Genomic DNA, 144,179 nt, shown 5'->3' with positions numbered 1-144,179 from the left:
TTGCAAAATTTGGAGTGCTGGCTGAAAGGAACCTCATAGTAATTCAAAGTTATCCAGAGGTGTCAATGGCCTGTGAGAGAAAGCTTACTTACAAATGCTAATCATCTGACCTTTTTCAAATGACCTCTCCAACCCCAAGTTTCAACTGAACACTCCTTGTAAAGGCAAATCACGTGAATTATTTCCTGTCTCTTGTAGGCTTCATGGCAAGAAAAGCAGATTGTTAAGAGAAAATTCCCAGCAAGGGGAGGGAGGGATTTACTATTTTTAAACTAGATTGCAACTCCCGGGTTTCTCTGTCTCAATGAATAGTAGCTTGTACTTAGTCCCACCACTTGATGAAGCACAGTGACATTTTTGGGAATCCAGAATCTATTTTTTTCCCCAAAAGTTCTATGGCTATTTCAAGTCAAGTACTATTGTATCAGATCAATTGGAAGACTTCTTAAGTAGCCAAAAATACATTTGTTTTTAATTGGTAGGATGTTAATGCGGAAATTAGACTGGAAAGTTAGCGTCTTCTGGAAGTAAAAATGCAATGCCCCAAAATAACAATCTTGGAGCAGTTTTCCAAAATAAATCCAGTATTGTGCAATATGTGTTGACTTTGTGTTTTTAAAGAGAAACCAGTGGAGTGATAAAACCACTGGAGAAGCTACTTTGTGGGGATGGTGGAGGGGGAGGCGGGAGGACCTGGGATCATAATATAAGCTTCTGAGAAGGCTATTCAGAGATGACATCAGGAAACATTCTATACTTAAAGAGTGGTAGAAGTTATACAAACACGAAGGGATGCTAGGATAACTGCTGATTTTAATTCTCGGTAGCACTGAGTTTTGTTACCAAACAAGGTGAATCTGGGAAAGGCATATATGCTCTGGAATTTGATTGTACCCATTTTTGGTACCTATTCAGTACTATCATCCCCTTGAAACTTATCAATAAACTTCAAGACCTTGGACTCCGTACTCCTTGTACAATTGGATCATCAATTTCCTCACTTGTAGTGGCCAGTCAGTTCGGGTTGACAGCAACACCTCCTCCACAGTTTCCCTCAGGACAGGTGCACCACGAGGCTATGTGCTTTTCCTCCTCTACTTGTTTCATACTTGCGACAGCGAGGCTCAGCACTGCTCTATATTTTAAGTCTGTTGAGGCCACCACTGTTGTTGGCCAAATCAAAGGTGGTGACAATTCACCAAATAGGAGGGAGATTGAAAAATCTGACTGACTGGTGCCAGTAGATACACTCACTACTGGGAAGAACGCAGAGGCCGCCGTGCAGATACAGGTAGATGTAATTCTCATAAAAGGACATGCAAAGCTGGCTCAATGAGCGAAGTTGCAGAGGAATGTCTTATGCATCTGGGGAAGTAGAAGTAAGAGGCCAATAGAGGCAAGTACAGTAACCTCCTGCAGGACTGAATAATCCCATTCAATCATTTTCATTTACGTTTCATCTCTTGCTGAATTAAACACCACCAAGGTTCAGTGAGTTTTCTTCAGTAATCTATTGGGTCAGAGCATGGAGGAAAGGGGAATATTGATCCTGAAAATAAAGTTTTTCCAGATCAAGAGACAAGGTATAAGGGAAGAACAAACACTCACCGCTCCGTCATTCCATCATGGCTGATTTTTTCCATCTGCCCCCCATCTCCTGCCCTCTCCCCATAACTTTTCATGCCCTTAATAATCAAGAATCTATCAACATTCTGCTTTAGACATACCAATTATCAATGAATTAACATTCAGTTATCAGTGACTTGATCTCCACAGCTGTCTGAGGCAATGAATTCCGCTGATTCACTGCCCTCTGGCTAAAAATTCTCAACAAGAGTTACATCAGTGTCTGCTCCTTGCATTTTAGTGTGATTTTTATTTTATTTAGAGATTCGGTAAGGTAACAGGCCCTACTAGCCCAACAGAACTGTGCCAGCCAATTACACCCATCTGACCAATTAACCTACTAACTGCTACGTCTTTGAAATGTGGGAGGAAACTGGAGCACCTGGAACAAACACACTGATGGTCACGGGATGAACGTGCAATCTCCTTATAGACAGAGGCGGGATTTGAACCCAGGCTGTTGGCACTGTAATAGTGCTATACCACTCTGCATCTACCTTGGTGGATGGGTGGTTGAAAATATTAGTCAGCTATTGGCAGAATTAACATTCACTTATCAGTTGATTTGTCCAATAATATGTTCATCTCTATCCTTTGAACAAGATCCAACTACACTAACTAAAACTTCAAGAACATTTAAACTTTTCATGAATCGAAGTGACCAAGGAATACAGATACTTTACTTTATACTTTATTGTCGCCAAACAATCGATACTAGAACGTACAATCATCACAGCAATATTTGGTTCTGCGCTTTCTGCTCCCTGGATTGCAAATATTAAATATGTAAAATATTAAAAATAGTAAAAATTTAAATCATAAATCATAATAGAAAATATAAAAATGGAAAGTAAGGTAGTGCAAGAAAAAACCGAGAGGCAGGTCCGGATATTTGGAGGGTACGGCCCAGATCCGGGTCAGGATCCGTTCAGCAGTCTTATCACAGTTGGAAAGAAGCTGTTCCCAAATCTGGCCGTACGAGTCTTCAAGCTCCTGAGCCTTCTCCCGGAGGGAAGAGGGACGTAAAGTGTGTTGACAATGACTAGCTTCAAATTTCTTTTCTGAAGTAAAGCAACATTTTAGTTTTATCTTCCCATTTCCAAATGCATGCTACAAAGATTATGGTTATTGATAATAAAATACTTGATTGATGGATCATAATTTGTGGGATCAGTTTCAATTCACAGAGTTGGAGATTGATTTTGATCAGTCGTACACCCAGAGTTTTTGGAGTGGGAATTCTGCAGTGTCACCTCAGTCATCCTACTTTGCCTGCTGAAGCGATAATATGGGATGTCACCACCTCCGCTGGCTTACTATAACCTCAGGTTGGGTTTTCTCCTTGAGGTGCTTTAGCCAGGCTAGGTAGGTTCCTTCAGAACCACAAGGCACATTTTTACAGCTAATGGGGGAAAAAAGAGTGGACCCATTTAAATAAGATGTAAACATCAAGAGGAGTGTTTAAGACTTTTCATCTAATCTGACTGAAGTGGGGGTTCCCAACCTGGGGTACAGTGACACTTGGCTTAATGGTTTTGGTCCATGGAATGCCCGGACTGAGGCTTTCTCATTGCAAATAAATGAATGGGTCTTCAATTGTCTCCTCCTTCACTCAATTGACTAGGGTTGTTCCTCCTGTTCCGAAAGAGACTAAGCCATTCTCTTACTGAGCCTTGGATTAACGTTTGAGGTGGTAAGGATTGAAATACAATGAACTGTATGTAGGATCACCATTCTCTGCATCATCACTTGAGGCCAGACAATGGAAGGTATGATGCTGATATTCCCAGCTGGAATTAGGGAAGGATATTGGAAGATCAGGCTAGTTTAGAAGAGGGAAATCCAGCCATTAATGTTGATTTGAATATTAAGTGGGGCTACTATATATATATATAAAATTTCCTTATTACATTCAAAATAGGCTCTCAATGTACAAGTTTGTAATACTTTCTGGAGTTTAACCGGCAAGCTCAAGTTGGTAGCACTCTCACTGGCAAGTTGAAAGATCTATGTGCAAATCCTGCTCCAAAGTCCTGCACCCACAGATGTAATCTAACAACCTGTGTGAAACTGTGAGAAAACAGCACTGGCAATTACTTTAAAAAAAGGAACAGGAAAGTTATCCCAAAATCTCTGTCAATAATTTGAATGAATCAGCATGTTTAGAATGGATTCATTATGTTGTTATCATAACTTTTTTTAATGGGAGTTTGATGTAAATAAATTGCTGTATTTCCCATACCTTAGCAGTGATTACACTTGGTGTTTTGTATATGTGCAGGAATGGCAATGGAGTAGAAGGAATTAAAGATTTTACTGAGTCATGTTTGCCAGTCTACATTCTGGACAACTTACAGTGAGAGAACTATGAACCAGGCCCGCCGAGACATAACCGCGTACACTCGAAAGCCCTCACGTGAAGAGGGAGGCTTCCGTGCATAGGAGGCCCAATCGATTCACTATTTGATCAATCAGCCCCGTACACATTTGCCACATTCTTGCAGTCGCTCCAATAAAGTTCAGTTGGAAGGAGCTTCTCTTGCTACAAAATTCTTTGAAATATTTGAAAGTGACTATATAAATGCAAGCCTTTTGGATTTCAAAAATTGCGCAACCATCCAATTATAATTGTGCAACTACATTAGTCATTTCTTTTCATTGATATGAGTAGTCAAAATATGTTACATACAAAAAAAACAAGTAAAACAATTATGCATTATGGAAATGTGGCCAAATACCTACCTTCAAATAACACCCTTACTATAAAAATCCATTGCTTCTTTGAAAAGAGGAAATAAGACATAGGTACAGGAACAGAAGCAATATATAGTTAACAACTTCTGGGAGTATAAAGTTTTACAACTGTCCAGTCACTCTTATCTTTTTCCTTTCATTGGTCTAATGACACTCCCTTGCAGAAACAAGTAAAAGCAATCTATAAACAAGTAAAGGCTACCTATAAAGAAATCCCCAATTTGGCTGAGAAACTGTTGCCTGTGTCTGGAGAAAAATCCCCATTCAGTGAATTGTACAACAGCTGTATTACCAAGCTATCCTTTGCATGAGGACCCAAGTTAAGCAATGCCGAAGAACTCGACTAAAGGTATTGTGCAACCAATTAAACTTATTTAGAAACAAAGTTGTAGATCCCACTAATCCTTAAAGTCTTAATGTTTATTCTGCCTAATTCCTTTTACAGTATCATTAAATCTTTTGAAGGTGCAGAGCAAGTGGCTCTGTGTACATGTTTGCAATGTTCAGACAGAGTTTAATTGTGAGGCACTTTCAAATGATAACTGGTATTATTGGCTAACATCCTGGTTTTGCAAAGATGTCTATTTTGGTGTCACAAAAAAAAACCTTATAAAACACTTTTGGTTGAATTAGTGGGGCGTTCTGCACCAATTCTTCTGTTTAAAATCTGATTATTTGAACTACCCAGAGGAAAGAAGAAAACACTTTCAGTTCAGATTTTATTGTAATCCTGGTGGAAAAAAACCTCACGAAAACAGTCTCATTTTTGTGCATGATTGTAATACATAGCACGTACCAGCAGGCCATGCTGATTTGCAAGGCTTATGGGAAAGAAACTGTAAAGACTTCTTTCTTTTCACTGAAAATCATTTACATTGTAACTCTGCCAAAACAATAACCAACTGAATTACATTCAATTATGAATATGGAAATTCTTAAACTATTAAAAAATGATTCAGAAGTTACTTTTGCAATTTGATGTTTTGCTACACTATTTTGCTTTGTTTTTGAAGAAAAATAAAAATAAATATCTTGTTTTGTGTGGTGAACAGACTGGCCTTTCTGGACTTAAAGGTGAAGACTGCCTGGTACTCGGCAGGTGCAAAGCTTATAAGCAGCTGTCTGTGGTACTCAAACAGAAGCGTCTCGGCTTCCCCAGCCGAGAGCACTTCACGTAATCCTCTCATGCAATTCACACTTTAATTGCAGAGTTTCAGGCTGCCAGGCTTATTTTATTTTTTAGCGGATGACAAGGCCTTTTGCAAATAGGGACCAGCCATATTAATTAGTTACATGTAGCCTGGCAGCATCGTGTCAGTAGACTTTTGTCCTGTTTTCTCAAGGACACTTGGAAGATAACGCATGTGGAATTTTGTGCCATTCTAGGATCTTTTCATAACAGCAGCAGTTTCATTCACCGTGGCTTGAGAGGCTAGTGTGCAGGATGGGGAGATTATTGTTCACGTGGTTCATCTTATTTTTGGAGCACTGCTTGTCACATGGAAAATTAAGTGTAAAAGTTGAAGACTACCTGTTTTGGCTTTGGTCTAACTACCAATGGCTTTTTGGAGTGCCTCCCTCCCCCCACCCTGACTCTAACTATCCGCTGTCCTTCACCAACCCTCTGGGGCTGACACAGCTTATTGATGCATCATTCTCATTAGCATATTAGCAGCTTAGCACAGTAGTTTCAGAAGCAATCCGTCATGAGAAAACTGAAGAATGTGCTTTATTTGCATGTTTCAATGCCAGAACACAACTTCTTCTCAGCTGTTCATTGTACGATTTCTCTCAGTAATCTACTTTCCCAGGCAACACAAGAATCATAAAAAAAATCATTTCACTCTTTGCTGCTTTTAGTGCCAAGTGCAAAATAAAAAATGGAACTTTGTGTGCCACCAAAACTTGCAAATTTATATTGAGAAACTTACTATTACATTCTGTGCGATTGTCAACAGGTCAAAAGCTTAAAATTGATAGTTCCACTAGGAATGTGCTCATAAATTCAACAGAATTTTCTATGGTGACTGAGGAACACATTAAAGTTAGAGTTTATCAGAGTTTCCAGTGACCAATATAGTCAAGTTATGACAATTTATACAGGGGATTCTCTCAGCTGACATCAAAGTGTTGATTAGAATTTGAAGTTATCCTACATGTTTCATTGACTCAAGAGAAAAAGAATTGATAAACAATTATCTAAGAGGTTATTTTTGATGTCAATGATCTTACTTCTATGATATAATTGAAACGACATTGAAAGCAACAAAAATAAATTTTGAAGATCATTCACTTATAAGGAGAAAAAAAAGTAGTAATCCCATTGGTGGCTAATCTAAACCATAGCACTTCACAATATTGCATTCAACATTTTGGAAATTGCAGATTAAAATATTATATGGACAAGAACATTTTCCAAGCACAATCTACGTTCCACTTAGTGCATGTTACCCACATTTATACTGCAAAGTGTACCAACAAATACCAACTCACATACATTTTAGATTTATTAATTCAATTAAAATCTTGGAAAATCAACTTATATCAATTGAAAATAGAGATAAAACTCAAGAAACAGTGGAACTAAACATTCTATCTGCCTGAAAATTTTCAAAGCAGAAGCTGTCAATCCAGGACAAAACAGTAACAAAAAAAACACTAGCAGAAAATTGCCAACAAAATAATATAGAAGCTTTTTATAAACAGCTATACAATTTCATTAAATGTAGCCCACACAGGAATTTTCCTCTATCATTGGTGAGAAATTAAGGATTTCTTAATGAGCTTGATTAATTTTCTCAAATAATAGTTGAGATTACTTTCCTCAAGGAGAGAAATGGCTGATCAAATCTTGATTAGACTGTTTACTTATCTCTACAGAAATTGAGACAGTGAGCTAAATTTAGTTAAAGATTTTTTTTAATTATAGGTGATTAATTTGTCCTCAGAAAGCAGTTCAGGTCCTTTCTGCTCATCTCAAACTGTTGTCTAACCTTTCCTTAATCCATCTCATCCTGAGTTGATGGGAACTTCTTTATTCCACCTCTTGTAGAGGTAGGGAACAATCTTCTTATTCAAACGGTCCTCTGGGCTAGTGACACACAAAAAACCGAGGGTCCTGATTAATGGCTGGTAATTAGCAATGTTAATGACCAGGTGTCCGGGTGCAGGCCAGCTACTCTCAGCATGGAGGAGCTCTCAATCAGAGTCCTGCAAATCCATTCCCAGTGACCCTTCCCCTCAGCTGGGAATAATGATGCTACACACACTCATTACTGCAAGAAGCGCAGGGGGAGGCCTGGGTCTGAGAGCGAACCTTGCTCCCGTTTTCAGCAAGTGTTGTATTAATTAAGGTCAGGTTGGCAGAAACTTCGAGGTAAAAAGAGAGCAAAGAAAATTTAACACTTACAGTGCCTTTTAGAAAGATAACAAATGTGTCTTCAATTACCGACCGTTAACTTAGGAGTTAAATAAACTGAAATCATTGAACAATTAAAACATACAGCAGCTGTAAAATGTGTCATTGAGGAAATGCCTTTTAAACAAGACCATCATAAAAAAGATGAATTGTTTATGGCATAAAACCTGAATCCCACTTCATCTGAATTGCACTTTGTGGTTGCAGATGCTTCCCCTGGATCATATTCTATAGTAGAGAGAATGTTTAGTGGCAAGTGCAAATGTAAAGTGTTTGCTATGATGTCTTTGCCACGTGTTTTGCAGGGAAGAACACTTTTTAAAAAAGGGTTATGGCAAAAGGTCAAGTTGTGAAAAAAAATCTGCCATTTGGTATAGCTGCTTAAGAAGCAATTAAGTGTGGACGAGGTGTATGTGGAATAAAGAAGTTGATGGGACAAAACTATTGTCTGCCAGCACCTGGATGTAGTTGAAATGAAACAATGCCCTATCCTCACAACTGCAGTTAATCAAGCTCACATAATTGACTTGAGAAGACAAGAAGAACTGAGCAAGGCTACTGAATAATTAAGGAAGTATTTTCTTGGCTGGTTTTTGCATCATGACCACGTTCTACCTCACTGCCCTTTACGCTAAGCTCCCATTAACAAAAGGAAGGAAGCAAAAATACAATCAGAACAATTAACGTGGAGGACAGGGCTTGATGGTAAACTAAAATCTAGTAATAAGGAGCCACAAGAATTAACAAAAACAGAACAATATGAAAATAATCAAAACTTCTAGTTTAAACAAACTTTCTGAGCAAAAGAAATATTGCATTTGCTTTAAAATAAATTCAAATGCCAGATGAAATTCAACAGTTTCTCACTGGTTTATTTTATAATGGATGGTCCAGATCTGTTTAATACTTGAGGATAGCCTTCCAATTAGAACACAAAATATTAAAGAAACTTGTTTTTCATATTTAACTATACTTTAATTCAATATACAGATTAATTACCATTTTAAATACAGTCTATTTATCGTTAATTTCTTGGTTTTATCCTCTTTTTGCACTTTTCATATGTATTTGTATATGCTAATTCTCAATTAGCATATACATAAATTAAACAATTTAAGTTTCAGTACATAAACCATAATGACAAGGTCTGTAAACTTGCTGTATTAGATGAATCAGTTTGAGTACCAGCTGGATTCAGATAACATTTTACTGGATTTTACCAGGTAGGACATTTGATAAAATACTGGTTGTTGATTTTTTTTTTGTTGCTTATTTTGTAAGTAGATACACTTGATAAAACTATTTAAAAAGTCAAGATGTGAAAAATTAAGAGACTTGTTGTTTGTTCTCAATACTTATGTTTACTTTAAGAGAAGAAATTGTATGTATGATTTCAGGTTTCAAAAACATCGTTCCTGTCTTAGTTCTTATTGCATTCAGTTATAATAATTGTTTTATGACATAAACATGACAATTTGAAAAGCTCTTCTGTTATGTTGGGCCACTTTAAACTGTCCAGCTAAGTTTGACAATACAGCTAAAAGCTACTGACATGTAGATATACTCCCTATTTGTGGCACTTCTATACAATTACAAGTATGATATTTTATAAAATTGTTTATAAGTTAGAACATGATTTTTACTAAAGCATCGGTCATGAAATTTAGAAAAGAAAGTGTGTTTCTGCTATATGAGAAAATTGTATAAGTTGTTGAAAGTATAAGTTGCTTTCCCTAGTGTATGGGAGAAGTTTGGTAGAAAAGGATTTTATGTAAAGGTGTTTTAAAAGTTGAAAAAATGAATAAATTTTCATCGGCTTTTGATAAATAAGTGTTAAATTAAGCCCATTTGTATTTCCTAACAGGCAAAAGCATTAACGATATTTTTTTCAGCAGAGGCAGATTGCATTCACCATTTGAAATTTAATTTGAAATTACATTTCCTCTTCTCAGCAGTAATGTTATTGGGTAATGCTCATGTTCAATTAAAACATCTAAGGCATTCTTCTTTCAGCTGCTAATGTATACGGACTCTATATTCCTAAATTTAGTCACATAAGAAATAAGGGCAAGAGTAATCCCTTGAGCCCGCCCTGCCATTCAGTGAGAACACGAGTGATCTGACCTTTGGCATCAGCTCCATTTTCTCATCCGATCCCCATAATCCCCCAATTCTCTGTAGTCAAAAAATCTCTCGATTTCAACATGCACAAATCTCTGGGTAGATAATTTCAAAGATTATGAGCCCTCAAAGAAGTAATTTATCATCATCTCATTCATAATTGGTCAGCTTTTATTCTGAGATTATGACCTCCAGTTTTTGACTCACCAACTAGACAAAGATCCATCTATCATGTCAAGCCTTCTGAATATTATATGCTTCTATCCTCATTTTACTTTTCTAAAAGTTACACGTAAGACTATTAATTTTAAATATTTTGGTACTTGCGCTGAACTTTCTTAATAGTCCAAAGACTAGTTTAATATTAATTATGCAAAATTATCTTACTTTCATAGTTTAAGTGATATTTCAAGATTAGCATGTTTAGAAGAAATGTTGAGCTATGCCTGTATTCATGTCTGGTACTGGCAGTGGCCCTGACATAATTCTTTATAAGACAGCAGTGGGTAGTTCTGCTGAGTTACAGCTCTATCAGCCTGGATTCTATCCATTTCTCTGGTCCTGGTTTCTCCCTGTGTCTGCATGATTTTCCACTGGTGCTCTTGAACCCACCTACAAGTATATCCCATAAGATGTGCCAGGTATTAGGTTAATTAGTGAGTGCCCAAGTGCAGGAAGGTGGGTGAAAAATCCGGTGGAACTGATGGACAAATGAGAAAGGATAGGTTACTAGAAATAGCTGAGGTGTGATACTGATGGGAATGCTTTGAGAACTACATAAAATCCATTGGGCTGAACAGCCTTCGTCTATGTCACGACAGATATGAGAATGAAAAATAAATGTTCTTATTTGATTAGATTTGTTGATTTACTATGTCTATTACCCAGAAGCTACATTTACTCACCATATAAACTGGAAGTTGGACTATCAAAAGCAAGCATGTGTAGGGAATGGTATCATGTCTATATCATTAATGCAGGGGATATAAATATATCATGCGTGCATTGCGTGTCAGGTTCTTTTATTTTAGAGCCATAGAAAAGTACAGCACAGAAGCAGACCCTTCAGCCCATCTGGTCCATGGCAAAACCATTTAAACAGCCTACTCCCATTGACCTGCACCGGGGCCATACCCCTACCATCCATGTACCTCTCCAAACTTCTCTTAATCATTGAAATCAGGCATGCATGCATCATTTGTGCTGGCAGCTTGTTCCACACTCTCTTGACCCCCTGAGTGAAGAAGTTTCCCTCATGTTTCCTTTAAACTTTTCACCTTTCACCCTTAACCCTTAACCCTCTAGTTGTAGCCCCACCAACCTCTGTGGAAAAAGCCTGCTTGTATTTACCCTACCTATGCCCTTCATAATTTTGTATACCTCTATCAAATCTCCTCTCAATCTTCTATATTCCAAGCAATAAAGTCCTAACCTATTCGACCTTTTCTTGCAACTTAGGTCCTCCAGGTCTGGCAACATCCTTGTAAATTTTCACTGTACTCTTTTCAACCTTATTTACATCTTTGCTGTAGGTAGGTGACAAAAGCTGCACACAGTACTCCAAATTAGGCCTCATCAATGTTTTGTACAATTTCAACATAACATTCCAACTTCTGTACTCAATCCATTGATTTATGAAGGCCAATGTGCCAAAAGCCTTTTTACGACCATTTCTACCTGTGATGCTACTTTCAATGAATTATGGACCTGAATTCCCAGATCACTTTGCTCTACCACACTCCTCACTGCCCTACCATTCACTGTGTAAGACCTGCCCCTGATGGTCTTACCAAAGTGCAACACCTAACACTTGCCTGCATTAAGTTCCATCTGCCATTTTTCAGCCCATTTTGCCAACTGATGCAGATACCTCTGCAAACCATGATAGCCTTCCTTGATCTCCACTACACCCCCAATCTTGGTGTCATCTGGAAAGTTGCTGATCCAGTTTACCACGTTAAACTCCAGAGCATTGATCTAGATAACAAACAACAATGGGGACCCAGCACCGATCCCTACGGCACACCACTAGTCACGGGCTTACAGTCAGAGAGGCAACCACGTACAACCACTCTCTGGCTTTTCCCACAAAGCCAAGGTCCAATCCACCTTGCATGCCAAGCGACTGAACATAGAGATACATCACGCCAACAGGCTCTTCAAGTAAAACAAGCTTGTGCAGCCTTTTACACCCATCTGACCAATTAATCTACTAAAATGAGCATCTTTGGAATGTGGGAGGAAACCCACGCAGTCACAGGAAATGTACAGTCTCCTTACAGACAGCAGCAGGAACAGGACCTGAGTCACTGGCGCATAATAGCATTATGCTAAATGCTGCCCTATCGTGCCACCCCAGGAGATAATCAGAAATCAAAGCTGCGATCTTATTGACAATATAGTGTAAACCAATTTTGTAATGTGTTCATTAAATTGTATTAGGAGAAAGCTTAAGATCAGATAGAAGTATTTAAAGCAAAAGAATTGCTCAGGAATGCCACACGGTGAGAAATCTTTTGCCCTGCCCATGATGCTTCTTAACTGAAAGGCTGAGATAATAAACCCTATTTTTTAAATAATTAATTTAATCCAATTCTTTATATTTTACCTCCCAAATAAATTAATCAATATGTTCTTAAAGTCACGTCCATTCATGGGAATTTCAGAAACTGCTGCAAACTAGTCAACAGGTCCGAAAACAAACCTAAACAGCCCCTGGGAGCTGTCAACTCAGTAATGGCCTCAAATATAAATGCATGACATGCGATAACAAGCAATTATATGCAAGTGGAGTGGGCGCAAACTTACATCTCAAGTTGAAGGCTGACCTAGTATTCATTGATTCATGTTGTAATGAAGCCGAAGGAGGAAGCAGGTGTTGAAATCACAATATTTATCTTCAGACTCTCTAAAGGGATCTGAGAATATGACCACTTCTTCAAAATAAAATCAGGTTCAGTCCTTCCATTTGACGCATTGTTCATTAGGATAATTTGTGGAAAATGCATCAGAAGATATTTTTAAAATTTATTTATTGTTACTTTGTTTTGAGGGAGCTGATTAATCTCCATATGGAAACTTATGGAAATATGGAATTCAAATAGGATTTCCTGTCTGTGTCCTCAGTGGGGCAATAGTTAGAATACTTTTCATTATTCTTTAAGGTTGAACAGGCATCCAACTAAAACTGATAGAATGAAACGATCTTTTCTGTCAGCAATAAGGGTTTGTTATTGATAGATCGCAATTCAAATGATTGTTCACAATTCTGTATAGATTGTACAAACCTGGCAATTGGTTCAAAGACTACAGGAATGTTAGTGGAAAAATATGGAAAATTAACATTCGAACAATGAACCAATTAGGACTGTACAGATTTCTATTTTAAATGAGTCTAACATTTCTGTGATATGGTAATTGAATTATATTTTCTGACACATGCATTAAATCAAATATCACCCACCATCAAACCACAGTGCACTCACACCCAATTTACCTGTGGATTTTAATTTCAATGAAAACAAACACACAATTTGAGTACAATAGGCTACTTTTGTTTATTGACTCTGAAAGGTGAATGGAGTCCCACCACTACGATCATGCAGATATAGTAACTTCCATGGTAAATTGGGACTATCAGCACTCATACGGTGCAAATGGAGGTTCTATTGCTAAAATGAATAATACAGATTGCCTTGATTAATTTGCAGAGCTCCAAATGATGCATTGCTAAAGATGATGATTTGGTTTCATTTGCCAAGTGCAGCTTCAGTAAGCGATGGCATTTACTGGAACAGGGATATTGAATAAAGACTTAGGAGAGGAAAACAGATCTAATTCAAGTCATCATTAAGGCTGCTAGTTTCTCCCCCATTTGAAAAAAGTAGCTGAAATTTTAAAAGATATATTGACATATTATCATCTATAGATCCTTGAAGCACAGAATCACAAACCGATATCTGTGAGAAGTAAATGCTGCAATACTTGAAATTCTGTACTTAAGAATAGTTTTAAGTACAGAATTTCAAGTATTGCAGGTTTTTTTTCACTATTTGTGCTTGGCTGTAAATATCCACTTGTGTGGTATGTTTGGAGAGAAAAGTACATGTCAGGCTGTTATGGCTGGTGGGGTGAGTTGGGATATGAGAGGGTGGGAATGCATTCCACACATCTCTGTTGATTTAAAGTAATGCTTGGAAAACCGAGTAATTTGCAGCAATCTGGGGCCCAATTTTCATGAAAAAACCAGACAAGTAAGATGTTGCAAAAGGATGAAATAAACCTTCTGAAAATTCTGTAATTACTCAGCATGGCTATCTATATTATCTTTGATGCAATGAGTTCCATACCCCTACCATCCTCTCGGAGAAAAGATAATTCCTCATCTCCCCTCATTGTTTCCTTTGCATCTATTGCTTTTGATTTTTGACCTCTTCTTCCAAAGAAGTCATTTATTCTTCTGAATCCCCTCATAATTTTATTTTCTCAATTAAATCTCCCCTCAGTCTGCACTGTCCCAAAGAAAGCGGCGCCAACTTATTCAATCTTCCCCAAGGCAAGCATTCCGCTCATTCTCATGCCCAGTGTAAAACTACTGAAAGAACTCAATGGGTCAAATGACATTGATGGAGACAATGATGGTTGAGGTTCTGGGTCAGAATCACTTTATTACCAGTATGTGAAACATACCAGAATTGATCGTGGTTTGCTGCCAAACGTAAAACACCAGACAATACCACAAACAGACAACACAACAGCAACCAACAATAAACAAGACAATAGTGCAAACAGTCCTGTTCAATCAACAATTAGCAGAATGGTCACATGCACAAATGTCAATAATCAAACTTAAATAAATGTGAACGCATGAGCAGACGCAGTAATTATCAACAGAACAGGGAAAGCAGGAAAGAACATTTAACAGATGTTGTGGGGGGCCATTCGGGGTACTACACCTGAGTAAGTCTTGTTGAGAAGCTGGATAGCTGCAGGAAATAAACTTCAGAGATGATGTTGTAGTCCTGATAGTGATGGACTTGTAGTGTCTCCCTAATGGTAATTTGGTGAATCGGTGACTGCCAGAGTGGATGGAGACAGCAGCAGTTCTTTTCTGCTCTTTTCTTCGCTCTGTGATGAACAGGCCTTTTAATGTCAATAGCTGACAGCCAATGATCTTCTCTACTAAGGGAACCACTTGCTGAACCTGGACTTGGAGAGGACGGAGGTGGTGGGAAACGGAACTGTGATAGAGGTGCTCACACCAGTCTCAATGATGCTGAATAAAAATTCATCAGGATACACCCTGAGATGTTAAGTTTCCTAAGCTGGCGTAGGAAGAATGATCTCTTCTGGGCTTTCCTGGTTATGAGCATAACGTACTTGTCCCATTTCAGTGTATTGGTAATGATAGTCCCCAGGAATTTGAATGACTCAACCGCAGACTCAGCCTGAGCATTAATTTCCAAGGGGGTTGTCAGCAGTCGTCAATCCTCATTTTCACTGTATTGATAGCATTAAGCTCCAAGTTATACTTTGTACTTTACACTTTATTGTCGCCAGACAAATGATACTAGAACATACAATCATCACAGCAATACTTGATTCTGCACTTTGTGCTCCCTGGAGTACAAATCGATAGTAAATATTAAAAATTTAAATGATAAATCATAAACAGAAAATAGAAAAGGGAAAGTAAGGTAGTGCAAAAAAACCGAGAGGCAGGTCCGGATATTTGGAGGGTATGGCCCAGATCCGGGTCAGGATCCGTTCAGCAGTCTTATCACAGTTGGAAAGAAGCTGTTCCCAAATCTGGCCATATGAGTCTTCAGGCTCCTGAGCCTTCTCCCGGAGGGAAGAGGGACAAAAAGTGTGTTGGCTGGGTGGGTCGTGTCCTTGATTATCCTGGCAGCACTGCTCTGACAACGTGCAGTGTAAAGTGAGCCCAAGGACGGAAGATTGGTTTGTGTGATGTGCTGGGCTGTGTTCACGATCTTCTGCAACTTCTTCCAGTCTTGGACAGGACAACTTCCATACCAGGTTGTTATGCACCCTAGAAGAATGCTTTCTATGGTGCATCTATAAAAATTAGTGAGGGTTTTAGGGGACAGGTCAAATTTCCTTAGCTTCCCCAGGAAGTAAAGGCGCTGGTGGGCCTTCTTGGCAGTGGACTCTGCTTGGTTGGACCAAGTCAGGTCATTTGTGATATTGACCCCTAGGAACTTAAAGCTTTTGACCTGTTCCACTTGTGCACCACTGATGTAAATGGGGTCATGTGGTCCGCTACTCCTTCTGAAGTCAACAACCAATTCCTTCGTCTTGCTGACGTTGAGGGATAGGTTATTGTCTTTGCACCATGCCACCAGGTTCTTAATTTCCTCTCTGTACTCAAACTCATCATTACCCGAGATACAGCCGACAATTGTGCTGTCATCAGCAAACTTATATATTGATTTTGATGGAAACTTGGCTACTCAATCATGGGTGTACAGTGAGTACAGCAGGGGGCTGAGTACACAGCCTTGTGGGGCACCGGTGCTCAGAGTGTTTGTAGAGGAGAGCTTGTCCCCTATTTTTACAGCCTGGGTCCTGTCTGTGAGGAAGTTGAAGATCCAGCTGCAGATCTGAGTGCTAAGGCCCAGGTTCCGGAGCTTAGGAATCAGTTTATTTGGAATGATAGTATTAAAGGCAGAGCTGTAGTCAATGAAAAGTAGCCTTACATATGCGTCTTTATTCTCCAGGTGTTCTAAGGAGGAATGTAGGGCCAGAGAGATGGCATCTACCGTTGACCTGTTGCTCCGGTAGGTGAATTGAAAAGCGTCGAGGTTGACCGGTAGGCTGTGGTTGATGTGTGCCATAACCAATCTCTCAAAGCACTTCATAGCAATTGATGTCAGAGCCACAGGTCGATAGTCATTCAGGCATGCCACCTTGCTCTTCTTCAGCACTGGGATTATCGTTGCCTTCTTAAAACACGAGGGGATCTTAGACTGAAACAAGGAGCAGTTGAAGATGTCAGCAAACACTCCAGCTAGCTCACTTGCACAGGCCCGGAGAACCCGCCCTGGGATGCCATCTGGGCCTGTTGCCTTCCTTGGATTTATCTTCAGGAAGGCCCTTCTAACATCCTCCTCGGTGACGATGAATCTCGATGCCACCAGGTCCGGTTCATCCGGAGGGAGCGGGACGCTCCTCTTCTGTTCGGATCTTGCGTAGAATACGTTAAGTTTGTCAGGAAGAGAAGCGCCACCGTTATTGATATTCCCAGCCTTTTCTTTGTGCCCAGTGATCTCATTTAGACCCTGCCATAGTCTACCAGCATCCCTCTGGTTAGCCTGGGCTTCCAACTTGGCTCGATATTGCCTCTTGGCACCCTTAATGGCTTTCCGGAGTTCACGCCTGGATTCCATGTAGCGACTGATATCCCCGGACCTAAAAGCCACAGATCTAGCCTTCAAAAGGGACTTGTCCTCATAATTCATCCAAGGTTTCTGGTTAGGGAATACCTGGATCGTCTTGTGAGACACACAGTCCTCTGTGCATTTCCAAATAGAGTCCGTGACAGCTGAGGCATACTCATCGAGGTTAGCTGCCGAGTCCTTGAATACTAACCAGTCCACCGATTCAAAGCAGTCACGAAGGACCTCATCCATTTCCTCCGTCCAACACGACACTACTTTTGAGACTGTGACCTCCTGCTTCAGTTTCTGTTTGTAAGCCGGGAGGAGTACGGCCTGATGGTCCAATTTTCTGAAGTGAGGTCGTGGGACGGAACGGTAGGCATCCCTGACTGCTGTGTAGCAGTGGTCAAGTATATTCGGGCCTCTAGTGGGGCAGGAGACATGTTGGTATAACTTTGGCAGCGCCTTTCTGAGGTTGGCCTGGTTAAAATCCCTGGCTGTAATGAGCAAATTACTATGAGTACGTTGGGCTGTAAGGTGGTCTACCTCTCTTTGATAGCAGGTCACATCATTATTAGAGATGAGACCAATTACAGTTGTGTCATCTGCAAACTTTAAAATGTTAATAATGGATTTGTCTGTGGAGATGCAGTCATTTGTATGAAATAAGAACAGGAGGGCTGAAATAACACAAACCTGAGGAGAGCCTGTGATTATAGACATTGGATCGGACAAGTAGGAGCCCAGCCTTACATACTGCTTCCTTCCTGTCATGAAATTGGTAATCCACTGACAAATACTGTAGGATACAGCTAGCTGTGTTAGCTCACTGTGGAGCAACTCCAGAACAATTGTATTCTGGAGTTCCTGCATGAAGAATGTTGGGACAGTAAAGAAAAGATAAGCCAATATATAGAAGTGAGAGGGAGGGGTGAGACGGAGGCTGATAGATGGAAGCAAATGTGATGGAGGGGATTGGGGTTGCAGATACGATGGGCAGATGGAGCTAGGTTGGCGGTGGGGGAGTACTGAGTCATTGCAGAAACTGGCCGGTGATGGGTGGGAACAGATAAAGGAGGTTGGGAAAGATAGACATGGGTGGAGAGGGGAGGGGTGAAGGGATAACAAGACCATAGACGATAAGGCAGGAGCAGAACTTATTGGAAGGAACATAGAAGGAGTGGGTTATCTGGAATTGGAAAGTTCAGTGTTCATACTGTTGGATTGCATGCAGAATATGAAGTGCTAGTCTCCTAGTTTGCACTTCAAGTTCAAGTTCAGTTTATTGTTAATCAACCGTACACATGTATAATGAGTGAGTGAGGCCTCCATTGGTCAGGGTTGACTGTGGATGCTATGTCCTAGCAAGCCAGGGCAGTACAATATGGAGAGCAAACTGTTGCCCATGTAGCAAGCTGCCCCTCTCCACACATCTGGTGAACCCACAGGAACGGCAGAGACCGATACAGTTTGGCACCAGCAGCATTGCAGGAGTTGCCTGTCAGTGTTGAACTCTATGTAGGACTGCCTTAGGGACTCCGGTTCCGGATCTTTCCCTCAGAGTTTACTCTCAAACTTCCCCATGGGTGGGTATAGCCACAAGGCAGCAGAGGGATGAGATCGGACTGTTTCTTCTCCTAGATGAGTGGCCGACCACGGCTGATGATTCCCATCTGCCTGAAGTGACTAGTTTTAAGGCACCAGTAGCCCACATTTGCCCCTTCTCCTGTCAGTGCTTATGATTCCGTCTGGCTTAGTAGCTAAGCCACTCATCAAGGTCAAGAGAGAAGCAACTATCTACTACCACTCTCTGGCTTCTCCCACAAAACCAATGCTTAATCCAATTTACTACCTTGTCCTGAATGCCCAGCGACTGAACCATCTTGAACAACCTCCCATGTGGGACCTCGTCAAATGCCTTGTTAAAGTCCATGTAGACAACATTCACTGCCTTCATCAACACTTCTGGTAACTTCCTCAAAACTCTAGAAGATTTGATAGACATGACCTACTATGCATGAAGCCATGCTGACTATCCTTAATCAGTCCATGTCTATCCAAATACTTAAATGTCCGGTCCCTTAGAAAACCTTCCAATAATTTTCCCACTACTGATGTCAGGCTCAGGGTTTTATAATTTCCTGGCTTATTCTTATGGCCTTTTTTAAACAACAGAACAACATTAGCTATCCTACAATTCTCTGGCAGCTCACCTGTGGCTAAGAATTTTTAAATATCTCTGTTAGGGTCCCTGCAATTTCTGCACTTGCCTCACACAGAGTTAGAGGGAACATCCTGTCAGGCCCTGGGGTTTTATCCACCCTAATTTGACTCAAGACAGCAAACACCTACTTTGTAATCTGTATACAGTTCATGACCTCACTGCTACTTTGCCTCACTTTATAGACCGTGTGTCCGTCTCCTGAGTAAATACAGGTGCAAAAAAAATCCATTTAAGATCTCCCCCATCTCTTCTGGCTCCGTGCATATATAGCCACTCTGATCTACCAGAGGACCAATTTTGTTCCTTGCTCTCCTTTTGCTCTTAATATACTGTGTCTGTAGAAGCCCTTAGGCTTCTCCCTCACCTTGTCTACTAGAGAACCCTTACGTCTTTTGGCCCTCCTGATTTCCTTCTTAAGTGTTTTCTTGCATTTCTTTTACTTCTCAAGTCCCTCATTTGTTCCTTCCTGCCTGTACCTGCCGTACACCTCCTCCTTTTTCTTAACCATGGCCTCAATATCTCTTGAAAATCAAGGTTCCCTAAACCTATTATCTATGTCTTTTATTCCGACAGGAAAACAAACTCTGTACACTCAATTTCACTTTTGAAAGCCTCCCACTTACCAAGTACACGTTTACCAGAATCAACCTGTCCCAATCCACACTTGCCAGATCCTTTCTGATACCATCAAAATTAGCCTTTCTCTATTTTAGAATCTCAACATGAGGACCTGGCCTCTCCTTCTCCATAATTGTCTTGAAACTATTGGTGTTATAATCACGAGAAGCAAAGAGTTCCTCTACACTGTCACTTGCCCTGTCTCATTCCCTAATACCAGTTCTAGTATCACACTTTCTCTAGTTGGGACCTCTATGTACTGATTAAGGATATCTTCCTGAACACATTTGGCAAACTCTTACCCAGCCAGCCCTTTTATCATATAGGAGTCTCAGTCAATATGTGCAAATTTAAAATAATCTAATACCAAAACCCTATGTTTCTCGCAACAGTATGTGATCTCTCTACAGATTTGCTCCTCTAAATCCCACAGACTGTTGGCGTCTGTAATATAATCCCATTAACGTGGTCATACCTTTCTTATTCCTCAGTTCTACCTATAAAGCCTCATTGGATGAGCTCTCCAGTCTGTCCTGTCTGAGCACTGTTGTGACATTTTCCCTAACTAGTATTGCCATCCCTCTCCCTTTAATCCCTCCTGCTCTGTCACATCTAAAACAATGGACCTCAGCAACTTTGAGCTGCCAGTCCTGCCCCACCTGAAGCCAAGTCTCACTAATGGCTACAATGTCATAACTCCCCGTGCTGATCCATGTCCAAAGCTCATCCACTTTTCCAAAATACTCCTTGCAATAAAATGTACCAAACTCAGAAGATTATTTCCATCATGCTCAGCCTATTGATTCCTGACTTTGTATGTACGCTCAACAGTTACTCCACTATCTGCTCTGGCACTCTGATTCCCATCTCTGTGCAAATCTAGTTTAAACCTTCCCCTGTGTAGAAATAACAAACTTTCCCGAAAGGATATTAGTCCCCCTCCATTTCAGATGCAAACTGCCCCACCCTCCCTGGAAGAGAGCTCAATGATCCAGAAATCTGAAACCCTCCCTCCTGCATCATCTCCTTAGCTACTTGCTATTATGAAGAAAGCATGGCAGCCCCTCTACTTTTTTAGAAGTTTGCAAAGATTCAGCATGTCATTTAAAACTTTGACAAACTTTTATAAATGTGTGGTGGAGAGTATATTGATTGGTTGCATCAGAGGCTGGGATAGAAGCACAAATGCCCTTGAATGAAAGAGCCTACAAAAAGTAGTGGATACAGCTTAGTCCATCATGGGTAAAGCCCTCCCCACCATTGAGCACATCTACACAGAGCGGTGTCATAGGAGAGCAGCATCCATCGTCATGGACCGCAGCAATCTTCTTGCTGCTGCAATCAGGAAGAAGGTACAGGAGCTTTAGGACCCACACCACTCCTCGACCATCAGGCTTTTGAACCAGAGGGGATAACTTCACTCACCCCAACACTGAATTGCTCCCACAACCTGTGGACACGCTTTCAATGACTCTTCATTTCATGTTCTCAAAATTGATTGCATAATAATAACAATATTATTACTTCTGTTTTTTTCTTTTTGTATTTGCATAGCTTGTTGTCATTTGTACATTGATTGGGAAGGTTATTCTTTGATTCTATTGTGTGTCTTGTACTTACAGTGAATGCCCACAAGAAAATGAATCTCAGGGTTGTTTATGGTGTTATATATGTACTTCAATAACAAATTTACTTTGAACATGTTAAACTGTATGCTCACTCGCTTTTATGCTCGGTTTGATGTCGCTAACTCTGAGCCTCTGAGGAAAGTCACCACTACAACCTGCAACCTGGTCATCTTTGAGGCTGAGGTACGTAGATGTTTCCAACGAGTGGACTGGAATATTCAGGATGTGCACAGCACAACTGACAGGTGTGTTTACTGACATTTTTAATCTCTCCCTCTCCCAGTGTAGAGTGCCCTCCTGCTTCAAACTATCCACCATTGTCCCTGTATCAAAAAAGATCAAGGTAACACGCCTGAATGACTGGCGTCCTGTCGCACTCATCTCAATAATAAGCAAATGCTTTGAGAGGCTGGTCAAGGATTACATCTGCAGCTTACTACCACCCAAACTGGACCCCCTGTAATTCGCCTACCGACACAACCAATCAACCGATGACACAATAGCCACAGCTCTACACACCGTCCCTACAAGTCTGGAGAAGAAGGAAGCTTATATGAGAATGCTGTTCTTGGACTACTGTTCAGCATTCAACACCATAGTTCCATCCAGGCTCGGCAAGAAGCTCAGAGACCTCAGCCTTGACCTTGTGCAGCTGGATCCTGGACTTCCTGTCAGATCGTCAGCAGGTTGAAAGAGTGGGCTCCCTCACTTCCACCCCTCTGACTCTCAACACAGGAGTCCCTCAAGGCTGTGTACTAAGTCCCCTCCTTTACTCCCTGTACACCCATGATTGTGTCACCACCCACAGCTCTTATCTGATTAGATTAGAGTTCTAATTAAATTTGCCAACGACACTACATTGATTGGCCTTATCTCAAACAATAACAAGTTGGCCGACAGGGAAGAAGTCATCTCTCTGACACAGTGGTGTCAAGAAAACAACCTCTTCCTCAATGTCACAAAAACAAAGGAGCTGGTTGTGGATTACAGGAGGAATGGAGATGTGCTAACCCCTATTGACATCAATGGATCTGGGGGTTGAGAGGGTAAACAGTTTTAAGTTCCTTACACCACATCACCGAGGACCTCACATGGTCTGTACACACCAGCTGCGTGGCGAAAAAGGCATAGCAGTGCCTCTTTCGCCTCAGACAGTTGAGGAAGTTTGGTATGGGCCCTCAAATCCTAAGAGCTTTCTACAGAGGCACAATTGAAAGCAGCCTGACTGGCTGCATTACCACCTGGTGCAGGAATTGTACTTCCCTCAATTGCAGGACTCTGCATAGAGAGGTGCCGACAGCCCAGCACATCTGTAGTTGTGAACTTCCCATGGTTCGGGACATTTACAAAGACAGGTGTGTAAAAAGGGCCCAAAGGATCACTGGGGACCCAAGTCACCCCAACCACAAACTGTTCTAGCTGCTACCATCCGAGAAATGGTACCACAGCATAAAAGCCAGGACCAACAGGCTTCGGGACAGCTTCTTCCACCAGGCCATCAGACTGATTAACTCATGATGATTTGAGTGTATTCTATATTACATTGATTGTTCTATTTATTATAAAGTACTATGATTGCACATTGCATATTTAAACGGAGACATAATGTAAACATTTTTACTCATGTATGTGAAGGATGTAAGAAATAAAGTCAAATCAATTCAATTCAATTCATTGATCTTCTTATTTCTGACCTCATTAGCAAGTGGCATGGGTAGCAATCCTGAATTCACAAACCTGGAGGTCCTCTCCTTTAACTTAGCACTTAACTCCCTGAACTCACTTTGCAGGACCTCAACACCCTTCCTACCTATGTCATTGGTATTGGCATGGACTATGATGTTTGGATGGTGGAAAGGACAAAGAGTGACATGATGCACACCAAAGAGCGGTGAAAACTATTTCTCTCTTTTCTGTCTGGGAAGAGGTTTGAGTGAGGGTAGACATCTGGGAAATGGATGTAATTCAAAGATGGGCTCCATCAACTATGGCAGAAAGGAAGCCATGCTTGCTGAAAATCGTTAACATTTGGAAAGGTTTACCTTGAAACTCTAACTCTGCTTTGTCTAGGGAGTGGGGGATCCGTGAGAGCAGATGGGAAATGCAGGAGAAGTGTGTAGGGGCTTTGTCAACTATGGCATTATATTTCCAGCGCTTCCACCTCCAATGTGATTCCATCTGCCCATCATCCATATATCTATCCACATGTGTTTTCCTCCTTTGGTTCACATTGCCCAATGTTTCCCCACTTGTTTCCATCTACCTATATTATTCTTCCCTTACCTGGTTCCACCTATTACTTACCTCTGTTAAGCTTCTAAACGCTTTCCTTGTTGGACTCCTATTCTTCATAAATTACATGTAGTCTGAAGTTCCGCAGCAGATATGCTTCCTGCATTCCAATCAGGTCCATCTTAGCTGAACATTCCTGGATCTTCTCCAGAGAACTAAATTCAAAAATGCAAAATATACCTCAAGTAAAATATAAAATTTCTCTTGTGAATACAAGGTTATTTTAAATATTAGTATAATCAGTACAACTCCATCTCAATTATTTGAACTTCAAGTGGCTTTCATTATAACTCCTTTTAGCTGATCTTCTCAGTATTAAATATTGAATAATGAAATAAACAGAAAAATTCCTTGCTGAACAAGGTGAAAACAAATTTCATGTTATAGCTCTTATGCATTTGATTAATACTTTGATTTTAATTGTATTTTTCTTTTTGCCTTATTTGAACAGGAATTTAAAAAAAAAGTCAATATTCATTCCTGGGATATTTTTAAAGGGCGTCATTGGTAACCTTTGCTCTTTTTTTGACTGCTCTTAGCATAACAAACATCGTCTTCTTAATCCAGCAGTATTCCAATGATATTTAACTTTGTTGTAGGTTTGTTTTTTCTCGTTTTGTTTGGTTCTGAAATAACACACCAAATCAAGTCAAGTGGTGAAGAAATACTGGGAGTCTACACTATGTGTGTTAGACTGATTTACTGATCAACAGCAGACACAATTCTTTCTGACTTGTGAACGCTTCATTAGAAATGAACTCAATTGGTTTCAGTACAACGGTCAAATAATGTATAAATGGATATTACATTTAAAAAATGGAGACGTACTCTCACAGGTGGATACAGACGATAGTTAATGTCAGACTGTAGTTAATTAAAACACAAATGGAGTACTTTCGTCAGGAAACTTTGTTTTGTCAGAGTCCTGCTTGCTAGCAAACCAGTTTTGCATTGGGGATGTGTGCCTATGAATTTAGAAACGTGGCAAATCCCAAATGTAAAATGCAATATGGGAATTTCCAAACAGTTCTCACAGAGACTTTGTAATGCAAAATTCTGAAAGTCTGACCTTCAGTTTGCACTTCTACCTTGAATGGATCTAATCCAATAGTTAGTAGCAGCTTTCAATACCATAATCACTAGAGACCTTGCAGGAAAATAAAGTCATTTTAATTTTCCTCAGCTGCAGAGATATTTTGGGAAGAAAAACACTGCAGAAATGAGATCTCTCCTCTTCACCTGCTCTGTTCAGGTAAAAAGAAGGTTGCTCTTTACCATGTTATAATTTTAAGACACCTTAATCTTTTTTTTTAAAGTGAAGCTTCATTTCAATTTTTTTAAAAAGTTAAGCCTTCATCACAGTTCTTACAATGCAGGCATTGACTATGAAATAAGGTGGACTTACTGATTAAGCAAGCCAAAATAACACAGGTCTCTGCATAGTTCAAAGAATGAAGTAGTCATTCTAAAAGATTTGCGTATTGGCTAAAAAGTTAAATGTTCAATTCAGGTTCATTAGAGAATATCACAAAACAGACTGCCTTGGGAGAAGACATGACAATGATTCATCAATGGGATTTTTGTCCTTTTTTTTTAAATATCAAAGGGCTTTATTTAACTAGATTATTACTTTAATTACTTCCAATAACCACATAAGCCTTCTTCAAAATGTTCAAAAACTTCAATTTTAAATCATTAGAATTTCTAGTTTCAGATTAATTGTGGGATCACTTACACAGATTCACTTTTGACAACATTTATCTATTTCACCTATGACTTCTTTAAGCTTGCTTGTTGTCACTTTTCTTCGACGGTAAGCAACAAAGAAAAAACTCATTTAAGGTGAGATTTGCACTCCTGAATGGAGATTTGATAAAGTAATGAAAGAGTTAAACTTGGCAAGAGGCAATGAGCCATGATTTTATTTAGGGCTTCACTTAATCAAAATAATTTTGTTAAAGGCTGTTTACCTCCCTTCACTCAAATTCATTTAAGTTACTTGGCTCGTGGTTCTGTCGAAAACAAGGCAGTTTGAGAACTATGTCATTTAATGCTGCACCAGTTCAAATTACTTGATAACCAGTGGCAGTACCTAGTTGACTAAGCAAATTAGTGTCCAGGCAAGGCAAATCAGTGGGAAAATTGTATTTATCACACAATGCGGTACAGAGTTCTGTTTCCCACACACTCCTGTTACATCATTACTTAGTCTGTGGGCAGAAACACCAATCTAGTCACTAGAAAAGGGTCAGGTGACAGGGATATGAAAAAGTGAGTGGAAATTTAATATGAGAGGATGAAGTTTCAGTTGGAGCCCTCAGATAGCTGACTCCTATCCTGCTGCTGTGCAATTTTCGTCTTCGATTTCAAACCTTGCTTTTATGCTAAGCTGTTGGATCCCACAGATTGATGTCCGAGGAAACCTGGTTAGGGTGGTTCTCTGTATAGGTGCTGTGTGCAGAAAGCTCATAAATAAACTGCTAAATTGCTACAGCAATGTTTAGGGTTTCTCAAATGTTGTACTGTAGATTTTAGATCGTTGATTATGTTTTGTAATCCTTTGTTCCAGAGTGCCTGCTACATAACACCAACCTTAAATTAACCTACTTATGGTTTTGCTTCATTTAAAAAAAAGCATGAAAATACTTTATCACAAAGTGCAGGAGAAAGATTCAGGATTTATAAACTTTGGAACAAATGGTCATCCCAAACATTGCTCTGCACAGCACCTGATATTGTAAAATTATTTAAAACCCTTTAAGACCTTATATAAAGTTAAAGTTTACATTTTTTTTGAAAAACTAGGACTTGGAACTAATTAATTGGAAAAGAATTACAGTATTTTGTTAACTGAATTTTAAGTAACAATATAAGTACTCCCAGTGTTCAAGGGAAATGACAGTAATGCTTCTAATCCCAGAAACATTTAGCTTTAAGTAGAAACAAGACTTTCATGTTATCAGTACAGTTCTTTCATAAACATTATTTCAATTTTTAAATACAACTAAGCACAGAGAAGTGTTCCAGAAATAATCCAATAAATTAGAGACAGCAATAAAGTAATTTAAACAAGGGTCTTTAACATACAGTAGTAGAAACAGAGAAATAAGGCACCATTGAGTAGAAGCAAGTTGATGCGAGATCCACTTTTACTGGGTGTCCTTCACATTCAAAGCAATCTATGCAGTGAAACTGCAAATTAATAGTTTTGCATCTCGGAGAATTTGTATCACTAAGTAGTCACACAATTTATATGAATAGATGTAGTAAACTTCCTATTTTTACACACATGCACAACCCACATTATACTCGCATAATTGTTCTGAAAAGTAGCTCCATTGAATATAAAATGTCATATTGTTGATATTGTTTTCAATATTTTACCCTGTTGTGAATATTTTGACAATATTGCCTTCTTTCATTAAAACGTCTCTTAACAGTTACACGGGACAAGGTGAATTGCAGTTGAATCGGTTTTAAGTTGCCCAAAGTGCCAGAGAGTTGCTTTATCTTTGGCTCTTTCAGCTTTGAGCATCTTACATCTGCCAGGTACTCATGCTGTGGTACAGACACTATGATGTTAGCATGGTGAAAGGCACTTGCACCAGGAAGGGGGACTTGGAACTTTGTAGTGTGTTTGGGGAACTCTAGTTCACTGTTTGTCATGTGTTGAGAGTCAGAATGCTCAGTTAATGTTACAGTGGCAATGCAATGATTTTCACTTTGCATTAACACTGAAAGGATGTGTCAATGTGTACTTAGAAATGGCTGTTTAAACCATAGTTAAATGAAAGTTCATTCTTGGTCTACCATGTTGAACAGGCTATTTGGTTTCATTAAAACATTGCGGGCTGCTAAGGAGCAGAGATTGATTGTACTGACTTTGCATGGTGTTGATTACTTCATCAGCTAGTCCTTGGACAATGGAAATGTACCCAAATTTTGCATTACTTTAATTGGCATTAAGACAACTGTTTGCATATTCAAGATGCATAATTCTTGGCCACATAAAGAAATACCGTAACCTCTAACTTCATTTTTCTTCATACTTTTAAATATTTGAGTGTTATTTTTTGTTGCATGTCGCACCTTGACCAACAGACCACTGGACAGTCCTCATGGATGTAAATTATGGTGAATAAAGCTGATCCTTGAGATACTGTGCAAAAGAGAATACTATACATCCCACACTGCCACCTGTGAGTCAGGCCAGCAGCACTTACAGTTAGAAGGTTGTGGATTCAAATTCCATTTCAAGGACTTAAACTCAGAAATGTAAGGCTGTTCCTCTGTGCAGCATTGTGTGAATATTACAATTCTGGGGGGGGGGGTACCATCTTTTAGATGACATATTAAACCTAGACATTGGCTCTTTTTTTGATGACTGTAAAAGGGAACTCTTCCTAGTGTACTATCAAACTATTTCTGCAATTAACACCAGAGCAAATTTCACAACATACAGTATGTCAGTGATGTTAAATCTGATTCTGAATATATTGTCATTGTGATACTGATGTTTATACAGTCAAAGCTTGTTCTGCATAGAGGAGGGCAGTACTTCTTAAATGTAATTATTAGTTGTATAGTCATAGTCATACTTTATTGAACCCGAGGGAAATTTGGTTTCATTACAGTTGCACCAACGAAGAACAGAGTATAAATATAGCCATATAAAACCATAAATAATTAAATAATAATATGTAAATTATGCTGGGAAATAAGTCCAGGACCAGCCTATTGGTTCAGGGTGCCTCATCCTCCAAGGGAGGAGTTGTAAAGTTTGATGGCCACAGGCAGGAATGACCTCCTATGACGCTCTGTGTTGCATCTCGGTGGAATGAGTCTCTGGCTGAATGTACTCCTGTGCCCAACCAGCCCATTATGTAGTGAATGGGAGACATTGTCCAAGATGGCATGCAACTTGGACAGCATCCTCTTTTCAGTCACCAACGTCAGAGAGTCCAGTTCCATCCCCACAACATCACTGGCCTTACGAATGAGTTTGTTGATTCTGTTGGTGTCTGCTACCCTCAGCCTGCTGCCCCAGCACACAACAGCAAACATGATAGCACTGGCCACCACAGACTCATAGAACATCCTCAGCATCGTCTGACAGATGTTAAAGGACCTCAGTCTCCTCAGGAAATAGAGACAGCTCTGACCCTTCTTGTAGACAGCCTCAGTGTTCTTTGTGTTTTAAAGTGTCCTGAAGCAGACATGAACATTGCTATATAAATAAAAGTCTCTCTTACTTCTAAAAAAATGATGAACAAAATTGTAGAGTATATTAGAACCCAAAATCTATTGTTCTAGCATTCATGTAGTGCATAAAAGATGTTGAAAGAAGCTAAATTTCTATGCCATAAGATATCAAATACTGAATGACATGGAGGGAATTCTTATCAAAAACCATGTAAAAATTGACCAAGAGAGCCAAATGTTTTAAAAGGACAATCAGCACATTTAAGATGACAATTTTTTTTAAGTTGCTCAATCAATCCAAATTGTTTGGATTATTACCTGAAAGATAACTCTAATTATTACAGTGGGATCTGGTTAATTGGGCCATCGGTTAATTGATGCAGCTGCTTATTTGGGACAACTCTTAAAGAACAAAAACAAAAAATTGATAAAATAGCCAGAATTCCCTTTTGTTTATTTGGGATGCTATACCACATAATTGGGGCAGGAGACTGTTGCTGAACATTTTCTAACTAGTTTCTCTCGCATGTACTTGCTTGGCTGTTAGACACTACACCATGCTGAGAGTGAACAATTTTTAAATAGTGTCACTTGCATGTTTGTGTTTGAAAAGCAGTGATTTTTGTCACTGATAAATTGTGAGTAACAAACGGTAAGGCAATTCAGAACAGTTTTGCTCACTGCAGTTTCAAGCATTCAGTCCGGGAGATGCCAGAAATGGTGGGAGCGAAAATGAAACGAGTTCACTACTTCAAGAAGTTATGAACTTCAAAGCATTTGAAGGTATTGATAATCACCTTGAATGTTACAGTTAAAATGAAGATTCGGAAGATGTAATCGTCGAAAGCATTGTTTGAAGGCAGGCTATTATCTGAACTTGGTGTCTGCACTGAATTTGTTCATTTACAGTCAATCAAAAGAACATGTCAGCTAACATGGAATGAATTCCTCTGTTGATAATTGTTAGGAACTCATAAACAGTTTTATAGTACTGTAGTAGTTTTGGTAGTGTTTTAATTTAATCTGTACTTCATTTAAATAAATAATTTTTACTCAGTTAAATGGTAGTTTGTCTTTTTTATACCTTTCTGACTATTTCCATGAAACTTTGGCAAATTAGGGCAGGCACTTAATTGGGCCAAAATGTACTGGTCCCGATATGTGCCAGTTAACTGGAATCCATTGTGTTTCAAAATAAATAACATCTCTGTATTCTGATTAAAAAGAAATAGAAAAGTTCTTAAAAGCTTTTGCTGTAGGATTGAAACAGTTTCTTCACAACATTTACATAATAAAATAACAAATATAACTTCCTATATGATCATTCCCATGCTAGGTAAAATACTTTTTCTACCATTAAGTTTATTGGATTCCACAAAAATCTCTCAATTGTAGTAATTTATTTATATTTATATAAAAAAGAGGAAGTGTACTGTACATGTGTGGCGGAGTCAGATTTGGTGCCTGCTGACATTCACTGACATCAACAACTAATTAACTTTATATCAAACGCTGTCATTATGCACCACATTCTATAAATTCTGATTTTTCCCACAATATCCTACATTACAATTACACATGTACAACTATTGGAAGCAATACTGAAACAAAAAGTTACTATTTTGGAGGACGTCAGGCAGAATTTAATTGCCAACAATTATAAACATTAGCAACATACATCAAAGTTGCTGGTGAACGCAGCAGGCCAAGCAGCATCTATAGGAAGAGGCGCAGTCGACGTTTCAGGCCGAGACCCTTCGTCAGGACTAACTGAAGGAAGAGTGAGTAAGGGATTTGGATCCCTTACTCACTCTTCCTTCAGTTAGTCCTGACGAAGGGTCTCGGCCTGAAACGTCGACTGCGCCTCTTCCTATAGATGCTGCTTGGCCTGCTGCGTTCACCAGCAACTTTGATGTATGTTGCTTGAATTTCCAGCATCTGCAGAATTCCTGTTGTTTACGTTTTAATTATAAACATTACCTTGTTTGGAATGCAAAATCAGGGAAAATATGCTCTAATTCAGGAACATTAATGCAGATTATTTTAGTGAAGGATCCTAGTCTTGGTTTGGAGGGTTAATGATTTTTTGTTCTGAAAATGATAATGAAATACTTATCACTTTAACAAATAGAAGTCTGATTCTCCAATCTCAACACCAGGAAGGAAATTTCAACACACAGACAAAGTGTTGCATATTCTGGTAAGCAGTGATTCAATAGCTTAAGGATTGGTGGTGGAAGACAAAAGAGGATAGAAATTGAACAAGTAAAGGATCATAAGCAAAAGATATAGGGGCAGTAAATGGGAAGAGTACAATCACTATTTTAAACTGTAGAAGTCAGCATTGAGTCTATAATATACAGTACCTAATTGGAGGATGACGTTCTATTCCAACATCCTATATTGAGCTTCTTTGTAATGATGGAGAGACCAAAGGTGGAGCTGTGAGGGTGGGTGTGAGCCAGAAGTAATTTGGTGGGTGACTGTGATGTTTAGATTGCAATGCAGGACTGAACAGAAGTTTCCAGCAAAAACAATTATGCAAACAATCTTCGGTCTCCCCAAAGTAGGGGGAACTGTGTCATGAGCAGAAAGAAGGCTCAGGAGCTTGAAGACTCGTACAGCCAGATTTGGGAATGGCTTCTTTCCAACTGTGATAAGACTGCTGAATGGATCCTGACCTGGATCTGGGCTGTAACCCTCCAAATATCCGGATCTGCCTCTCAGTTTTTTTGCACTACCTTACTTTCCATTTTTCTATTTTCTATTTATGATTTATAATTAAAATTTTTAATATTTACTAATTTTTACTATGTTTAATATTTTTAATATTTGTAATCCAGGGAGTGGGAAGCGCAGAATCAAATATCGCTGTGATGATTGTACGTTCTAGTATCAATTGTTTGGCGACAAAGTATAAGTATAAATACAGTAAACTAATTATCAGTGTAAGTAAATTTCCATTTCACATGGAAAATGTGTTTGATACCTAGATTAGAAGGAAAGTGTTGAATCTCCGTCTTTTATGTAGGAAGCTTCCAAGGGACATAAAAGGTGGGGCGTATTGATGAAGGATTAGACCCGAGTATCACACAGATCTTTTAGACATCCTCTAGGTTATGTACCAACGAGAGAGGAGAATATATTTTTGCTGGGATATCACAGTGGAGTTGAGGGTGAGAGGAATATCAGTTGAATGGTAAAGTTGGAAGAAGGTGAGAGAAATGAAGTAAAGACAGCATAAGAGGGGAAAACTGAACAAAGAAATTATAAGAAGGAAGAAAAAGATAAAAACATTAATAGTGCAGAAAATCTGAACAATGAATGGGTCACCTGAGCAGGGCTGGAACTACAAAGTGGAGCCACGAAAGAGGCAGCTTTGTATCTAATCATTATTCTCAGTGCACTGGTGTAGAGCTAGATCTCACCAAGGTGCATTGTTACTCTGAGCATTGGTTACTCAGATCAACTAGTAAGGGACAACACAACCTTCTCCAGTGATAAGAACAATAACAATGTTTTACCCTTGTTTTCTCATCCTGTTGTCATAATCTTATCGAAGTGTTCACATTTTCTGCCTGAATAAATCTGAGCATCCATAATTTGTCTCAATGATTTGCACTGTGATAACTGTTAATTGTCAAAACGTTCCTAAAGAACAATTAAAATAATGTACTGAATTCCAGATGGATATATAGGCATTTAATATTTTAATCTGTCACCTTCAACACTTCATCACCTGTTATCTTTACAAAGGAAAGATTCCCAAGTCCCTTGATGCGGACAATACGTTAAATGCTCCTATATACTTATGCTTATTATGTGACACTGCGAAAATAATATGCAGTTTCTGCAGCCCTAATTAACTAGATTGTGTTGTATCTTTATCATGTAAGGAGGATGTCAGCTTCATTTCCAGATATGGTGACTGACAGTCTTTTCTGAATGATTAGATGAATAGCTTCTGGCCAGAACCAAAGGTCTAGGTTTTCTTGACCTCTACTGTCAGATCTTACATCTTCCTGACCTCAACAGAAACCAGATAATATAACTGCAAAGCACAAATCTTTCCCATCTTTCTGGGCACACAGAACTACTGGTTTTGAAAACATTGTTCTAAATTATACTTTCCACGAAAGATGGTTAAATGAACATTAACTCTTTGTTTTTACCACAACTAAAGCACGTTCTCACATCTTCCACTATGTTTAGTACATTTAAAATACCCTTACAAAGATGAATAATAAATATAACTCTTCATTGCATTTAGTATTTTATACTTAATCATATACAATTCACTGGTAATTTGATGAACTTTGATATTTACCAGAAACCTTGAACAAAGCAAAATTCTGCTTATGATATTTCAGTTTTAGTGTCACATGTTGACAAGTGTACTTTTTACATAAATTGTACATAATTCCATTTATCAACCATGAGACAAGAAAGAGATTTGGATCAGATTCAGATTTATTCATCATATGCATGTTGATATATGCAGTGAAATGCATAAACAACCAGCACACTCAAGGATGTGCAGGGAGCAGCCCACAACTGTCATCGCACATTCCCGTTCCAATAAAGCATGCTCACGATGTTCAGTAGAACCACACAAGCAGCAACAAAACAAAACAAGACAACAGCAGCACAACAAGCCCTGTCTCACCCTCCCAAACCGGTAGGTCTCCAACTCCAGTATAGCCACCTCAACCTCTTATCCTTGGCCCCGGACACTCAGGCTTGCAAGTTGCTCTATTCATCTCAGTCTATTCGTCAAAAAATAAGTAATTTGTTGAACTCCTGTAGCACAGGGTGAGAAGATGAATTCTTTTATTGAGATCAAGTAGGATTTGGGTCCACGGCCGAGAGGATTTAGGGAGCTTGAAAGGGGCAATAAGTGGAGAAGGAATGGTGAGGCGAGGGGAAGAGAGAATGAAATGAAAGATGGAGAAAGAAAGCAGGAAAGGTGTGAAAGGAGGGGGAGAGAACAGTTGAAATGAAGAAACAAATAATGTTGAAGGGCGAAAAGAAATATGAGAGAAAGGGTCAGAGGTTGGAAAATGTATTTGGGCAGTTGTGTTTTTATAGAATTTCAAGTGAAAAAGAGAGAACAAGAGAAAGAGAAAGTGTCAGAGACAGAGGGGAAGAGGGAGAGAGAGAAAAAGATAAAGAGAATCAAAGTGAGATAGATAAATAGATAGACAGAAGGATAAAGACATACAGAGCATTCTCCTCTCATTAACTTATGGCGAGGAGATCCACAAAGGAGCTTGTGACCAAAGTGGGTTTTTTTTTTGTCACAGATCTTATATAAAGTCCTAGACAAGGAGAAAACTGCCATTCTTTAAAAACACATGCACACACGCAGACAGATTGCACTCTCACAACAAAGAAACTACTCATATCTGTGGAAGAAACATTTATTGGTGTGGAGGGTGTGGTGGGAGATGGACATTTGAAACCCCCGAAGATGGAGCTTTGATACATAAAACCAACAGATATAAGAGAAACTTCACTGAAATCTGTGACTCACATATTGCTTTAAATAAGTATATTCCATTAATGTGGCACGGTTCGTAGACAATAATTAGAAGTATTGACAGACATTTATAAATAACAAGTGTAAAGTAATCTATTGTATTTCACCAGTTGCACAAATTTCACATCAGAGTTTATACTTAGTTTCCTTCCACACTACAGTTAAAAACTTCAACGGAGTGAAAATTAGATTGTGTATTTCTTGGACTAAAAGCATTCATATGAAACAATTACTGAAAAAGAGTTTGGGCCCCCAAACTATATATTCATCATAATTTCAACCTAAAATGATCTCTTATAGGTGGCAACACACACAAAAAGCTGAAGGAACTCAGCATTTTTCTGCGTTTCTCTGGATTTCCAGCATCTAGAGAATCTTCTGTGTTTATATTTTATAAGTGGCAATAGAAATAGAGAAGAGCGGATGTAGTAGTAGACCCAACTAAGAGAAAAAAGATCAACCATTTAGATCCAGATAATATCTGTATTTTGACAGACATGTGGCTGATGAAATTCTGGACAAAATAAAGTAGAATATTGTCTATTGAGACTGACAGGTAGGTTAGTGGCAGGATTCTTAACAGTGTGGAGGAACAGAGGAATCTTGGGGTCCAAGTCAATGGATCCCCCAAAGCTGCTGCATCAGTTGATAGAGTGATCAAGTAGGTGAGTGATGTGTTGGTCTTCATTAGTTAGGGGACTGAGTTCAAGAGTAACAAGGTTATGTTGCAGCTCCTGGTTAGACCACACTTGAAGTATTGTGTTCAGTTGTAGTCACCACATTATGGGAAGGATATGGAAGTTCTAGAGAAGGTGAAGAATATATTTACAAGGGTGCTGCCTGGATTAGAGAAAGGTTGAGCAAGCTAGAGCTTTTCTCCTTGAAGTGAAGGAGGATGAGAGGCGACCTGATAGAGCTGTATCAGATTATGCGAGGCATTGACAGAGTGCACAGTCAGCGTCTTTTCTCGCAGGACTGCAATGGCCAAAACCAGAGGTCATCAGTTTGAAGTGAGTGGACGAAATTTTATGGAAGGCGTTGAAAGTAGGTATTTTGCACAGAGAGTGGTAGGTCCCTGAAGTACAGTGCTGTGTAGAGGCTGATACAATGGCCACAATTTAGAGCCTCTTAGATAGGCATATGGATGTTAGAAAAATGTAGAATTATGGGCTGCATATGAGGGTAGGGTTAGACTGATTGTGGAGTTGATTTATACTGAATCTTGGGCCAAATGGCCTGTAGTGTTTTATAGTCTATGAAATCTGGTGAATGGTATAAACTCAAGGAAGGTCTGGACATTGTCATTGATTGTATAAGTAAAAAAAACCCAAACACTGAACACAGAACTGATTTTAAAAAGTCAATAACTTAAATCATTCTGCAGAATTTGTAGGTTGTTTCATTCAGATTGTAACTTATATTCTGCATTCAGTATTGGTCACAAAAACAGATGAAGTGTTTGAAGCAGGGTACAATAATAACATTTAAGTGACACTTGGACATGGGTAAGAAAAGTTTAGAGGGGTGGACTAAACATGGACAAATGGGCATCTTAATCAGCACAGACAAGTTGGGCAGGGCCTGAGTCTATGCTGTATCATTTGATGATTCAATGACCCTTTTACAGGAAAAGGTGCAATCCCAAGTAGAATGGAAAATGTTTATCACAAGCACTGGCTCATCTCAAATAGTAGCACGGTTACAGGTAGGTACGTTCAACCTGGCAGAGGGCCAGGTGAGGGATGAAGCCTGGAACACTTCGAATGCAGACTGTAGTACATACTGAGCTTAACGTTTTTGTGTCCGCCCAGTCCATCACGGGTAAAACCATCCGCACCGCCAAGCACATCTACGTGAAGCGTTGTCGCAGAAATGCCCAGCACTCAGCTCACCGCTGCCATCAGGAAGAAGGTACAGGAACCTTGGGATGCACACCACCAGATTCAGGAACAGTTATTACCCCTCAACCATCGGGGGGGTAACTTCACTCAACTGCACTTGCCCCATCACTGAAATGTTCCCACAATCTATGGACTCATTATCAAGCACTCTTCATCTCATGTTCTCAATATTTATTGCTTATTTGTTTACTATTATTATTTCTTTCTTTTTGTATTTTTACAGTTTGTTGTCTTTTGCACACTGGTTAAACACCCAGTTGGTGCGGTCTTTCATTGATTCTAGTATGGTTATTGGATTTGTTGAGTATGCCCACAAGAAAACGAATCTCAGTTTGTATATGGTGACATATATGTACTTTGATTAAAAAAAATTACTTTGAACTTTGAAAAAGCACTGTCATGAGAATGGGTAGCTCTCCAGAACAGTGAGCAGGGGCCTAAAACTACAATACAATGTAGTTGTATACAATGTGTAGTAGCAGACAGCTTGAAAGGCAGCAACAATCTGGGAAAAGTGAAACTATTTATCACAGAGTTATTATCAGAGTGGTGGCGAAAAAAACTGGTTGCTCTGTGCTAACAGTGGCTCCACACCACCGTTCTTTCACCAAACAAACATGAGCTATGGTGCGACTGTGACACCTTGATAAAATAAGGACATGTTTACAAATCTGAAAGTTGTGCAATAAGATCAGCAGGGAAAGGTATGGCAAAAAAGTAAAAAGAGTCTTGGCTGGTATTGGTCTGTCATAATAATTATTATAATATCTGCATGACTGCAGTTAAAATAATGTAACCCAGAAGCTGCTGTCTATGATAACTGGTCTCACCACACAACACATAGCTTCCCAATCTCTTCCATAGTGGTCAACACAGAAGTAGTGATCTTCTATATATAAAAAAAAACTAATATATTATGTCCTCTACCCTATTGGCAGTCTTAACAGCATATCAAACAATAATAACTGAGAACCTTTCCCTTCCCTACTTGAATGGAGTCTAATTCCTTTAGCAAAAAGAATTCAAAATTCCACAAGTTCAAAAACAATAGACATAAATTCTAGTTATATTTTTGTTGCTGACAATTCATCCACGATATTAATCCACATTTATGCACTGTTTTCATTATTCCTCTTTAAAAATATTATAAAAAAAGCAAATGTTCCATGTTATGGAGGCATTCAGCCAGCTTTATGATACAACAGAAGGACTCACTACTGTCAGTGTGACTCATGGTTAGAAAAATAAAATCCATGTCGAAGTATTCTGGGTGTGGAGCCCCAGCAGTGTATTGTCTGAGGCCTTGCTGGAAGCTGCTGTGCATCGGCACAGATGAGCACAGGAAAAGATCATGTTCAGTGAGCTGGATACAGCACCGCACAGCCCTCTGATGGAATAAGGCACAAGGTGGCATTTAATTAGAGTTTTGATCAATTCCTCTAAAGTGAGACAGCTTTCATTTCCTTAATAATTTTTTTTATTATTTGGTGACATTGTGCGGTAACAGGGCCTTCCTGCCCAAAGAGCTGAATTGTAACCATGTGACCAATTAACCAACTAAACTGTATGTCTTTGGAATACGGGAGGAAACCAGAGCACGCAAGAGGAAACCTACACAGTCATGGGGAGATTGAACCCAGGTTGCTAGTCCTGTTACGCTAGCCACTATTATACTACCTTGCCTCCCCTAAATGTTTTACATTAAAAAAATATATTGATGTCCATCACAATTTCCCCGTGTTCATCAAAATAGTAGTATGCAAGAAACTGCTCAAAGAAAAAGAGACACTTTCCAAGTTCAAACAAACGATCCAAAATGTTATTCTGTCTTGAATCTGCTTTTGCTGATTGCTAATGGATCTACTCTGGAGTCAGTCTATATTTGCTCTTCTTCTCCAGATTGTATTTCAAATTCCTTTATATACAGTCTTTAATATTTTGTGATTTGCATGCGCTGTAGATTATACTCAGGTGTTGTAGTAAACATGCCTAGGTACTCGTTGGGTATATTACTTACCAATACAAGACACTGTGGCTCTACCTGAGCAGTAATTACTACTGTCAATACTTTTCTTGTAGATATTAACATTTAACATTATATAAATTAATAAAATTCATAAAATTAGTAATTTTAAATTTAAAACAATTGCTGAAATCTTAATTGTAAGATTGGTGACAATTGATTAAAATAGATTATATTTGAACAGTTTCAATAAAATTCTCTGGATTGTTGAATTAAATAATTTTCACAATTGACTTAAATTTTTTGTAACTCCGCGTTCACTCTGAAACGTTGGTACTGATATCCCTATTTCCAACTTAGATAAATGCAGTTTGCTGATGATGTAACATTCCTGGTATACTCTGGATCCTAAATGTAGAAGATCACCTTAAAAATTTTCTAAATGCAATTTCTTCTCCTGATTTACGAAGCCCACTCTCCAGCACACTGAAGTTGTCTCCATTCCTTAGCAGCTCCGTCGGCTGTATTTGTACATTCATACATCTCTGCTGTTGTAATGAACTTTCCAGAACAATACTCTTGTAAGGCATATTGTCACTGTGCACACACACAGCATCCATCTACACAAAGAACACTTGAACTGTAAATTAAATGAATTACGAATCTATCCATGTGGATTCATGCGCTGAGTGATTATAGTACCAAGCTTCAGAACAAGTGTGGAAACACGCAGGCTCTGGTTTACTAAAGCATTAGTGTAAACCTGAAATTGCGAGATAACGAGATTTTTTTAACAACATACTTCAGCAACTGTTGCTGCCTCATTGCTTTAAAACCCTGTTCATTTCAATGCTTTCTATCATTTTAACTTGGTTGAGGGAATAAATAAAAATCTCTGTTAGTTATTAATGTATTTGGGGAACAGAAAGCAGATTGTTTTACTTCCTGTGAATTGTCATGGTTTAATATCAGTAGTGTCCTCAGCACTAATCCATTATCATGGGGTATCCCATTTCTGACTGCCTTATCTTTATTACAGCCTCCTGGGTTTGGGTGTTCCTGTGATATACAGGGCACACACACTTTGTTCTATCTGGTATAACCCCAGGGCCTATGACAGAGCTTGTTACCTGTTTCTATTATCCGATTGCAAAAGCCGATAAAATGACAGGAACAAGACTCCTAATATGGTACAGAGCTGCAGTCATACTTTTGCAAGTAAGACATATCAAAGTAATCTTAACTATTACATTAGGATGATGAATTTGTAGATTCAAGATAACCATGTCCTTTTCATCTTGACATTTATCTCACTTGACCAACTCAACTGATGGGGTGGCTTGCTTTAACCGATAAAGCAGCTGTCCCTGGCGATCATTCTCCACATCCCATTCTCTGACGTTTTACCTGTGCAAGTATTATGAATAATTAATTCTCGCTGGATTTCACCATCTGGGCGGTGAGGGGATCTGACCCAAGGCAGGTCTCTTTCCTCAAATAAAGAGCAAGAAATGATTAAAAAAAAGAAAATGGTGCAATTGCTCAGCAGGTCAGGCAGCATCTATGGAAGGTGAGAGAGTTAACATTTCACTACCGCTAAGAAAAGTAATAAATCAAACATGTTTTCAGTTGTAGAGAAGGCAGGGTGTGAAAAAAAGAACAAGTATTTCTGTAATAAGGTTGAGACAAGATGGACTGTGCTGGCTCTGCTGTTAATCCAACAGATTTGTCCACTTCTGATGCACCATTCATGCTCTCCACCCTACTGCATACATTTGATTTGCTGTCTCCATCACCCAACTTCCAAGTTGCTTCCAACTTAAACATGTTTGATGTCTAAGCTTTCCTATTCCTTATGAAGGGACAATGATCTGAATGTACTTATAACCATGTAAATTATACAGTTATAATCTTCTAATCTATTATATGTACATAGCCTGCAGAATGTCACCATTGTTCATCAGTGCCATCTTGAACCAGAAGTGATAACTTCACTCAACTTCACTTGCCCTATCACTGAAATGTTACCACACCCTACGGACTCATTATCAAGGACTCTTCATCTTATGTCCTCGATATTTATTTATTTATTGCTTATTTATTTATTTATTCTTTCCTTTTGTATTTGCACAGTTTGTTGTCCTTTGCCCACTGGTTGTCCACCCTGTTGGTGTAGTTTTCTATTATAGTTACTGGATTTATTGAGTATGCCCGAAGAAAACCAGTCTCACGGTTGTACTGTATATGGTGACATATATGTACTTTGATAATAAATTTACTTTGAAATTTATATCTGTCGTATAAGTGGAGCTTATGTGCTTACAGACACATGCATATATGAAACACATATTGGCTATCTGCCTACATACAGTATGTGTCTATATGTGAATGTGGTTGACTCCTGATGCCTCCTCAGTTCAGAGGCAAATGGACAACAAATGTAGACATTGACTACAATATCCACACCTTGAGAATGAAGAAAGAAAATAAATATGTCCAGAACTTTTCAAATGTCTATAAGGTTCATAGGGTGGTTAGGAGGAACAGCATAGCAGTCACCTAAATACTATTTTATGGATGGTAGATACCAATGGAAGGTAAGCAATAGGGTTCAATTTAGTCATAGTCATACTTTATTGATCCCGGGGGGAAATTGGTTATTAATTACCTTAGTGAAATTGATCAGAAGTGTTTTTTTAAGATATTCTGCAATTAGCAATGCTATCACTTTGAACAAAGTATGTTTTTAAATTCACATTTAAAAGAATTGAAAGAGATTTCCTGGTGTTTGTGTATTTAATGGAATAAGAAATAGTCTTGTGTATCAGCAGCAAGAAGAGAAATGAATGGAAGAAACCAATCCTATGTCCAATCTTTCCAATGAGCCCCTTACGTTTGTTACACAATTCAGTTGGATAACTGCTGATTAACATCTTAATCCTTTTAAAAGCATCATTACTCCATGTTTCCTGATACCTATACCAAACAAAGTTTATTGGTTGCAATCTTAAAGTTGATCACCACCCAGAGCCTTTGAAGAAAGAGATCTCAATGTTTCTACTAGCTAGTGAGAAGCTATACTTTCTTATTTCACTCCTGACTGGTCTGGCTCCCAAACTGCCATGAAGAATTTAATTTAATTTTCCTTTCATCTATGTTGAAATGTTTGGGTAAAATCCTACATTTTGGGTGGTCTGAGGATAATGGTAGGTCTTGGAAAAAGCATTTAGAACTGGTTAATTTCCATCTATCAATACGTGTTTTAAAGATGAAGTAAAATTGTGGCAAGCAGCTTCCTAAAAACAGACTGCTTAAAAACATGTCAATGTGCATTTTGATAAAATAAATGTTATCAATAATTTATTAGAATAAATAACCTAAGGAGTTTGCAGAGTTAACTCAGTTTATCAATGTGTCAAGTTTAATGCAATTAAATTCTAATTATTTAAGCAGTTTTGTCTGCCAGTGATCTGACGTTCACCCTCTAAGTGACTCATTTTGTCGAAATTCTACAATCTAGCTCAGCGCAAGTTTACTTGGTATTTTTGTTGATGCTTTGGAGAAGTTTCAGACAGAATAATACACACTGTGGTTTCGTGGGAGTTAGTATAACACAGAGGACAAACTCAAAAACAATGCCAGTTAAGATGTGGTGGTTTTCTCCTTCTCGTTTCAGACAATAAAACTTGGTCAGACACCAATCCCTCCAGGAGTTTTCTTCCTGTATGCTCTGTCTTTAGCATTAAAAGGTCGACTGACAGGCTGATAAAAAGCGATGCCAGTCCTGCCTGCCCACTCAAAGACCCTCCTTCAGGTATCAGGTGCCTAGACTGGGCTTTGAGGTCAGCTAGACACCTCCCCTGAGGCTAAACTGGGTTGAAGGATATATCTGCCAGGTATCCTGTTAGGTGGAGCGCTGGTCACCTGAGCTAAGATCAAAGTGTCCCAGTTTGCTCCATAAAACATCTTTCGAACTAGGCCTTGCTGCTTCATGCTTCAAATGGAGCTGAATGAGTCCCAAGGGAACGAACCACTCTGTACAGAAACAAACACTGTCAGAAGCAAATCCACTTTGAAAACTCAGCCCTTGTGGAAATACAGCTGCCAGGGTTTAAAAAACATTTCTAAACAGATGAGTAGAATATTCTAATGAACTCATCATTCACTCCCACCATCACTTCGGTGACTCCAGTTCCTCTACACAATTTGTGAAACGTTGCTATCTATATAAACCTGTAGTTACATCAGAAGAGTTCTAATCACCAGAGCTCAAAATTGTAATTTTTGCGTCAGTGGGGATGGAATATACTAAACATGTTTCCAAATTTCCATAGCAAATTTTGCATTTTTTTCTGCAATATAGAATAAAAATATGTGACCGTGACGAATAATGAACTGAAATAGCTGAATGGTGTCTAACAGAATATGCAGTCATATTTTATTTATTTCATTTGCAGCCAATCAAGATTTATTACTTTTTGTTATGTCTCTTAACTTTGGCATATTCTTATTCTGCATACTTTGTGGAATTCATGTTAATTAAGAAATTATAACTCTGGAAAATTGCCTGTCGCTAGAATTTTTAATCACGTATTTTGTGCAGATTTTAAGTGAAAAGCACTGAGTCTAGGAACTTCAATGAGCCAGTCAAATAACCTCTATCATTTTAATTAGTAATTGATTCAGAAAAGTTGAATTTTTCTAATAGGTTGCTTATCTAAATTAGAAACAGAAAAATAGTTAATTCCTTTGCAAGAAATGGGTCAAAATTCAAAACTGCTCAGTTAGAACCAGTACTACAATGCAATCAACCAAGAAAAAGCAATATTTTAAACTTGTGTTGGAAAAACCCTTTGAGGAAAGAGAAGCAGAATAAACGGTGTAAAGACAGTAAGGTAGAAGGGCTGAAATGTGTGTACTTCAATGCAAGAAGCATCAGGAACAAAGGTGATGAACTGAGAGCTTGGATACATACATGGAATTATGATGTAATGGCCATTACAGAGACCTGGCTGGCACCAGGGCAGGAATGGATTCTCAATATTCCTGGATTTCAGTGCTTTAAAAGGGATAGAGAAGGGGGGGAAAGGGGAGGAGGGGTGGCATTACTGGTCAGGGATGCTATTACAGCTACAGAAAGGGTGGGTAATGTAGCAGGATCCTCTTTTGAGTCATTATGGGTGGAGGTCAGGAACAGGAAGGGAGCAGTTATTCTATTGGGAGTATTCTATAGGCCCCCTGGTAGCAGCAGAGATACCGAGGAGCAGATTGGGAGGCAGATTTTGGAAAGGTGCAAAAATAACAGGGTTGTTATCATAGGTGACTTTAACTTTCCTAATATTGATTGGCACCTGATTAGTTCCAATGGTTTAGATGGGGCAGAGTTTGTTAAGTGTGTCCAGGACGGATTCTTGTCACTGTATGTTGACAGGCCGACTAGGGGGAATGCCGTACTAGATCTAGTATTAGGTAACGAACTGGGTCAGGTCACAGATCTCTCAGTGGGTGAGCATCTGGGGACAGTGACCACTGCTCCCTGGCCTTTAGCATTATCACGGAAAAGGATAGAATCAGGGAGGACAGGAAAATTTTTAATTGGGGAAGGGCAAATTATGAGGCTACAAGGCTAGAACTTGCGGGTGTGAATTGGGATGAAGTTTTTGTACTACGGACATGTGGTCGATGTTTAGGGATCTCTTGCAGGATGTTAGGGATAAATTTGTCCCGGTGAAGAAGATAAAGAATGGTAGGGTGAAGGAACCATGGGTGACAAGTGAGGTGGAAAATCTAGTCAGGTGGAAGAAGGCAGCATACATGAGGTTTAGGAAGCACGGATCAGATGGGTCTACAGTATCGAGGAATATGAGTCTGCACTCTTGCTCCTAATTAATTGATCTGTCTTAACCAGTCTCCAAGTCGTCCTCATGAAGGTTCTTGGCCCAAAATATCAACTGTTTATTTTCCTCCATAGATGCTGCCTGACTCACTGAGTCCCTCCAGTACTTTGTGTGTTTTGTTCCAGATTTTCAGCATCTGCAGGAACTCTTTTGTCTCCAGATAGTCTTTTGTCTTACACTTCACTCCTCCCCCACCACATTATGTAACCGGGTGACCGTCGGATCTTATTCAGTTTCGTTAAAAGTGTACTTAGGCAGCCATCGGGGTAATGCTAGAATAGTTGTCTGTGCCTTTAAGGGAGACGGTGATGTCATTACTCATGCGTGGGATAGTCGGGAGACCATTTTGCTTTCTGCTGAAGACGCGTTGGGGTGTTGGAATTGAGTTCCTCCCGAGGCTGAGCATGGTGAGGAAAGGTGAGCATTAATTGATAATATCCATGTGAATTCGTTTAAGCTCGTTGGCAGATAGAGAATATCGGTAATTTGACATGTTTTACATGTGGATGCTTTAGATTTTCTCGAGTAAATGACTCAACGCTGGATCGCGTGGCTTGGGCAAAGTTCCTCACCATCCAAGTAGGTCAGTCTTCCTGTAATTTAACTACCAGGCAATATCTTGTAAAAGTTGTGCCAAAGCGTACTTTTTGTCTAACTTTATTGTATCAGGACTGATTGTGCTTGTAACCGCATAACGTGAATGTTTAGTCTCTGTTCGGAAGTTCAGCACGTGTGTACGTCTTAGATGAGATGTATTCACTTACAATTTTCACTGTTATGTATAAGATGCAGGGTGGGTGGGATTCTAATGTTGTTTGTATTGTGTTCCTTCAGGATTGCCACTACTGTATTAGTTCTGGTGTTTTCTACACTGCATATGCAAATCTGTCCATACACAAAGGTGTGAATCGAAAATTAAACTCAGATTGTAACGGAAAGAACTGGTTGTAAATTCGTTCGCTTTGGTTCGCGACCCTCTTCTGGCACTTAAACATCTAAAACAGATAAAGGAATTAAAACATGAAAAAGTATTTGTTATCCTGAGTGTGTATTTTTTCCCAGGCTACAAAATTTAAAATATAATCCCTCCTTTCTTCTTCTAGTTCTAAGGAAGGGTCACTGACCCAGGACATTTGCTGCTCTCTTTTTCCACAGATGCTGCTTGACTGGCTGAGTTCTTCCAGCATTTCTGTTTTTGTTACAGATTCTAGCACCTGCATTTTATTTGGTTTCCAGCATTGAAAGAGGATCTGCACCAAGTCTTATCACATAGAATCACTGGACCACAAAGCATGGAAGCAGGTTATTCGGCTCAACCTGTCCATGCTGACCAGTGAACACCCCTCTACAGCAATCCCGTTGCCCAACACCTGATCTATAGTCTCCTCTGCCTAAACAATTCAAGGGCTCATCTTGTCAAGTCCGAAGTGTGGTCAGTGACCCAATGTCAATTTGTCTCAGACTCGCTGGATAAAGAAGGTCCCTCAGATTCCCTCTAATACTCCCGTATGGTGGTGTAGCGATTAGCACAATCGCTTTACAGCACCAGCTGTAAGACTGGGGTTCAATTCCTGCAGCTGTCTGTAAGGAATTTGTATGTTCTCACTGTGACTACGTGTGTTTTCTCTAAGCGCTCCATTTTACTCCCACATCGCAGAGGTGTACAGTATGACTTAGTTGTTGGCTCCCGAAACATGGTGACTCTTGCACAGCTGCCCAGCACAATCCTTGATGATTTTCTTTGACACATTTCACTGTATGCTTCCATGTATATGTGGCAAATAAAGATAATCTTTAATCTTTTAGTTACGTCCTCCTGTTTTATCTATTTCAGATAGAGGGAAAGGTTTCCTGCAGACTATTTTCTGCAGTCTACCCTAACTATACATTAATCATGGCCCCTCTTAACCTCCTCTGCCTGGGGAGAACAGAGGGAGCTTCTTCATAAGAACTACTCCATCCCAAGCAACTTACTTCCTTACTTAAGCCTATCAGCCCTACAGCAGGATAGGCTCCTGAAAGGAGCTCACCAGAGTCCTCTGTCCTGGGCCAGATATTCAAGTTGTCTCCCCCCAAGTGCAGCTCATCTTCTTAGTATCTCCTTCCTTCCTTTCCCAGGGATGAGGTCTTTGGAGCGTCTGATGGTGTTCCTGAAGCTCTGTGCTTTTACAGACGGGGTTGCTATCCCCAAGCCCAAAGACTCCTTTTGCAGCTGGGCTTGGGATCGTCCAGCAGAGTTCATCCCAAATAAGGCCCTGATCAATCTCCTCTGCACCCTCTCCAGTGCTGTCATATCCTTCCTACAGCATGCTGACCAGAACCACAAGCAGTACTCCAGCTGACATATGATCGAGGATTTATAAAGTTGGAGCATAGCTTCCCTCCTTTATTGTTCTTGTACTTATCCCGTTGTTTCTATAAGATGCCTTCACTTTTAAAAGGGTACTTATTGGTTTAAGCTTTGACAAACTCTGCCTCCGAGCTCTGAGAAGTTTTGGAAGTGGGGTGCTTCAGGTCAAAAGCATGTTGACATTTATTTGGAATCTTGCACACACTTGCTGCAGCATATTGGAGAAGCAGATCATTTTGCATTTGATGCAATCTCTGGACCTGAGCAGTCTTTGGCTGCCTTGATAGTAATCCTGTCACTGTGGGAAATAATCCAGAGTTGCAGATCTGTTCTCCCTCTCGTTTACTGGTATAATCTCTAATTTTTTACAGAAATAATTGGCTGTGGCATCGGGCATAAAGTCACTTGGTTTATCCATTTCTGTGCATTTGGGTGCAAAATCCAGGTTCAGGTGAAGGGTCCTGTACATGTTTTTCTTTTCTCAGATTAAACAGGACTTCTCTGATTCGGCAGGTGCCAAATAGCAAACCTTTCTGTTCCTTACAGTATGAAGTAAAGATAACTTTTCTAAAAATTCGCAAGCTTCACAAACTCCACATCTCTTACCCTCCTGCTTTCTTTTTCTCCCGGTTGTAATGTAAACATCATTCCATGAGAAAAGGTTTTGAGGCATGAAGCTGCCTACCTGAAATCAGAATCTATATTATCTTCAAAAGAAAATGACCAGTCATCAAATCAGATCCCATAAAGAACAGAATGTACAATTCAAGAGAAACAACATTCACACCAAAGCTATTGGACTTCTTAAACATATTGCAGAGTGTAAGTGTAGGTATATGTTGTTCCTTTCTGTGTCTTGTGGCACATTGGGAGGCACCGTTGCTGTTTCTTTGGCATTTTTGTTTGTTTTTGTGAGGCCGAGTTGTCAGCTCGATGCTCAACCCAGCACGTATGGAAAGTGTGCAAAGTACCAGCTGGATTCGAACCCAGGTCCACTTACCTTGAAGTCTGGTGCGGATGTCATTACACCACCTACCAGCTGAGGGTAAGCATGCTGCACGTAAAACACAGTAATTGGAAAGCATGTTGTTCCCGAATCTATATTTCACATTAAAATTGTTCAAAACCACAACAGTAAAAACAACAAGAATTCAGCTGTGCTCACCTCAAACACAAATATTCTACATCAAAGAAAAGGAACAAGGGGAAGACTGATGGGAGAGCTGTAACAATTTACATTTGGATCTCTTCCAGTGAAGACTGCATCAAGTGCACACAGGCAGGCTAAGTGAATAGGCAAGGACATGGCAGATGGAACATTATGCAAAAAATGTGAGGCCATTCATGTTCGTGGGAGAAATAGAAAAGCTGTTTGATTTTGAAAGCTGAGAGAAAGGTTTTGGACCTGTGCATCCTTGTACCCAAATCACTGAAAATTGACTTTCGGGTATAACAAGCAATCACAAAGGCAAATGGTATGCTTAATTTAGTTAGAAGTTGTAAATATTAAAACTATTTAGGGCTCTGGCAAGATTACTCTTGGAATATTGAGTATCGGCCTGGTCTCCCTTTCCTAACAAAGGATTTTGAGTACTGATGAAGGGTCTTGGCCTGAAACATTGACTGTTTACTCTTTTCCACAGATGCTGCAATTCCTCCAGCATTTTCTGTGTGTTGTTTGGATTTTCAGCATCTGCAGATTTTCTCTTGTACACGATATAGAGAGTTCAGTTAAAGTTGACAAGATCTATTGATTTTTCTCCTTGTAATCTGGCCTCTTCTACATCAGCAAGACCAAGTGTAGACTAGGCAATCACTTTGCAGAGCACCTACGTTCTGTCCACGACGACCATGTTGATATTCCAGTTGTGAGCCATTTCAACTCTCCTTCTCATTCCCACAACAACCTGTTGCCTTAACCTTTGACAGTGCCACAATGAGGCCAGATGCAGGCTAGAAAGTTCAAAGTTCAAAGTAAATGTATTATCTAAGTACTGATAGAACACTAAAGCACAGAAACAGGCCTTTAGACTCATCTATTCCGTGCCAACTAGTCCCATCAATCTGCACCTGGATTATAGACCTCTATACCGCTCACACCCAGGTACATGTCTACATTTCTCTGAAATGTTGAAATCAAACCCGCGTCCATCACCTCTGCCAGCAGGGCACTCCACACTCTCACCACCCTGAGCGAATAAGTTCTCCTCTCATCTTCCCCTTAAACATTTTACCTTTCGTCCTTAACCCATGACCTCTAGTTGTATTCTCACCTGTTAGTCTTGCAAGACCATGGATCTGCACCTGGAAAGTCTTCACTCTCCAGGGAGCAGGCCTGGGCAAGGTTGTATGGAAGACCAGCAGTTGCCCATGCTGAAAGTCTCCTCTCTCCACGACACCAATGCTGTCCAAGGGAAGGGCATTAGGACCCATACAGCTTGGCACCAGTGTTGTCGCAGAGCAATGTGTGATTAAGTGCCTTGCTCAAGGACACAACACGTTGCCTCAGCTGGGGCTCGAACTCACAACCTTCAGGTCGCTAGTCCAATGCCTTAACCACTTGGCCACATGCCCACATTCTCACCCAACCTCAGTGAAAAAGCCTGCTTGCATTTACCCTATCTATACACCTCATAATTTTATATACCTCTCCCCTCATTTTCCTACGCTCCAAGGAATAAAGTCTTAACCCATTCAAACTTTCCCTATAAATCAGATCCTTTATGCCTTTTAACATGGTTCTAAACTACTATAGCCAAGTCCCAGCTTCATAACCTGCTTTAATTAGGTTTAAAATCCCTGTTTGAGATTGAACTAAATCACTTTCAGCTTTAAAATAAAACTGTCATATTATGATCGTTGTTCTGTCATGAACCTTACCTACCAGGACTATTGATAAACTTTCATTACAACATCACTGGATCTAAAACTTTCTGTTCTGACGATGAACCTCTCACGTACTCATCTAGAAAAGCACCTCCTAAACAGAACACATTTACTGCTCCTAACAAAAACCCTGGAACCAATTATTGTATGTTATTTTGGCCTGGGCAAAAGTCAATGCATACTGACAATAAAGTCAATGAAGTAACCACATATTGAAGAATGAAATAGAATCTTTCACCTAGTTTTATTGAAGAAAGCCTTACTTGTAAAAACTTTAATTCTTCCTTTCTGTATCTGTCCTGCAAGTTCTCGTGTTGGTGCTAATATAAGCACCTACTTATCATGAACCCAGGTGTAAAAAAAATGCGCTTTAAAAGAATATGTCAATCCATAGCCTCCTCTACTGTCATAATGAAGCCACACTCAGGTTGGCGGAACAACACCTTATATTCCATCTGGGTAGCCTCCAACCTGATGGCATGAACATTGACTTCTCTAACTTCTGTTACTTCCCCCACCCCCCAACCTTCACCATCCCCCATCTCCTTTTCCCTCTCTCACCTTACCTCCTTGCCTGCCCATTGCTTCTTTCTGGTGCTCCTCCCCCCCCCCTTTTCTTTCTTCCATGGCATTCTGTCCTCTCCTATCAGATTTCCCCCTTCTCCAGCCCCATATCTCTTTCACCAATCAACTTCCCAGCACTTTACTTCACCCCTCTCCCCCTCCTTGTTTCACCTATCACCTTGTGTTTCTCTCTCCCCTCCCCAACCTTTTAAATCTACTCCTCATCTTTGTTTCTCCAGTCCTGCCCAAGGGTCTTGGCTCGAAATGTCGACTGTACTTTTTTCCATAGATGCTGCCTGGCCTGCTGAGTTCCTCCAGCATTCTGTGTGTATTGCTGGGATTTCCATCAGCTGCAGATTTTCTCTTGTCTGTGCTTTAAAAGGGGAGTAACTGATACTGATTGTGATCTATGAAATGAATGTCATTAATTACTTAAATTTTGTTTATATTGCTTAACTTAAATGTACACAATCCCGTAGGATAATCAGTTTACTAAGATAAAATCGAGTATTACCTGATATATGTGCGGGCACGTGGCCAAGTGGTTAAGGCATTCGACTAGGGATCTGAAGGTCGTGAGTTTGAGCCCCAGCCGAGACAACGTGTTGTGTCCTTGAGCAAGGCACTTAATCACACATTGCTCTGCGATGACACTAGTGCCAAGCTGTATGGGTCCTAATGCCCCTCCCTTGGACAACATCGGTGTTGTGGAGAGGGGAGACTTGCAGCATGGGCAACTGCCTGTCTTCCATACAACCTTGCCCAGGCCTGCGCCCTGGAGAGTGAAGACTTTCCAGGCGCAGATCCATGGTCTCGCAAGACTATTGGATGCCGTAAAACCTGAATGTCCAGGTATTGTTATACTGACACACAGAAAGTTGCTGTTTTTCCTGTTCCGGACTGGGATCTGGGAGAAAGGATGGGAATTATTAAATAAGCAGTTCAATTAATGTGCAACTACAAAACTGAAGAGATGTACTTTCTGAGCAATGACATCTCTTCCTTTAATTATTCGCTTAATTGCCCTCTGTTGAATAGCCAATGGTTTCTCAAAGCCGCATGCGTGAGATTCATTTCTGTGCAGGCATTCACAGTAAATACAAAGAAACACAATAGCATCAATGAAAAACTGCACACAACGACAATGGACAAACAACCAGTGTGCAAAAGACAACAAACTGTGCAAATACAAAAAGATAAAAAGGAGAGAATAATAATAATAAATAAATAAACAAACAATAAATGTCAAGAACATGAGAAGAGAAATCCTTGAAAGTGAGTCCATAGGTTGTGGGATCGTTCAGTGTAGAGGTCAGCTCTTTGGTTTTGCTGGCAGAGTGAGAAGTCGTTGCTGTGGCACCACTCAGCCAGATTTTCAGTCTCTCTCCTACATGCTGATTGGTCACCACCTTTGACTTAGCCTACGACAGTGGCGTTGTCAGCAAACTTAAATATGTCATTCGAGTTGTGCTTAGCCTGACAGTCAAAGTATAAAGCAAGTAGCCTTCTGGTGCACCTGTGCTGAGGGAGATGGTGGAGGAGACGCCGTTGCCAATCCAAACTGACTGGGGTCTGTAAATAAGGAAATCGAGGAGTCACTTGTCCAAGGAGGTATTGAAGCCTGGGTCTCGAAGCTTATTGATTAGTTTTGAGGGGATACCGAAACTCACACAGTTGTCCCTGGATTACAAATGCCCGACTTTCAAGTTCCCTATGTATGAATGAACTCCAATCTACGACTAAATTGAGAAGACTAATGTACATACAATCACTCCGACATATGGCTGAACTAGCTTCCTCCCCCCCACTTTCAGAAACTATTCTATCTTATCAGTTTTATCTGTTTTAATGCCATTCATTAAAAAACTGTGGAGGTACAATTACCACATGGAGTGATTTACTTTCTGACTTATGGACAAAATAAACTTCTGTAACAATAAACCTATTCATTACCAAGACGTGGCCTATATTCTGTCCATGCACCCAACAGGCCAATGGAATGAACACTGAAATTTCCAATTCGGGTCACCCACAACCCCACTTCAACTCAGCTTCTCTCTCCGTTTATTCACCTTTTCCATCCCTCCCTACCAAACTATATTGTCCTCCCACAGCTGATTCCATTTTCCCATCACCCACATTCCTATCCACCTGGGTTTCTTCTCCCTTGGTTCACCTGTCCTATACTACACTCTGCCTTGTTCCATCTGCCCAACGTTCCACAACCCCCACCTCATTATCTGGTTCCACCTAACAATTCATCATCAATCTAGACTGTTTCATCTCTCCCCCTCACTATGGCTAGCTTCCCTCTATACTCACAGTCTAGATATAGGGTCTCAACCTAAAATGTCAGCCACTTTTTTTTTGCCCCCACAAATGGTATCTAACCTATTGAGTTCCTCCAGAAGCTTTTATTTTTCCTTCAGACTGATTCCTGGAATAAAAGCTGGAAATTCTGGAAACACTTAGTAGATCATCAGTATCTGTGGAAAGAGAAACAGAGTTAATATTTGGGGTCTAAGACCCTTTGTCAGAACTGGAGAAGAGGAGATCAAACACCTAACTACAAGCAACACACACAAAGTGCTGGAGGAACTCAGCAGGTCAGGCAACATCTATGGAAAAGATAACCAGTCAATGTTTCAAACAGGAATGGAAAGAAATGGGGAAGATGCCTGAATAACAAGGTGGTGGTGGGGGGGGGGGGGGGGGATGGGAAGGAAGTTAGCTAGAAGGTAATAGATGAAGCCAGGTGGGTAGGAAAGGTAAAAGGCTGGAGAGGAAGGAATCTGGTAGGAGAGGAGAGTGGACCAGAGGAGAAAGGGAACTTTGGGCAGTATTAGGCTGGTGAGAAGAGGTAAGATTCCAGAGTGGGGAATAGAAGAAGCGGGGGGGGGCGGGTGGGGGAAGAGGGAATTTTTTTAACTGGAAGGAGAAATTGGTATTCATGTTATCAAGTTGGAAGCCTCCCAGATGGAATATAAGGTGTTGCTCCTCCACACTGAGGGTGGACTCATCGTTACAGAAGACGAAGCCATGGACCGACATGTCAGTACTATCAATAACTATATGCTAACTATAAGTAACTTGCTCCTTCTTTCTATCTGTATTGGAATTGGCCAATTCTGTCTGCCATTCATCTCTGTTTTGGCTCAGCTTTTCCCTCTACTACTGGCCTTGTGACAAGGAACACAGGTACAGAAGTATAATGTGCTTCTAGCTGCTGCATTAATTCATTTGGTCTCAAGCTATCAGGGCCATTCCCTTTCGTTCCACTCATCATTCCTCCACCTTCTCCACTACTGAAAATTAACTTGTTTTCTCTCTTTCTCTCTTGGTTTGGATGAATGGCCTTGGACCTGAACTACCGCACTGGCGTTTCTTTCCACGGTTGTTGCCATACCTTCTATGTGTTTCCATTATCTTTTGTTTAATTACAGATTTCCAGCATCTTCAGATGCTGGGTTACTACCATGGGCAGAAATGAAGACATAGGAGCAGAATTAGGCCATTTTGCAAATCGAGACTGTATTTGATCATGGTTGATTTATTATCCCCTTACCCAATTTTCCTGCCTTCTCCCCATAACATTTCACACCTTTCTAACCACTTTAAGTGTACCCAGTGACTTGACCTTTATAGCTGTCTGTGGCAATGAATTCCACAGATTCACCATCCTCTGTCTAAAGAAATCCGTCCTCATCTCTGTTCTAAAAGGATGTTCTTGTATTCTGAGGCTGTGCCCTCTGGTCCTAGACTCCCCCATTATTGGAAATGTTCTCGGCACTCCCACTCAATCTAAACATTTCAATATTCAATAGCTTTCTATGAGATTCCCCCTCATTCTTCTAAACTCTAGCAAGTACAGGGCCAGACAGTACAATACAATACATCAAACAGTCCTCATGCATTAACCCTTTCATTCCTGGGATCATTCTGATGAACCTCCTCTGGATCCTCGCCAAATCCAGCATATGCGTTTATATTCTAATCCCTCGAAATGAATGATAAAGTTGCATTTGCTTTCCTTACCACCAATTCAACCTGCAAGTTAACCTTTAGGAAATCCTGAACGAGGTCTCCAAAGTCCCTTTGCACCTCTGATTTCTGAATTCCTTTGTGTTTAGAAATAATCTACGCCTTTATTCCTTCTGCCAAAGCGCATGACCATACACTTCCCTACACTGTATTCCACCTGCCACTTCCTTGCCCTTTCTCCTAAACTGTCGAAATCCAAGTAATCAGCTACAAACTTTACCACAAAGTCATCTATTCCATTACCCAGATCATTCACATATAACCTGAAAAGATGCGTTCCCCAACACTGACCGCTGTGCAGTACAACAAGTCAATGGCAGCCAACCAGAAACCCCCCCTCCTTATTCCCACTGTTTACCTCTTGCCAGTCAACCAAACTATCCATATTAGTATTTTTCCTATAATAACATGGGCTCTTATCTAGTCCAGCAGCTCATGTGCGGTATCTTGTCAAAGGCCTGAAAATTCAAGTAAACAACCTGCACTCACTTTACTTTGTCTAGCTTGTCTGTTATTTGGAGGTTAGAAACATGAAGTAGTAGGTAATTTAAATGGCTCAGCGTGAACTAGATGGGCTGAAGGGCCTGTTAATGTGCTATAGCTTTCTATGACTCTATGAGAGGTGATCTCATTGTAGCATGCAGAATCACCTTCTCGAGGTTAACGAAAGAAAGGGCAATAAATGCTGGTCTTGTCAGAGATGCTCACGTCCTGAACAAGAATGAACAATTAGAAATGCCACTGGTCATGCTTATGTTTATTAATCTCTGCGTCCATTTGTCTTCATGGTTTTACCTGCCATGCTGCTGGATGGCCAAGCTGGAAGTCGTATTGTTGCGTGTGACCTGGTCGGCTGTGGATTCCCTTGGCAATCAGATTGTGGAAGTAATGATTGAGAAGGAAGTGAATTTAGTGTCGTGCCAGGTATAACAAGAGAAATTATGAGAGGGAAAGGAAATTGGATTTAAAAAAAAAGAGAGAAATTGGAAATGAAGGAAAGAGAGAGAATTAACAGAGTCAAAATACGGTAATTTTATAAAATAATCCTTCAGGAAGCAGTGTAGTTTTAATTTCAGTGCAACAACAGAAATGAACCTTGATCATATTGGACTAAACTGGCCTGACAACTTCTCAGTTGTCAGCATTCATGCCCCAGCACATCTCATACTTCTATAACACAAGTCAAATGTAAAAGTTTGAGAACACTGGCCACCAGCCAGTGCAACTGACTATCCAGTCGCTGCCACCACTCCATTGAACTCAACAGCAGAACATTGGCTCACTGAGGAAACGTCTGGTTGTACCTTGGATCCAGGCTGGGGCTGGCTGAATTATGAACTTTGACCCCTCTCCTTTGAGCAGGGTCATCAAGCTTATGGTGAAACTCATTGCGGGTAAGCTCTTACTTTTATTTATTTGAATATATTTTAATGTCTAATCATTTGTTGATATTGAAAATTTATTTGAATAGAGTTTTTAAAAAGTGTCAAACCATGAAAGACTTTAAAATCCATTAATTTAAACTAAAACTCTTTGTCAGTCATCAAGCAGCCAAAGGCAGTCAGGATGAACTGGGATTGTGGACTCAGACTATGCCACGTGAGCGCTGGTCACCACCCAGCGCCTGCTCCACTCTGTAGGACTGTGGCTAGTGAGTGTGATCAGCAGACCGAGTTGTGGACTACATAACCAATAACAAAGTGTCATCTGTTTGAAATTTCCTTGTGTGAAGTGATGCGGGCTAAAGCCAGGAAAAGGAAACTGCATTGGTTGTTAAAATGAAAACTAAAGAATATTCAACAAAAAGATTGAAGAAGAATTGGAGCAGTTGCTAAACTCCACAGACTTGGGAGAAATAATGCATTGGATGGTAGGTGCTGTTTGCCACTCAGGGTACACCTAAAGAAACATTTCCTACGTTTCCTCCTTTGGTTGAATTAATTTATTGTCACAAAGAATAAAATTTCCATGAAGTGATTGTCGCTCACATAAGTTTTCTCAGCCTGAAAATAACTGGATTGTTGGATGAAATAGTTGCACATTCCTCCACTGATGAACATTCCCAGGCATTGATCTGAGGCGCTTTCCTTTCCTAGTTATCCCGACGAACAACCTGGTATGCCTCCTAACTGCACTGATGCTCACTCTCTGACCACTCCGCTGGAGCAGTTGTGGTCCACAGTTTGCACACAGTGAGACTTCTGAGTTCCTTAGAGACCAGTCACAGTGGTTGACTTTTAATGGTTAACTCAGTTTCACTTTGGTGGGACGGCTCATTCAGCTCATTCATCATTTAGAAAGATTGCCTCTCTGGAGGCAGGTAGCCCTACAAACAAATCGTCGTGAATCCTTCCTGTGTGGTGAAAAGGCAGGGCTAGTGACTGATGGCCCTTCCGTCTGGACTTCTGTACGTTATTCATGGCCAACTTTAACAAAGGCACCTGAGCTGCCCTGCTCCTAATATGCAGCCTGAGCAAACTAGTAGTGCAACGGAAAGTATTTCCTTACTCTGCCACTGTTGGCACACACTGCAACATCTTAATAAGCTTTATTCCCTCAAAGTACACTTGGTCATGCTTTTCCTTTATTACCTGGACCATGTCAAAGATGCCACGTCAGCAGACTGACTTATAACGGGTGAATTTTAATGAGTGCACCTGTCACTCTGCTGGCCTGGCGATGGGTCCTGAAGACCCTGGGTTTTACTCTCATGCTGGGAAATCCACCTCTCCAGTCCCACGCCAATCATACCAGGAATGTGGAAATCTCAACGTTGATGTTCATAACTTCTTGAACTGAATCAAGAAGAATCTGTCAAGTTGATGTTAACTTAAGATACTTTTAAATTAAATCCACTGCGGCCTTCTCTACTCTGCATGATGTATTGAATATTGAAAGGCCTTGATAGAGTGAATGTGAAAAGGATGTTCCCAAAAGTGGGAGACTCTAGGACCAGAAGGCACAGCTTCAGAATAGAAGGATGTCCCTTTAGAACAGAAAGGAAGAAGATTTATTTTCATGAGAGAGTGAATTCCACAGATTTACCATTGCTATAGACAGCTGTGGAGGCAAAGTCATTGGGTATGTTTCATGTGAGGATGCGAGGATCAAAAGTTACAGGGAGAATGCAGGAGACGGGGTTGAAAGGGAAAATAAGTCAGTCAGGATCGAATGGCAGAGTAGACTCGATGGACTGAAAAGCCTTATTCTGCACCTATGTCTTAAAGTCTTATGGTCTTATAGGACAGCTCTCAGATCTGAATGAATGGCATTCTGGTTTCCTGATCAGGTTCATGTGGGCATCACATATGCTGGGTGAGAACGATGGGATAAACTGATGCCTGAAAAAGTTGGCAAAGGGAAAGTTTTCATCAAGATCAGATCTCAATGCTATTACTTCACCATTGACCTATAATCCTAGGCCTGTGTATTTAGTGTGGAAAATATGGAGCAATGGTTCACAGTAGTTTCAAAGGTAAAGGAATCAATATTGCTTAGTTTGTCTGGGCTGGATTGTAAGCTGAATCACAGATGGGAAGGGATACGGCACATGCCCATTTTAGCTCTTAGGATATTTACTTTCGTGGAACTACATATTTAGTTCTGATTCACTAATACTTCCAATGACTGCTGAAGTATATTTTTACATTTTAAGAAAACCTCAATGAGCCAAAATGCTTATGTACCAGTAACAAACCCCAAAAAATTATTCTGTCGGATTTTATTCATCACACCTGGTCATCTGCTCTTTATCAGAGTCAGTATGCCAATTATATAAGAGAGTCTCTAAGATTAGATGTCCAAATGTAAGGTTTATTAATCAGTGGTGCGTTGTGAGCTGCAGGTAGGGTCACTGACAATGATAATAATAGCAGCAGCTACTATTGATGCTATCATTTGATGATTGCTACAAGAACAATTAGCAAGTTTTTATTTGAACTGACTGAGTGACCGACTTACCATCATATTTGTATGATTTTAATTACCTTTCAATTATACTTCACAATTTACAGCTAATGAAACAAATAAGAGGACATTAAATAGTAGAATCATTTCTCAGTTAATATCCTGCAATATTAATGATCTCACTTCCTCCTAACCCAAAGGAAAGGATTGGTAACTAAAATTCAATCAATTTTTGTGACAAAACAAATTCAGGTTTCAGTGTGTCACAATAAAATAATCTGAAATGAATCGAGATGCCTCTAAATACCTCACAAGACAGAGCATACAACACTGAACAGTTCAGCACAGGAACAAACTCTTCAGTCCACAATGTTGTGCTGTACCAAAGGAGGTGTAAGGTGCCCTTTCCCTCTGCTAGCCTGCAGGTCACCCTTGGGCAAGGTGTAGCATCTGCTTAGTTCCCTCCTCCTCCCTGATCAGGGTCACGTGAAGCCATGGGAGCAGGTGCTGGATGGTCGTATGAGCAGCTGGTGCATATCACAAGTCCTGGTTATGCGACCAACTGACAGGCAAGTGATCTCTGAGAAGTATTGATAATGGCTGGAGTTACCTGTCTTGTAAGGACACTATACCAGGTGAAGGCAATGGCAAACCACTTCTGTGGAAAAATTTGCCAAGTGCAATCATGGTCATGGATTGCCCACGTCATATGACACGGCACATAATGAACGAACGAACGTCAGTCTGCTCATGGTCTTTATCTCTCCATTCTCTGCCTATTCACATGACTATCTACGAACCTCTTAAACGCCTCTATCATATCGGTCTCTACCAACACTCTAGCAACACATTCCAGATACCCACCACTCTCTGTGTAGAAATAACTTGCCCCACACTTCTCCTTTGAATGTTTACCCTCTCATCTTAAAAGCTTCCCTCAGACACTTTGGCTCTGGGATAAAGGATACCAGCTCTATACTCTTATCCATACCTCTAGTTCAATACACTTCAAAAAGATCTCTGCTCCTGTGAAGCCTCCACTGCTCCAGAGAAAACAAGTTTATCTAAACTCTCCATATAGTACATATCCTCTAGTCCAGTTAGCATCTTGGTAAACCTCTTTTGCACACTCTCTGCAGCCTCCATATCCTTCCTAAAATGGGGCAACCAGAATTGAATACAACCGTCCAATTCAGATTCAGAATAGTTAATTGTCATTTGTACCAGAATGCAATGAAATTCCTTGCAACTGTTCTGCATTCTGTTTCATGAGAGGGTAAGAAGACACAGAAATTACATTATTGCTGAAAATTCTAGGTAAAGCCAGGAGTAAATATAAATATTGAAACTGTAGGACAGAGGAGCAACTATCCAGGTTCAATGTTTTATTTCGCAAACACGAGGAATTCTGCAGATGCTGGAAATTCAAGCAACACAGACTAAGGAGCACCAGGCCATTGTCTCCCACACCATCACCGACTTTATCCGCTCAGGGGATCTCCCATCCACTGCTACCAACCGTATAGTTCCCACACCTCGCACTTCCTGTTTCTACCTCCTACCCAAGATCCACAAACCTGCCTGTCCTGGCAGACCTATTGTCTCAGCTTGCTCCTGCCCCACCGAACTCGTTTCTGCATACCTCGACACGGTTTTATTCCCCCTTGTTCAATCCCTTCCTACCTATGTTCGTGACACTTCTCACGCTCTTAAACTTTTTGATGATTTTAAGTTCCCTGGCCCCTACCGCTTTATTTTCACCATAGATGTTCAGTCCCTATATACTTCCATCTCCCATCAGGAAGGTCTCCAAGCTCTCCAAGCTCTCCGCTTCTTTTTGGATTCCAGACCTAATCAGTTCCCCTCTACCACGACTCTGCTCCGTCTAGCGGAATTAGTCCTTACTACTCTTAATAATTTCACCTTTGGCTCCTCCCACTTCCTCCAAACTAAAGGTGTAGCTATGGGCACCCGTATGGGTCCTAGCTATGCCTGCCTTTTTGTTGGCTTTGTTGAACAATCCATGTTCCAAGCTTATACTGGTATCTGTCCCCCACTTTTCCTTCGCTACATCGACGACTGCATTGGTGCTGCTTCCTGCACACATGCTGAGCTCTTTGACTTCATTAACTTTGCCTCCAACTTTTACTCTGCCCTCAAGTTTACCTGGTCTCTTCCTTCAGTTAGACTTACTAGCTCTTCCCTCAGTTAGTCCTGATGAAGGGTCTCAGCCCGAAACATCGACTGTACCTCTTCCTAGAGATGCTGCCTGGCCTGCTGCGTTCACCAGCAGCTTTGATGTGTGTTGCCTCAATGTTTTATTTTCTTTGTTTTATGTCTTGTAGACAAGAGAATAAAGCAATGATCATGACTTGAATCTGTTAATGTGGTTCTCATGTCAGGTCAATTCAACGTTCATTATTTTATGAAGATTGATCTTTAGATACACCTAGTCTACTCCAATATCCTGGATAAAGGTAGAGTTTCCTGGTAATTGCAAAAAAATTCAGGTACATTGTTGTGTACTATAACAGTAATCCATTTATCTGAAGCAGGCAGTATGTTTGGCTTCCTCACAGGTTTGTTCTAGTTATTCCACTCTAGTTTGTTCTAATTTTACAAAACGACTAACTTCATAAAAGCTTTCTGAATCGGGTGCATCTTTTGTGATTTTCATGTTAACTGGTGTTTTATTGGAAACCTGGAAATAATTTCTATCATTCACGATCAATGCTTCATGTTGCAACCAGTCCGATCGAAATCATTACTGCAAAACTTTTGCACTTTTGCTGCCAGTACAATTGTAACACAACTTGAATAGTTTGTCAAATAAATGAAAAGCTGATTGCTAATATACAATAAAGCCATGTGCCACGTTTTTTACCCCCCCCCCCATTTGGAAGTTAATCATATTCTGAGAGATCTCAACCTCACAGATTGAATATAGGTCAGCATAACATGGTTGATGTAATATGAACAGAGCTATTATGTTCAACTGCGCCAAAGTAGAACATGTACGCTATCAAAAAAATCTGAAAAGAAAACAGGAAGTTTTTCTAATAATCGAGGAAAAACAAAGAAGTTCAGTCTTACATGTAGTTTTACTTTTCTGCCGATGTGAAACTAGAAGTAGAATTGCAGGAAAAGCATAACTATGATAAATAGTACTTTTCTCCTCAATGATTTTTGCTTATTTTAATGGCTAATCGGAAGGGTAAGTGCTTTTGATTTTACTGCAGCTGGGTTTTAGTCATGTAAATATTCTTAATGACGGAAAAACAGCAACAATTCTCTTGACAAAGGGCAAAAATTGGAAGAAAAATAAAAATATTTGCAACACACAGAGATACATTTTCAATAGGTGAACTTCTGGATAAGTCTGAGGTAATAAGCATCAGTGTAAAACATGATTTGCAGATTAAAGATTACTAGAAATGAATTTTGAAAATCACAACTTATGGGCAGGAAATCTGAGATAAGTTTTGAGATGCAGAGCTAGACTGAGAAGTGGCAGATTCAATTCAAGCTGGACAAATGTGAAGTGATTCACTTTGGAAGATCGAATTTGAAAGTAGAATAAAGGATAAATGGCAGGATTCCCGACAGTGTGGAGGAACAGAGGGATCTTGGGGTCCAAGTCCATAGACCTCTCAAAGCTGCTGCGCAAGTTGATAGGGTTGTTAAGAAGGCATATGGTGTGTTGGACTTCATTAGTTATGGCATTGAGTTCAAAAACTGCAAGTAATGTTGCAACTCTATAAAACCACACATGGAACAAGGTGTTCATTTCTAATTGTTTCATTATAGGAAGGATGTAAAAGGTTTTGAGAGGGGGCAGAGGAGATGGGGCCTGGACTAGAGGGCATACCTTATGAAGATAAAGTTGAGCGAGCTAGGGCTTCTCTGTCTGGAGTGGAGGAAGGTGAGAGGAGATTGATAGAGGTGTACAAGATAATAAGAGTCATAGATAGAGTGGAGTGCCAAAGACTTTGCCCAGGGTGGAAATGGCTACTACAAGGGGGGCACAATTTTAAGGTGAGAAATAGGTTTTTAAATAAGTTCTTTACATGGAGAGTGGCATGCACAGCCAGGGGTGGTGGCTGAGGCAGATACATTAAGGACATTTAAGAAACTCTTATATAAGCATGTGGATGATAGATGAAACCCCATGAAACACCCTGGTAAGTCAAGGGAAAACACTCTCCGGTCCCGCCAAACTCGTGAAACTGAGATGGTTCTCCTGCACCAAACTACAATTTGTGTGGATGCTGTGTAATTTGCTACCCTGTTTCAAATTAGTGCTAGGAAATAACAGACAGTACATTGCATACGATTAAAGGGATTATATTTAAGGATCTTAATTTAACTAAAGGGTTAGTAAAGAAGAACAAAAAGAAAAAGGCCATTTTAATTCAACAGCCAAATGTGCACAAGTTGGAGCTCATCTTGAACTTCTCTGACACTCACACGTTGGGCCCCCGGTCAGCGTGAAAGCACGCCACCTTCCGAAAGTCGCTCGCAATCCAATTCAAACAAACTAGCCTCCTGCACCCTATGACTGGTTCTCCCCAGCATCTTTTCTCTTCATCTCCTGCAGAACCAAAAAGAAAACCCCAACACCAACCCTAGTGTCCCTCAACAAGAAAACCTCCCCCTAATTCTACCACCCTAATTGGATGGCACACATTCCTCATCATCCCTTATCTTCAACAATAACCCAAACAGGCTGACAGCAGAACAGAACTGCTCAATGAAATACATACAGCACAACAGTAAAAATATGAACTGGACATTACATAGAAAAATGAGTGCTATGTGGATAGATTGATCTTGATCTTAGAGTAGGTTTAAAAAGGTCCTGTGCTGTGCTGTTATATTCTATGTTCTCAGGGTGCTAGTAAGAATTTTGGCCAAACGGAAATTATAGCACTCAGGACATGCTGTGAAGAACAAGGTAGGAGCCTTAGTTGCATATTCTTTCCTTAGTATTATTAATCTTTGAAATATGTTCCTCAAGCATGCTTAGCTACTCCAGCTGTCTCTAAATGGCAAATGTACATTTTTTTTCTTCCAATAACTTTTCATTCTCCTCAAAACCTAGGAGAATCAATTCATTTACTTTACCCATTGTGACAGCAAACAGCAACATTTTTCACAACTACAACGTGCCCATGAAAATGTCAATTACCACTAACACACTTCCACCAAATGATCATACAAATGGGAATTTTACAGTGTGTGGATGTTCAGCATTAGATAGTGAAGAGCAGTGTGCAGAGCAGGCTGTGGTAAGGAGCACGGGTGTGGCATCCTGCTTGCCTCAGTGATATCTGGGTTGACTTTCTGGATTTCTAAATGAACAGGATGAGTTGTTATTGAGGTCCAACAATTTTGGAAATTTACAGCAGGCCTAGAAATACTTTGCTCTTTATGTCCCCACAACTTCTCATTTTTAAGCAAAGTAAATACATCTAAAATTGCTCTTGGCTAAATCCAGTAGACTAATCTTAGATGGAAGTATTTCAACTTTAATTGAATACATTTTCAACCATATAAAGCCAACAAACTAATTCCTCAAGTATTGAAACCTATATTCTTCCACTCATTGCCTCCTCTGTGATGAGGCCACACTTGGGGTGGAAATATATTTTGTTTGGGTAGCCTCCAACCTGATGGCATGAACTCAAACTTCCAGTAATGTCCCCACCTCTCCCTCCTTCACCATTTCCCATCCCCTCTTCCCTCTCTCACCTTATCTCCTTGCCCGCCCATTGCCTCCCACTAATGCTCCTCCCCCACTTCTTTCTTCCATGGCCTTCTGTCTCTTTCACCAATCAACTTCCCAGCTGTGGTAAACCATGTATATATGTTGTAACTGGGTTAGCTGTCTGGACACACCCCTCTGCTGACTGTTCCTGTATAAAGGTGTTTCGCCTTGCCCCTCCCCCTCAGTCCGGGGGCAGACACTCACCGTGGAGGTCGTATTGTACAGCGAATAAAAGCCTTTCGGTATTTTACCTAACCTCAGTCTTTTGGAGTTATTGAAGGTGCTTCAACAGCTCTTTACATCATCTCCCTCCCCCTCCAGGTTTCACCGATCACCTGGTGTTTCTCTCCCCCTCCCTCCACCTTTTAAATCTACTCCTCAGCTTTTTTCGCCAGTCCTGCTGAAGGGTTTCGGCCCAAAATATTGACTGTACTCTTTTCCATCAATGCTGCCTGGCCTGCTGAGTTCCTCCAGCATTTTGTGTGTGTAACAACAGAATTCTGGCCTGAGCCTTCTGGATTCTAGCCATTAATCATTTCGAATTAGCAGATTTTCTTGTCAAATAGTTTATGATTATCACATGTACTGAGGTACAGTAAAAAGCCTGTTTTGCATGCCGTCCATACAGATCCATTCATTACAATGTTGTGCTGTAGCTTTGGTGAGGCAGCACAAGGTAAACCAATAAGAGAGTGCAGAATAAGGTATTATATTTCAGAGAAAGTGCAGAATAAGGTATTATGTTTCAGAGAAAGTGCTGCACAGATAGACAGTAAAGCACAAGGTCAGAATGACGCAGATCGTGAGGTCAAGAGTCCATCTTATTGTACTAGGAAAGCATTCAATAATTTTATAACAGTGGGAGAGAGGCTGTCCTTGAGCCTTGTAAAACCTTTCAGTCTTTTTTACCTTTGCCCGATGGGAGGGAAATAAGAGAGGATGTCTGAGGTGATTATGTTGACTGATTTACTGAAACAATGAGACTATGTAGATAGAGTCTAACATATGCAACACACATAATTCTGGAGGACAAAATATTCAGTACGTCAGGCAGCATCTTGGGAGGGAACTGGATAATTGACTGATGAAAGGTCTCAATCAAAAATGCCATCTGTCTATTTCCTTCCATAAATGCTGCCTGAGTTCCTCCAGTTTTTTGTATGTTATGCAAATTGCATTCCCTTCTGTCACTTCATGATTCCTTTTTGCTCTACCTCAGATTCTACTGCTACCTTTACACCATGCTGATGTTTTGAGCTCATCACTGTATTTGTTGCTATATTGCAATATATACTGTTATCTCAGAGAGCTTCACAATGGCAAGGAATTTCATTGTACACTTAGTCATAGTCATAGTTATACTTTATTGATGCCGGGGGAAATTGGTTTTCGTTACAGTTGCACCATAACTAATTAAATAGTAATAAAACCATAAATAGTTAAACAGTAATATGTAAATTATACCAGGAAATAAGTCCAGGACCAGCCTATTGGCTCAGGGTGTCTAACCCTCCAAGGGAAGAGTTGTAAAGTTTGATGGCCACAGGCAGGAATGACCTCCTATGACACTCTGTGTTGCATCTCGGTGGAATGAGTCTCTGGCTGAATGTACTCCTGTGCCCAACCAGTACATTATGTAGTGGATGGGAGACATTGTCCAAGATGGCATGCAATTTGGACAGCATCCTCTTTTCAGACACCACCGTCAGAGAGAACAGTTCCATCCCCACAACATTACTGGCCTTACGAATGAGTTTGTTGATTCTGTTGGTGTCTGCTACCCTCAGCCTGCTGCCCCCAGCACACAACAGCAAACATGATAGCACTGACCACCACAGACTCGTAGAACATCCTCAGCATTGTCCAGCAGATGTTAAAGGACCTTAGTCTCCTCAGGAAATAGAGACAGCTCTGGCCCTTCTTGTAGACAGCCTCAGTGTTCTTTGACCAGTCCAGTTTATTGTCAATTCATATCCCCAGGTATATGTAATCCTCCACCATGTCAACACTGACCCCCTGGATGGAAACAGGGGTCGCCGGCACCTTAGCTCTCCTCAGGTCTACCACCAGCTCCTTATGTGTTTTGACAACAAACTAAAGTATATTTCTTTGTTCCAAAGTCATTTTAACTTTAAGGCCAACTCCAGAGTAATATACATTCTGATTCAGAAAATACCCTAAGTACTAGTGTAACATCTGCATTCATTTGACTTGAAGTTTGCTGTCACTAAATTGGCTGTCTGATTTACAACAGCGACCCTTCGAAATTACCTCATTTATTGTAAGTCACCTTGGATGTCCTGAGATGAGCTATTATATAAATACAACCATTGTCTCATTCTCTGTTTCTCAATCTCATATATTTTTGTGCCCAGAACCCAAATCTGAATAAATGCAACCCCCATCCATGCAATCATTTTGGTGAATGTCTTTAGCACTCTCTCCAAAAGCTTCACATCTTGTCCTGTCCAGGATTCAATTATAGCTGAATTAGTGTTTTATAAACTTGAGGGAAAAATCCATTCTTGGTTGCCAATGAGTGGTCTGACATTAGAATACTTTCACTCATCCAGAATCCACGGGATTGTGGGGCTTGCAGATTCCAGGAATATGCTGGTTGCAGGAGAAATGGTAAAAGTGCATCACACACTGGATTCAATGAGAAAAACCTTTAAAGAAATTTCTGAACTATATATCATCCCCTTAACATTTAAATGTTTTACTTTGAAATTCTATAAGTTCAGGTTAAACAGTATTAATTTAAAATATAGCAAAATCAAATCAAATAAGTTATTGCACTCACCCAAACGTGCAGTGCCAAATCCTCAGAGGATGTTGCTTCTGATCAGCATGCAACTGCACTGCCCTTATACATAAGTGTAAAGAAAAGTGGATTTTCACACTTTGCATATAATTTGAAATTAAATTCACTGAGGTTATTTTCCAAAAAACACACATAAAAGTTGCTGGTGAACACAGCAGGCCAGGCAGCATCTCTAGGAAGAGGTGCAGTTGACGTTTCAGGCCGAGACCCTTCGTCAGGACTAACTTACTCACTCTTCCTTCAGTTAGTCCTGACGAAGGGTCTCGGCCTGAAACGTCGACTGCACCTCTTCCTAGAGATGCTGCCTGACCTGCTGCGTTCACCAGCAACTTTTATGTGTGTTGCTTGAATTTCCAGCATCTGCAGAATTCCTGTTGTTTTTATTTTCCAAAAAACTATTTTTTGCTGTTTGCATGAGATTTCTGGATGAATAGCTACTGGCTAAGTAAGAGTTTGCTGTAATTCACTACACAGTTTGAATATGGCAACTTCATCACTCACAGTTTAATGATTTAACAGCACAGTTCAACACTCTATTTTATTTATTAATTTCTACTACTTAATATTATCCAGAGCCAGCTGCTCCAAGAATATTCCAGCACAAGTCCAAACTCTTTGGACCATTGTGCCAGGGTTACGTTTCAATTAGATCTATCCCCTGCATTTACTTACAGTCCAAAAAAATACTTCATTTTCAACATTTATTCCAATAGCCTCTTGTAAACTACTATTAAATCTGCTTCTTCCATCCTTTTAGACAGTGCATTGCTAATCACTGCAATTTACTTTGTAATGAAAGGCTGGTATGGCATTTGATAATGGCAATGTTATTAAACTATTAAAAACCAATTAAATAACAAAATATTATTACAAATTAACATCTAAGTTAAATACATTCAAAACGAACACTATTAAAAATACCTTCTGCAAGCCATTCTTCTTTGGTCACGTGAATGGGCTTTGAGCTATTGAACCTGGTTCAACCTGTCACAAATTTGCTTCAATGGGAATTCAGCACATTGTGCTTCACTGCTGGTCTCCAAGCAGAATCAACTGTTGGACCATAGCAAGATCACCTCTGATTATAATGGACCACAAGTTCCACTTTTGCATTGGTTTCCAGAAAACACTGACAGAGGGTAAATGTTGACAATTCATTAAGTTTCTGAAAGTTTCAGACTTTAAAAACTTTCAGAGAAATTAAAAAATGTGAATGATTAAGAATTAAAAATCAATAATCTCTAACACTTAAAATAATTAAATACCTTTAATCAATATTTTAAGATATCTAAATTAATTCTTTCCTCAGTTCCTCACAGCTGAGGAACAATGAGAGTAGTGGCAGACGGCTGAGTACAATCTCATGAGGAAGACATGAAGGTGGTCACTGTCATGCAGGATGATGATAGTTACTGTATGAGCAAAGGCTCTCATTTTCTGCAGAATGTAGGCCTCCAGTCTTGAAGAATTTTTAGACCCAGTCATGTTCAACCTTGCCCAAGCACATGGACTATCTCTTCCTAAGAGTGCATATACATTGTGGACCTGTAGATTAGTTAGTAGAGTAGGTCGTGAGTGGCGTCTAGGCCCTGGACAACACACGTCCTGCAGGACGTTTAAGAGCTTTCTATTGCCAACTACCTTTGAACTTTGCATGGCTCTAATGATGGGAAGGGTTCAAAACCAGTTCAAAGGGATTTCATGAATTAAAGTAAAAAATAATTATAAATTACTTAAAGTACCTTGGAAATTAATAAAAAATATCATGTTTATGTAAAACAAAGAAAAATCAAACTGCTTCTCTGAATTTACTTTTTGATCAGAACCAGAGATCTCACTTGAATGAAAGAGATTCTCCCTTCAGTGTCATTCAACTCTGGTGTAATGTGAAATATATCCAAATCCTCTGTTTGTGGCACTTTTCTCACCTCCTGGAATTAGTGCTGAGTCTGGTGGTAGAGCAGGAAGCCAAATATTTTTTTATATCAAAATAAACTTTATTCATAATAATAAGAATACATTTACAAAGATAAACCATACAATGCCTTTTCATTCTTACGTTCATAGTAAATGCTTTCAGTACTGTTCCACTACATTCCTACACACCAATAGCACTGCTGCCACTCTGGGGTGGTACACTACTACAGTATCTGAGGGCTTTCCTCTCCCCACCCACCACCTTCCTCTCCTGTAGCAGAATACCCCTTCGCTGTGGTCCTTCCCAAGCATGCCAGTGGCTGAGATCCAGCTCGACCCTGACTTCACACTTTGCTGTGCACAGCCGCCGAGGCCAAGAGTGCGTTGACTCACATTTCGCTTGTGGTTCTCTCGGTTCTTCTTCCTATCTTGGGAAGGTGGTGGCAGTGTAGTGGTTAGCACGACGCTATTACAGCTTGGGTCATTGGAGGTCGCAGCTCACTTCTGACGCCATCTGAGCGGAGTTTGTACGTCCTCCTCGTGAACGCCTGGGTTTTCTCCGGGTGCTCCAGTTTTCTCCCACGGTCCAAAGACGTACCGGTTTGTAGATTAATTGCTCATTGTAAATTGTTCCGTGGTTAGGCTAGGATTAAACTGGTGGGTTGTTGGCAACACAGCTCAAAGGGTGGAAGGACCTATTCCAGGCTGTATCCCCAAATAGAATTAAAATAAATAAAGTCTTCTGATTCTGATTCTCTTGTTCTAAAAGCTTTTAATAAGAAATTGCTCCTTTCAATCCATCAATAGGATGAAATACAAAGAGGCAGGGCATAGAGAAATTGCTATTCTAGTTGTCATAAATACATGGTATATAACTCAATATTTGTAACTATTATTTGTTACAAATATTTATATGTTTGTAAATGCAGACTACATTAATCTTTGATCATTGTTGGTAGAATCTCAGGTGGTGACGAGAGGACATACAGGAGTGAGATATGCCAACTCTTGGAGTGGTGCCGCAGAAACAACCTGGCACTCAACGTGCTGATTGTGGACTTCCAGAAGGGCAAGATAAAGGAACAGATACCAATCCTCATAGAGGGATCAGAAGTGGAGAGAGTGAGCAGCTTCAAGTTCCTGGGTGTTAAGATCTCTGAGGATCTAAACTGGTCCCAACACATTGACATACTCATAAAGAAGGCAAGACAGTGGCTACACTTTATTAGGAGTTTGAAGAGATTTGGCATGTCAACAAATACGCTCAGAAACCTCTATAGTTGTACCGTGGAGAGTATTCTGACAGGCTGCATCACTGTCTGATATGGAGGAGCTACTACACGGGACCGAAAGAAGCTGCAGAAGGTTGTAAATCTAGTCAGTTCCATCTTTGGGCACTAGCCTACGAAGTACTCAGGACATCTCTAGGGAGTGGTGTCTCAAAAAGGCAGCGTCCATTATTAAGGACCTCCAGCACCCAGGCTATGCCCTTTTCTCACTGTTACCATCAGGTAGGAGATACAGAAGCCTGAAGGCACACACTCAGTGATTCAGGAACAGCTTCTTCCCCTCTGCCATCCGATTCCTGAAAGGACTTTGAAGCTTTGGACACTACCTCACTTTTTTAATATACAGTATTTCTGTTTTTGCACAATTTTTAATAATCTATTCAATATACGTAATTGATTTACTTGTTTATTTATTATTATGTTTTATTGTATTTATTTTTCTCTCTCTCTCTGCTAGATTATGTATTGCATTGAACTGCTGCTGCTAAGTTAACAAATTCCACGTCACATGCAGGTGATAATAAACCTAATTCTGATTCTGACCATCGAGTACAATCAGATCCACCACAAGAAAAGGTTTGATGTTGCAACCATTAGAAAGTATTAATAATTTTCAAAATTGCTTTAAAACTCGGGTAAAGTTTTAAAAAAAACTCTTCAGCTTTAAATTAAACTACGAAGTGATTTACTCTTTGATTTATTACTGGCTCACTGACTACAACTATTTAAGATTGATGGGACTTTAGGTTTCGGATAGGTAATAGAGCTATGGTTTGAACCATATTTACTGGGCAGATAGATTTTATTGATAACAATAGATAAACTACTGTATACAGGACAAGAGATATTTTTTAGCACTTTATACTCTGACAAATTCAATACAAGTAAAAATCATAATGTCCTTTTAACTAAATTATCAGAAATTTAAAAAAAAATTCTACCACTGAGTTAATTCATGTAAATTCTGGATACTAAAGGAAGCATATGATAGATAAAGGAGCCGATTAGTAAATCTAAGAGATCTGCCAAAACTGTTTGGATTTCTACAAGTGTACTTGCAATAAAATAATGATAAAGACCTCATCCTGAAGGTGCAAAACCACAGTCATTTAGAAATGTCAGTCATCTGACTGATGAATGTGCTTCATCAATCAAAAGAGACATTAAGTAGAAAATGCACTGACTTCAGAAGAAATGCCAGACTGCCTGTCAGGTTATCCAGGAAACACTAAAACCATAATTACCTTCTGCTGGTCTCAATGCACCCTAGAGAAAGTGACAAAAGGTCTAGCACTTCATCTTAACAATAATAGCTGCAAGTCAACCAACACCATGGGTTACGTTTGCTTACATTTCATCTTTCATCGTGAATCAGCTCCAAATGTTGTCCATTCCATGTAAGTTAATGCTAGATATTACTTGCTATATTAGCCAGGAGGTACTAAAGTTATTATGGGTTTGGAGCATCATAGGTACATTACATTATTAAAGGATTACTGTTTAAGCTTCTAGTGAATGCAGTTGGGAACAAATTCTAATGTGTGTATGTAACCTGTTTGGAATGTAATAATTGCTCTCTAATATCATAATTAGTAGTCTATGTCACACTCCTGTTGACTAAGTGGGGCTTCAGAACTACATTAAGATACGATGGCATCTACTATTTTTAAGCATTGAAGATTTGGCTCGGTGGCAGCAGCTTTGAATCAAAGCCAGAGAACTGCAAATTCAAATGCCACTGTAGGATTTGAGTAGGTAAGCCAGGTCAACACATTAGCACAGGACAGCAGGATCAGATGTTTTCTTTGGGATTAAATGTTGAACCAATGTCATGTGCAGGTGGATATTAAATGCCCCATAACATAACTTAAAAGAGAAGAGGATGATTCTCCTTTTGCTATAATGATCTCATGATCAATGCCATCGACATCATCAAACCCTTTAAAAAAATTTTATTTGTATCAAACCTGTTTTGTATCTTCAAACTGTTACTTCTCTACAGTGAATACAATTAAAAATGATTGTTGGCTGTGAAATATTGGGATGACCTGGGGACATAGGTGTCAGATGCAATATAAATGCAAAGTGCTACTTAAATAATGTTCAAATAATGTAACAGCTTCTGAAGGTCATGCTCCCAACATATAAATGACAATAGTGCTGTGGTTTTAATAATAGCTATAGATCAGGACAAAATGTTGAAGTGTTATCATGCTAGGAGGGTTAGTTGCTTCTGAGAAAATGGATCAGGAATTTCAAACTGGAAGGGACAAATGTCTAAATTGACAGAACAGTAGGAGTGGAAATTACACAAAAGCTTCATTTAGGAAAGAAAACATAATCAATATGTCCTGATCAGAGGCATTCAAGTCTGGTGACCAAGAAACTTACAAGAGGTCACGGTATGATCTCCAGAAAGCCATCTCATAGGTGAAAAGGCATTTCCGGACTTAACTTGAATCAACGAAGGATGCTCGACAGTTGTGGCAGGTTTGAATGCTATCACCTCTTATAAAGTAAAATCAGGTAACAGAGGCAACAACAGGACTTCGCTTATAGATGAGCTCAATGCCTTCGGTGCTCGCTTGGACCATCAAAGTATGGCAGAACCATCACAAACTCCCACAGCCCCCAGTGGTCCTATGATTTCAGTCTCTAAGGCTGACGTGTGAATAGCTTTCTTGAGGGTGAACCCACAAAAAGCATCTGGCCCGGACGGCTGCCTGGCCAAGCACTAGAGACCTGTGCTGATCAAATGGCCGGAAAGTTCACTGAGATCTTTACCTCTTGCTTCTGCAGTCTGAAGTACCCATCTGCTTCAAGCAGACCTCACTTCTACTGGAAGAACGTGGTGATCTGCCTCAATGCCTATTGTCCAGTAGCACTTACATCCACTGTGATGAAGTGCTTTGAGAGGATGGTGATGAAACATATCAACTCCTGCCTGAGAATCGACTTGGATCCGCTCCATTTTGCCTACTGGTGCAACAGGTCCACACCAGATGTCATCTCACTGGCTCTACACTCAACCTTGGAACATCTGAACAGCAAAAATGTGTATATCAGGGTGCTCTTTATCACCTAGATATTGGCATTCAATACCATCATCTTCTCAAATTTTATCAATTGGATCCTCGATTCCTTCTCTTGCAGACCCCAGTCAGTTCAGATTGGTAACAACATCTAATTTATTCTTCATTTTATTTTAGGAGGAGGAAAAGATGGCGGTACCGGTGAATGATATCTGTTATCTGTCAAGTAGGGTGCCGTGCACAATCCTGATTTGATGGATACAGACGTGAGAGCATGGAGGAACATCTGCAGAAATTTCTGAAATTCCTGCTTCGCTGCCGCTGCTACTGTGTGATCCGGAATCTCCGGAGGAGAAGCCCCGAGTCCTCGGCTTTGCTTGTTGCCCGGTGGCTGGGGCAAGGTCGAAGCGCTCAGCAGAGGATGGTGCTCAGGAGGCTTTATTGGAAGGGCTGGTTGGATGCGTGAAGTTTTCGGACGGACTCAGAGTTGGCTGTGGTCGGGTGCTTTCAATGCATCGGCAGTTGTCGGCGCTTGGAGGTTCATGGCAGGGAGAGTTTCTCCCTTTTGCTGCCTGCTATCGGGACTATCGGGACTGTCAGGAGTCGACCGGAACTTTGAGACTTTTTTTTACTGTACCCATGGTCTGCTTTTTATCAATTTATGGTATTGCTTTGCACTGCTGTAACTATATGTTATAATTAAGTGGTTTTGTCAGTGTTAGTCTTTGGTTTGTCCCTTTTTTTTGTGATTTCAGGAGGAACATTGTATCATTTTTTAATACATGCATTTCTAAACGACAGTAAACAAGGACTGAGTGCCCTCATAATCTAATCTAATCTCCTCCAGAATTTCCATCACAAGGCAGCATGCATAGCCCCCTGCTCTACTCACTTTACACTCATGACAGGGTGGCTAAGCACAGCTCCAATGTCATATATAAGATTGCTGATGACAACACTGTCTTTAGCCAATCAATGGTGGTGATGAATTAGCATGTAAGAAGGAGATTGGAAATCTGACTGAGGGGTGTCACAACAACATCCTCTGACTCAGTGTCAGCAAGACCAAGGAACTGAATATTGACTTTGGGTGGAGAGAGACAGCAATTTACAAATCATTTGGGTTATCATTTGGGAGCACCTGTCCTGGGTTAGACCATAACACCATAAGACAAAGGAGCAGAAGTCAGCCATTCGGCCCATCGAGTCTGCTCCGCCATTTTATCATGAGCTGATCCATTCTCCCATTTAGTCCCACTCCCCCGCCTTCTCACCATACCCTTTGATGCCCTGACTACTCAGATAACTATCAATCTCTGCCTTAAATACACCCAATGATTTGGCCTCCACTGCCGCCCGTGGCAACAAATTCCATAGATTCATCACCCTCTGGCTAAAAAAATTTCTTTGCATCTCTGTTCTGAATGGGTGCCCTTCAATCCTTAAGTCATGCCCTCTCGTACTAGACTCCCCCCATCACGGGAAACAACTTTGCCACATCCACTCTGTCCATGCCTTTCAACATTCGAAATGTTTCTATGAGGTCTCCCCTCATTCTTCTAAACTCCAAGGAATATAGTCCAAGAGCGGACAAACGTTCCTCATATGTTAACCCTCTCATTCCCGGAAGCATTCTAGTGAATCTTCTCTGTACCCTCTCCAACGTCAGCACATTCTTTCTTAAATAAGGAGACCAAAACTTCCCACAGTACTCCAAGTGAGGTCTCACCAGCACCTTATAGAGCCTCAATATCACATCCCTGCTCCTATACTCTATTCCTCTAGAAATGAATGCCAACATTGCACTCGTCTTCTTCACCACCGACTCAACCTGGAGGTTAACCTTAAGGGTATCTGCACGAGGACTCCCAAGTTCCATTGCATCTCATAACTTTGAACTTTCTCCCTATTTAAATAATAGTCAGCCTGTTTATTTCTTCTGCCAAAGTGCATAACCATACACTTTCCAACATTGTATTTCATTTGCCACTTCTTTGCCCGTTCTTCCAATCTATTCAAGTCTCTCTGCAGACTCTGTTTCCTCAGCACTACCAGCCCTCCACCTTTCTTCGTATTATTGGCAAACTTAGCCACAAAGCCATCTATTCCATAATCCAAATCGTTGATGTACAACGTAAAAAGAAGCTGCCCCAACACGGACCCCTGTGGAACACCACTGGTAACTGGCAGCCGATCAGAATAGGATCCCTTTATTCCCACTCTCTGTTTCCTGCCAATCAGCCAATGCACTATCCACGTATGTAACTTTCCTGTAATTCCATGGGCTCTTATCTTGTTAAGCAGCCTCATGTGCGGTACCTTGTCAAAGACCTTCTGAAAATCCAAATATACAACATCCACTGCACCTCCCTTGTCTAGCCTACTTGTAATTTCCTCAAAAAATTGTAATAGGTTTGTCGGGCAGGATTTTCCTTTAAGGAAACCATGCTGAGTTCTGCCTATCTTGTCATATGCCTCCAGGTACTCCGTAACCTCATCCTTGACAATCGACTCCAACAACTTCCCAACCACCGATGTCAAGCTAACAGGTCTATAATTTCCTTTTTGCTTCCTTGCACCCTTATTAAATAGCGGAGTGACATTTGCAATCTTCCAGTTCTCCAGAACCATGCCAGAATCTATCGACTTTTGAAAGATCATTGCTAATGCCTCCGCAATCTCCACAGCTTCTTCCTTCAGAACATGAGGGTGCATTCCATCTGCTCCAGGAGATTTATCTACCTTTAGACTATTCAGCTTCCTGAGTACTTTCTCTGTCATAATTGTGACTGCGCACACTTCTCTTTCCTGCCACCCTCGAGTGACCGGTATACTGCTGATGTCTTCCTCAGTGAAGACTGATGCAAAATACTCATTCAGTTCCTCTGCCATCTCCTTATCTCCCATTACAATTTCTCCAGCATCATTTTCTATCGGTCCTATATCTACTGTCACCTGTCTTTTACACTTTATATACTTGAATAAGCTTTTAGTGTTCTCTTTGATATTATTTGCTAGCTTCCTTTCATAGTTAATCTTTTCCCTATTAATGACCTTCTTAGTTTCCTTTTGTAAGCTTTTAAAATCTTCCGAATCCTCTGTCTTCCCACTAATTTTTGCTTCCTTGTATGCCCTCTCCTTTGCTTTAACTTTGGCTTTGACTTCTCTTGTCAGCCACGGTTGCATCCTTTTTCCATTCGAAAATTTCTTCTTTTTTGGAATATACCTGTCTTGCACCTTCCTCACTTCTCGCATAAACTCCAGCCACTGCTGCTCTGCCGTCCTTCCCGCCAGTGTCCCTTTCCAGTCAACTTTGGCCAGTTCCTCTCTCATGCTACTTTAATTTCCTTTACTTCACTGAAATACCGACACATCAGATTTCGGCTTCTCTTTTTCAAATTTCACAGTGAACTCAAACATGTTATGATCACTGCCTCCTTAGGGTTCCTTCACCTCAATCTCTCTAATCACCTCCGGTTCATTACACAATACCCAATCCAGTACAGCTGATCCCCTAGTGGGCTCAACAACAAGCTGTTCTAAAAAGCCATCTTGCAGACATTCTACAAATTCTCTCTCTTGAGATCCCGTGCCGACCTGACTCTCCCAATCCATTCGCATGTTAAGATCCCCTACAATTATCATAACACTGCCCTTCTGACAAGCCTTTTCTACTTCCTGTTGTAATTTGTAGTCCACATCACTGCAGCTGTTTGAAGGCCTGTATATAACTGCCATCAGCGTCCTATTACCCCTGAGATTTCTTAGGAGCCATTGAGATGATGCAACTCATTCCAATGGCTACAAATTTGCCCCATCACCTGCCTGTCTTTCCTCACATCTTTACTGGGCACTACCTTAGATTTATTTCTGTTTTCCCCTTCCTCCGCTCTATCATTCCGGTTCCCATTCCCCTGCCAAATTAGTTTAAACCCTCCCTAACAGTTCAATTAAACCCTCCCACCAGGATATTGGTCCCCTTTGGGTTCAGGTGTAACCTGTCCATTTTGAACAGGTCATACTTCCCCCAGAAGAGATCCCAATGATCCAAGAATCTAAAGCCCTGCCCCCTGCACTAGTCTCTCCGCCACATTTTTGTCTGCCTGATCCTACTATTCTTGTCCTTGCTAGCACGTGGCACAGGTAGCAATCCCGAGATTACTACCCTGGAGGTCCTGCTTCTCAGCTTCCTTCCTAACTCCCGGAATCTCTCTTCAGGACTTCCTCCCTTCTCCTAACTATGTTATTGGTACCAACATGTACCAAGACAACTGGCTGCTCACCATCTCCCTTCAGAATATTCTGGACCCGATCTGAGACATCCCGTACCCTGGCACCTGGGAGGCAACACACCATGCTTGTATCTCTATCAGGCTCACAGAGTCTCCTGTCTGTTCCCCTGACTATGGAATCCCCTATGACTACCGTATTCCTCTTCTCCCTCCTTCCCTCCTGTACAACAGCACCAGGCTCAGTGCCAGAGACCCGGTCACCATGGGCGTCCCCTGTCAGGTCATCCCCCTCAACAGCATCCAGAACAAGATACTTGTTGCTGAGGGGGGCAGCCACAGGGGTGCTCTCCACTATCCGGGCATTTTCCTTCCCTCTCCTGACAGTCACCCAGTTTTCTGACCCCTGTAGCCTAGGGATGACCACCTCCCTGTAGCTCCTATCTATCACCTCTTCACTTTCCCTGATAAGCAGTAGGTCATCAAGCTGCAGCTCCAGATCCCTAACACGGTCTCTGAGGAGCTGCATCTCGGTGCACCTGGTGCAGATGTGGCCATCAGGGAGGCTGGAGGTCTCCCAAGATTCCCACATTTGACACTCTGAACAAAGCACTAACCCTGCAGGCATGCTATCTAATTCTACAGGAATGAAACAGGAAAGATAAGTCTACTCACCCATTTACCTCGCCAAACGGAAGACCTTTTTAAACCTCTAGCTCGTACCATTAGCTGTGTGAGCCCTGCTGTTCCTATCTGTCTGGACCGATTCGCCAAGGGGAAAAGAAGAAAAAAAGAGTTGGTGCTTCACTCTCGCCTCTTCTCGTTACCGCTGAAGCCAGTTAAAGCCAAAGCCCTACACTCTGCTGCCACTCACTCTGCTGCCTGCTCTGACCGCTGCCTGCTGTATAGGGTGGTCTCCTTTTTAAACTCTCCGTGCTGTCATGTCTACATCACACGCCTGCGCAGTCTCGTCCTTCTTGCACTCGAAGAAGTTTTTAAAAAAACTGCCTTCCTTCAGAATTCAGCTCCCACGCCACGCTGCTTGTCCCGATCCGAAAGACAGCCGTTGGAAGTAACCTTCCTTTTTAAACTCTCCGAGCTGTCCTGTCTACGTCACGTGCCTGCAAAGTCTCGTTCTTCTTGCACTCAAAGAATTTTTTTTAAAAACTGGACTGGGTTCAGCAAGTAAGTGCAATTACGAAGGAAGCATGGTTGTGCCTCTACTTCCTTTGGAGTTAGTGAAGATTTGGCATGTCATCTAAAATTTTGATTGACCAACCTCTATAGGAGTGTGGTGGAGAGTTTATTGACTGGCTGGATCACAGCCTGCTATGGAAACAACAACACCCTTGAATGGAAAATCCTACAATAAGTAGTAGATATGGCCCAGGCCACCAAGGGTGCAGTCCTCCCCACCATTGAGCACATCTACACAAAGCACTGTCGGAGGAAAGCAGCATCCATCATCAGAAACCCCCATTACCCAGGTCATGCTCTCTTCTCACTGTTAGCATCAGGAAGTAGGTGCAGGAGCCTCAGAACTCATACCACAGGTTCAGGAGGAGTTATTACCACTCAGCCATCAGGCTCTTGAACCAAAGAGGATAACTTTATTTGCCCCATCACTGAAGTGTTCCCACAACCTATGTACCCACTTACAAGGACTCTTCATCTCATGTTCTTGGTATTTATTTATTTTTGTATATGCAATTTGTTGTCTTTTGCACACTGGCTGAAAGCCCAAGTTGGTGCAGTCTTTCATTGATTCTATTATGGTTATTATTTTATTATAGATTTATTGAGAATGCTTGCAAGCAAATGAATCTCAGGGTTGTATATAGTGATATATATGTATATTGATAAAAAATTTACTTTGAACTTAGAAGAGTCTAGTCTGAAATGTCAACTGTTTATTCCTCTCCATAGATGCTGTCTGACTTATGAGTTCCTCGAGCATTTTGTGTGGTACATAATCACTAAGTTCAATGAATTACATCAAAATACCTCAGGATGAAGCTGGAGGATTTCTAGACAACTTAGTAGATTCAGCATTCCATGTTTCCAAATTGCATATGACAACAAAATAGCAAAGTATATAGAATTGTAAACTGTAGCCAAACAATGCATTGCAATGTAGATAAAATAATGTGTGGTGTTCTGATGAGACCACATCTGGCTTGCTCTATCACAAGAGGCACAATTAGAAGTTCACACATGTACTCTGCAATTGAAAACAGCTTCAACCCAATCACGATTTTACCCTATCATAATGCCCTGGTACTGAGGAGCAGGAGTAAGCCATCTGTCCCTTTAAATTCAATAAGGTTAAAGCTGATTTACCTCAGTGCCTTTTTCCTGCACTGTTCCAACATCCCTTAACACCCAGATCCCCTTTAATCTCTGATCAATCAGTAACATTTCCAATTTACTGAATTGGCAATGTTAATGAATGATCAGAGATTAAAGGGGATTTCTTCCATTCCCCTTCTGAACCACCAGCATTGGTAAGTTATTCTGTTGCTTCTCTTTCCTCTATCGTGTACATATTCTCTATCAGCTAATACTGATGTTCAGGGTAAAATCGGTTGCAGCAACTGCTGAAGGAGAGTTATCTATGATCTAATTAGTATAAAATATTATTTAAAACTCCTCTTTGAGGCCGTCATAGAATATTGGGCTGGTGGAACAGTCAACAAGATATGGCATGTTTCATGCTTAATCAAGTCTGATATTGTGGAACCCTCTTATTATACTTTTCTATGCATAAGAAATTCATTACTGGAAATATTTATGTGATAATGAAAAGAGGGCAGACTAAATGGGTTTCACCCAAAGACTGAAGGATTCAGAATCAATTCTAACTTGTTTTATGAAATTGAAAAGAGGGGAAAGCACGGTGAAGGGTTCTCCTCCTACTGGAGAGGGATGGGCCGGCTGGGAGTGGAAGCCCCTCAATTATTGTAGTATTTAATATAAAACCCCAGAGTGCCACATGAGCGACAGCTGTCCTAGAACAGAATGGAAAGCATTGACCATGCATATAAAGAATGGAAAGACATGGAACGATGTAGTCTTCCAAATAATTCTTTTTATTGTGAATAGTTTATTTTGTTAAAAAATGTTTCTTACAAATATATTTTCTTAAAAATTGTGGTCCCAATGGTGCCCTTTAACATATTGTAATTAACAAGCTTCAGACACTGGCAGCCATTGGTTCAAGTCATGGGTCATGACAATGGTAAGACATTGGACCCAATCTCCATTGTTGCAAGTCATGCGATAGATAAATGTATTTATAGGAACTTTATAAGAGAATTGACTTGAGAGATATAATGACAAATGTTGGCCGTAGGCTCATAGAGCCATAGCGTAATACAACACAGCAACTGGCCCTTTGGCCCAAAAGGCCCATGCCAACCACAGCATCCTCCCTGCTACCCCCAGTTTCTTGTGTTTTATCCATAACCCTCCAAGCACCCCCAAACACACACAAACAGCATCTATGGGGAAGAACAGTATTTTTGTAGACTTCAGTGCCACTGCCACCATCAGTTAGGTTAAAAAAAACCTTCTGCCTTAGGGGAAATACTGCAGTAAATTTAAGGTCAAATTTTGAAAGAAGTTGCATTTAAGAAGTAATTATTTTGATGTGTATCGATTAATATGAGCATATTTGCAGTTGGAAGTTTCCAGATGTGCCAAAAGGAAGGAATAAAAGTGGACAATACTGAAATGTAAATTGGTCATCAGGGAAGATTACAAGAAGTATAGGTTCAGATTGCAAACTTTATTTCTCAGGGCGGCACGATAGTGTAGCGATTAGCAAAACTGCTTCACAGCACCAACTGTAAGATCAGAGTTCAATTCCCACCGCTGTCTGTAAGAAGTTCCATCCCACATTCTCAAGATGTACAGTTAGTTTAGTGAGTTGTGAGTATGCAATGTTGGTGCCGGAAGTGTAGCGACAATTGTGGGCTGCCCAGCACGATCCTCACTGATTTGATTTGATGTAAGCTACGTATTATAAAGAAACTAAGGCTAGGCGGAGCTCTGAAATGTAAAAAAAAGAGATTCTGCAGATGCTGGAAATCCAGAGCAACACACATAAAATGCTGGAGGAACTCAGCAGGTCAGACACGATCTATGTAAATGAATAATCAGTCAACATTTCGGGCTGAGACCCTTCATCCACATTGGAAAGGAAGGGGGAAGAAGCCAGAGAAAGGAGGTGTGGGGTGGGGAAAGAGTACAAGCTAGAAGGTGATAGGTAAAGACAGATTGATGGGGTGGCTGATGAAGTAAGAAGCTGGGGCTGATAAGTGGAAAAGGTAAAGGGATGGAGAAGAAGGAATTTGATAGGAGATGAGAGTGGACCATGGGGAAGAAAGGAAGGAGCCATTAGGCTGGAGGCTACCCAGACAGAATATTAGGTGTTGTTCCTGTATCCTGAGAATGGCCTCATCATGGCAGGAGAGGAGGCCATGGACCGATAAGTCAGAATGGGAATGGGGATTGGAATTAAAATGGTTGGCCACTGGGAAATCCTGCTTTTTTTGCGGATGGAGCAAAAGTGCTCAACAAAGCGGTCCCCCAATTCACACTGGGTCTCACCAATGTAGAAGAGACCACATTGGGAGCACCGGATGGACTCACCAGGAAGGATTGTTTGGTGCCCTGAATGGAGGTGAGGGAGGTGGGAATGGGCAGGTGTAGCACTTGCAGGGATGTCCCAGAAGGGAAATCAGTGGGGAGGAATTAATAGACAAGTGAATCAGAGAGGGAGCGATCACCACGTGAAGAGGAGAGTGGGGGGGGGGGAAGGGGAGGTAAAGATGTGTTTGGCCGTAGTATCCCATTGAATATGACAGAAGTTGCAGAGGATGATGTGTTGGATGTGGAGGCTCATGGAGTTGTGGGTGACGATAAGAGGAACTCTATCCCTTTTAAAGCAGCAGGAAGATAAGGGTGTTCAGGAAATGGAGGAGATGTAGGTGAAGGGAGCATCAATTGTGGAGGAAGGGAAACAACAGTGTTCGAAGAAAGAGGACATCTCTGATGCCTTGGAAAGGAAACCCTTCGTCTCAGCCCAAAACATCAACAGTTTATTCATTTCCATAGATACTGCCTGACCTGCTGAGTTCGTCCAGCATTTTCTGAATGTTGCACTGGATAAGAATGACTGGTTTATTCACTTCCTGAAACAGGGCTCCTTCTCCATTACTGTTTCTAAAGCTCTAGCTCCCCCTGATAAGCATCAACACACAGGATACAAATTGTCCTCTAAAGTGTCACTACCAACAATCCTGCACGTACAACGTCCAGCTTTATTTAATACAGATAACCCGTAATAAGCGAGCCACTCCTAATAGTGGAACATATGAAGTTTCAATAATAGCACAACAATTGGGCAGGTAAAATCGCATCTGTCGATCAACTGGCCTGTGCTAAACTGTCTGTTCTTATTCTGTCCACTAATAAACAAAATAGCGAGCACAGAACTGCATTAAAGCTCTTGATTGCAAGAGGCGATCCTCCCTGAGACGTACAGAGTTACATACATTGTACTTTGTTTTTGAAATCAATATATCAGTCTCTTTCTCAGTGATGAATCTGGGCTAATGCCACAATTCAGAGAGTTTCTCACCATCAGAAGTATAATGCTGCATCAATTAGGATAAATAACAACATCCCTTTATGTAGTGAATGCTGGAGATTAGGGGCCAGGGAGCAGAATACACAGTGACCATTGTCTGGTGAGGAAAATCACGTTTCATTCAATAATCCAGAGGTGGAGAGACTTGGATGGCTCAGAAGGCTCCACCGATAAAGCAAGTTATAGATATACTGAGGAGAGAAACTTCAGAGGGATTTAAAATAAGCATGAATTTTAAAGGCAGGAATTTGTTGTGCCCAAACAGAGCAAATATAAACCAGCAAGCACAGGGCTGGTCACTGAACAGGACCTGGAAGCTAGCAAGCCTGAAACAGTTCAAAGGTTCAAAGGTTCATTTATTATCAAAGTATACAAATCTGAAATTCTTCATCTCTGGATAGCCACGAAACCAAGAAAGGAAAGAACGGCAGCACATTCATCAAACCCCAAATCCCTCCTCCCCGCAAAAAAAAACAAACAAAAGCTGAACAAGAGCATCGACTCCCAAATCTCCCTTCCTCACACACAAAAAAGATTAGAACAATCAGGCAAACAACACAGAACACAAAAAAACCATAAGACTGGGAAAAAAAAAGTCCACAGTCCAAATCCACATCCAAAAAGCAGAAAACCTGGGCAAGCTTCTCCCTCTCCGTAGCAGAGCAATCTCACCAGTGATAAAAAGGCAGACTCCGCTCTCTGTAGCAGAATGATCTCACCACCGATAAAAAAGCAGTCTCCCCTCTTCAGCAGCAGAGCAATCCCCCAGTGATAAAAAGGCAGGCAGCCGGCATTTCAGTCCTCCCTTGTTGCTTTAATCAGTGAACGATGGAAGCTTAACCTGTGAAATGGAGTGAGGTTCCCACACGTTGCCTCCGCCTTCCAGAACCCTCTCAGAGACTGCACACCCAAACACTCTCCAAACTGCAAATCACGGGCTCCAACAATTCCAGAATCACATTCAAAACAAAAAGAAATTTAAAAGTCATAAAAGAAGTGAAATATATGGTTTCATGATCTATCCAGAAGATGTTGACTGGAAGTCAGTTTTGGGTGAACTCCCACGTTTATGAAAAATGCAGGATGGGAGGTGAATCAGGGAGACTTTAGTTAAGCCTAGAGGAAATAAAGGAGAAGGTGGAGATGGAAAATGTTTGGGAGTAGAAGCAGATAGAATCGGCAATTAGAAGTTCATATAGGCAGAAAATCAGCGAAGGGCAAACTTAATGCAGGTCCCTATTTGTACACTCTTATGACTGTTCCAGGAAAGATTAGAAATGAGAATACCTCAAATAATACTGCTTTGGTTTCCTTTTCAACCTTAGCATCATGTCAAGTGTTTTCCATGTTTGATATTTTGTATTTATCACCCCTGATTTTGTGCTTTCACAGAAGTGGGATTGAAACAACTTCCCCAGTGTTCATCCTCTTAAATTTCCTAAACCTTGCTCTCTCAACAAGAGATCAAAACCTTAGCCTATTAATACTGTTTGATGGCTGCTCCTCTCCCCACTTCTACCCCCCCCCACCCTTTCTCTGGCATCCTTCTTGCATGTTTTCATTGCTCTTAAATCAATATTTTAAGTTTAGAAACTTAAACTATGAATTGTCTTTATCAATTCAACACTGAAGACTAAACACGCTGGAAAGATGGTACACGCACAAAATGCTAGATTAAAAAAACATGCTAAACAGAAATACTGAATATTTAAAAAAAGGTGAAGTAGTGTCCAAACTTCTTCAGCCAGAGAATGGTGAATCTGTGGAATTCATTGCCACAGGCAGCTGTGGAGGTCAAGCCTTTATGTATATTTAAAGCAGAGGTTGATAGCTTCTTGATTAGTCAGCGCATGAAGGGATACGGGAGGGGGATGGAAGGAGATTGGGGCTGAGAGGAGAACTAGATCAGTCATGATGAAATGGCGGCGCAGTCTCGAAGGGCCAAAATGGCCTAATTCTGCTCCTATACCATATGATTTTATGGTCTTATGCATATTTGATAAAATTTGAAAGAGAAATTTGGCCATTGCTATAGTCTTTTCTTCAAATATCTCAGAGACCCATAAGCCTGGGTGAGATTAGGCTGTGAGATGGATTAAACCCTTGTAAATGAGAAAATGAGAATTTTAACATGAGGTACTGCATAAGGTTAACAGGACATGCTATAAATTTAGGATAAGGTATTTTGGATGACCTATATCTCATGCAGTGACCTGTATATCTATTTCCAACATGGTCCACTGTTTGCCTCCTGGATAATTCTTTGTGTTTGAAAATGTTCTGTGATGGCTAAAATTCTGAGCAGGTTTGAATGCTGGCAAAACATCTGGATCATTAATAAAGCTGCAGACTTGATTTAGCCTCGAAGATTAGCACAGCAACAGAATTTGCTGAATATGAAACTGAACTACAGGAACCACGTCCAGAATGTGGCTACAAGAATGAGTTAGAAGATGGGAATCCTTGGGTGAGTAGCTCACCGCTTATCTCCTAAAGACTACCTGCTATCAACACGGCACAGGTTGGGAGTGTGCTGGAAAACTCCTCACTTGCCTGAATCAGTGCAGCTGCAACAACATTTATCCATACTGGACAGAGCAGCCAGCCTGCCAATCACCCCATCCACAATCATTCATTCACCCCACCACCAATGCACAGAATCGGCAGGGTGTGTTACAGCAAGCCTCCTCAGACAAGACCTTCCAGACCTACAACCTCTACTAGCTTGAAGGACAGCAAAAGCATAGGAACACCATCAGTGAGGCATTGCCCTCCAAACCACACACCGTCCTTACTTGGAAATATATATCCTTTCCTTTTCTGTCACGGGGTCATAATGAGGTGACATGTTTTCAGGAAATGTCCCACAAATTGCTGGAATCAGATCTTCACAGTGTCCACCACAGTAAAGTTCCAAACAGCTTTCACCATCGTAACCCCTGCTGGCTCCAAGGCTGCTAAAGCTTTTTAACCTTAAGGGATATGGGATGTATCTTTTTTCGGAGGAATGGTATATTCATTCTGAATGAAGCAGAGAAACACTTATGAGTGGCTTAGCTCAGAAACTTTGAAAATATGGTGATGATTTGTGTGTAAGTGAACGAGAGACAACCTGACATAGATTCTTGTGTCTTTAGTTTGACAGTCACTGGACAAGTAAATCACCATCTTTAATTAATTCTTTTACAGTTTTTAATATGTTTGCCTTAATTAGTTTTTTTATAATTATATTTGTTCATATTTTTCCAATCAGGAATTATGAGGATAAGAATGATTTTATGTTTTCCTTCTAGCTAAAATTGGTAATCTCACTTTACAATATTTCACAGAGAAGAAATGATATACCTGGTGCTCTGTACCCAGTTGTTCATCTGATGATGCCTATCAAGTTAATGATCTTCAGTGCTCAGGAGGCAAAGGACGGCAACTGTGCTTAAATATCTGAAATTTATAAAAAATATGTCAGTTACCAAGGGACTCTTTGAACAAAGCTCAAGGAAACAGAAAACCAGGAGCTTCCATTACCGGGTGGAGTTCACACTGAACTTTAATATAAATCTGTGAGAACTGAAATCTGGCCCAGCCACAAGATCAAACTTACCCAAAGACTACAAGGAGTTTTAGTGACAGCTCGAGCTCCCTGTCCCCTTCAGCAACCCCTCCACCCTTGCCTGAGAAAACTCAAGCAGAGCACAGCAACAGAGCAGATGTTGAACGGGGCTGATTTAATATAGCAGGCTTCTACATGCAGAAACTTCCAGTGCTATTGTAAGGAATTAGTAGAATGACATGTTGTTTTAAAGGCACTGTGAAATAAATACAGGTAATGGTTGTGGCACAGATGGCAAGGGAGGGACTTCAGCCTCAAAACCTTAAACTCTAAACCACACAGCTTAAAAAACAGCATATGTGGAGCTGAGGAATAAGAAACCCATTAGTACAAACTTTTATCAGCTTTAACTTTACATTCCTGAAATGGCAGATTGTACTAAGCGCACATGCTCTTTAACTGCTCTTCACTATGCTTATTTCTGTAATCTCTCTTCAAACCCTCATAGCAAAGGAAATTTTTACTACTTAATTGGACAAAACTTTTTAAAATACTACATGTGGGTTCCAACAAATTTTTGACAATCCTTCAGGGCACAAAACAATAAGAATTTGACGAAGTTTAATACCTCAGAAGTTCTGAAAGTGAATGTGGGAAGTTTAAACAATACTCTTATCGTCCAAATTGAGCAACAGACAGCAATGCTATGTGACAGCAAGTTGAACTGTTGCCTCACAGTTCCAGAAACCTGTGTTAAATACTGACTTTTGATGCTGCCTCTGTGGCGTCTGCATGTTCCTCCCATGACTACATGAGTTTCTTCTGGTTGTCCCGAGTTCAATCCTTAAACCTTGATGTTGTCTCTGTGGAGTCTGTATGCTCTTTCTGTGACAGCACGGCTTTCCTTTGGGTGTCCCAAGTTCAATTCTAAACCTTGATGCTGTCTCTGTGGAGTCTGCATGCTCTCCCCGTGACTACATAGGCTTCCTCACCCACATCCGAAATCATGCAGGTTGCTGGGATGAATAGCCAGGTCTCATTGCCTCTAGTATATGGTTAAGTGGAAAAATCTGGGAAAAATTCATGAGACTGAGGGGAGAATGTTTAAAAAATTGCATTGAATTATGATTAATGTAAATAGATGTTTGATGGTTGGTGCTGGAAGACTATGTTGTATTAATATATAAGTGAGATGTATTGCCTTGAAATTATATCATATTCCTTGGCTGTCCCACAGTGCGCTTTCCAATTAAAGCAATAATGTACAGACCAGAACAAAGAACATAGAACATTCCAGCACAGTACAGGCCCTTCAGCCCACAATGTTGTGCTGATCTTTTAACCTACTCTATGATCAATCTAATCTTCATACATACCGCTCCATTTTTCTATCATCTATGTGTCTATCTAAAAGTTTCTTAAATACTCCTAATGTATCAGCCTCTAGCACTACTTCTGGCAAGGTGCTTCACACACTCACCCTCCCTGTGTAAACAAAAATAACTCTGACCTCCCCTCTATACTTTCCACCAATCACCTTAGGAGATGCATAGTAGAAAATGGCAATGGACTCCTCAGGTTGAGAATTGTTGGCTGCAAGTGGACAGGGTGGCGTACCTTGGACATCACTCTATATAGACGTGGGGTTGCCATCACTGTAGTACAACAAAGGCAACATCTTGAGAAAGAAGGGCAAAGAGATGCAGAGTCTAAGGTTCTGAGATGAAACTGGAGAGTAGCAGGAGCAAGAGGAGGACGAGAAAGAGTGTGCTGTTAGGGGATGTCCCTAGTCAACAGCCACACTCTCATCTCCCTGCTGAGCTCAGGAGTACAAACATCATAACGGTTACCCAAATAGTAAATAATTTATATAAGCCAGCAAAGTCATGGTTCTCAAAACACAATAGGTGACTCTCTCTGCACTATTACCCTTAACAACAACACACTGCCTCGTTAACCAGCAAGAGCCCAGATGATAACAGATCCCCATATTGTGCTGTGCAGGTCCACCTGAGGTGAACAGAACAAATCAGTTAATGGTCCCCAGACCCATAACTTGTGATTTGCAACAAAATCTTTGTATTTCTTAATGAATGATACTGTACTGAAAAAAATGTGACCACTGTTCAAACTATACTGTCTGCAGCTCTTCTGCATTTTGCTGAAACTGTTTTCTGCTGCTCAGCATTGACTGTCACAAGAGAGCATTGTAGGCACAGCAGCAAGAGTAATATACGTGAGGACATTCATCCAGCTGTGTCCGTGCATAGAGGAATTAAGGAAGGCCTATCATTTTAAGTTTAAGAAATCCACAATCATTCATCAATGAGGAATCAATTATGACTCTCTGAATTTGGTTCATTTTAAATCATTGCATCAACTGGCCATTTCAAGGTACACTATAGGGCAGAAATAAGGTTCACTATAGGGGCAGTCAAAGTGGGACTGTCTTTACTTAGACTGATGATTGACTGATTTTTGCTGTTCTGCACGAGCCATCACATTTCACTAAGTCCCTCACACATAAACTTACTACTTTCTGTACCCAACATGAAAGAAGAGCTTCTAGAGAAGAAGCATCACAAAGATGAAGCAATGTTTCATTTCTTAGTGTGTTATCTCCCAATTTCTCAGCCACTTCTAGGAGTCCTTCTAGTTTGCTAGAACAGCAACCCCAAATTCTTCTGGAACCGTACTGTCCTTCCATTCATCTCCTTCTTTACATCCCCACTCTGTTGTTAGGTTCTTGCTCATTGATGTTCACTGTTTCTACATGTGAAACCTGATACTACCTGTCCCTCGAAGTGAGGCGGTAAACACAATGATTCAGTTGGCTTCTTCCCTTTCACCATCAGTTTTCTGAATGGGCAATAAACTCATATACACTACCTCAATATATTTTTTCTTTTTTTGTTCTCTTTTTGCACTATTTATTTAATTAAACTTTAAAATTTCTTATTGTAATTTGTATTTCTTTATTACTATGTATTGCAATGTATTGCTGCAGCAAAACAACAAATTTCACCACATGTGTCAATGATATTAGACCTCATTCTGATCTCTGATTCCTCATCATACCCTTCTCTTTTCCTTATGGACCTCTACCCTGCCCACTTCTCAGGTAGCATCTTTAACTATAAGGGCGAAAGATAATCTCCTCAAGTCTGGAGAAGTGCTGTATGTGCAGATGCACACGTATAAACTCTATACATTGTATGCATGTGAGCACACACACACACACACACACACACACGTGTGTGTGTGCATATGCATATGTGTTCATGTGCATTCAATGTAAAGTACCTCAACAGTCATATTGAACTGTATGTGGTCCTTTTGAGAAGCAACCAGCAGTTGGATTGTGTAAACCAACATAGTGTTGTTTCAAATGACTTTTTCAACCAGTTGAATGTTGCTTAGGAGGCTTCTGGTTCAGTTTTAGTTCTACCTGCCACAATGCTTAAGGTGGAATCCAGTTTCTGGGCTTTGATATCTTTGGTTTTGCTCCATTCTTAACAGCAACAAAATAATAACAATGGGGAAATTAGTATGACTCAATTCTAATAAATCCCAAGATCCGAGAGTTTTGAAAGAAGTGGTTTTGGAGTTAGTTGATTGGTCATCACCTTCCAAAGTTACAAATGAAGCAGATTTGCTCATCATGTCTCTTTAACTTTTGCAAGGAGGACACTGGAGAAATCAAATATAAAAACAGAAAATCCCAGAAACGTGGAAACATTTGGCAGGTCAGGCAGCTTCTGTGTGAAGGAAAAGAATGGTGAAGAATCAAATTAAAACCCAGTCTGAATGAACCTGAAACATTAAGCCAGAAACATTAACTCTCTTCTCTTTCCCGGACGCCCTCTGCGTGTTCTAGAATTATCTGTTTTTATTTCGATTTACTTCAGATGTTTTAAATGTTCATTTAGTGGAGAAATGAGACAAAATGTCGAAGACTTTAAGTACATTGAGGTTGGGGCTGAGCTGAGCATTGTTGACTGTGTGGCAGTGAGAAGTCTAGGTAGTGACAGATTGTAAATTTTGGGACTCTATACCAAGCTAAGCAGGATACCAAGCAGTCTGGTTCAGCCTGTGCAGTTGGTTGGAGAAATTAACCTCAGAAAGTGTCCATAAAACTATAAGATGTAGCGGAGTTAAGCCATTTGGCCTACTGAGTATGCGCTGACATTTCATCATAGCTAATCCATTTCCCTCTCAGCCTCAGTCTCCAGCCTCCTCCCCAAACCCTTCATGCCCTGACTAACCAAGAATTTATCAACTCCTGCCATAAATATACCCAACGACATAACCTCCACAGCCACCTGTGGCAACAAATTCCACAGCTTCACAACTCTCCTGGCTAAAAAAATAATTCCTCCTCATCTCCGTTCAAAATGGACGTCCCTCTGTTCTGAGGCTGTGCACTCTGCTCTCAGACTCCCTCACCACAGGAGACATCCTCTTCACAAACACTCTATCGAGGCATTTCAACATTTTATAGGTTTCAATGAGACCCCCCCCCACCCCCCACCATCTGAATTCCAGTGAGTACAGGCCCAGAGCCTTCAAATACTCCTCATATGATAAGCCTTTCAATCCCAGAATCATTCTCAAGAAACTCTTTGAACCCTCTCCAATGTTGCCATATCCTTTCTTAGGTAAGGGACCCAAAACTGCTCACAATATTCCAAGTGAAGCCTTACCAGTGCTTTATAAAGCCTCAATGTTACATCCTTGCTTTTATATTCTCGCCCTCTCAAAATGAATACTAACATCGCATTTGCCTTCCTCACCACTGACTCAACCTTTAGGGAATCCTGCATGAGGACTCCCAAGTCCCTTTGTACCTCAGATTTTTGAATTTTCCCTCCATTTAGAAAATAGTCTATGCTTTTATTTCTTCCACCAAAGTGCATGACCATACACTTCCTGACCCTATTCCATTTGCCACTTCTTTGCCCTTTCTTCTAATCTGTCTAAATCCTTCTGCAGCCTCTCTGCTTCCTCAACATGACCAGCCCCTTCAACTATCTTCGTATCATCTGTAAAATTGGCCACAAAGCCGTCAATTCCGTCATCCAAATCATTGACATACTACGTTAAAAGTAATGGTTCGAACACCAACCCCTGTGGAATACCACTAGTTACTGGCAGCCAATCAGAAAAGGCTCCCTTTATTCCCACTCTTTGTCTCCTGCTAGTCAGCCAATGCTCTATCCATTCTAGTATCTTTCTTGTAATACCATGGGTTCTTAACTTGTTAAGCAACCTGATATGTGGCACCTTGTCAAAAGCCTTCTGAAAATCCAAGTACACAACATCAACCAATTCTCTTTTGTCTATTCCGCTTGTTATTTCTCCAAAGAATTCCAAAAGATTAGTCGGGCAAATTTTTCCCTTAAGGAAACTATGCTGACTTTTGCCTGTTTTATCATGTGCCTCCAAGAATCCTGAAACCTCATCCTTATCAACTGGCTCCAACATCTTCCCAAGCACTAAGGTCAGACTAACTGGCCTATAATTTCCTTTCTTCTGCCTTCTTGAAGAGTGGAGGGACATTTGCAATTTTCCAGTCTTCAATGCCAGAATCTATTGATTCTTGAAAGATCATTACTATTGCCTTCACAATCTCTTCAGCTACCTCTTTAAGAACCCTGGGGCTAGACCAACTGATCTACCTTCAGACCTTTTAGTTTCCAATGTGCCTTCTCCCTAGTAATGGCAACTTCACTCATTTTTGCCCCTGAGGCTCTCAAACCTTTGGCACACTGCTAGTGTCTTCCACAATGAAGACGGATGCAAAATACTTATTCGGTTCAACCTCCATTTGCTTGTACCCCATTAATACCTCTCCAGAATCATTTCTTCAGCAGTCCAATATCTACTCTCACCTCTATTTTACTCTGTATATTGGAAGGAACTTTTGGTATTCTCTCTAATATTATTAGTTAGCTTACCTTCATATTCCATCTTTGCCCTCTTTATGACTTTTTAGTTGGTATTTAGAAACTTCTCAAGCCTCTAATTTTCCACTAATTTTTGCTCTATATATGCCCCCTCTTTGACTTTTTTGTTGACTTTTACTCCCCTTGTCAGCCATGGTTGTGTCATCCTGCCTTTAGAATACTTCTGCTTCTTTGGGATGTATCTATCGTGTGCCTTCCAAATTGCTATGCCGTCATCCTGCTAGTGTCCCCTTCCAATCAACTTTGGCCAGCATCTCTGTCATGCCTCTGTAATTCCCTTTACTCCACTGTAGTACTGATACATCTGACTTTAGCTTCACCATTTCAAACTGCAGAGTGAATTCTATCATGATCGGTGGTCCCTAAGGGTTCACCTTGAGCTCTCTAATCAATTCTGGTTCATTGCACAACACCCAATCCAGAATACCTGATCCCCTAGTGGGCTCAACCATAAGTTAACTATCTATAACTTCCTCAGTCTCCATATGAGCCGAAGGTCACTGAGCTGCAGCTCCAGTTCCCTAACAGGTTCTCTGAGGAGCTGCAGCTTGGTGCACCTTGTGTAGATGTGTTTATCTGCTATGCTGTAGGTCTCCCAGAATTCCCACATATTACACAAAGAACATCACATTCTCCTAGACACATTCTCAGTGATCTAACTGTGCCCTATAACAGACAAGGAATGAAGAATAAAAAAAAAGAAGAAGAATCTTTCCAGATACAAGGAACTCTGCAGATGCAGGAATTTCAAGCAACACACGTAAAAGTTGCTGGTGAACGCAACAGGCCAGGCAGCATCTCTAGGAAGAAGTACAGTCGACGTTTCGGGCCGAGACCCTTCGTCAGTACTAACTGAAGGAAGAGTTAGTAAGAGATTTGAAAGTGGGAGGGGGAGGGGGAGATCCAAAATGATAGGAGAAGACAGGAGGGGGAGGGGTGGAGCCAAGAGCTGGACAGTTGATTGGCAAAAGGGATATGAGAGGATCATGGGACGGGAGGCCTAGGGAGAAAGAAAGGAGGAGGGGGAAAGCCCAGAGGATGGGCAATATGGCAAAAGGGATATGAGAAAGGGATCTGTCTGCCAGAGAAAGCAGGATCTCCCAGTGGCCACACATTTTAATTCCACGTCGCATTCCCATTCTGATATGTCTATCCAGGGCCTCCTCTACTGTAAAGATGAAGCCACACTCAGGTTGGAGAACAACACCTTATATTCCGTCTGCATAGCCTCCAACCTGATGGCATGAACATCAACTTCTCTAACTTCCGTTAATGCCCCACCTCCCCCTCGTACCCTATCCGTTATTGCCCATCCTCTGAGTTTTCCCCCCTCCCCCTTTCTTTCTCTCTAGGCCTCCCGTCCCATGATCCTCTCATATCCCTTTTGCCAATCACCTGTCCAGCTCTTGGCTCCACCTCTCCCCCTCCTGTCTTCTCCTATCATTTTGGATCTCCCCTCCCCCTCCCACTTTCAAATCTCTTACTAGCTCTTCCTTCAGTTAGTCCTGACGAAGGGTCTCCGCCCGAAACGTCAACTGTACCTCTTCCTAGAGATGCTGCCTGGCCTGCTGTGATCACCAGCAACTTTTATGAATCTTTCTGGATGCTTACTCTGTCCAAGCCTGATGAGCCAAAACAGAAGCCTCCCCACTCTAACACTGGCCCACTCCAAAAATAGCTACTCTGCTTGCCCCCTACCTTATTTTTCTTCGCTCTTGCTAATGAATCCCTTTCGCTGATTGGTCGCAGTTCAAACTCTGAAAACTGCCGTGAAGTGCTGATTTTTTTTTACCCTTCTTTCGTGGACAAGTGTGAAGTCGCTCTACTTCTCATGCCCCTGTTCACATATTGGCTACAATTCAAACTCCCAAGAAGCGCCAAGGCAATAGTGTTCATGCTGGGCACAGAAACATGACGCATCTATCACTTTCTCAATTGAATAAATTAGATTTTTACTTGAAGTCAGATGGACTGTCCACCAGCAAAGATGGTTAAGATATCTGAGATGGTGGTACATATTAGTTAATTTTATATTTTAAGAAGACTTCCGAAGTTGTCTATATTTGATACTTTTTCTTTAAAAGTATGGAACAGCCTGAAAAAGACATAGATATATAGTTAGTCAGAATATTATTTACAACTGTCTTATTCTCTAGCAATATCAACAGACAATTGATTATTCTGGTCTTAGGGGCAGGTGGGTTTTTAATTATTATGGCAACAAATATAATGAACTAAGGTGAGTCAGACTGAAGGAGCACCACTGAATCCCAGTGCATCTAAGCTTGGGTCTTTAAGTACCTTCTATTGTGTTGAATTGAAACTCAATGCACTTTCTTTTCTATCCTCCATTGTTTGTCAGACTGTCTGGATGTTGAATGAACTTCAAACTGCATCCGCATATGTTAAACATTCACAAATGCTGTATTTTCATTGACAAAGCAGATACCATTAGATAAGTGTTTTCTTAAAAATTTGCAAAGACTATGGTGCATCATGAACTTATTGTATTCCTGTGGTCAAAAACACAACAAAGTTTACAGTACTATTGACATGATATCATTAATATGATATGTCTAACCTCAACCCCGGAAACATTACGATTAATGTGATATCCTCCCAATGCTCATGACATATTCAACTGATGTACAAGATAACAAAGAACACCCACGAGAAAAACCCTTGAAATATTAGTAGACTGTCCTAGATAATGTGTCATTACAATATCTGAAGTGACTCCATGTGAATTTAAGAATATCTAAGACAGAACTTTTAGCAGAATTTTAGCATTTGATTAATCCATGTCCAGGAGCACAATATTAATATTTTGTATTACATAGAATACAAAAGAATTTTAGCATTAACATGCAACAAACATTACTAATTTTTGTGGTGCGCAACAGACAAACCACAAGAAATAAGTTAAGCCACTATAATTACCAAGGAAACATCCATGTTTAAAGCTAGTTTAAACTCTGTGTAATTCCAGAAACCACCAACCACAAGGAAGATCTATCCAAAAATTAGACTTTCACCATTGTATCTTTTGGCTTTTATACCTATAGGCATAGAAGTGTAGAAATTCAAAAACAAAATATGGAGGCATTCTGCAGCTTTCATCACTGGTCAGTTTTAATGAAAGCATCTTCTCCAGATTAAACTATAATCATGAAAGATTACAGTTTATGTGTTGTGAACTGTTAATGCTGAGTTGACTGTTGACTATGTATTTCCTCTCAGCCCGATTAAATAAATTGAAGTCTGTTTGTGAGGGAAGGTTAGAAGGGGATGAATGGCTGGTGTTCTGCCAGAAAAAAAATCACCTTCTTATATCCAAGCTGACACAACATGTTTCAGACAGATGAGTGTTTAGTTTCATGACATTAACAGCATCAGTATGTGCTCTTTGATGCATTGCCACAGTACTTAGTAATTTGGTAACAGGTTGGAAATGGACTATGGGGTAAAATGAAACTGAGTTACCGTAACAACATCTGCCCACCTTTCAATTCAAAATCAGCATAGTAGCACAGGTGACTTTTTGCCACCAGGTAGAACATGGAAGCCCCAAAGTATATCTTTCACACTTTGAAGAAGAAACCTCATTAGCAGATCTTAGAAAATGCATTTTTATTTTGGGAGAATTACATTATAAAACTATCAAAAGAATTAAGATTTGGATATGTAAATTCTAAGTATTCAGGTCCAGATTTTACTCAGTTATTACATTTAAAGAAGATGTGAACAAATAGATAAACTAAACTTGTAGAATGGCATAAGCTTGTGTTCTTTTTATTTGGTACATGGATTTCATATACTGTAGTATAGAAGATTACTAATTATGGAAATATTGCTGCCTCATCGACTGACAGTATTTAAATCAGGAAAGCAACAACCTTTCGATTTCTAATTGGTCTGAGCATCTAAAACTGTTATCCACTTCTCATTGAATGTGTTAGAATTTCTTTTCTAATGCTTGTGTAAATAGTGGCGGCACTAAAGAATCAAATTCCAATCAAATTAGCTTCAGTATCAAACATTCTCAGTTCCAGAAGAAAGCTCCTTCCAGTCTGTCAGTGCAATGTACTTTAGCAACAGCCTAAGAACACAGTATACTGCACTATTTTTCATGTTCATGACCAACTATCTTATTGCAACTGCATTGAAATTGTTTGATTATTGCTAAACTAGATATTGTATTGCAGACCCATGCCCAGTAGGAAGTGGATGGACCTGCCAAAATTCACTTCACATCGGACCTTGACTGCCAGCAGAAGGGACCAACACTCATTCTATGAATTAAAGGTGATAATGAACTTTCATAAAAACAAAGATTATGCAAAAACATAGGAGAATTGATTCCAATTCTGGACACGGCACATTACGAAGGACATAGGTGGCCTCAGGATGTGGTGGGAAAACTTTAATGTCAGAAATAATCACGTTAGAGCTGAGGAATTTCAGTTACATGGAAAGACTGACGTATTTGATGTTGTTCTCTGGGCTTAACAAAAGGTTAAGATGAATTTTCATGTACAGAATCTTGGTGGGCTTAGATAGAGAATATAAAGTAAACCTATTTCAATTAGCAGAGGGGTTAAGGACTGGAGGATGCAGATTTAAAGCGATTGACGAAACATACAGTGTGGCATGAGGAAAGGTTGGTTTTATTGCAGTGTGCAATTACAATCTGGGTTAATCTGTATGAATGCAGAATTATTTGTGGCCGTCAGACAAGAATTGGATAAATAATGGAACACAAAAAAACCCTGCAAAACATTGAGATAGAACAAGTGAATGGGACTGATTTGATTACTGTAAATGAGCAAGCAGCTTCAATGGAATGAACATCTCCTGTAATGTTGTAATGATTTTACGACTTTATATTCTGTGTTTTTGCTCGTTTTATTTTTGTTGTCGTTTGCGTGATTTTTTTGCACAGGGGAGTGGGGTTTGATGTTTAATTTTTTTTTCCTTTGGGCGAGTTAGTTCTGTGGTCCTTCTTTGTTCCGTGACTGTCTGTGGGAAGATGAATTTCAAGGACATACTTTGATAATAAATGCACTTTGAACTCTAAACTTTGAACTTTAGACATAAATTTAAACCCTGAATCTCAAACAAAAGACCAGTATCTGACTCATTATGGCAAAAGTACCTGCTTTGAAATTCTTCAACAATCTCATTCTGCATAACTATTTCTAAACTTTGTAGTGTGAAACAGTAAAGTTGGGATAAGAGGCTGCACAATCACCCACTCGAGTACATCTCTGGCTATTCCTTTCACCCACCATCAGGGATCATCTGAAGATTACTTTTCCAACCTGTCTACTGCCTATTTCTGCTTGGTTAATGCAGCCATTCCACTTTTACACATTGCCTTTATCAAAATAATCCTTCGCCTCCTGAAACATCCGGACCTCAACATTCTCTGTCCAAAGTCTACCAATGTAGACTATGATTCAACCTACTGAAGTGTTTATCAGACAGAGTCATTTTCTTCATTTTCCTTGATGAGATTCCAAACTTTGCAGTGGCTCATTCAATCAGATTTCCCACTTCCACTTCCAGTGTCTCATAATTTCTGTTCCACATGAATTCATCTGATTCATGCTCTCATGCATATTTCTGTCACCTTTTGTCAACTCTTCATACTAGCAGCAGAATGGTTACTGTCTCATGAAATCTACTTTTAAGCTGTTCTGACTTCATCTGATGCCATTTTATGCTCTGCTCATCCATCACACATTCTCTGGTGTCCTATTAGTCATTGCATACATGTCAAATTTCTCAGTTTATGAGCCACACGTTTATTCACAAGGGCAAGCTCTGTATGGGGATGGAAAATCAGTCAGAGAAATATGCTAGATATTAGTCCCCATGCATCATGTCTGACATATCAGTCACAGTTACTGCTATGTTTAATTGTTTCAAGAAATATTTTCCCAATTTAAAGAAAGATAAAAGACATTTGTCAACAGGTCTACAGAAGATACAATTACACTGGCTCTTCACTTAGTCTTGGACCACCTGGACAATAGTAGTACCTATATCAGGCTGCTGTTCGTTAATTACAGCTCAGCGTTCAACGCAATAATCCCCTCAGTACTAAGCAACTAACTTCAAAACCTGGTCCTTTGTACCTCCTTCTACAACTGACTTCCTCATTGGCTTACCACAGTCAGTGTGGATCAGAAAAACATCTGTTTCACTGACAATCAACATATGCACAGCTTAAGGACGCGTGTTTAGCCCACTGCTCTACTCTTTCTACACTCATGACTGTGTGGTTAGGCACAGTTCAAATGCCTTATATAAATTCACCAGTAACGTGGCTATTGTTGGTAGAATCTCTGATGGTGATGTGGTGGCATACGGGAGTGAGATAGATCAGCTGGTTGGGTGGCGTCGCAGCAACAATCTTACACTCTTTGTCAGGAAGACCAAGGAATTCATTGTGGACTTCAGGAAAGAGAAGTCAGGAGAACACACGCCAGTTCTCATTGGGGGCTCAGCAGAGAAAAGGGTACTCGTTCCAAATTCTGGGCATCAGGATCTCAGAGGATATATCCTGGGCCCAACATATTGCAGCAGGCATGAAGAAGACACAACAGTGGCCCTATTCCATTAGGATGTTGAGGAGATTTGGTCTGTTACCGAAGACCTAAGCAAATTTCTACAGATGTAGAAATTTGGTATAGAGGCTCTACTGTACAGGTTTGAAAAAAAAGCTGCAGAGGGTTGTAGGCTCAGCCATCTCCATCATGGACAGTAACCGCTCACCATCATCCAGGACAAATTCAAAAGGCAGTACCCAGACAAGGAGACATCCATTATACCACCCAGGACATGCCCTCTTCTCATTACTACCATCAGAAGGGAGGAAAAAGAGCCTGAGTACACAGACTCAGTGATTTAGGTACAGCTTCTTCCCCTCGACCATCAGATTTCTGAACAGTCCATGAGCCATGAACACTACTTCATTATTTCTCTTGTTTTTGCTCTATTTATGATTTTTATCTATTTATTGTTAGCTTACAGTATTTTATGTATTGCACTGTACTGTATTGCCTGCTGTAGAACAACAAATTTCACAACATTTGTAAGTGATCATAAAATGTAGATTCTGAATCTAATTTGGAACTTCCTATAAGCTAATTCTAGTGTGTTCCCCCTTTCTTATCGGTCCTGAAGAAGGGTTTAGGCCTAAAACATCTACTGTTTATTCAGTTCCATAGATGCTGCCTGACCTGCTGAGTTCATCTGGCATTTTGTGTGTGTAACTTTCAATAAATATCAGAGTAGTATTGAAAGGATTCAATTAAGTAAGGTTTTAGAGGATTGTAAATGGAGAATAGAAGATGCAAAGAGGAAAAGAAACTCCTTAATGAAAACTGTTTTAAATGAAAAATGTTGCCCTTTATTAAAATTCTGAAATTGGATTAAAATTTTGCTGTACTTGGTTATTTTTCAGAAGCATGTGGCTGAAAGTTGGCCAAGAGGCAGCTTAAAAGTAAAGAGTTGGGAACTAATTACTTGGTTTATAACAACACAATTATTTTCCTATTTCTGTTTAACTTTATCACTGATTTGTTCTTTTTTAATTCAGATTTGTAACCTTCATTATAATTGGTTACAATTAGCTGACTGTATCAGAGTAACTAAGTTAACTGAGAAAATCTGAAACTTTATTTTTTGTTACATTTGTTAATGGCAGGGAGAAGATAATACAATTACCTGGAAGATAGTCTTCAAGAAGTTAGAAAACAGGCAATCTACTAAGGAACCTTATTTACTGTATATCCGGAAGTTTTGTTAGTGCAGGGTGAAAATTTAAATGGTGCATATGCCAATGGTGATAGAACAATTCAATTGACTGTTGAATATTTAACTTACGACAATCTTGCTTCTCTCTGTTATATTTTGCACTCTTTGAAGTTTTATCACCATGAAGTAAAGCTTTTGAGTAATTGGTTTTCTTTTCTCAGATGTTGTAGGATTCCATGAAGAACAAAGACCCATGAAAGGGATATATGTAAAATTTGGCTATTCAAGGAATCACCTGGTTAAGCGGTTCAGAGCCTCAGGGCTGGAGAGTACAATGTTAGCTGGTTTGGGTCTTTTTAGATGCTAGGATCTCTTTATACACTTGATCTTGTGAAATTTTGGAGTTGGGTAACATTTCTACATTAGTCACCTCTTCACAACAAAAACAGCTCAAGAATCTTTTATAAACTGGGCAAAATTCTTTAATGGGATAAACTAGTGTGAACTGGTCATTGATCTAGTGGTCTACATCAGGCTTATACACAGCTACTCATTCAACCTCATTATCACCACATGATTCCACTTGTTCTTTAAGATCAACAAAGTGGGGGGAATCGGTATCTCAGCAAAATCTCCATTTACCCCTACAAAGTAATGGACATGTTTAAATTATGTGCACTCTTGCTGATACCAATTATATGATTTTTAAAAAAAGAATACCTGAAATGCCTAGCAGGTTAGGAAATATCTGTGGGAAGAGAAACAGAGTTAATATTTCATAAACAACAGGAATTCTGCAGATGCTGGAAATTCAAGCAACATACATCAAAGTTGCTGGTGAACGCAGCAGGCCAAGCAGCATCTATAGGAAGAGGCGCAGTCGACGTTTCAGGCCGAGACCCTTCGCCAGTCCTGACGAAGGGTCTCGGCCTGAAACGTCGACTGCGCCTCTTCCTATAGATGCTGCTTGGCCTGCTGAGTTCACCAGCAACTTTGATGTATGTTGCTTAATATTTCATAATTTCAATTAGTATTTATCCATCCAAACTTTTTCCCATCTTTTAAAATATACAGTATACAGTGCTTATAAAAAAGTAATCACCCCCCCCCAGAAGTTTTCATGTTGTATTGCTTTATAACATTGAATTACAGTGGATTTAATTTGGCTTTTTTTTTATAATGATGAACAGAAAAAGATTTCTATGTCGAAATGAAAACAGATCTCTACAAAGTGATCAAAATTAATTACAAATATAAAACACAAATAACTCATTGCACAAGTATTCACCCCCTTTAATATGACACACCAAATTATCACTGGTGCAGCTATTCGGTTCTAAATGTCACATAATTAGATAAATCGAGATCACTAGTGTATAGTCAAGGTGTTTCGATTGATTGTAGTAAAAATACACCTGTATCTAGAAGGATCATATGCTGGTGAGTCAGTACCCTGGCAACAACTACAACATGAAGACAAAAGAACACTCTAAGCAACTCCACAAAAATGTTATTGAAAAGCATAAATCAGAAGATGGATACAAGAAAATTTCCAAGTCACTGAATATCCCTTGGAGTACAGTTCGGCCAATCATCAAGAAATGGAAAGAATATGACACAGCTGTAAATCTGCCTAGAGCAGACTGTCCTCAAAAACTGAGTGACTGTGCAAGAAGGGGGCTAGTGAGGGAGGCCGTCAAGAGACCTATGTCAACTCTGGAGGAGTTACAAGCTTCAGTGGCTGAAATGGAAGAGACTGCTGAAATGGGAGAGACAATTGTTGCCTGTGTGCTTCACCAGAAGCAGCTTATGAGAGAATGGCAAAGAGAAAGCCACTGTGGAAAAAAAAAATCACATGGAATCGCGGCTAGAGTTTGCTGGAAAGCATGTGGGTGACTCTGAAGTCAGCTGTAAGAAGGTTCTATGGTCTAATGAAACCAAAATCGAGTTTTTTGGCCATCAGACTAAATGCTTTGATTGGCGTAAGCCAAACACCAGACATTATCAGAAACATAATATCCTTATTGTGAAGCATGGTGTTGGTTGCATCATGCTGCGGGGATGCTTCACTGCAGCAGACCCTGGAAGGCCTCTGAAGGTAGAGGGTAAAAATGAATGCAGCAAAATATAGGGCAATCCTGGAGGAAAATCTGATGCAGTCTGCAAGAGAACTGTGACCTGGGAGAAGAGTTGTTTTGCAGCAAGACAATGACCCCAAGCATAAAGCCAAAGCTATAAAGGAATGGCTTAAAAACAACAAAGTTAATACCTTGGAGTGACCAAGTGTCATGGTCCGGTCCGTGAAGTCCGCATTCTGCTTCACGGTCTGGTCCATCGTTCCTTATTCCAGGTTTTCCGGTTTTCCCTTGTTCTGTTGGGTGCTCTAATTGAGGCACCTAATTTTCATTTTGGGCTGGCTACATAAATATCTCCTGGGTTCAGCTTCATTTGGTGGACTGTTTCCTTCACCTTCCTCCTGAAGCCTTTGCCTGCAACCTCATCTATATCGCTGTCAAGTTCTACTGCTGGAGCAAGACTGGAGCCTTGCTGTGTCTAGATAAGGAACTGTCTTCTGTTGTTTGGAACTGTCTCTTTGTGTCCTTGCCTTTGCTAGATAGGTCTGGCCGTTTGCCGCTACCTTGATTGGGAACTGTCTGTGTCCATGCCTTTGCTAGGTAGGTCCGGATGTTTGCCACTGCCTTGTGTTGGGAACTGTCTCTGTGCCCATGCCTTCGCTAGGTAGGTCTGGCTGTTTGTTCCCAAGTAGTTCTGAAGATTGTACCAGGGAGAATGGTTAGAGTTGGTGTGAGAAAGTGTGTAGAGGTGAAAACGTAATTCAGTAGCTATGGAGATGGTAATGACTAGAGAGCTGAGAAGTTGAAAGTACAGTGCCTATAAAAAGTATTCACCCCCACCACCCTTGGAAGCTTGGCTCCTTGTCCAGGGTCCAAGTTCCTCTTTCCTCATCCAGGTCCTGCTTTCCTAGCCAAGTCCTAGCCCAGGCCCTGTATCCTAGTCTCGTCCAGGGCCTGTGTCAATGTCCAGTGTCATTTCTTCCCTGCTTCCCTTGCTTTCTTGACAAACCTAGTCCTGTTCCTTGTACTTCAGTGCCTGTGTCTTGCATTTGGGTCTGCCTCCAGTGCCCCTGTTATGACACCAAGTCAGAGTTCAGATCTCAATCCAAGTGAGAATTTGTAGGCTGGACCTGAAAAAGGCTGTCCCCTCACAATCCCCATGCAATCTGACAGAGCTTGAGCAATTTTGTAAAGAAGAATGAGGAAAAATTGCAGTGTCCAGATGTGCAAAGCTGATAGAGACCTATCGACACAGACTCAAGGTTGTAATTGCTGCCAAAGGAGCATCTACTAAATACTGACTTGAAAGGGGTAAATAATTATGCAATCAATTATTTTGTATTTTATAATTGTAACAAATTTAGACCAATTTGTAGAAATTTGTTTTCATTTTGACTTGAAAGAATCCTTTTTGTTGATCAGTGTCAAAAAACCCAATTTAAATCCATTGTGATTCAATGTTGTAAAATGATAAAACATGAAAACTTCCAAGGGTGGTGGGGGTGAATACTTTTTATAGGCACTGTACTTTCAACTTCTCAGCTCTCTAGTCATTACCATCTCCACAGCTACTGAATTACATTTTCACCTCTACACACTTTCTGACACCAACTCTAACCATTCTCCCTGGTACAATCTTCAATTTCTGTCCCATAAATTTAAGAGGTGCACACTTCAACATTAATGGCAAACAACAAATCAAATAGATAAAAGCAGTTCCAAGTTAAAATACCCCTTGGATAGGATAATTTCCTACACCAGGATCATCTAAATGGCAGGAATAATTTTCCATAAGTCCAGTTCTTCACAGCAATCTATTTTCATGAAACCCACTCCCTTGTAACTCCACCCTCACCTCCAACAAGAACAAAGATCTCCTCGTCTTCTTTGTCATTAAAGTTTGAGAGCATCTGTTCAACAACCTTAACAGTTTTCTTATCTTCACAAAGTCCACCCAACCAATCTCTGATTCAATCTACATTATTCTCAAGCTTCTCTCCAATTGCCAAGAGGCATGGTTCCTGCTTCATCAATCTTTTTCCAAACACATTGCCGATCACAAAACTTTCCTTCCTGATTCTGGGATTGGCTGATAATATCAACAGGTCCTACTGTACCTTCCTTTCAAATCTCCCATCAACCCTCAGCTCAAAAACCCATCTGTCAAATATTCCAAACCCTGCTCAAACCCCTTCTCTCTTCTCCACAGTTCTTCAAATTGTCATCACCTTCATTTTTCCACAACACCACTTCAACCTTAACAGTTTCTAACCACCAATGGTCCTTAGTCCTGAGAGTATCCAATGATACCCCATGTGACTATAATCATGCTAAAAAATGTCTCCTCTCTTCTTCACTAACCTGTCTGTTCTGGACACAGTTGAACTTGCACTTTTTCCAATATTTATGTGCACCTTCACTTATCTACCCAGTTATACAGCCTCTTGTCTATTGTTTCCTGCTGATGTGTCCTTGCTACTCTGTTTTTGTATTAGTTTGCTACCACTTGCCCAATTCTCAGAATCTGGTACACAGAATCTTCTTTCACCTCAATACTGGAAACACTAAATCTATTGCCCTCTGGTTCACTATAATTTTTATTCCAAGTTATTTCCCTGACAATTGAATGTTGAACATGACTGGCGCTGTTTGGCCCTGAGCCAGTAATTACTTTGTCACATGAAGCTCCCCTACCTCAATTCAATCTTTATCCATTCCTTTGTTATTTACAGTCATCAATGTTGCATTTTAAATTGAGATCATCTAGCCTGCCCTATTTTGTACCGTCCTGTTCACACAGCTTTGATTACTTACTCCCAGCAAAGACTAAATTTCACAGTGCTCTCTATTGCTTTGGAATCCTTTCATGCCCTCAATCTTCCCTAATCGCTTATCTGCACCAGCCCCACAATCTCATGGACTTCTGCACTCCACAACTTCTGGCCTCGTGCACCTTCCCGACTTGATGAGCTTTGAACATGAGTTGACCAGTGGTGGAATTACAAATGAATGTTACCCTCTACCTTGCTGTGCTGTCTTACCCGGGGATTACATTTGCAGTGCTATTGAGATGGCATAGTTTTAGATTATCTCAAGTTTAGGGCAGATTGAAGATGTGTTGAGAAAGCAACTGCAATTCTTTTGGTTAAAACTCCATTTGCATTACATGTGTTTATACTTCTTAGAAATAAGAATATAAGTTAAGTTCCAGAAGTGATAGAAACAATCTGCTTTAAAACTATGATTCCACCTAACCCTATGAATTATGTTTGGCCGTTAGTTGCATAAGGTAAAGAGGAATGAGTAGGCAAATTGGCCCAGTGAGCCTTCCAACTATTTATTAAGATCATAGCTGTTTTCTACATTAACTGCCACTTCTAGTCCAACTCCCTTATTGCTTGATTTCTTTAGTATTTGAAAATCTATCTTAAATACATTTATTAACTGAATATCTACTACCTTCTGGTGTGGGACATTCCAAAGATTCACGGCTCTTTCAGTGAAGAAACTTCTGCTCACCTGCATCCTGAAGGGCCAGCTGTTTACTCAGACACTGTGATCCTAAATTCTCTACTTGTCTACTGGTAGGTTTGACCCAAGATCTGCCCTGTGGTGATCTTCAGAATCATATGTGTTTTATTTAAGTCACATACAGCCACCTAAAGTCCAGGAAAGACCAACTGTCCTTTCTGGGACAATATCCCCATTACAGGGATCAGCTGTGTATAATATTAAGGACCTTCACTTTAACATACGGATCTATTTCTTTTAGAGTAATAACCCACCCCCCCCCCACCTTAGCACTATGTATTGATCTATTGGTCTGCGCATGCTCTGCTGTCTATGCACGTGTATTGATCTCTCTCTCCTGTTGCAATGCGAAAGCACCAGTTAAAGCCATCTCCTGCATGCGTGCTTTTATTTAGTTGATATGTAGTTGTGCACAGATGCAACAAATTGGCGATGAATGTCAGAAAATATCACGAACTGCACTGACAGTTATGGGATGAAACAGCAAGAATTAAACAGCATGAGAATGCTGAAGGACAGTGAAAGATGTGCTGAATTTAAAGAGAAAATAACATGGTGATGGCTTGAGCCAGGGAAGTTGATAGTGCTAATGAAGGCTGGATGTTGTATATTGAGAGGGTTGAACTGAATTGTAACACCAACAGTGTGGAGGAGCAAAAGAACGCCCCTATGCTTCTTAGTTCAATGGGTGCAAGAACATGCAGTCTCTTTCATAACTTAGTAACCCCTGAAAAGCCAGCAAGCAAGATGTTTGATGAAATTGTTACAATTTTACAAAATCACCTGAGCCCTAAACCGCTGTTAATAGCTGAGAGATTTAGATTTTACAAAAGGAACCAGTCAAAAAATGAAAGCCTTTCTGAATACATTGCAGAACTGTGCAAACTTTCCCAGTACTATGACTTTAGAGGTAGACTTTCTGGTGCATTAAGGGACAGGCGTGTATATGGTATGCATAGTCAAAACACTCAAAGAGGCTGTTATCTGAAAGAGAACTAACCTTGGAATGGGCATTGGCCATTGCAATATTGTTAGAGACTGTAGCAAAGGATGCAACAGAACTGCATAAAAGGAGGTTAGAATGTGGAATTCACAAAATGTCCCTGAATGGTGCAAAAAACCAAAGATGTTATCGATATGGCAAATCCTCCCATGATGCAAATGACTGTTGCTTCAAAAAAAGTTTCCAGAAAGCGTCGCAGACAAGGTCACATAGAGAGAATGTGCAAGGCAGACAAAAAGCACAACCGAGTGAAAAGTCTCAAACACAAAACTAAGTAAGTTCATAAAGTTACCAAATGTAAAACAGAATCAGACAACAGAGTCAGACAAAGGTGAACTGTCATGCCTAGAACTGCAGAGTATAACTGAAACAGATCACAAAATCATCTGGATCACAAAAGATGTGTCTGGTGTAAAACTAAAAATGGAGCTGGATGTAGGGTTAGCTTTGTCGATAATTTCAGAGGCTGACTACAACAGACTGCCTTCTAAGATGCCATTAGAAAATATCTGTGTTGCTAAAGACCTACACAGTCAAAAAAGTGTCTCCCAAAGGTAAACTGGAGGTAAGTGTGATGTGCGGAGGCTAAACACCATGGTTAGAACTTCATGTATTGAAAAGTGGAGGGCCAGCACTTTTTGGTTGTGAATGGTTGAGAAAAATCCAACTAGACTGACAATCAATGAAAACTCTCAGTGTGGCATCAACAGGCAACAGCAGCCAAAATGGTAGCACTCGCCAGAGACTGCAAATAGATGAACAGATTGAAGACTTGACCAAAAGCTGTTCAGGATGCCAAAAAGTTCAAAATGCCCCCTACATGCCAGAGTACATATTGACTTTGTTGGGCCATTCATAGACTGCATGTTCCTGATTGCTGTGGATGCTCATTCGAGATGGCCTGACGTCAAACCAATAAATTCAACCACGTCAGCAAAGACTGTCTCCACTCTGAGGACTATCTTCACCAGAAATGACCTACCAGAACAAATTGTGAGTGACAATGGATGAAAATACACGTCAGAAGAATTTCGAATGTTCATGAAGAAAATGGCATCAGATATTTTGAGTCCAATTCTCACCACCCAACATCGAATGGGTTAGCTGAGAGGTTTATCCAAACCTTCAGGAAGTCCATTAAAGCAATGGACAAGGAAAACGTTTCTCTACAGCACAAGGTGGACAACTCCCTTTTTGTGTTTCGGAACTCTGTTCATGCAACAGCAAATCAAACACCTGCAATGCTGTCCATGAACAGCAATCTGAGATCTTGCATAGACCTCCTGAAACCAGATCTGTGGAAGGAAGTGCAGTATAAACAGTTCAGTCCTTTGCCAAGTGAAGCAGCAAGGAGCTTCGAGATTGGACTGGAAATCCTAGCTTGTAATTACTGAGAAGACAAGTGGACACCGGTAGGATGCTACGAGAACTGGACCACGGATGTACACAGTGGAGGTTGGAGATCAGACATGGAGATGTCATGTGGACCAGATACTAGCTACTCAACTGAAGAACACACCAGAGTAAATTGCGTCCAACAAGGTGGACACATTACAGTCACCAGACTTACCTCTCAGTGATGATCCTGTCACTGACAGTAATGGGACACCGGAAACCGAGAACGTTTTCTTAGACGAGACACCTACCAAACCCAATGCCATTCCACAGGTCCAGAGGTGCGATGAGAATGTTATCATTGACAAGGCACCTGCTAAACTTGATGCCACTCCATAGGTCCAGAGATGCTATCCTGAAAGAAACACAGCACCACCCAAAGGACTGGATCTTTGGTATAGTGAAATTAGTTATGGACTGTTATTGTGAAAGCACGTTTATTTGGAATATAGGTTTATGAAAGGGAAGTTGAAAGTTTTGTACAAATACATTAATCTAAAGGGGGAGGAAGTGTAATATATGGATTTTTTTTAGAGCAATTACCCCCCCCCCCCGCCTTAGCATCACATATTAACCTGTTGTCTGAGCAGGCGCGTTGTTTCCCTCTCACTCTCTCTCGTTGTAATGTGAATACATAATTTACATATTACTATTTAACTATTTATGGTTTTATTACTATTTAATTATTTATGGTGCAACTGTAGCGAAAACCATTTTCCCCTGGGATCAATCAGGTATGACTATGACTATGACTACACCAGTTAAGGCTATCTCCTGTGTGCATGCTTTTGTTTAATCAATATGTAGTTGTGCACAGACACAACACTCACCACCTGGGCCAAGCCCTCTTTTCATTACTCTCATCAGGGAGGAGGTATAGGAGCCTGAAGACTCACACTCAATGTTTTAGGAACAGCTTCTTTTCCTCCGGTGTTAGATTTCTGAATGGTGCATGAACCCATAAACATTACCTTGCCATTCCTCTTTTTGTGTTATAAATTAATCATAATTAATTATAATGATTATTTATTTAATTTATATATCTATTATTATTTTTTGTTTATTTTTGTAACTTACAATATTTTTTGTGTTCTGCTGCCACAAATAACAAATTTCATGATATTTGTCAGTAATAATGAACCTGATTGGTTCCTTCGTGTTGTTATGGCTGAGGGTGATAATGGGGGCAAGCATCCACTGGCTATTAAATGCTCCCAATTGTGTGCATCTCAGATAGCCTCTGCCAACCAAATCCAGCTCCTGGCCTTCACATGTAGCTTAACTGTTTCTGGCAGAACCATTTCTACTGACAGGAAAAGGGGCAAAAGTGGGTTACTGACGTCTTAAAACCAGTCTCTTTGGGCAGATGGGGCTTGTCAGCTGTGGTGGGCAGCTCATCTCAGAGAAGGAAAACTCTGATCTCAAACTTCAGCTGTCTTGCAGCTATACCCACTCAAGGGGAAGGCTTTGGGAGTAAACCCCGAGGAAAAATCTGGAGACGGAATCCTTAAGGCAGTCCTATGCTGAGTTCTATGATGACTGGCAACTCTTGCGACGCAGCTGGTGCGTAACTGTAGAACTCTCTCCGCTGTTGAGCTCAATATTGTACTGCCCTGGTTTTTGTATCTAGACAGTTAGAATGCAACATCCCAAGTCGACCCTGGCCAACTGAGGTCTCCGAATGAACCTGATTCTGATCAGATTCTGGTTTTCTGAACTTTCACTCCAATGGGGTAAAAGTACTCAAGGTGTGGTCTGATCAAAGCCTTATGTAATTATAGCAGAAGTTCTTCTCTTGGCTCCTCAGTAATGGCTATTATACCTCATTATTTGACTCTGTTTTTACAAGAATGAATAAGTGTTATATATATTTACCATTATTTATCTTCTTAGTTTGTGTTTCAGGAATATTAATAACCCTCTTGGTCAATAAGCAATTGGCATATTTTGGTAAGGAATCATTCAGAGTGTAGACTAGTTCTGTTTGATTGGCTGTACTTTGCTTTTGGACATCCTTTGAGGTTGTGAAAGGCACTATGTCAATGCATGACAAAATGAGAAGGACACTATAATCAGTTCACACTTTGTGAACTATTTGCTGTTTTGTTGTCAACAAAGAGTGTCCTTCTCACATCAGCTATATATTTTAGAATCTTAACGCTAAACCTTGTTGACTAACTGACGTAAATTCAAGTAAATATTGCATTGCAATGGATCTCCCACACCCTCCCCCATGGTATCAACTTTCCAAAGTCCTCACAGCACAAAATGATAACCAAACTAACTCTCTTTGTCACTGCTTGCTTCTCCAATGTCACACTGCTATCAAATGTACCCATGTACCCATGTCTGCACCTGCTCTGAGTGAACACATGCACATTACCATTGAAAGGTACAGCTGGGTATTTAATTCCAGGTATACCATCATTTTTGTGTCTACTGATAATTTTGACTTCCTCTTGACTCAGGCTCTGATATGAGATTTGAGGATTGTGACTTGACCGATATAAATAGGGAGGGAGCTTCTTACATCTATGTTCTGTATGCTTAATATCAGTCTTTCTCTCTTAGGAAATAAATGGTTTGTTCTAAAGCTGTCAAGAACATTTGTATGAAATCTCTAAACCTTTGATTCAGTATGATTTACCTCTGAATATCACACTCAGCATGTTACTTTCCCTACCTGAACACAGGATATATTGACCTTTCTTATACCATCGATTTACAAGAACACTAACTGGATTCCTACTGTTAAATTTCAAGGAGCAGTTACACAAGCAAGCTTTCATTTGCTGGATCCTTGAAGGCTAGGGGACAAAATGGCTGAAAGTTCCAAGTGAACCCAAAAAACCATAACGTGAGAAGGTATCTTTGCTAGTTTTGGAGTCAATGAAGAGATTGTGTAGTCCAAAAAAGCAGATCCATGCTTTTCTGGACTGAAGCTAGAAAAGTGTACCACAGATGTATAGATTGAAGTTATAAAGAACTGACTGCTTTTAAAGGTGGCAACAGTTTGCAATATCACCACAGGAGGTAATTGATGCAAGTTAATGATTAATTTTAAATCTGACTCAAAGTGACAAGTCAACCATGAGTGATGGTACAATGTCAAGGAGCTAAATGACCTGTACATTTTTCTATAGTCCTAATGTCTGCTCTTGTGTCCAAATACCTTATAATAACTATAACTATATACCTGATGCTGTGATATAAACTTGTTGATATATAGATCTTGATGGGTGAACAGAGTCTGGAGAGGTTTTAATACCAAATCCTGCAACACAGTGTTACAAGTTGTGATTAACCTTTGCCTTTTTATCTTACTTATGAGATCTTCAGTGAAAGGTATTTAATTATTCTTTATTTAAGTTGGTAAATACCAGAGTAGAACGCAGTATCATACTTCCTTTGCCCTGTTGGTTTTCCTACAGAAGGGTAATGACAATAATATTCATTACTGCATAAATTCAGTGAAGAAAAGGAGTCAATGATTTTGGTCAAAGTCACTTAAAATTCAAACTTCATATTTCCTTTACGTCGTAATCCAGACTGAAGTGAATAAGGAATGAAAGTAGTTCCAAAACATTCTTGAAAATTGAGAGATGTAACAGTATAGACCTCCCTACTTGTCCCCATTGGCACTTCCGGACGATGGAAAAGAATGTTGAAGTCCATTTGTCAAGGATAATTAATTTTCTATAGTGGGACCAAGTATAGCCCAGAGCCATTGGAGTTAAGAGAACGTCCTATGTCATAGTGATGTACATCCTTTTCAGAATCATAGAGATGTAGCTGGTTGCTAAAATACACAGCTGGAGTTACAGTCCTTCAGAAAGAGTTCTGTGATTACTGCAATTGATGGTTATATCTCAATTCATTAAACCTGCACAGAATATTAATGGCATAAGTTTAAATGCATTCACTTGCTGAAGGAGATGTTAAGCAGTTCTAAACCTTAGTACAGTATATCCGGTGCAATTTCCACATATCTTTTCCTGCTGCCAACAGCTATCAGAGTTCAAGTTATGAGGCATCTAACCTGTCACAATTGTCAATTGCTGCATCCTGTTCATATGCTACTTAATACTAAAACAAGTGCTGCAATACTCCGCTTTGCACATGGAGCCACACAAGAGTTGGCTTCTTTAGTGGAAGTGATAAACAAAGCTTCTTTATTCTTTATTGCTCTACAAAAATTTCTAGCTCCTGGTCATGAAATCTATACTTCCAGGGATTCCAATCTGGTGCCATGAAAGTTTATGTTCTATTCTGATGATGCACAGGTGACTCATTTACATTCTGTGGTTTTGTATTTAATGTGATTATATTGGTGTGCATTCATAAATCTGGAGAATAAAATAATTAATCCCTTCCAGCTTTTGAATTTCTTTCTTTTTGGAAGTTTTATGTTTATTGAGGAGCAAGCTACAAAACTTGAGAAATGGAAAATTCTCCTGTGCGTTCCTCTCATTGTCAACATTAGTGCTTCAGGTGAAGTGTCACATGGTTTTACATTAGAGTGAAGTTTCCATAACCTTGGCCAACAATATACTTTAGCTCCAATGTAATATCAGGTAGCAGTGATGTATAAGGTCAGGCCAAACCGTGTTTGGAGCACTGTGTATAGACATCAAGCTTGCAAAGAGATCACTATTTCTGAGAAAGTATAGATTAAAGAGAAGCTATTGACTCGAGCTTTAGTAACTGAAGTAATGGTGACAGTTGTTAAAGGAAAACAATTTTAATTCATATTTTCAAAACGATACAAGCAATTAATAATGCTGGTCCTCACAAATTGCTAACAATGGTAATAGAATCAAACAAAATCAAAGGGTCAAGATCCTGGGGGGGGGGGGTGTGGCACAGCAGGGTAGATGTTGAGATATTTGCAGTAGTGAGAGGATCTGGGAAAAGGGAGCAGAGTTACAGGAATAGTAGGCATAGGAGCTACTTCTCACAGAGAATGGTGAATTTCTGGAATTCTGTATCCTGCAAGGTTATGGATACCAGAGCACTGGAGGTATAAAAGAGGAAATTGATGCATTCTAGAAAAATGAGGGAAATTAGAAATATGGGCAATGAACACTAAAGAGGAAATGAGATCATATGAAATGGTGGGGCAGGGTTAAGGGATCATTGGCTATTCACTCAGCCCTAGATCATCTGGACAGGAAAAATGCATACATCAGGATGCTCTTCATTGACTACTGCTCGGCATTCAATGCTACCATACCCTCAAAACTACTCAATAATCTTCAAGACCTTGGCCTCAATACCTCCTTGTGCAACTTGATCCTCGATTTCCTCACTTACAGACCCCAGTTCAGTTTGGATTGGCGACAACATCTCCACAATTATCATCAGCATCGGTGCACTACAAGGCTGTGTGCTTAGCCCCCTGTTTTACTCACTTTACACTTATGACTGTGAGGCTAAGTATTGCTCCAATGCCACACTTAAGGTTGTTGACAACACCACTGTAGTTGGCTGAACCAAAGGTGGTGACAAATCAGCATATAGCAGGGAGATTGAAAATCTGGCTGAGTGGTGTCACAACAACAACCTCTCACTGAACATCACTAAGATGAAGGAGTTGATTATAGACTTCAGGAGAAGGAAACCAGGGTCCATAACCCAGCCTTCGTCAGAGATCAGTAACTTTAAATTCTTCAGAGTTATCATTTCAGAGGATCTGTCCTGGGCCCAGCAAGTAAGTGCAATTATGAAGAAAGCACAGCAGTGCCTCTACTTCCTTAGAAGTTTGCGAAAATTTGGCATGACATCTAAAACTTTGACAAACTTCTATAGATGTGTGGTGCAGAGTATGTTAACTGGTTGCATCATGGCTCGCAATGGAAGCACCAATGCCGTGATGATTATTGATTGGAAAATCCAGCAAAGAGTAATGGATACTGCCCAGTCCATCACGGGTAAAGCCCTCCCTACCATTCAGCACATCTTCAAGGAGCACTGTAATTGGAAAGCAGCATCCATCATCAAGGATCCCTACCACCCAGGCATTGCTCTCTTCTCGCTGCTGCTATCAGGAAGAAGGTACAGGAACCACAGGACCCACCCCACCAGGTTCAGGAACAGTTATTACCCCTTAAACATCAGGTTCTTGAACCAAATGGGATAATCACTCGCACATCACTGAACGGTTTCTACAATCTATGGACTCACTGTCAAAGACTCTTCATCTCATGTTCTTGATCTTTATTGCTTATTTATTTGTTTGTTTGTTTGTATTTGAACAGTTTGTTGTCTTTTACACATTGGTTCTTTGGCTGTCCTGTTAGTAGGGTTGCCAGCTGTCCCGTATTAGCCAGGACATCCCATATATTGGGCTAAATTGGTTTGTCCCATACGGGACCGCCCTTGTCCCATATTTCCCTTGCTAAGGTAGAGCGTTCCTATCAAACCATTCGTAAGCCGAAATGGCGTAAAGCAAAGAAGCAATTACGATTAATTTATATGGGAAAAATTTTTGAGCGTTCCCAGACCCAAAAAATAACCTACCAAATAATACATAAAACCTAAAATAAACACTAACATATAGTAAAAGCAGAATTGGGAAGATTAAGCCAAAACCGATTTGTAGAAAAACATCGGCACGTACACGCATGCACACACAGGTGCCCGCGCAAGGCTTCATGGTCATGGTAGTGTTTCTCGGGGTAAACACAAGTGTCCGTATTCGACTGCTACTTTTGTCCCTTATTTAGGAGTGAGAAAGTTGGCAACCCTACCTGTTAGGTGTAGTCTTTCAGTGATTCTATTGTGTTTCTTGGATTGACAGAGTATGCCCGTAAGAAAATGAATCTCAGGGCTGAATATGGTGACAAATATTTTTAACTTTCTACTACGAACTTTGATGTGGTCCATACCCGCTTTTCATGTTTTTATATGTATAAGAAATATGACAGTTTATGGGCATAACTTTGACTAGATACTTTAATATACAAATCAGTTGCAATGAACTTGAAGAATGGGAACCAGGAATTGCATTTAAAAGTGATCCCAATATTGATTCTGGCCTGTACTATTAAATAATGTGTTATTGGTTTATTTAATTCTGTCCTAGCCCATTTAGAAATATTAATGAAAAGGGATCTTGTTTATATTTATCATATTTCCAATCTTATGTTAATCTTGTTAATATCAGAATTATTTGACAGTTATGAAACTTCTGCAGAAGAACGTATTTCTTTTTGTATAATAGTACAATGTTAGGAAGGAGAAAGGAAGTCAAATTGAACTTTTGCCTTAAAGATTAATTGAATTGTGGAACAATTTCCAGGGAATGGTGATACAAATGGTATAGGTTAGATGAGCTTCCAGTGACAACAGGTTCAGTAGGATGGGGAGAAATAAGATTTTACTACTGTTCTGTTAAAATATATCAGGCCTATTCGGCTTATAAGACCATAAGACATAGGAGCAGAATTAGGCCATTTGGCCCATCAAGTCTGCTCTGCCATTTCATCATGGCTAATCCATTTTCCATCTCAGCCCCGACCTCCTCCCTCCCACCCACCCCCGTATCCCCTATTGACTTATTTCTAAACTTAAATTTTATTTTGTTCTTATTTACAGATAGCTGTCTAAATTGTAAAGTTTAAGGGAAGCTGATAAAAAGGTAAATTGCACGAATAATGGGGAAAGAGGTGAGAGTACGCATTATGAGGTATAAACGGTACCTTTTGAGGTAGAGATGTGCATGATATCCCTCATCAATGAGACTAGAGAACACTTAAGCCCATTTTTAAAATAACCATTGGCTGTTAATGTTAACTCACAATAATCTATCCAACTAACCTTAAGTGAAGATTTTCTACATAATGACATTTCAAGGTAAATTTTACTAATAGTATCATTTAAGCTAGGATGAACAATGTTATGTTTTTCCCCAGATAATTAAAAATAGATGATGGATGTTATTTTCTATTCAGTAGTGTACTTTATTTAGTCCTTCAGAGTGAACCATAAGCAATGCCTTTATTTCCAGTGTGATCAGCAACTGGATGTCTGAATTGTTCATAGCCAATGAACCCTTTCAACTAAATCCCCAGCCTGAACTGCGACTGACAAACATCTTCCATTTGGGTGGACACTTACCCACAAGTGCAATTTCCATGAACGTACTAACATTTTTACTTTGTCATTACATATTTGTGTTTGTTTTTAAGTTGACAGGTGGTAAGGTTCAGAATTTGTGCCCTAAAATCTCCATATTCCCAATTTGGCTAGCTCTTAAAGGGAATTATCCCCATGATGGATTACTGGAGGTGCTTGCCCTCTGAACTGCACACACACAGTTCCTGGCATTGGTCTGAGTGTCGTCTGCTTATTCATTCTCTTGCAGAAATGATGCATGACTAGAAAAACTCAAGTTAAAAAAAAATTGAATGAACCTGATTTGCATGTTCCATCTCTGTAGTTCTATTTTTGGACCACTCCTTTTCCATTGTGCAATATTCTAAAATGCAGATATTTCTCAAAATATAACACTAAAGCTACAGGACTCTTTCCAAAACATTTCTGCATATGTTTGGAAATACTGAACAATTTTCCATAATTTATGTGGTCTTTGGTGGAATATTTTATATTCAGAGAACCAAATGTAGTTTTACTTTAACTGAATGTTGCGTAACTGTTTTTACAAAATCAAATATATATAAGTGATTAGAATGCAGACCTCTGATGATACAAACTTAAATTCACCACTGTCTTTTGGAGTTTCACACTTTGTGCTGAAGTTTCTTGCTGTGTACGTTTCAACTACCTTCAGTTCTCTGAGACTGACTGCCTCACTTTCACCATGGATTTTCATCCCCTGCTAGGAAGGCCTTATGACTCTCTGCTTCATAGTTGACAAGAGACCTAAACCACCACCCTCATCTATTTTGCTGAACTGCTACTCATCTTAACTTCTCTTTCAGCTCCTTCCATTTTCTGCAGACCAAAAGTGTAGCCATGGGCACTCTCATGGGCCCCAGCTATGCCTGTCTTTTCACTGTCTGCACAGAACAGTCCATGTTCCAAGCCTACACTAATAACACTGCCTGACTCCTTCCCCACTACACTGACAAACTGTATTAGTGCTGTTTCCTGTACCAATGCAGAGCGCATCAATCTCATCAGTTTCACTACCCTGTCCTCAGATTTAATTCATGTCTTTGATACCTCGCTCCCCTTTCTTGATCTCTCTCTGTCTCCAGAGATGGAGGCAGATTATCTACCAATTTTTTTTTTGACAAACTCACTGACTCCCATGGTTATCTTGACCGCATCTCTTTCCAACCTGTCACTTTCAGGGATACCAATGCCTTCTCTTGGTTCCCCCATTTCTGCCCCATCTGTTCTTATGATGAGGTTTTCCATTCCTGGACATGCAGGGTGTCCTCTTTTTTTCAGGAAACAAAGTTTCCCCTCCATTGCTATCAATGTAGCTCTCACTTGCATCTCCTCCGATTCCCACACATCTGCCCTCACACTACCCCCACCCTAGCGTTGCAGGGCTAAGGTTCCCTTGTCCTCAACCCCACTCCATGAGCCTTCAACTCACCCCTTCCCATTCCCACACCAACATGTCTGTCAATGGCTTCCTCCACTGCTGCAGTGAAGCCAGATAGGAGCAACACCTCGGATTCCATCTTGGTAGTCTCCAAAAGCTTCTTCCTTATTAGTAGATGGGGTTAGTTTAACAGCATCATGGTTGGCGCAAACATAATGGGTCAAAGGGCTTCTTCTTGGGCTGTGTTGTTTAATATTCAATGTTCTTATTTGATTATGTTGCTTATTTGGACAACAGGGTAGGGCAAATAAAATAATTAGAAACGAAGATTTTTTTCAAGGGGCAGGAGAATTAAAATCATTGTCTACAGCGACTTTTTGCAAATGGACCTTTCTGCATTCTATTTTCCACACAACCACCCCATATATTAACATTACTAACGAACTTCTTTATTTCAAAGAATTACTGAATGCCTCAGGGTAAATCCTCTCTTCCACAAAATGATATAGGCAGTTGTGAAATACAGAAATGATATATAATCATTGGCATTATACATCTATTTATCATCTTCAACTTCCAACTATGCATCTCACCAGTTACACAAAACCCAATGGCCAGAAGGTGGGACACACACAGTCATTGCCCGAAAACTGATATCCACCAAGCATTATTCTGCTATTTTATTTTCTTTGCAATATTTAGCATGTAATTTAAATGGGAAACTATTAGCCATTTCAGAAAGGAATACAGTTGTCTGTCAGCTTTCATCATAGCTTTCTTAAGTAGGAAGATTTTGTACAATGAATTTACAGTGCAATTTATGGATTTAGCACATTATTGTAAAACGTTTTCAGACTCAGAGATAAAAAGCACCAACACGCTTTTCTTTTAGCCTGCAGCAATGAAACAGATCAAACAGCGAAGTGCAGATTGCTTTGTTCATTGGAGTTTAAGAGTGTATCTCCTTAAGCTGCCAGGTGTTTATGTACTGCTGGTGGTTTGGGAGGGCTGCATTTTTCTGGATGAAATGGCTAGCACACATAAAGCCCCAGAACGTAAGAGTGATTATATTGCATGGAATGGGCCGTTGGTAGCTCTGGTGATCAGGGAAGTTTTAAGCAGATATGTGGTATTCGGTTGAGCTGGCTGGGGTATTGTGGGTAATTAAGGATTAATTACAATCCTGTAGTGTGTATCATGGCTCAGGGTCAGTAGAGGGTCAGTGCACATGGCAAACTCAGAGACTAGTGAATGGTTGGGTGACGCCAGCTTGGGGAGGCTGGGAGAGTGAAGTGTACAGAATGTGGAGCCACCAGGACTGTGGGCTACACAGCCAGGATGCTGACATCTCCAGTGGGTCAGCACAGTCAGCCCAGTGTATCGTAGCAAACGTTAACAAGCATCCAGGACCTGAAAAAACATTTGCACAAATTGCATTGCCTGTCACTTTGACTCATGATAATAACCACAGTGTCAGAAGCAGCTTGTATGGTTATTCTGTACAGTGACTGCTGTGACAAGGCCAAGATTTATAATGCCAAGCCAAGTTGTAGATGATTATGTACATAAACAAGGGATTAACTTTCACAAAACATATTGATTTATTTTGATGATTCCAGAAACTTTTAAATGAATGTATTAACTGTGGTGTATTTCATTCAAAACTCTTAATAATAAAATTGAATAAAGTGAGGCTGACCCTGGAATGAAAGGGCAATAGCTGAAATTATTTCTTCAGAATTCTTTGGACCTTAATGCACTTGTAGTATTAGCAGCTTCAATATGATTAACAGCTCCAAAGAAGGCAAACTGAAAGAGACTGGAATTTCAAGGACACTTGGAATTATTATTGAATTCCATGAAAGCATCAACAATGTGACCTGATAGCAATTTTAAAAGCAAGTGGAAGATTTTGAAGGTTACAGTCAGCTGTGGCATGGGTGCAGACTAGATTGAGTGTTTGCTACAGCACGACGCATCTCTGAGGGGAGGGAAAGGTAGCATTCTAAAGAAAATAACCCCCATTTCTAGAGCAAGCGATGAAACAAGTTTGCACAATGGCTTTTGTGTTTAAAGTTCCATCGCAGAAAAGATGTTTGTAGTTGTTCATTTTCCTTTACAGTAGATGCACATTTCTTCAGATGCTCTGCTATTCGGTGAATTTTAAAGAATCAGAGATCTCTTTGGTTCTTTGAGATTCACCAAATAGTAGAAGGTCTGAAGAAATGTGCAGCTCTTCGTCATTGTCCCCCTGCGAACCAATATCACTGGTAAATGGATTATTTACTTGTAATTGCCTTGAGGGCGGTCCGCATGTGGAATGAGCTGCTAGAGGAAGTGGCTGAGACAGCATTTAAAAGGCTTGGGGGCAGGTAAATGGACAGGAATGTTTTAGTTGGATATAGGCCACTGCAGGACTAGCTTTGATGGACATTCTGGTTGGTGTGGACCAGTTGGGCCCAAGAGCCTGTTCTTGTGCTGTATGACTCTATAACAACTTCTGAAACAAGACGACATCCACCATGAGGGATCCCCACCACCAGTACATGTCCTCTTCTCATTGCTACTATCAGAGAGGAGCCTGAAGACACACACTATGTTTTAGGTACCAATTCTTTCCCTCTGCCATCCGGTTTCTGAATGGACAATAAACCCATGGACACTACCTCACTTTTACTGCACTACATTTTTATATTTCTTTCTATAATATATGGTATGATTTATATATTGCACTGAACTGCTGCCAGAAAACAACAAATCTCACTGCATATGCCATAATATCATATATGATAATATACCTGATTCTGATGTTACTGCGTTTGCTTTGTTAACACTGTTCAAAGGACTTTAAAAACACCTCATTGTTTGGAAACACAAGCAACATTGTTTGGAGTATTTTGCACAATCAGTTTGCAATAGAAATGCAATTATTGGCTATGAGGGAAATGTCATTGCTTAGTTGAGTTTCAGATCTTCCCCTCCTGATCCTTCCAACTACTACCTCCAGGTCTGCGATTGAAATTGATGCCATGCCTTGTTTTTTCCAAATATTGCCCAGCTCTGGCCTATGACTCCATGGCCTTGTGTGACTTGATAAATAAAATACGTGAGAGTTGATTTATGTGCCTAACAAAAGCTGCAGCCCTTACACTGATGTCATCACGTCAGACACTGTCTCTTAGAGTGAATGCACCAACTCACTGTGAATTGTGTTGAACAGCTACTATTAGTAACAATATACTTTATACTTTATTGTCGTCAAACAATTGATACTAGAATGTACAATCATCACAGCGATATTTGATTCTGCGCTTCCCGCTCCCTGGAGTACAAATCGGTAGTAAATATTAAAAATTTAAATTATAAATCATAAATAGAAAATGTAAAGTAAGGTAATGCAAAAAAACCGAGGGTCAGGTCCGGATATTTGGAGGGTATGGCCCAGATCCGGGTCAGGATCCGTTCAGCAGTCTTATCACAGTTGGAAAGAAGCTGTTCCCAAATCTGGCCGTACGAGTCTTCAAGCTCCTGTGTCTTCTCCCAGAGGGAAGAGGGACGAAAAGTGTGTTGGCTGGGTGGGTCGTGTCTTTGATTATCCTGGCAGCACTGCTCCGACAGCGTGCAGTGTAAAGTGAGTCCAAGGACAGAAGATTGGTCTGTGTGATGTGCTGCGCCGTGTTCACAATCTTCTGCAGCTTCTTTCGGTCTTGGACAGGACAACTTCCATACCAGGTTGTGATGCACCCTAGAAGAATGCTTTCTACGGTGCATTTATAAAAATTAGTGAGGGTTTTAGGGGACAGGCCAAATTTCTTTTAGTTTCTTAGGGAAGTAAAGGCACTGGTAGGCCTTCTTGGCAGTGAACTCTGCTTGGTTGGACCAAGTCAGGTCATTTGTGATATTGACCCTGAGGAACTTAAAGCTTTTGACCTGTTCCACTTGCGCACCACCGATGTAAATTGGGTCGTGCGGTCCGCTACTCCTTCTGAAGTTAATTTCCTCTCTGTACTCAAACTCATCATTACCCGAGATATGGCCTACAATTGTTGTGTCATCAGCAAACTTATATATTGAGTTCGATGGAAACTTGGCTACACAATCATGGGTGTACAGTGAGTACAGCAGGGGGCTGAGTACACAGCCTTGTGGGGCACCGGTGCTCAGAGTGATTGTAGAGGAGAGCTTGTTCCCTATTTTTACAGCCTGGGTCCTGTCTGTGAGGAAGTTGAAGATCCAGCTGCAGATCTGAGTGCTAAGGCCCAGATTCCGGAGCTTAGGAATCAGTTTATTTGGCATGATGGTATTAAAGGCAAAGCTGTAGTCAATGAAAAGGAGCCTTATGTATGTGTCTTTATTCTCCAGGTGCTCTAAGGAGGAATGTAGGGCCAGAGAGATGGCATCTGCCGTTGACCTGTTGCTCCGGTAGGCGAATTGCAAAGCGTTGAGGTTGACTGGTAGGCTGTGGTTGATGTGTGCCATAACCAATCGCTTGAAGCACTTCATAGCAATTGATGTCAGAGCCACAGGTTGATAGGTCCATAATATGTGTCATCTGTCACTCAGTACATTACCCTACGGCCTCCAATCCTCCTCTGGCTTTAATCTTCCATGGCCTCTACCTTGAATGATCCACAGTTCCAGACGTCACAACTCCCAATCTTTCTTGCACTTACAGTTGTTCACCTGTCCCTTGATTCATCTGTCCTATTTCACCAATCCCCAGTCCCTTAACTGCAGCCCTTTTGCACTACTTATTGGACGTGAAGGGTCTCGTCCTGAAACGTCGACTCCTTACCCTTTTCCATAGATGCTACCTGACCTGCTGAGTTCCTCCAGCATTTTACATGTTGTTACTTAGATTTCCAGCTTCTGCAGATTTTCTCTTGCTTGTCATCAGACACCCTGCCAATTTGATGGAGAACAAAGAGATAAAATAAGAGCCATTAATTTCTGCATAGCAACACACACAAACTGCTGGAGGAACTCAGCAGGCCAGTCAGCAACCATGGAAAAGAATACAGTTGATGTTTTGGGCCTAATCCCTTTGGTAGGACTGGGGGAATGAATATAACCAGGTATCAGGGCTCCCGGCCTTAAATCAAGCCCTCCTTACCCTTAACAAAACCGCTCAACTCACATACAAGCACATTACCGCCCTCTTCAGACACACATAAAGGCATTCCCCCAGACTCATTCACACCCTCCTACACACAAACATGTAAACATTTCATCCTGCACACAATTACATCAACAACACACAGACATGCGTCTCCTGCGCACAGGAACATTAGCCCCATACAGCAGCACATCCCATACAAGAATGCCATCCTCCTACTTACAACAAAATACAAACTCACCAACCCCACGCAAACACAAATGACGCTTCATTTCGGCTCACTGTCAGTGCATATATAAGCCCACCACCCTCCTACGAAACAGAGCTTACACTTTACATACAATCAAATCACTCACCCCTCAGGGAAGCACTGTGCATTCACAAATAAAAGTTCCTCTATGCATATGCACTCCACTCATCTTGTACACCAGCACATGTTCCTCCTATACACAAACACACCACCCAACCCACAAACCCAGCGTTCTGCTCACCTCATACAGAAGCACGGAGGCGATGAATGGCAACTGACACAAAGTGTTGCAGGAACTCAGCAGGCCAGGCAGCATCTACGGAAAAGAGTACAGTCAATGTTTCGGGCCAAGACCCATCATCGGAGAGAAGAAGGTGAGGAGGCAGAGTTAGAAGGTGTCGGGAAGGGGAGAAAGAAACACAAGGTATTAGGTGAAACCCAGAGGGGTGGCAGGTGAAGTGAAGAGCTGGGAAGTTAATTGGTGAAAGAGATACAGGGCTGGAGAAGGGGCCCTGATAGGAGAGGACAGAAGCCCATGGGAGAAAGGGAAGGGGAGGAGCTCCAGCAAGAGATGATGGGCAGGTTAAGGAGATAAGGTGAGAGAGGGACATGAGAATGGGGAATGGTGAAGAGGGGATCATTAACCAGAAGTTTGAGAAATCGATGTTCATGCCATCAGGCTGGAGGCTACAATGACAGAACATTAGATGCTGCTCCTCCAGCCTAAGTGTGGCCTCATCGTGGCAGTAAAGGAGGTTCCATGACCTGTTTCTGTGCTGTACTTTTCTATGACAAACCCGCTGCACTCGACACAATGGCCCCCTCCAGACACAGACCCAACAGCCCAAACCCCACTCACAGCTGGATGATGTGACTGGGAGTTGGAGGGGTTGTCACTGTCCATGAGTGAGGCTATCTGATTTTGAGTGAGGTGAGTGATTTGGTTATGAGTTGGGAGTCGTATCTGTGTGGATGGCTGATGTGCTGGTGCGTGGGGTGGACAGTGGGATTTTGGAGTGGTGGATGGGGGTGTTCATTTGTGTTTAAGTGCGGGGAGGTGTGTCTGAGTATGGGTGGAGGCATATCAGTGCATGGGGTGGGTGATGTGATTACGTTTTCAGTGGGTGCTGTGCTAGTGTATATTTGGCTGTCGGGAAGCAGAGTGGAGGAGCCAGCGAGTGTAAGAACTAAACTCATTAGTGGAGTTAATTCTGCCATAGCAGGTCATGCAGATCAGATTTTCCAAGCATGCACAGCGTCACACAGCGCTGATGTGAGAACGTCCGTCTCAACAGAACTTGCATGATTCAGCCTTTTCCTAACCAACTAAAACCCACCTTGAGACCTCTGACCTAAAATTGGAAAAAAACTTTCACTGTCATCTTGTTCAACAACTACTTCACCTAGTGTACTAAAGCTAGAATTTTAATTAGGTGTTAATGTCCTGCAGAGGACTTTTAATTTAAACGTTGAATCTTCTGCCTGCTTAATCATTCAGATATAAATAGATCCAACCATGAGTACTCCATTATAGAAAGAATGGGATGACAAGAGAAATAATAGAACGATTCACCAAGATAACATCGAGGAACAGGAAACTGGAGGCAGAGCAGAACTTGGAGAAACTGAGTGATGTAATAAAGTTTATGAAAATATATTAATAAAGTGAATAAGGAATAAAATCTTCTGTGGTGTTAGGTGACCACTGGCTAAATTCAACTGGGTGAATAATTCCACAGGGGACTACCCTCCTCATCCACTTGGGTCCCAGCATATTTCAAACTTTGATATGGTTGAGCTCACCGTGATCTTGTCAGTAAAGCAGTCGAAAGGGCAGCGAGTGGCAGGATGCTCTTCACACCGGGCTTCTCAGCTTCGTGCCTGGGAGGTCTAGCTTCTGAACAGCAACCCCACTCGGGTGATTAGCGTCTCCTATCAGGTGGAAATAGTGGGTGTAGGTAGAAACATAAGTTAATTCACAATTTTCAGTCATTTGTGAGATTTAGGTTCCGGTTCATTTACTTATCACATGTGCATCTAAACACTACAGTGAAATGCACCATTTGTGTTAACAAACGCCACAACCTAAGGATGTAATGGTGTGGTGGCAGCTTGCAAGTGTCTCCACACATTCTGGTGCCAACATAGCATACCCAGAATGTTCAATAGAAACAATACAAATAGCAACAATATACTTACTACTTCATAGATTTGCTGAGTATGCCCACAAGAAATGAATCTCAGGGTTGTATATGGTGACATTTCTGTACTTTGATAATAAAATTTACTTGGACTTTGAACACAACAACAGCAACATAACAAAATAACAATGGCATAACAATAATCACGAGAGTTTCTGCAGCTGCTGGAAATCCAGGGTAACACGCACAAAGTGCTGGAGGCTTCTGATGAAGGGTCTCTGTCCGAAATGTTGACTGTTTATTCCTGTCCATAGATACTGCCTGACCTGCTGAGTCTCTCCAGTATTTTGTATGTGCAGCAGCAAAAGAGCCCCCTTTCCTCTCTCTCTACCATTCACACAGACAGATCTCCAGCCACAGGACCGACCACTTCCAGGCCTCAAGCCTCCAGTGGACGCCTGCATTCACAGGCCCAGGGTCCCGACTTCCTCAACAGTACTTTACAGAGTCTAATAATTTTAATCATTTTAAAGTGTCTGTGATGGTTGAATCATTGAAGAACTATTAAAAGGCCTGAGGATCCAATGCCCAAGTCCTATTCACCACCCAGAGCCTGTGCCAATTTGGATATGGAGGACTGGCTTCTCTGTCCTACACATTCAGAAAATGTCTGTACAAACAGACACAGCAGGTTCCCTTGAGTCAGCTAAAGGCAGGAAGTCATACGAAGCTAAGGCAGGTAAATAGAATAGAGGAATGGACCAGCCACAGTCTAATTCAGTGCAAATGACAACCTGCTGCTTAAAGCTATTTCAGATGCCTATAATTTATGTTGAAAATGATTAGCATTACACAATGTAAATGTCTGATTCTGTATATTGTAAGTAGTAATGTTTTTATTTGTAAAATGTAATTATGTTTCTCAGATAGGATAGGAATCAAGGGTACCTGAACAGCTTTAGCTGCCTGGGTTGCTTGGCTCCAGCCGCAGATTCTGCCAAGCTGACAGCGTGTACACTGACTGTCGGTGGTTTCTCAGAAATTTGAGTGCTTCTGCTCAGGTTTCGAAGAAGTAATTAGACCAGCCAATTACCAATTACCAGGAGACTTTACAAGGATGATTGATCATCAGTTACCAATTTATATATTGTACACATTTTCGTCAGTAAGATATTTTAATTATTTTGAAAGCCTGGTTTTCAGCATTTTTATAATTTACTTTTTCCAGCCTTTTCCACTAAAGCAATGTTTTCAATGAAGTAAATGTTGAATGCTTCAATGAAGTAAGTAAAAGAAAGAAAATTAATCTTTTAGTGGTCACTTTATATGAAGTTAACTCGTTGTCTAAAGTTTAGTAACATCCATTAAATGTTTGCAGTGTTCTAATGATAGGATAAGAACATTGGATAAAGTAGCAAACTATCTTCAAAAAGTATGTAAGGTTCTTTGGAATGTTATATCATGACAAAACCTTGTAAAAGTATCGTGTTGTTCTATCTAAAACTTAAATGACTCATTATCTTAGCTGCTAGAAACGATACAAAACAATTTAACAGCCTACCTTTTTTTGTGGTTTAAAATAACACTGAGAAAATGAATTATACTTTGAGGCAAATAGATCAGCTCACTGAAAGTAATGGATTTTCTTTACACAAAAGCAGGGCATGAGTCAACTCCAACTGCATTCACAAGTAAAATTAAGTTCTCTTTGTTTTCATCTTCTGTAGCAACTCAGTAATAGTTTGGACAACCAAGTGCTGTCATGAGTTATGCAAGCACAGCCTCACCAATGAAATAATGACAAATTCTCAGATTTAATATCAACAAGAACATGATACTTTGAAATCTTTGTAGTTCTATTCACTTTAGATGCCTAAAGGTTCAGATTTACCTTTGAAGATTTGATTGCACCTACTACTATACTGATGTGTCAGTGGTACATTCCCCTTTATCTGTCAGATGTGGAACCAACAGTCAGTCTTTCTGACTTATTCAGGAAGCACATAGAATAGACTGAGGCATTCTGCCCAGTCAGTTTGGCACATATATTCTACACGAGCCTCCTTCCTACATACTCTATTTAATTTTATTATCTACTATTTTTTGTTTTGAGGAAGTAACTAAGAAGACTGATGAAAGCAGGGTGGTAGACGTCTATATGGACTTTAGTAAGACATTTGACACCCTCACAAAATAAGCTGGCTCAGAAGGTTATGGCACATTGAGATGCAGGACAGGCTGGGTAAAGATAGCTTTGTGATAGGAGGTAGAGGGTGATGGTGGAAGGTTGCTCTTCTGGTTGGAAGTCTGTGACTATTGGTGTAACTCAGCAAAGAGTGCCCAGACCGCTGTTAGATATTAATGAATTGGGTGTCAATTTATATGGTATGGTAAGTTAGCTTGCAGAGGACATGAAAATTGGTAGCAACACACACAAATTGCTGGAGGAGCTCGGTAGGTCAGGCAGCATTCACGAAAGGACTTCCAACATCTGTGGAAGCTCTTGCACACATGAAAATTAATGGATATTGAGGAAGCTTGTGTAAGGCTGCAGCAGGATATAGATCAGATTGAAAGTTGGCAGCCAGAATTTAGGACTGACAATTGCAAGCTAATACACTTTAGAAAGTCAAAATAGAGCGTACACAGTAAATGGTAGAGCACTAACGAATGCTGATGAATATAGTAACACTGGGGTTCAAACCCCTTTTTCCCTAGAAGGGGTTACGCAGGTAGGTGTGGGTGGTGGAAGAATGCATATACCTTGCTTGCCTTCATAGGTTGGAACATAGAATGTAAAAGTTATTTTGCAAATTTTTAAAACACTGGTTAAAGCACACTTACAGTATCAAAAGCAGTATTGCTTGTCACACTTTAGGAAGGATGCAATTGTGCTGGAGAGAATGCTGAGGATATTGACCAGGGTGTTGCCTGAATTGGAGGGTATTATTATGGGGAGAGAACAGATATGCTGGGCTTGTTTTCCCTGAAGAGAAGGAGGCTGAAGCTGACTTCATAGAGGTAGATCGGTTTATATTGTCACATGTATTGCGGTACAGTGAAAAGCATATTTTTTATACCGTCCATACAGATCATTTTATTACAACAGTGCATTGAGGTGGTACGAGATAAAGCTGTAACAGAATGCAGAATAAAGTGTTAGGGTTACAAAGGAAGTGCAGTGCAAGTAGACAATAAGGAGCAAGGCCATCTCATGAGGTAGACTGTGAGGTCAAGAGTACATCTTATCATACTAGGGGACCACTGAATAGACTTATAACTGCAGGCTAGAAGTTGTCCTTGAGCATTTATATTGAATTAAAAGAAGTGTAGATAGATAGTCAGAATCATTTTTCCCATTGCAGTGGTATCAAAATCAAGAAGCCATAAGTTTAAGGTGAAAGGAAGATACTTTAGAAGATCTGAAGGGTAAGTTTTTATACATAGAGAGAGGCCGATACCTAGAACACATTACCAGAAGAGGTGGTGGAGTCAGACACAATTAGTACATTTGAAAGACAGTGAGACGCTGTTTGAATATGCGAGGCACAGCAGAATAATGTGATTGAGTGTAGGTGGTAAAATATGACCAGCATGAGTGTGACAGGCTGAAGGGCCTGTTCCTATCCTGAACAACACTATTACTCTAAGATTCTTTTCAACCAGTGGTAACCTGATAATATAACACATTGAACGTTATCCTCAGGGTGTTGCAGAATGCTCGGTTACTTGTTTCAGAACATACACAATTCCACTGTTAGAGCCACAGAGAAAGAAACGAGCCCAGGACTATGTGAGATTGGTATACTTTGGTATTGCTGACAAACCAGTTATGTTCCACACTAACAGTTGGAAAAGAACAAACGTGATGGTTTATTAATGCTTATAAATCCTTAATTAGAAGAAAAATAAAAATTAAACAGGCTGTGGGGTAACATGTGTGCTACATGTTTAACTGCCAACATAAATGGGAATCCAATACAGTTGCATAAGCATACTATACAGAAAATAATCAGCACCTGTGGGAGTGAGGCTTATTACTTATTAAACTGGGAACATGTACACGGGCGCTCTGGGGATAAGTTAATTATTTTGCATCTTTCTTCACCAGGGAAGAGCAAGCTTCCAGACAAATAAGGTGGAGGTAGCTGAGACATTGGATACTTTAAAAATTGTATCATGGTAATCTTTGAAAAGTTGGCTAGACTTAAAGTAGGTAAGTTGCTGTGATTCAATGGGATGCATCTTAGGATTCTGAGGGATGTTCACGAAGAAATCACAGAAATCACTACAACCGAGGCCACGCAGCTTCCCCTGCTGTCCGCCCCCAGCACTCACCAATAAACTGGACTTGCAGCATTCCACACCACTAATGTCCAACAGGGTCTTGTGATCACAAGAAAAGTGACTAAGATGATCACTTGCTGTTAGACTGTACACCGATGCCACTTTGTCCAGGCGGGATCAGGGTCTGCGCCAAGTACAGCTATCAGTTTCTCTGCCAATAAGCAACTTGCTGATGGGGTAGACATATTGTTCTTAAAGTTCTTAATGTTCAGCAGGGTCTTGTGATTGTAAAAATTTGGTTAAAAAAACAATATCACCTTTGGTTGACCTTATAAATGCCATTGCGTCTGAACGCTCCACCATCTTACTGGATGTCAAAAAAAAATGCTTATAAGATCATGGGCAACAACAGGAGATAGAGAGATGCTCTGGTAGAGAGCCAAGACAAACTGATGAGTTAAATAGCATCTTTCTCTGCTGCAAGCATTCTATGATTGTATGATCAACACATCAGTGTCAGCTATCAAAGTCTACAAGTCCACGTGTCATACTTTTGGTCCTTTTCTGGAGACTGGGAATAGCCTGAATCAAATCTTCTGTGCAGTAGGATCAGATTGAACCCAAATTACGCTCTGTCCAGAACCTAATCTTCCCCACAGATTGAACCCAATTTAAGCCTTGTCTGGCTTTACTTTGACAACAAAGCCAGTTCTTTTCTATTTTCTTTTGCCGTGTTACTGAGACCCACAGCTCTCTATCTCATAGACATGAGACATAGAAGCAAGCCAGCTGTTGCTGCTGTGTGACCCTGTTTGATTCATTAACTAATTTATTATTTTAAACAATGATCACCATTTTAGTGAAGGAACTGTTTGAAAGAGTATTTATCAAATCAGGAACATTATATTTAGTATAGATATTGGAGTAAAGTATAAAGCATATAATTAAGACATAAGAAATACTGCAGATGCTGGAAATAGGGAACAAAAATTCAGCAGGTCAGCCAACATCTGTGAAGAGAAATGGGCAGTTGATGATTCGGGTTGAGACCTTTTCTCAGGACTGGAAAGAAAGAAGGGAGAAGCTAGTATAAAATGGTGGGGGAGGTGTGGAACAAGAGCTGGCAGGTAATAGGTGAATCCGGGTGAAATGGAGAAGACAGATAGGAGGGAAGGGCGAATGGGAATATTGTAAGAAGCTGGGAGGTGATAGGTGGAAGAGACAAAGGGCTGAAGAAGAAGGAATCTGATAGGAGAGGACAGTGGACAATGGAATAAAGGGAAGGAGGTGAGGAGGGCACTGGAGGGTGGGATGGGTCAGTGATGGATAGATCAAGAGGATGGGGTAGGAGGAGAAAGAAGGGGTACGCCAGTGGGAAAGGGAAACAAAAGGGGTGAGTGGGAGGAGTAGAGTGGAGTGACTACCAGAAGTTGGAGAAATCAATGTCATCATCACCCACAAATTCCTCCTCTGACCTCTCAGCTTCTTACATCATTCCCACTCCCACTCCTCCGTCTGCCTAACTTCCCCATCTCACCCGGATTGACCTATCACTGCCAGCACTTGTTCCACCCCTCCCCACATTCTTTCCAGTCCTGACAAAAGGTCTTGTCCCACAGGTGAGTGGCCTGTTGAGTTCCTCCAGCATCTTGTGTGTATATAATTAAGGTAAGTATCCAATTGATTTGAACCAGCATTGAGTTATACTGTTTTGGTTATATTTGAGTTTCATAAGTAAAGACACAAAGCCTAAAAAATGATATAAATAAATGTCAACATAAATACCCATCTGATTTTATCAATTTTTTTTTGTCTATTGGCTTTTGCAGATTCCATTTAAAAATTTATTCTTATCTCTTGCTTCATTCGTATTAGAAAATAGCATGTGGTCTTTAACTACATTGAACATGCTGTATAAATACAAGGGTGTTGCTAATAATTTTCACTCTAGGTCAGTAATTTAATCACAATCGAAATTTTTAGTAAGATTCTTTGTTCGTTTGATAGTGTATATTAATCATTGCACTTTCTAGCTTTCTGTTTGGTTTCAGTTAATAACAACATTCAGTGTGGTCTATTTTCCTACTAATAGTACAATAAAGTATAGCCTGTGATTTAGTAAGAGCAGATTAAATAAGAAAGGAGTGGACTTGTCTAAATGTTAGATTTACGTGCAAGGCTTACAGAAATAGACCAGGAAATTTATCTCAGGCATTTGGAAAAAAGAAAATAGCATAAAGTTAGCAAGCATTACTGATGGACCAAAAGAAATAATTTCCCAAGGATAAATGCTATAAATAAGGCAGAATAAGTTAGAATATAAATGAAATACTCACGTGCAACTACTTGCCAATATATTGTGAGATACTTGACAATCTAACTGGAAGGAAATTCAAGTAATTTATGTCAGACTAACCATACTTTTATATACTTGCAACTTGACTTCCTGGCTCGTACATTCAGTTCTGACCAATGAAAGCAGGCACGCCTTAAGCCTTCTTTACTACCCTATCTACATGCAGAGATCTTTGGGCTTGGACTCCAAAAAGCCTCTGTATATCAAGGAAGACCCCTTTGCACATCAGGATTTCCCAGGGAAGGAGGAAAATAAAACCAATGAAAGATGTTTGATATCTGAAATATAATCAGAAAATGCTCAGTCTATATCTGTGGAAGGAGAAATCTGAAGTTGAAGATCCTTTGCCAGAACTCAGATTTCCATCACTTGCTTTCAGATTGCTTCAGGTTGGTGGACTGAATGTCAGTAAAATCAAAGAGCTGATTATTGACTTCTGGAAGAGGAAAGGGGACAAATATGTGCCAATTTACTTTGGGGAATTGGCACTGGAGAGATTCAACAGCTTTAAATTCCTGGGCGTTACCATATTGTATGACCTGTCCTGGGTCCAGCACGTACATGTAAACATAAGGAAAGTGTGTCAGCATCTCCATCCTTAGGAGGGTAAAGGGGTTTGACTTATCATTGAACACTCTGACAATCTTCTACAGAGGTACTGTTCTAAGTGTCCTGACTGATTTCATCATGGTCTGGTACAGTGATGCAAGTGCACAGACATGCAAGAGGCTGCAGACGGTAGTGGACTCTGTCCGATATGGCACATCCCACCCCACCATCTACAGGGGGCGCTGCCTCAGGAAGGCAACATCTATCATCAAACATCCCCGCCATTCCAGCCAGGCCACCTTTTCACAGCTACCATTGAGCAGGAGGGTGCAGAAGCCTAAAGTACCATTTGAAAAGTTTCCATAACAGATACTTCCCTTCAGCCATTCACTTCTTGAACCAACAGGCAAAACTCGAATCACTACCCTTTAAAGACATGATGAAAATTTTGACTGTTTTGTACTAAAACAGACTTTGTGTGTTTTGTTTTAATTGTGTTTTCTTTTAAAATAATTTTATATAATTTATGTTTAATTTATGATTTTCTTGTGAATGCTGCCTGTGTGATACCATGTGCCTGTGAGGGTGCAACAGCAAGTAAGTTTTCTTGTGCATATGACAATAAACCTGAATTTGACTTTGATATTTGTAGTTACAGTATTTTTTGATGTTCATTTCCCAGAGAAACCCATCGCTAAAGGAGAGCAGCTTGATTGGCAGTTCAAGAGGCCAGTGCCCGAGATGTTGCACTCAGTTTTGGTCTCAATTTCAGAAGGGACATCTTTGTATTAGAGGTAGTTTGTGATGATTAGCTGGATATTCATATTTGTGGTTTTGTAGAATAAAGTGAAGGTGTCAAAAAATGTAAGGTTCTGAAAGGGCTTAACAGATTATCTACTGAAAGGCTATTTCTCCTTGCAGAGAAGACTGGAATTGCCTGGACATAGTTTTGGAGTAAGTCTTGGCCAGTTAAAGCAGAGATGAAGGAAGATTTCCTCATTCAAGGATCCTTTCTTTCTCAGAGTTTTGGGCAGATGTGGCATGTCATCAAAAACTTTGTCAAACTTCTGTAGGTACACGGTGGAAAGTATCCTGACTGGAAGCCCCAATGCCCAGGAACGGAAAAGCCTACAAAGAGTGATGGTCTCCAGTCCACCACCACAGTTCTCCCCACTACTGCGCACATTTACAAGGTACACTGCCACAAGAAAGCAGCATCCGTCATCCAGGCCTTACCCTCTTCTCACTGTGCCATCAGGAAGGAGAAGGAGGAACCTTAGGTTCCACACCACCCAGATCAGGAACAGTTACTAACCTTCAACCAACAGGCTCCTGAATCATCATAGATAAGTTTGCTTACCTTAATATTGAACTGATTCCAAAACCTATGGGCTCACTTTTGAGGACTCTACTACTCACCTTGTCAGCATTATTTATTTATCTGTTTATTTATTTGTATTTTTGCAATGTATCTTTTATTCATGGGTTGTTCTGTCAGACTTTGTGTGTAATTTTTCATTGATTCTATTGTATTTCTTGGTTCTATTGTGAATGCCCGCAGGAAAATGAACCTTAGGTTAGTGTTTTGTGATATATTGTATACGTACTTTAATAATAAATTACTTTGAACATTGAAGACTCTTGGTCTGTTCATGGGACAGGCAGGTAACTCAGGCCACATTGGAGAGTCATCATTATGTGCTGTGTCTAGATGATGTGGGCGATCATGGTCTTGACCATGATTATTCTTTGCAAATTTTTCTACAGAAGTCTGTCATTATTTTCTTCAGGGCAGTGTCTTTAAAAGTGGGTGACCCCAGCCATTATCAATACTCTTCAGAGATTGCCTGCCTGGCATCAGTGGTCGCATAACCAGGACTTGTGATATGCACCAGCTGCTCATATGACCATCCACTACCGGTTCCCATGGCTTCACATGACCCTAATAGGGGTTAAGCAGGTGCTACACCTTGCCCAAGGGTGACCTGCAGGCTAGCAGAGGGAAGGAACGCCTTACACCTCCTTTGGTAGAGATGTATCTCCACCCCACCACCTGATTGATCGTAGATTGTGTAACTGTGAAATTTAATAGTTCAAAAGTTTCATTTATTATCAGAGAAATGTATACAATATACATCCTGAAATTCCTTCTCTTTGCAGACATCCATGAAAACAGAAGAGTGCCCTGAAGAATGAGTAATGGTGAGAGGGAAGACATAACAAAACAACTCACTGATTTACGGTGTTAAAAGTCTGTCACACCACTTTTTTTCCCCAAGTCCTGTGACCCAAAAATTGGCAACCATCTCTCACCCACCAACAAGAGAAAGAGCCGATGTTCCGTTCTCTCCCGCGATGCTTCATCCGGTGGCACTGGCTTAGAATCAGCCCGTCCACAGGGTGGCGAAACATCGGAACCCCAAGGGCGCATTCTTCTTCTAGGCTGTGTCTTGGGATATCAAAAAGTGGCTGGCTGTGAGTCCCTGGAACTGGGTACCACCACCACAAAGAACCGAAGTTTTGAGTGTAACTCCAGGTCAGGGTGTTCAACAGAAACCCATCCCCCCTGAAAGGGAAAAGGAGAGACATCAAAGGTAGAAGTTAAGCTGTTTTCATAGATGTACATGAAAGAGTTGCAATTTAGTAACATCATGACTCCACCTCCATTACATCATAAATTCACAACAGCCATCAAGAGAGTATCTGGCTGCCTTGAAAACAAATTAACAGGGTACCTACTTCTATAAAAATAAAAAGAAAGTTATCTAACTATAGATCCATTCATGATACATTTGTAGTGGATTTGTGAAAATAACCTTGTCAAATAAATGCCAACATTATTACTAACATTCTGTTCTATATATTTCAAAGGAGGTGTTCTTGCCTGACTAACCTGCTTAACTATGAAAAGGATGGAATTCAAGTGACTGCATGTTTAATCTGTTACAAACAAGAATAGACATAATAACACAGCCTTTAAAAATAAACTAGATTTAAAAATGAAGCACCAGAAATTTACATGAATTAAAAAGGAGGTATGGAATGCAATTGATTCCTCATCTCTAGGTCTCTAAAAATGTGTTCTTCAGCTCACATAATTAGAAGTACAGGTAGAGAAATAGTCACAGTCTCTTTGGATGCCAATGTCATTTCATTATTGATGAGTGGTACGGTAGAGCAGTAGTTAGCACAATGTTTTACAGCGTTAGCAATCACTTTTCAGGGATCAATTCCTTCCTCTGTCTACAAGGAATCTGTACACTTTCCCCTTGACCGTGTTGGTTTCCTTACATGTTCCAAAGGTATCAAGATTGGGGTTAGGGTTAGGGTTGTGGGTATGCTATATTGGCGCAGGAAGCATGGCAACACTTGCGATCTGCCCCAGCACATCCTCAGACCGTGTTGGTCGTTGACGTAAACAACGCATTTCGCTGCAAGTTTCGATGTTTTGATGCTCATGTGATAAATAAAGCTAATCTTTCCCTTTATAGTAACTACCTTGTAGGACGAAAATTGTAAAGATTATTTGAGTAAAGAGTGTTGTGCTACATGAATTTTTCATTGAGAATGGAGATTGGCTCATATAAAGGTCATGAGACATCTGCAAGATTTTGTCAGACTTTCTCCATTTGCTATTATTTTAGTTATTATCTAAACTAAATAATTTGACTAATCCAATCTCTTTAAACATGCACATAAAAATGGTGAGGTGATATTGATATTGAAATCAAATTAAATTGTACGTCTTTAGGATCGTCTTTTTATGAACTCTTTTCAAAACCCACCGAACATTTGCAACCAAATGCCTGCATTCAAATACCTCTGAAGTTATTTGTATTATTGACAAAAAGGCACTGTCAAAAGTTGAAAGAGTTCCATGAGTATACCTGTACAGGATGTTAACCCAGTTTGGAAGCAACAACACATGGTTAAAAATTACAAATTAAACTTTCATATAAATGTTGCTTTGCATTCACTTAAGCTTCTCTTTCACCATACTCACAGACAATCATGTACATACAGGTCATGCGCCAGTTCTTTGATCTGAACTGCTGTTCAGCAATTTTAGAAATATTATCTGATTTTATATCAATATTGACTGAAGAACACATAAAGATGAGTATGCTTCATTTCTCATACATTTAAATGCTGAAAAAAATTAACTTGAACTTGAGTTTGGCTGATACAGAATCACAGAATAACCCTAAATGGGTAATAACATAGACGAGGTAAGAAAGCCAGCAATGGTTGAGTTATTTTTGGCTTCAAAAAGAAGCTGATTGACTGTCATGTAAAAATAACAATGCCTTTCATTATCCAATTCATTTGATGTAAATGGTGTACGGTCACTATGGGGAAAAGTCATTGCCAAATGCTTTTTTACATTTGTTTGCAAACAAGTGGCTTGAAGAGGTGAACTACCTGAGAATGACTGGGTCAGTTGCAAGCATTACTATTGTGCCAAAAATAGTCTTTTTTTCCCTTTTCTAAGCAACAAAGGTTTGTCAAACATACCTCTATGGAGATCCTGCTTCGTTTGCATTTAGTATAAATGCTGCAGACCTCAGAAATGTTACTGTGTCTAAGTCAGAAAAAAAAGTCTTGATTTTAATTCAAGCAGGGATTGAGTAAGCAGATGGCAAACTACCTGAGCTCTGCACAAGGAAATTTTGTGATGTATCATCTGCATGTCTTGGTTGATTGTCCAACCAGAGTTGTCAGGAAGAGGCATCTGGGTGAGGGACAGGAGGCACAATTCAGGAAGTGAACATTGACTGACTCCTGGCATTTAATTATCTATTCAGGAGGATGAATGGGAAGGGTTGGGTCTAAATGTTCCTTCAGGTAACATCCTGACTGACTCTACCTCCAATTTGTCTGAATGGTACATTTATTTTATGTCTACAGCACAGTAAGTGACTGTTCAGCCTGAATAGTCCATGTTGGCTGGTAAACTCCACTTAATCCTTTTGCTTTCTTCCTGTCAGCATCCGCCTCTGTTCCTTCTCCTTTGTATACTTATCATATGACTTCATAAATAGATTACGATATTTGCCACAACCACTTTCAATCCAAGATCTATATTCTCATCACTCACAAATTAAAGAAGTTTCTTTCATCTGCAAATACTCCAGTGGAAGGAAGTGGGATTTGAGTAGGATTAAAACTTCTTATAAATTTAGTAGCAAAGAAATTTCTATAGTCACTGAAATACTGATCTTTACACACTAATAGAATGGGCTTGAGAGTGAACTGGGATCATGAAGAAATGGTGGAGCAGACTCGATGGGCCGAATGGCCCAATTCTCCTCCTATGTCTTATGGTCTTATAAGGATTTCATGAGCATCAATGAACATGAGTAGCCAGAGAGGTTCCTAACCTGAGGGAGGTGAGCAAAGATTCGCTCTTTATTTGTTAAATATAAATAGTCGAACCCATTCTTGGACTGATGTCAATGCAGATTTCATATTTTCCTCTAGCTGCTTAACATCAGCTTGTATGCACTTTTATACCAATATAAGAAGCTATACTTACACTGATTGCTTGCTGTATTAGTTCTTTTGTTGGACTCCTATCTGCCTGTAAAAAAAGGCACAACATAAACTGAATTCTAGGACTTCAACATTTCCAGACTTAAAAACCAAAGATTTTTGCATCATCATGCATATTGCAACAATAGTACTGCTAGATGAAATAGTGATTTGCAAGAAACGTTAAAGTAAAATATGCACACTGCTGCTAATATTTGCATAAAGATATTAATATGTCATATGCTGAGTTATCATGACTGACTAAAAGAACATTCTCACATTTAACTGATTTTGGTTCATTCAAATTAAAATGTATATTTGATTATTACTAAAATGGTATATATAGTTTATATATACTTTTTCCATCCTGCATGTATTTTAAAATGCATTGTATCATGATTAAATGAGAAAATTAACCTTATAATTAGAGAGTTCAACACCAATTTTTGATTGCTGGTTTACAAATCAGAATAATCATCATTGCCATTCTTACCTGTTCAAATTTTAGAATAACCTTTTCACCTTTAGATAAATGAAAATTGGATTTAGAAAAAAAATATAATACAGTAATGGGTTCATGAATAACAGAAGGTAAATGGTTCTCAGTTTGAATAAGAAATGGATTTACTTTGGGGGTGAACATTTGACGACAGATTTAGCATCTTGTAGTTAAATTTCGACACTACTATTTGGCAAATTTGAAGGTAGAATTCCTGATCGATGTGAAAATGCATAATAAATCAAATGACATAATGATTTATTTATGCACGTGTTAACTTAGTCAGTGCAAATGAGTTAATTGCTATGTCACATTTTATCTGTATTCTATCAGGAAGATTCAAGGCAAGTCAATGTGATAATGTTGAATTTCTCTTTAAGGATAGAATTCTGTCTACAACCTGATGCCAGCTCCCATTCTTTGTTTTGCTGCCCTACTCTGACCAGTCATATGCAAGGAATTGATCATAAATCTCGTGCACCTGATTTCCCAGTCCTTTCATTGCTTTATCCCTCCATATCTCTGAAACCTGCTCAAGCCCTGCAAATCCTTGCCCTCCATCAATGATGACTCTATTGCCTCTGCAGTTTAAATTACTTCACCACTGGTAGCCATGCTTCAAATTACTAATGTCCCAGCTCTGGATTTCCCACCAAAAACTCTCTCTAACTCCTCATTCTTCTTCACACCCTACTTCTTTGCCAAAGCTTTTCTTCACACCCTACTTCTTTGCCAAAGTCTTCTACCTTTGTTTCTCATGTTGACTATATACACTTAGTGCCCACTTTATTAGTACCTCCTGTACCTAATGAAGTGGCCACTGAGTATATTCATGATCTTTTGCTGTTGTGGCCCATCCACTTCAAGGTATGACATGTCGTGTATTCAGAGATGCTCTTTAGCACACCATGGTTGTATTGTGTGGTTATTTGAGTTATTGTTGCCTTCCTGTCAGCTTGAACTAGTTTGGCCATTCTCCTTTGACCTCACTCATTAATAAGGTGTTTATGCCCACAGAACTGCAGCTCACGGGATTTTTTTTCCCACACTCATCTCTGTAAAATTCTAGAGACTGCTGTGCATAAAAATCCCAGAAGATCAGCAGTTTCTGAGATACTCAAATCCTGCCTGACACCAACAATCATTCCATGGTCAGAGTTACTTAGATCACATTCCTTCTCCTTTCTGATGATTGGTCTGTACAACAACCAAACCTTTCTGGTGATTGGTCTGTACAACAACCAAACCTCTTGACCATGTCCGAGTGCTTTTATGCATTGAGTTGTTGCCATATTATTGGCTGATTATACACCTGCATTAATGAGCAGGTGTATCTGATAAAGTGGCCACTGAAAATGTATCTTTGAAGCAGCTAAGGATCTTTTATGACCTTTATTGTTGTATAGAACTGTAGTTCCTATGAACATGGAACCTCCCAGCCCCCACTCAATATGGCTTAATATCCTGATGCAGGTTTAATGCATCTGCTCTTTCCCCTTTCCAGACCCTAGCCCAATCATTTGTCTAACTTCTGATCCCATTCAAAGCTCCCTTTCCATTTGTCCTTTCATATGAAATTTCCTTTTCCTTAACATTACCAACACCTACCCAGCCCCCCATCATCTAGAACTGACTGTCCCTACACAGCGCTCCCATATTCCTGATTCTCTCTCAATATTCCTCTGTGATTCAAGCCTACCTGATTTCTTTGTGACCATTGCGCACGTTTTGCATACAAAGGCTGTCAATCAAGTATGACTCCTGGGGCTTCATGTGCAACATCACTGCAGGAGGGCTGGAGGAAGTGGGTGGGTGGAGGGGAGAGGTCACATGGGCTTCCCATGCAGTGCTTTGTTAAAATGCCATAATAATTTAGGTCAATGGGCCGGAAACTTTGAGGGTCCAATTCTTTAGACAATGCATTCTTTAACAGGTGTCCCAGCTTCCCGCGTTATTGCAGATAAGCCATTTCAAGTCTGCAGAATGTCAGAGAAAATCATGACTAATTTCGTTTTGAAATATTGTGAATTGAAGAATATTCCGCACTAAAACAAGCAAACAAGCTTTTGGAGTTTAAAGGGTTAAGTTTCTATCCAAGATACGTGTTGAAGTTCACCCAGTGGTCCAGATATTATGGCCAGCAATACTGCAGGTGGGCTTATTAGTAAGTTTGCAGACTGCACAAAAATTGTAGAGTTGTACATAATGAGGAAGATGGTCAAATGAAACAGCAGGATATAGATCAGTGGAAATATTGGGGGGGGGGAAGACATGAGAGAGTTTAATCTGGACAGGGTGAGGTATTGCTCCTTGGGAGGTCAAATGTGAGAGGAAAGTATGCAGTAAATAGGAGGACCCCCAGGAGCATTGATGCACAGAGGGTGCGAGTCCATATCTATCTGAAGGAGATAACAGCAGTGGGTAGGGTGAGTAAGAAAGTGTACGTCACACTTTCCTTCATCAGTGGTGCTACTGAGCATAAAAGTCTGGAAATCATGTTGCCCCAGTATAAAGCTCTGGTTAGACCACACTTGCAGTATTGTGCGCAGTTCTGGTTGCTGCATTATGGGAAGAATGTGAAGGCTTGAGAGAGGGTGCAGAAGGGGTTCACCAGGATGGCAGCAAGGTCACAGCAGGGTCATTGTCTGCCTGAACTTGTCACCTAAGGTGAAAAACTGATGGAAGTAAATAGCTGTGCCCACCGGTTTAGTCAGCGATCAAATCTGCCAAACTGAGACATTCAGGAACAGTTACAATTTGAAAACCATAGAAGTTGAAAGTAAGTTTATTATCAAAGTACGTATTTATCACCATATACAAACTACCTTGAGATTTATTTTCTTGCAGGCATTCACAGTAGAACAAAGAAATACAATAGAATCAATAAAATCTACGCACAAACGTAGACTGACAAACAACCAATGTGCAAAAGAAGACAAGCCATGCAAATTCGAAATAGCAACTAATAAACAAATAAGTTAACAAATAAACAACCAAGCAATACTGAGAGCATGTGGTAGAGTCCTTGAAAGTGAGTTCATAAGCTGTGGAAAGTATGAGAAATTATCGATAGAAAATTTATTAAAGGCTAAATGAACTAACGTTTAAATAAATGAGCAATAAATTAAAATCTGAACAAATGGAGACATGAATTGTTGCACCAGATTTTTCAACACAGATGCTGGTAACGTCGCCACAGCCATGTACCGCACTGCTGGAACCATGAAGTGCGCAATATCATTGCACCATTGATGAAAATTCCACTGACCACAGAGCTTCCACCTTGTATCATTGGTTTGTATTGAAATCCCGAACTTCCAGCAACTTTCTCTGAATGCTGTGAAACAGTGGAAGAGAAGCACAGCCGGTTGCAGGCAGAAATGCAAACACTTCCCCACAAAATCAGCCCATGATCTTGTACATCACCACTTTACATATCATTGGAGTGAAAGAGTTAAACTGGAAGTCGATAATATTTCCTGCTGAGCTTGGGAACCTTGCCTGCGTGTTTCTCATGAAGTTCTATTTACCACAGGGTTCAGTTTAGAGAATGGATTTTATTCAGAAGGTGGCTCATCTGTTTGTTTCCCAGGAGTGTCCTCCTCAACAGGTACAAATGACTTGTTGTTCCCTTGCACTGTCTGCCTCCTTAGCGACTGATAGACGAGAACTGCTCCCCACGCCATCAGACTCTAAATGATCTGGGTCGAGTTCGCAGTAGGCTTGCGGTGGGTAGTTTTGGGGTGGGGGAGAACAGGGGGAAAGAAGATAGTTGTATACTACAATATAAAATTACCCTCCTCAGAGATCTTGCAGGCTTTTAAAACAGCAAGGGTAACTTTTCTCAAAGAAATGTGCTTGTCAAGAGATTCAAGCTCTGAGTTTTGTTTCTCTGCTCTCTGCATGTAAATATTCTGTTTACAAATGACACCTCTTTGCCTAGGGTTATCAGTTTCACTACCTTGCAGAAAGGGAAAAAAACTGAGCCCCTGTACCTAGCTAAGTTGAAAACCTAGCTAGGTGCTGACAGATAAATGCGCTAATTTTCTTGCTGGGCTGCCTCTGCCCTGTACAGTGAAACGGCTTCCAATGAGCTCCTTTAGACGACCCTATAATCTGCCCAAGGATGATGTCAAGTACTACAAGGGCCTCTGCTAGTAACATTTGGCCGATTGAGTTACAAAGCAGCTTTTGAATTAGGTTACTTTGGCCTACCTGGGAAACTAACTTCATGATCTCTTCACCAAGCCAAGCTGTGCTCACTTGCCAGAGCTTCCAGCCTCTCCCCTTCAGCACAATAGACATCTGCCCAACAGAGAAATCCTTTCACAAACTGATGGCATAATAAATTTATTCAAATCCAAAATAAAGTCTTTAATAATAATACAAAGTACTGAAAATTCATCCAGTTGGAGGTGATGTACATCACTTGAGAAGAATATTGTAGAAATTTCTTCTTGCAATTATTATTGGGAACTGTCAATTTAATCACTTACCGGGAAGAAAAAGAATTTTTACATAAATATTTTTTAGAAAGTGGAGTGATTACATAGAGAAGTGAAGTAAAAGTTGAATTTTAATCTTGCGGCCTGGGTTTTATTTCATATCAGGCAAGTTGCAGGAAAGCCTTCTCTTTATGTTTATTGCTGAGTTTCATAAATTAAACTATGCCGGGTATTTTCAGCTTGTTACAATCAGTTCTGTGAGACAAACTGACATCATTAGGACCAGTTAAAAGAAAGTCTGCTCCCAGAAGTTAAACTGAGCAGTAAGTGGAGTTCTTCTGAAGTTTGGAGGCTAGGATCCAGACTTAATTTGCTGAAAAGTAGAACTGCAGTTTGCAGTGGGTGTGGTGGGGAGAATTGGGAAAAAGCAGACAGTGTATACTGCAATATTAAATATACATGTGTTGGCGTGTGGCCAAGTGGTTAAGGTGCTTGTCTAATGATTTGAAGGTCGCTAGTTCTGAGGCAGCATGTTGTGTCCTTGAGCAAGTCACTTAACCACACATTGCTCTGCGATGACACACGGAGCCAAGCTGTATGGGTCCAAATGCCCTTCCCTTGGACAACATCAGTGCATAGAGAGGGGAGACTTGCAGCATGGGCAACTGCTGGTCTTCCATACAACCTTGCCCAGGCCTGTGCCCTGGAAACCTTCCAAGGTGCAAATCCATGGTCTCACGAGACTAACGGATGCCTATTATTTAAAATATAAATATAATATAAAATATAAAATTACTCTCCTCAGAGATACACTGGTGACAGAAGTAAGCAAACATGCTCTCAGGACCAAGGTTTCCTGAAAATTGCTCTACTTCAATGGTGCAATAATGTTGTAAGGAGGCTTAAAGGGAACCGAGGAAGCCACAGAATAGGTACATTAAATCATTACAAACACCACAGCTGTATTTTCTGGAAATGCTGTGCCACTGTGCCACCATAGTTGGAAATGGTGTAAGATAATTTTCATGGCTCTCTTCCCAGATTGAAACAAAGGTGTGTCAGATTTTGCCGCATTAGTGAACTTGTCTCACAGGTACCACTTAGATGCAGGTTACGTCTTCACAAACTGGAATTAGTACCATTTTTTGGGGCTTATTTTGATTCC

The 144,179-nt window shown here is 40.3% G+C and overlaps 1 long non-coding RNA gene across 1 annotated transcript; it reads right to left on the bottom strand.

The window, feature by feature from the left end:
• Positions 1–122,694: 122,694 nt before the first annotated feature.
• On the bottom strand, positions 122,695–125,131 carry LOC134344767 (uncharacterized). The gene is made up of 3 exons (XR_010017516.1): positions 125,009–125,131; positions 123,447–123,521; positions 122,695–122,741 (listed from the first exon to the last, which is right to left on the bottom strand). It is a non-coding gene; the product is annotated as an uncharacterized LOC134344767 (long non-coding RNA).
• Between the last annotated feature and the right edge of the window lie 19,048 nt (positions 125,132–144,179).

Source organism: Mobula hypostoma, chromosome 4, assembly GCF_963921235.1.
Source record: "Mobula hypostoma chromosome 4, sMobHyp1.1, whole genome shotgun sequence".
NCBI classification, from domain to species: domain Eukaryota; kingdom Metazoa; phylum Chordata; class Chondrichthyes; order Myliobatiformes; family Myliobatidae; genus Mobula; species Mobula hypostoma.
This window is presented reverse-complemented; position numbering and strand designations above follow the sequence as displayed.